The following is a 144179-nucleotide window of genomic DNA, read 5'->3' on the forward strand; positions in this document are numbered from 1 at the left end:
AGTAGCTCTAAAATACATTATCTAAACAACCCATCCTGCACCTGCCTCAGGAGCAAACCGTCTTAAACAGTACATTTCACCAAATACTAAGATGACAAAACTTTGCAAAACACAGTCTTCACATTAACTACTATATTCCTACTATACAGGACTCTATAATCTTACCAAAGAAAGTACTGCTTCATAGTCCATGCTTTTTCTATTGATGTAACATTAGAACCTATTGTAAGGATTTTTCTAGTTCAGTTTAATGTAAATCCTAAGAAATGTAAATTGTAATATGTTCTCTGCATGCTATATCTGTAATATTTTTAATTGTATTTTAAACATTGTCATTCTGTGTAATGCGTGCGGAGCTTTTCTCCTTGGGCCTCCACTGAAAATAGTTCTCTGACCCAGTGGACTTTCCCAGTCAACAAATATTAATAAATAAAATAATATAAGTGTAGCTCCCTCTGTATTTTATTGTAGAAGTAATAGACTATAGTTTTCCATTATACCACAAGGTTGAGCTCCTTTTCAGGAATATAAAAGACAATTTTGAAAGTGAAAGAGAAGAGACTGGAACACTAGCTGATGGAGGGAAGACTGAAAGACGAGCTGAAGGGAAAAGGGCCTAGCAGCATGGCTGGATTTTTTTTTCTTCTAGTGTTTTGGGACAGAGAAGTGAGGTAGCAGTTTGTGTCTGTCTCTTGCTGAAATCCTGGATGATGGTATTTTGTGGATTCAGGAGAGAAGTTGTGAAACCAGCAGTTCCACTCCTGCATATGATTCAGCAAGAAAAGGAGTTCCCTTGGGCCTAGTGCAGAGATGCCATAGATGACTACCAGAGTTCTGGCGGGTGATTTTCCATTTTTCTCATTGGAGGAATTGCGGTGCCTGGTCACTGGGATATTCTGAACAGAATGGTAAGAGGCTTTTGGCCATCATTTTTTTATACTTTTATAAGATTGTGGATTCACCCTAAATGTTTCTGGATTACAAATAGCTGGGATCCATATGAGCGCCAACCTTGTGCTCCATCATGCCGGCATTAGGACTGTAAGTAGTCACTGGCCAGTGAACAAGGTACAATGGAGTGTCTCATAGTTAGTCTGTTTAGATTGATCTAGGGGATAGAGGTTGTTAGTACTGTTGCCTTAAAGACACTTTATTGCTAAATTACATTGCATTTTTTTTCCGTGTTTGTATTACTGCATTATAAAATCTTTACTGCTCATTGATATTGCCTTTGTGTACATGTTTGAATGTGAAGATCATTTCTGCTGAATTCTGGGGAAGGGGGTAAATGTATGGTTTAATTACATCCATGTCTCACTCTGCCTTACTGCTAACTGGTGCACTGCTGAAATAATTTGTTTGTTGTTGTGCTATTGCCCTTTAAAACTAAAGTGTTACCTAGAATAAAATCTGTTATCACTTGCCACCTTGGGGTGTTGGGCCTAAAGAAGGGGTGTCACCAGAGTCAGGTAGGAAGGAACCCATATCTACTTCAGCTACACCTGCAGGTGCACTACATTTGGGGGCTCATCCGGGATTGCTTGTAATGCCTTGAACTCCACCCTATTCCCCTGTACATGTGGAAAGCAACTCCAGCAGCAAGATGAACCCAGAAGTAGCTGCTAAGTGGTGCAAACAGCACAATGCTCAGTCAGAGCACTGCTTAGTTCTAGTGTTGCTAGGGGTCACATGGACTGATATGCAAATACATCAAGTCACAGAATCCTTACCAGTTGTAGGGCGTGGATTTTTATTAGACAGCACTATGGACACTACTGAACAGAGCACATTGGCCTTATTAGAATGGAAAAGTCCTTTAGTATATGAGCACATACCTTCGAGTGTACAAATTTCAGGCGAGAGTGCAGTCTGTGTGGTAATCCCTGAGAATTGCACTAACCCAGCAACTGAGGAAATACCTGTGGAAGTTATCCAAGTAGGTCAGAACCTTACACCAGAAGCTGCAGCTTTACTGCCCATAAATACTATAGGGCCTGAAGTTTTGAATGCTTTGGAAAGTCTTGTGGAAAAATGTTTACAGCCTACACAGCCATTCACTGGGTTTGGCTACTGCAAATTGCATTTCTTTTCTGGCAAACAACCCACACCTCAGGGAGAGGAAGATTTTGAATCTTGAATGGATCAGGCTTCACAAGCCCTAGAGGAGTGGGATATCCCAGAATCTCAGAAGAAGCAGCGGATAGCTGAAATTCTAAAGGTATTAGCAGCAGATACCATGTGCAACCTAAGGATGGGTAAGCAAGACTGCACGGCCAAGGACTTTTTAGGAGTACTGCAGGATGTTTTTGGAAGGACCGAGAGGACTGCGGACCTACTGTATCAGTTTGAACATACATACCAAGAGGTTGGTGAGAAACTATCTGATTACATTAAGCGATTAGATAGAATGCTCCACCAGATCATCCTAAAGAAGGGGGTGGATCCTAAAGTAGCTGACGAAGTACGGATCGGACAAATTTTACAAGGAGCTCAAGCTATGGACCGCATTATGTGGAAATTGAGGATGAGAAATAGGGAGGAGACTCTATCTTATTCTCAGTTGGTTAAAGAAGTGAGGAAAGAGGAAGCCCTGTTGGAAGCAAAATCTCAAGGTTCAACAGCAATTAAAGCAGTGAGTGAACACAAGCAGGAGCCCATAGCCGTGCTTACTACTCAAACAGGAGTCGTGGCCCAGGGTGTCCGCAATGTAGAGGTGTCACAGTTGCAGGTGCAGGTGTCTTCCTTAACTGACGCCATAGCTCAGGTCACCAAGACAGTTGCAGAATTGCAAAAAGCCATGGTAACTTTAGCTGAAGGGAGGAATACATCAGCTAGAACCTCCACGAAAGGACTCAGAGAGGAAACGAATCAGCCAATGTTCAGAGTTCCTACTGGATTTTGTTTTTGTTGTGGGGATACAGGGCATATAAAGCGACAGTGTCCTAATGCAGAGAACTTGAAAATAATGAACAAACTATTATTGGCTAGTGCAATGCAGGGAAACTTCAACTCAGTGAAAGGGCCAGCTGAATGCCAAGTTACAAAGAGCTTCATAAAATATAACATTAAGAGACGGCATCCTGGATCTCCTTTCCACACTAACCCTTGTAACAGGGGGGGGAGAGACTACCTACTATGCACACTTCTAGTTCATCTGAGGTGAACAACCAAATTGAAAAGCCATCTCAGCAAAAATCTCAGCATCTGAGACCACAAAGCATTACTAAGAAAGAGCCTTATCCGTGGAAATGACGAGGTCGCCCGGTGGTACCTCAACCTCATGCTGACTACCATGCAGCTGAACAACATTGGAAACAGAAACTATCCTATAGGCTATTGGGAATGACCCCTGTCATGTCAGTAAAAATAGAAGGGGTGTATAGTAAAGCACTGTTGGATACTGGTGCACAAATCACCATTCTGTACAGAGACTTCTACCAAAAATACTTAAAGCATCTGCCACTTGAAAAGTTAGAAGATTTGGAGATCTGGGGGTTAAGTGACATGAAGTTCCCTTTTGATGGGTATATCTCACTCAAGTTAGTTTTTCGTTTCAGTTGTTGGGTCAGCAGAAGTCTTTGAAACTCTCGCTGTTGTGTGCCCCAGGCCAAAAGGAAAGGATTCTGCATCTATTTTAGTAGGGACAAATACTGACCTCATCAGAAGAATGCTGATGCCTCAGTTGACCCAGGAACATCCAACATTACATCCTCTCCTGAGACCAGCTTTTTGTGCCCTTCAAAGGGAGAAGGATAGTAAGAAGGATGAGATTGGTCATATGTGGACCCTGTCTGGGAAAGAGCATATAATTCATCCTGGTCAGGTCACCTGTTTGAGAGCCAAAGTGAGGATGTGTGGACAAACAGTTTCCTGTCATCTCATGATGGAAACCGATCCAGAAAGTGACTTGCCACCGGGGCTGGAACTAGTTCCAGAAGTTTGGCGTGTGGACAAGTTAAAGCATCCTTATGACACTTTGCCTGTGGGGTTGAAGAATAAAGGAAGTACTCCCATTTTCCTGCGTTTACAAGTGCGTTTAGGAAATGTTTATGCTGCTATTCCCTTACCTGCTTCTGTGTTGACAAGGAACAAGAGCAGGGCCAACGAGTTGAAGCTGGAAGATATTGATATAGGAGGTGGCCTCTTGCCCCTGAGTGGGTAACGAAAGCTAAAGAGCTGTTAATGAAGAAGAAACATTGTTTTTCTACCAGTGAACTGAATGTGGGCTGTGCAAAGAGTGCAGAACACCAAATAAGAGTGAAAGAAGACTGGCCTTTCAGGGAACGTTCCAGAAGAGTAGCTCCAGGAGACCTGGAGGACTTAAGAAAACATTTGGAAGAACTTAAAGCCACAGGGATAATTTGAGAGTCAAGAAGTCCATATGCCTCTCCCATTGTCATTGTCAGGAAAAAGAATGGGTCAATGCGCATGTGTGTTGACTATCATACTCTGAATCAGCGAACAATTCCAGACCAGTGTATACTACTCCCCGGATTGAAGATGCTCTAAATTGCCTGGTGAGCAGTAAGTGGTTCAGTGTGCTAGACTTAAGGAGTGGATACTATCAAATCCCTATGCACCCAGAAGATAAAGAGAAGACTGCCTTCATCACCCCTTTGGGATTTTTTTAGTTGATTGCCTATCTCAAGGTTTATCAAATGCACCAGCAACTTTCCAGAGAATCATGGAAAGAACAGATGGAGACATGCATCTCCTGTAAGTCTTAGTCTACCTGGATGACCTAATTGTTTCTGGGAGGACCCTAGAGGAGCACAAAGAAAGACTGATGAAAGTATTGGACAGGACTGAGAAGGAAGGCCTGAAGTTGTCATTGGACAAATGCACGTTTTTCCAACCTTCAGTGACCTATGTGGGACATGTAGTGTCTGCAAATGGGATATCCACAGATCCCAGCAAAGTTGAAGCTGTGACATCTTGACCCAGACCCAAAACTATCACAGAGCTGCAATCTGTCCTAAGATCCCCTCAACCATTTGCTCCAAAATGATGAGAAAGCAGATGAAACAAATGGAGATATCCTTGTGAGGAAGCCCAAGGAACCGAGAGGCTATAAAGAACTCATCAAGAGTCACTGGACTCCTGAGTGCAAAGAGTCATTTGAACAGCTTAAGTATTGCCTCACACATGCCCCTGTGCTGGCATATGCTGACCCAACAAAGCCATACTCTTTACATGTGGATGCCAGCATGAATGGCTTGGGGGAGTCCTTTACCAGGAGTATGATAAGAGGCTGAGACTTGTGGTTTTTATCAGTCGGAGTTTATCCCCCACAGAAAGAAACTATCCTGTGCACAAGTTGGAATTTCTTGCCTTAAAGTGGGTGGTAGTGGACAAGCTGCATGACTATCTCTATGGGGCTAAATTTGAAGTGCAGATTGACAACAATCCTCTGGCATACATCCAGACCATTGCAAAGATGCTACTGGCCACATATGGATGGCAGCTGTATGCAACTATAATTTCAGTTTGAAATATCATCCAGAACACAAAAGTGGATATGCTGATGGTCTGTCCAGAAAACCTCATGGAGATTTACATCCTGACGATGAATGGGTGGAAATTCCAGTGCCAGGGGCGAGAGCTATGTGTCAGATTGCAACCTGCTATCAACGCACTGAATGTTAGGCCCAGAAGTTGGGTCTATCTGCAGCAAGCATACCCCAAGCTTGTTGTAATCTGGTCACTTTACAGGCTTCATCACTACCAGTTTTGAGTAACAGTGACCTTAAAGAGATCAAAGAAAAGACCCCTTGGGTCAGCTGGTGGTACCTGCTTTAGAGAAGAAACAAATTGATATGCTTCACACAGACATTCATCCTCTGGCCAGACTTTTGGCCAAAGAATGGGACAGACACCAGATACAGAATGGACTAGTGTATAGGAGATCTCCTATTGCATTCAGCAGTGAAAAGTGGCTATTGTTGCTTCCTCAGAAGTATAGAGAAGTAGTACTCCAGTCATTGCATGATGAACATGGTCATCTTGGTTATGACAGAACTATGAGTCTGGTACAAGACAGGTCCTACTGGCCACGCATGAAGCAAGATATTGAGGATTATTGCTGTACATGTCTTTGTTGCATTCAGAGAAAGACTCTGCCTACCAGAGCTGCCTCATTGGGTCAAATGGAGAGCAGTGGACCCATGGAACTGGTCAGTATAGATTTTCTATGCATTGAATCGGATGAAGGCGGGATCAATATTGTGCTGGTGGTAACAGAACACTATACCTGATATGGTCAAGCATTTCCCACTCATGATCAGAAAGCTATTACAGTGGCAAAACTACTAGTTGAGAAGTTCTTTGTACACTATGGCCTGCCAAAGATGATACACTCTGACCAAGGACGTGATTATGAGGGCAAGCTTATCCATGAACTACTCAGTCTTTTGGGAGTTCAAAAAAGTTGCACCACTCCTTATCATCTTCAAGGGGATCCACAGCCGGAGCGTTTCAACAGAACTTTACTAGATATGTTGGGGACACTATCCACTGAGAAGAAAAGTCAATGGAGTAGACATGTAGCCACAGTGGTGCATGCTTACAACAGCTATGCAAACTTCATGCTACAGGGTTCTCACCTTACTTCCTAATGTTTGGAAGAGAAGCTTGTCTTTCTGTTCACATCACCTTTGGAGTCACAGCTGATGATACACCAGTGCAATCTCATGGCAGTTATGTGGAGAGACTGAAGAAGAACCTCAGACAGGCCTATGAGCTAGCTGAAAAATCAACAGGACAAAGACATCAGCGAAACAAGGCTCACTATGACAAGAAAGTGAAGATGCATGATTTGCAAGCAGGGGACAGAGTCCTTTGGAGGAATTTGGGTCTACAAGGAAAGCATAAACTAGCTGACCACTGGGGGTCTGAAATTTACCTAATTTGTTCTCAGCTACCTAATATCCCTGTCTACCAAGTTTTCCCTGAAGGAAAAGAAGGACCTATCAAAACCTGGCACTGCAACAAATTAATGCCTTTGGCAAAATCAGTGATACTCATGAATCCGGAACCCAGAATAGCTCAGTGGAAGCCTAACTCAAGGCGATCCAGAAGACTAAGGCGGAGAGGAAATATCTTCTCCAATGTTCAAGAGCCTATGCTTCCTCCTGCTGAAAGTGAGGATCACAGTGACGATGACTGGTGTTTCAGTGGGCTTTTTTATGAGGATGTTCAGGACTCCATGGGCTGTAGTCTCAATGTAAATGCACCGGAATTCATTCCTTGTCATTTTGAACAGCCCAGACCTGACAATAGACTAAGTGGTGTTTCTGTACCTCTTGCAGAACCTGATACTGATGGAGGCCCAGCTATGCAAACTTCAGAAAATAGTGCTGAGGACAGTCATACCGTTATGGAAAAAGAAAGTGAAGTTATACAAGAGGAGATCTTAGAAGTAGACAAAATGCCTACTGAAGAACTGGACATTGAATGTGCTGTGAGTGACAAACCTTCCGAGCAAAATTCCTTAGTTGTCTTCCCGAACCAAAACTGCAGAGACTGATTTGGCCCCCTCAGAGACTTCCATGTGACAGTATACAGATGCCTGTGACCACAGCTCATTGGAGAGTCTGCGCTCACGACCCCTATGCCTCCTGCTCCATTGGTGACACCTCAGTCCAAGTTAAGCATAATGTTGATCACCCTTAGTGGGAGGTATGCAAAAATATTATTCAGCTGATGATGCATTAGTGCTTGTAAATATTTTGCTCTTAATCTACCTTTGACTTGGGGGGACCCAAGATTTTCAAGTGGGGGAGAGTGTAGCTTCCACTGTATTTCATTGTAGAAGTAATAGACTGCAGTTTTCCATTATACCACAAGGTGGAGCTCCTTTTCAGGAATATAAAAGACAGTTTCGAAAGTGAAAGAGAGGAGACTGGAACACCAGCTGAAGGAGGGAAGACTGACAGACTAGCTGATGGGAAAAGGGCCTTGCAGCATGACTGGATTTTTTTCTTCTAGTGTTTTGGGACAGAGAAGTGAGGTAGCAGTTTGTGTCTGTCTCTTGCTGAAATCCTGGATGATGGTATTTTGTGGATTCAGGAGAGAAGTTATGAAATCAGTAGTTCCATGCCTGCATATGATTCATCAAGAAAAGGAGTTCCCTTGCGCCTAGTGCAGAGATGCCATAGATGACTACCAGAGTTCTGCCGGGTGATTTTCCATTTTTCTCGTTGTATGAACTGTGGTGCCTGGTCACTGGGATATTCTCGACGGAGTGGTGAGAGGCTTTTGGCCGTCATTTATTTATACTTTCATAAGATTGTGGATTCACCCCCCCCCCAAACGCTTTCTGGATTACAAATAGCTGGGATCCATATGAGCTCCAACCTTGGGCCCCATCATGCCGGCAGTAGGACTGTAAGTAGTCACTGGCCAGTGAACAAGGTACAATTGAGTGTCTCATAGCTGGTCTGTTTAGATTGATCTAGGGGATAGAGGGTGTTAGTACTGTTGCCTTAAAGACACTTTTTTGCTAAATTACATTGCATTTTTTTCCATGTTTGTATTGCTGCATTATAAAAGCTTTACTGCTTGCTGATATTGCCTTCGTGTGCGTGTTTGAATGTGAAGATCTTTTCTGTTGAGTTCTGGGGAAGGGGGTAAATGTATGGTTTCATTACATGCATATCTCACTCTGCCTTACTGCTAACTGGTGCACTGTTGAAATAATTTGTTTGTTTTGTGCTATTGCCCTTTAAAACTAAAGTGTCACCTAGAATAAAATCTGTTATCACTTGCCACCTTGGGGTGTTGGGCTACATAAGTGTGCATCTGAATAAAAAAAGCATTTGCTTAGTCGTGCGAACAAAGTTTTAGTGCTTGTCTGCTTACTGGGATGGCAACACAGTAGAAACATGTTCTCCTGCTGTTAAGATCTTTTTCTCGAAAAAAAAAAATATTTCTGAATTAAAACACATCAATGAATTACTTTCCGTAATGTAACTATGGCCATTTATTTTTGGGTGTACCTAAGGTTTAGTGCTAGTTTGTTTACTGGGAAGGCAACACAGTAGAATGTGTTCTCCTGCTTTTCAGATCTGTTTGTGGAAAAAAAAAAAGGTCTGCTTCTGAATTAAGACCCATTAATGAATTACTTTCATTAATGTAACTTGTTTTGCTGGTCTGCTTAAGGAGAATACAGCAGTTATTTGTAAACTAGTCACGAAGCAATGTATGCATGATGTCACTAGCAAATCTACATTCTGTGTCAATCATGCCACATTAACATATTCCATCACCAGCTTCTGGCTTGTCAATGACACAGGCCACACCCATTCCTGCACAAAACTGTCAGGGGGGGTTGATGTACATCAACAAAATCGAAAGTTGACAGAATAACAGATTTTTGTCTTAGACTGTATTTTCTGAAAGCTATAAAGTCTGAAACCTAGATGTGTGACTCGGGTTACCACATGTCCCTCTTAGGGCAGTTATGTTCTCAGTTGGGGGAGGGGCACTAAAAATGGCAAATGTCCTGAGATTTTAGGACAAAATGTACTTACATATTTTTCTTTAATTAGTGGCATAAAACAGTTAATTTTATATCTGAAATACCTAAATGTTGTATGAAATAACATAAGCAACTCAAATGCTACAAAATAAGCTATTATTTTGGCAGAAAAGTGATGTTCTGCCCTGTGCACTGGCAGTGGGTATGTTTTGTCCTTCAAAACCTCATGTTTCTGCAAAAAAATGCCCCACTTTGGGCATTTGAAATGGTGGCAACCCTAAGATATGAGTCATTATTTGAGGAACAGATAAAAAATATGGATGCAAAAAATCTGGAAATTCTGCGAAAATCTGGACATTTGAGAGGTATACAGTCAATAATGCCTCACATTAGAGTTTCATACTAATTATTGTTCACAAAATAGGTGCTGATAAAAAACCCACTGTTCTATCACCTTTTTAGGGGAATTGGAGTAATATTTAAAAAGCATCACTACATCTGTACCCCATTCATTTTGCCTTGATCTATGATTATGAGTTAAATTGCTCTGCATACCTCTCAACCTACAGCATCCAAGGAACTAGAGGGAGCTTATACTGCAGTGTTTGCACAGCTTCTACACTGGGTGGCCGAAAGCAAATCACTGTGGATCAGAATCCCCAAACTGCATTTGATATAAAAAAAACTGTCGGACAAACGTATTTTTAGCATTTTTTTGCAGGGAGCAAACCCCCATGCACCCGCAATATGGGGGTAAGCCCTCCCAAACTTGTATATACCAGCGCTACTGTTCCACCAATTCAAAGAAGGGGGAAATTCCTCCCAAAGGGGCATCACAGCCAGCACAACTTGCCGACAGTCATTTCCTGTGGAGGAACTCTGATCGCCAACAGGTTGAACTTCAGGCAGCTGAAGCTCAAGAGTTCAGTCTTCATCCAGCAGTAGAGTAATGGTTGGCACAAATATTCCATTCCCTACAGCAGTATAGGCTTTATGTGTTAGCCATTGTGACCTTTTGTAAAAAGCAGCAAACGGGTTGCTTATTTTAAGATGAGATGGACAGGTGAGGGTCAAGTCACAAACGCAATATGTAATTGCATTGTTTACTGTCAATATCCCCCTAGAGGTGACTCTGTGACTATTGTCTATTTAGTGGGAGTTAGCAAAGTTGGTGTTTACTTGAAATTAATGATAAGATCATGCTTAATGAACCATTGATAGATTTAGGACAGATTGTTGGATATGTTTTTTTTATTTACATCAGTGAATATTTCAGTGGTCCAAATAACCTTGTCATCTGCATATAAGGTTGGAATAGATCAGTGCAAAGCTTCATATGCCTTAGTTGAAATGGTGAATATGAAGCAACTGACTGCATTTCCTTGACGTATACCTAAGGAGGCAGGAACAGATCATGAAAATAATTAATGTACTCTTGTTATGAAAGACCAGATTCTAACTATGTATCCAGCTGAGTAAGTGGGTGCTCACACCAAAGGAGAGTACCTGCCTGAACAGTTTATGTTGCAAAGAGTCAGATTATTTAGGCAGTGAATATAAGAAATCACGGGTCTGCTGGACCAAGTAAACTTACACAAGGTTTCTTGAGATGTGTAATCATTTCATATCAAGTCCACTTCAATGTGTTGGTAATGTGCCTTTCACAGCTGGACTCTTCCTGCTGCTCTAGAAATATATCACCGTTACACTACTTCCAAGAAAGGATTCCCCTAAACCATGGACTACTGCAGGTGTGTCCTTCTGCTTGATCCCTCTCTAAAAGTGTCGAATAGGCAACAGCAATCCAGCTAAACTCATGCTTTAACACCCATACTTTGACTAAATATGGCTCACACAAATACCGTAGCAACATTACCTCCATAATCTCCCTTACCAACACAGTGTGGAAAAATGAACTGAGGTAATATTTATTCTTTAGCCTTTTGTTCACTGCCGGGAATACAACCTGCCAGGAAGTGAGGGATGGAATAAAGCTGTTGAAGGTATTTCTTGGAGTTAATTGTGAGGCTAATAGTTTTGTGTAGGCAGGAAACCTACAGTTTAAAATGGGTAGCAGCATTTTGTGGGGAGATTAGCTTGTCATTCATGATTAGCTTGAGGTTATTAACTGCATTATTTCTTCCTGTAAGGTTTATGAATTTACGTCCAAAACATTCTGGTGTTCTTCAGTAGTCTCGCCTGCTAGCTTTTTCAGATACTCGGGTTTAGCTTTATTAATTACTTTTTTGCACCTGTTCTTACTGGGGCAAAAACTGACCTAGCCCAAATGAGTATTTAGGTTTAAAGTAGTCTGAGCTACTTTCTTTGCTTTGATTTCTTTACCCCCATAGATAGTCATAGAGTTGGTTTTTGACTGTTACTTCAAGTTGAAACAAATGCCTGTATTGTAAGAGAGCAGTGTATGTAGTAGATATTGAGGGGTATTATTAAAGTCTTCTTCAAAGGTAGCACAAGACTGTTTGGTGGAAATCAGATCCATAAGGTTCCACAGAGTGTCTGAATGTTCTGTATGTGATAGTGAAACTTCTGTATTCTGCCCATCTAGCAGAGAAGAGGGCACACATAAAGTCATTAAATTAGTCATTAAAGAAAGGGGCGGAACTTAAAATTCAAATAGGGTTATAGTGATGATCCAGTCTAGCTGAGAGTGAATAGGAATGTTTTGGTTAGGCAGTTTGGGATGTTTGAATGGCAATTTTGAGATAAGGGATAGCTTACTTAATTATGGTTTTAGAGTCCTAATGCTATGGTGTAAGCTAAAGACACCAATTACTGCTGAGTCTGATTGAGTCAGAAAAAGTGATGTTCATTACCTTGAGAACAGCAGGTGAGGAAGATGAAGGAAGGTGATAATGGTCAGCAATAGTTAGCCTCAGATGTATTTGTTGAAGGCATTGTCAGATAAGACATTTTGGCTCCAGCTCATTCTTATTTCTAGAAAATGGAACAAAATGACCCAGAAAGCATACAAAGGCTAAGTGCAGGACAAGATCACCATTTCTGACCCCAGGCCTCTGACTTTAAAGAGACTGGTAAAGTGTTTCATATAAATTAGAAAAGAGATTGTCTGGCTTCATTCTTGGTTTAGCAATGACAATGATATCTGGATTGTGCTCATGGACCCTGTAAGAACTGATGATACTGTACTGTACCATAATTAGCTGGAATCACTGTATGCAATGGGACTGAGAAACAAAAGTCTTAATTACCCAACCTTGTGCTGAACAGGTGCCAGTCTGTCCTTTATGGACCAAGTCTTGTGCAGCTTTCAGAATGAATTCTCCAAACACTGTAGTTTATTTAATAAGGTTTTATTAGATGTTCACAATATCCAAATGCTGTCTCCATTAACAGTACTGATAAACAATTCAAGTTGCTCCATGTCATATTCTGATTGTCCTGAACAACGTAAACTGACATAGTCTCTAGATTACCTGTTTTCTGTACTCATGCTCAAGTGTTTGACATCTTCTCTAAAGTAACAGGTGGAATGAACTTACTAACCTTAACTGAACTGCTATCCTGAACAGAACATATTATATCGCTTCAGTCCAATAATTTATTTACTTCTTCTAACCTTGGTCTCAAGGTTTGTCTAGTGTGTGCAACATTCCATTAAAGAATATGCTGTAGCTGACAAGATTTTATCTTTCCATTGAGCAAAGAACATTCTGTCTGACCACTTTATGTTTATCTTTTCATTTAATAAACTGACTTCCATGGTTGACCAGCAAGGTTATTTTCCTTTTTGCTTAACTGTCTTGTATGCATAAATGAAACACAATTTGTTATCCTTTAGCCTGTCTAATGTCTGATAAATTGAAATCCCTAATCTAACAGTTGCCCCTGAGGTCCCTGACGAAAGTCTACAGGGACCTGCTTCTGTAGTTACCTTACATTTATATTGCTAACTACTGCATTTAGCTTTATGCTATTTCACTTATAATCTGAAAATAAAAAAAAATATTCGGGAAACCTGAACTTGTTAGCATTTATGCCCTGTTTGGATTGAAGTCTTTTAACTTTATGATTTGAATAAACTTTATGATATGAATAAACTTGCGGTTTTAATTTTGACCAGTAGGTGTCACTTGAGCATTTATGGCCTGTTTGGATTGAAGTATTTTAACTTTATGATTTGATTTTTATATATTTAAAACTTGTACGTTATTTAACCCCCTTTTTCTGGAGGTAGAGGTTTTGCAAAATTTATTTGTATACTGTACCATGGTTTTTCTGAAACTGGCACTCTCTGCAACTGAGGTAAACAGTATTTTTTAACGTAGGGTTAGTCTGCAGACATATTATACACTCCTCCTGAATTTCTTTACATAGTCTTTTTAGCTGAGGATTTTAAAACTTATACCTTGTGATAGGCCACATTTTCTGAAAACCTACATAAACTAGTAGCTGATGGTTGTATTTTATTAGCTGCTTGCAACCTTACTCCCGGGACTCGACTGACGATTTTGCATTGTGTCCTTTATCAGGATTTCCCTGCATGTCTTGTATTTTTGCCATATTTGCCTCAACCGTTGAGCCTACTTGGCTCACCTCAGTTATACCTTTTACCTTAATTTTCTTTTACTGAATTGGATATAGAGGAATCCTCTCCTTGGCAGTTTTTTTCCTGCCACATATTGTATAGCCTAACAAGCATGATGGCTATTTTTCTGAAGACTATTGAAATCTGCACTAAATAGATAACTTTATAAATGTTCTTGAAAAATTATTACCATATTCTGTGTTAACTTGTGCCTATAATTTTTTATTTAAATTTGCTCTATAACGCTACTTACCTTTTTTAACTTTTATGAATGTGAGCTATAATATTTTACTAAAAGCTATACTTTCTGTATTTTAAATATATACCTTTGCATTGTCTGTTACTGTCTTTAATTTCTGACTAATGTACAATAATTATGTGAAGTACACTGCAATCTGTAGAGGTGCACTGTAATCTGTAAACTTAAGCCTGCTCTGTTATTCCTTGCATGCAATGAATAACTATCACTATCTACTATTTAAATAATAAGCCTGTAAAAAATAATTCTGTTACTTTACCCTTAACTAATGACTGAATAATGTGAAGTATTTTGAGATTTGACTGAAATGTGCTCTAATGAACACATAACTGAATATGAGATGTCATATTCTGAAACTTGACTGAAATTTACATTAGCATATACCGAACATTTAAAAATAGCTGTGTATATTCTGGAAGCTAACTAAATGCAGATCCACAACTGAAACCGGTGCATGTTATATTCTGAGAAACAAACCATTATTGTTTGAACATAGATATACTGAAACTAATACTATTGTACAATTAATTGCCTGAAAACATGAGAACATTTTGACAGTGTTACCAGAATACAAATAAACTGGAATCTATCTGAACACATACTGAAAACTACTACTGCTGTACAATTGTTACCATGAATCTAAAAACATGAGAACATTGTCTGAAAACATACAGACTTGCTTTAACTCATACATTTTATCTTTAAACAAGCATTGAAGAAATAACTGAAACACATAAACAGTTGCCATGTTTTGCTTTGCATTGTTTCAGTCGCTGATGAAGTAAAGGAAGGCCTGCTTTAATGTTGAAGTGTCCTCCTCATAGTTAGGCCTTTTAAATCTCTTCTTTTCATTTCTTGTGCAAAGCTTGGTAGCTAAAGTTCTTGATTGTATTTAGTTTCAGGTCCTTAAAATAACATTTGCATATTTAACAATTATAATCTGATAGCATTCCTTATTGCCCTGACTTTATTTATATTTTTCTGCATGAAATGCAGCTTTAAGATCTATAAACTGGCAGCATTACTTGCTCTGCTGACTTTATTTACAACAGACCCTATATTCCAGCATGATAGATTTATTAACAGATGCCATCAGCATTAAAAGCTATAATTCAAATGACTTTCACTTTATGAATGAAGGATGGTGTTTAGCTCAAAACCAAAGAAAACAGAATGCGGAAAGCTAAAAGTAAAATAACTTTTGTATACTTAGGTAATACCGCGATGGTGCAGCGAAAACTGCGATGGTGCAGCGGTAGCGTTGTTGCCTCACAACAAGAGGTTCTCCCGTTCAATTCTCGGCTGGACTGCCTTCTGTGTAGAGTCTGCATGTCCTCCCCGTGGTTTGGTGGGTGTTTGAAAGATGTGTAAATAGGCGTGCCTTCACTGAAGGTTGAACGTCGAGCTGGCACCTCAACGTTCGTGAAAATCTACTGCCAATCATTAGCGGACCGGAGTTCCACTGTGACGACCCCTAACCGGGAAAAGCCGAAAGACAACAACAACACTTAGGTAACTGTGGTGGCTAATACATAATATTTATGGCTAAACAACACAGATGATAGGATTTACAGTTTGTGTCGGGAGGGGCATAGAGAGTCTGCTGTTACCAGGAAAAGATATCCATGGTGAAATCCTTAACACAGGGGGGCACATTAGAATATATCCTCTTTCCAGATTGTGCTGCACTTCAGATGCTCATTATAGTCTGTCTGTCTGTCCTCGAATGAGAGCTAGTTTTTTATGGCATATTGCTTATGCTGTCTGTACAGTTCTGGCTCTGGATCCATCAAAAAATGCTATGAGTGTTTTACATGCTTTCACCCCCAGCCAGTCCTGCTTATACCTGGGAATATTACCAAGCCTTATTCATTATCATTGCATTTTTTTGTTCTCTTATTGGGCAGGACCCAATGCATTTGTAGCTTTGGTTAAAATGCATCTAGGTTCTGTAATGTTGTTTTTTTTCAGTATTTTGTTTTAAGGATTGTTTTTCCTATGTTCTTATCTTGATACAGTGCAGCTGTATATAAGTCAAAATACAATATGCTTTTTTACCTGATAACTTTTAAACAAGTACCTTGACAGACTACTGTATAATTAACTGACGTTTTAACATATAAATGTACATCTACAAAGAGAAACAAAAAGCAAACAAATAAGTAAAAAGCAGTATATGCTATGCTATACAAGTTTCCAAGCAATTAAAGAAATGCAGTGTGAAGGCTCAATCAAGGAAGGATATAAAATTCATAATGCAGATATTGTTAGGAATTTTGCAAAATATTTCAAATTGAAGTTATTACTTGAATAACAGATGCCTTTGTACTTTGTGTAGACATGATGGGCCACTTTTATATTTATTTTATTCATTGCCATAGATGTAAGAGAGGAAAGGGGTAGATAATCCGGTCTATTAGAAAATGCATTGACAAAAACACACAGCTCAGCTCATCAGACAATTATTAACTTATCTAGGTACTGTGCTTCACAGAGATGGCTATTTTCCTGACCACACAGACAGAAAGAAAGGAATTCTGGTGCATGCAAAAGGCATAAGAAATTACAGCGTACTATATATATAGCAAAATAGCATACAGGCTAATTTGTCTGAATTAGAGTATCTCATATCAAAGCTGGAGGGGGACATAAGTTATAGAACTAAGGCAGTGTCAAGCAAGATAGGTTTCACACAAAAAATAACTATGGATGATTTCTTTCGTACTATCTCGTGTCCAATCCACCACAAAGACTTTCTAAGCAAGTAATAATGCCCTCCAGGGTATGTGTTAATATAGCAATAACTCACGCCTGGGTGTGGGTAATGCTGGATTTACCCATGGTTGGCGTGGTTTGGTGAGACCAAACAAAGCCAACCGTGGGTAAATCCAGCATTACCCACACCCAGAAGTGGGTTATTGCTATTATACAATGACATTATTTAAGAAAAAAAATAATTACTTTTCTTAAATAATGGCATTGTATAATGCCTCCTTGCTGCCCTTCCACAGCTGTCTGGTAGTCCGCGGAAGTTCTGATGTACTGCGCATGCCTACGCAGTACATCAGAGCTGTGGGCAAAAGCAATGGAGAAAGCAAGATCTCCGTTGCTTTGTACTGTTTCGCTATGTTAGATGGGTTTAACATAGAGAGACAGCTTTAAAAAAGCAATGGAGATTCTTATTTTAAAGCTGTCTCGCTATGTTAAACCCATTTAACATAGCGAGACAGTTTTGAAAAAAGCAATGGAGAAAGCAAGATCTCCGTTGCTTTTTACACACTGTGTCGCTATGTTAAAGGAGTTTAACATAGCGAGACAGCTTTAAAAAAAGCAACGGAGATCTCCGTTGCTTTTTTTAAACCTGTGTCGCTATGTTAAACTCCTTTAACATAGCGAGACAGTGTTTTAAAAAAGACTTATACTAATGGAAAATGTCCGGGCGACCGGACCTTTTTCCATTAGTATAAGTCGATTTACAACGTGCATGCTGGCCAATCAGCATGCACGTTTTGGAATATTAATGGGGGGGGGGTCATGGTATAATATACAATCAATGCCTGCACAGGTGTGTTATGAGGCCCAATGCTGCAGGCAGAGGGCCTGTACACTCCCTGAAAGGCCATTAATTACACATGAACACACACCCTGGAGGGCATTATTGGGCTTAGAAAATGGAATTTCTGTAAAATTGTTGTGTTTTACTTATTTTTTAAGTACTGTATTATTTTTTATATATATTTTTGATATAAAATAGTTCCTCCGCCTAATGTTTCAAACTTGCTGTAGTACATGTTAATGATGTTGGAGGAATACTTTTACATCAAAAATATATAAAAGCATATGTTGAGGAAAGAGATTGAGAGCATACATATGAACCTCTAAGAATAAGAAATCTGGATAAAGCCATAAATAATGGGTTAACAAATGGCCCAGGTTTTGCATTTTCTGAAGGGACTGACGTCTGGAATTCAAATAACTGTTATTGTTTTCTGACTTAAATTCTCAATGCTTTGCCAGTGATTTACCAGGAAACCAAAATTTTTTGAGGACCATACCAAAAATATTAGGCAAAAATCTGCACATGTTGAGAAGTATGTCAAGAGGTATCCAGACCTCTTTGCTGTTGCTGCCAGGGATCGTTCTTCACTCTTCACACTCTCTCTCTTACTCACAGTCTCTTCTTCTTTCATACCCATGTACACTCTCACTCACAGACATACATACATATATACAGGCACACTTTTTTAAGTTTTATTCTTTTTTATTTTACACTCACTAAACAGCAAAAGGGCTGCTTAGCAAGTGTAAAATAATGTCTCGATCAATCTCACTGTTCATTCTGTCTCTCATAGACACATACACAGTCTCCTGCTTTCGCACACATACATATACACACACAATCTCTTCTGCTTTTGTACATGCATTCACTCACACACGCAGACAGAAACATAAACTTACTCATACATATACATACACTTTTTTCTGTTTATTTTTTTTTATATTCACTAAACAGCAAAAGCAGTGCTTAACGAGTGTAAAATAATGGCTTGATTGATTTCACTTTCACTCACAGGCACGCATACACTTACACACACACAGACATAAACACACGCACATTTTTTAAATTTTCTTTTTCTTTTTTTTTTTAATATATATATATATATATATATATAGATAGATAGATATATATACATCTTGCACTCACCAAAAAAGCAGAAAAGCTGCTTAGCAAGCATAAAATAATAGTGGCTGTTAGTTTTTTTCTGTCCAAAGTCCAGGGCAGCTTGATATGCTGCCATGAAATGGTGGACTTGTTTTTCAGCGGGCATTACTTCTGCATTAATACCCTGCTGGAGAACATTTGTTCTCCATTCAGGGTGCTGATGTAAAGTTTTCCTAGTCTGTAATTGAATTTAGCACCTCCTGTTCCCCCACCCCTCTCATACATCCAACCTGAATAACCCCAACCCCAGACCACCCCTCTATATTTCTTTATTTTATCTCAAAAGAAACACAACTAAAGATATGCTCAAATTTCCGAACTAAATCCATAGAGACATCCTCTGTAAATGATGACCTGCCTTGATTTATTAAATTAATCACAGACTTCATTGCTCCCCTTCTCAAACATCTGTACTGCCTTTGCTTAAACCAAAATATGTTCGCGCTGAATAAAAAATGGCTACAGTCAGATGAAGATCGAAACTAGCAAACCCAATGATGCTAAATATTTTTTCCCCATTTCAATGCTCCTAACATTCAGAAAAATGAAAACTGGCCAACTTTGTAAAAACTATATCATCCTGTCCTTCCAACAACTTGGCTTCTGGTCAGATTGCTGCACAATGGCTGCCATGTATATACGTAGAGATGACATACTTCAAAGCAAGAACAAAAGCAAGCTCACCTTTGCAATATTCATTGACCTCAATAAGGCTTTCAATATAGTCAATCACACTTACCAGCTTACCTCCTTAATCAGAGCAGAAATTAACCCAACACCCTTGCCTGGTTCCAAAGTTTCCTTACCAACAGAAAATTTAAATACAAATTGACAAAACCTCTTCCATCACTGCCTCACTCACCAAATGGGTACCACAAGAGTCTATTCTCTTATCACTGCTTTCTTTCCTTTTCATAAACGGTTTTCCAGCTAACTTTTCCCAAGTACCCGTTATTTTTTATGGTCATCACTGCTTCCTACACCTCACTCATATCCATTAAAAGGTGACTTGAAAGAGCCCTAACCTTCCTCTCCAACTGGCTCACAAATAATAATCTCATTCTCAACAACAAAAAAAGTCATGATTTTCATGACTAGGAAAAACTCCCCACCATTCCCTATAATTGGTCTATAATATATAACCATCAGGAAAACGCAGAAACAATGCAATGCTTCAAATATCTAGGTGTCTGGTTAGACCAGTCTCTAAACCTCCGGTAACACATTAATGCTACTTAATCAAAAATTAACTCACTCCTATTTGGGCAGAAAATCCCATTTCCTTTCCCCACAAGGCAGAAATGCCATTAAGAATGGAGTCTTACTGTTTCAGCTAGAATTTGGTCTTCCTGTTATTGCTAATTCATTAAAGAGATAACTTTCCTCTTTACAAACAGTAGTTAACCGCATCCTCAAATTTATTACCCTAGCTCTCAACCAACAACACTGTACTGTATTGTCCTAGCCAAAGCAAAGTGGCTCCCAATAAAACAGGAATGTGCACTTGTCCTAGGCTCTCTTATCTATAGATTAACACACAATGGCACATTCCTTTTCTCTGCCAGTAGACTCAGCAAAAGAACTACTACTTATAACTTTAGATTTCAAAGTGCCATCCATCTATACATTTCACAAAACAAGCTGCACTCTACCCAGAACAGTTTTTCTATAATGGCACCAAAAAATAAATGGAAAGTCCACCCCACCAAATCCTAAAAACACCAATCCCTTCAATAAATTCAAAAAGAATCTTAAAGAACAGCTGTTAAAAGAAGACACTTGTAAATGATACTGTTACAGTGACATCACCTGAAAATTCTCCCCAACTCTCCCAACTCAAATCCATCCAAATCCACGTACAACCTTAGCTTCCTAAAACTCACTACTCACCTCCTCGCACACCACCCTCCTACTTTAGCCCTCCTCCCTTTTTGGTTTTCTCTTATTTGCTTGTTTTATAAACAAGAAAGTTGAAAAGGAAAGAAAAATATTGGAGGAAATATACATGTAGTGCTGTTGCTGTCTTGTCACCCATCTTCTCATGATAATGTTGCTATATTTTAATAAATTAAATTGTTCTTTTCTTACACTTGTACCTTATATGTTTGTCCCCACATGTTTGCTTTGCTCTTTTATTACACTTGCATAACTCTCCCAGGCTGAGCCTGAAAAGTGCCACCTAGATCAGTTCTGTAATCACTGTAACAAAGATTTAAGAAAACGAGTAGTGTGAAGGGTCAGTTCAAGAAGAGGTGGTCTGATGGGTGGTTGTGAAAAGGTCAGTCTCAGCGAGGTTAGGCCTTTCTAACAGTAAGACACAATATAGAGCATATGCCTAGAAGCAGAAGAACAAAGGGAGCACAGAAAGAAAATAAAATTAATGCTAGAACAAACAGGAAGTGTGTTAGAGAAATGATCCACAGAAAACCTGAGAGAGCTTGGATCACTGAATTCACATAGTTCAGAAGCATCTGGAAGTCTTGGGAAGTACTGGAAATGAGCAGTGGGCCAGCAACACAGACACTGGTGGACAAGACTGGAACCTGACTACTTAGTACAAAGTAAATCATGCAAGAGAATCCTGAACTGTTTAGCTGGTGCATTTAAGTAAACAAGCTTTGTTGGTACGAAAATCTGAGCTGGATCTTCTTAAAACGCTGGTATTTTTAGGTAGCTGAATGTGAAAAATGAATAAAGGGGTATTTGTATAGAAATGTTTGAATTGATTTCGTGAATATTGAAAAAGCCTTAAGAGACCCTCTTCAGGCACTGTCATTATTCAGCACCGCATAACAGGTTTGTTTAAGCTCAAAGCTGACCGATAACCTCTTCCACGCCCATACAGTCAAAAGGCCATGTGTGTCAGCAGTTTGTGATTTAAAAAATTACTTCATGGGTTCTTAGAGATTTTAATAGTCTCCATTTTTTTCTTATTATTAAAATAGTGGTAGTAATTCAGGTATCAAGCCTTTCAAGTCCTGTGGCTAAATGGTTGAGTGCTGTGCTTCTCCTTACAGATTTTAACATCACATTTTCATGCATATCCTTTATGGACAGAAAAATGTGTCCATGTGCATTATTCAGCCATCTACCCACAAGGCTGGCAAACCTACCATCTGAAAGGAAAACATGTCATAACACTCAATACTGGCAAGTCTAATTGTTTACTGTTAATTTTGTGGCTAGTTGTATTTGCCATTATACAATAAAAGCTCATCATTATTATTAAAAATGAGCACATTGATTGGATGACCCAACCAGTGTGCCCACTGTAAATTGATCATATACCAATAGAAAAAAGTTCAGCTGCTGAAGTACCATTGAGCAGACAGACGTTCTATTGGTAGATTCTGGGGAACTGAGCAAAATATAAGAAAAATCAGGTATGTTCTGCAAAACTAAGCAAATAGAAACCTACCCGATTTTCCTCATATTTTTTGTGCTCTTTCTTGTAAAATCGCTTTTTAACAGTTAAAAAAAACAAACAAACTAGCAAACTGCAGCAGTGATTCTGTTTTTTTTCTTCACTTCTCTTGCACTGCAGTGATGTACCTTACGAGTGTAGAAATGTAAGTCCCATACGTATGTGCAGTACATCAGTATTTGGAAGACAAAACAGAAAAAGACTGAAGTGCTGTTAAAGGTAATCAATTTCTTTCTTAAATAATTTAATTGCATAATAGCAATAATCCATGACTGTGTGAGTATATCAGGATTCACCCACGGCTGGCTTTGTTTAATCACTTGTGCTTCACCGTCATGATCAAACCACACCAGCTGTGGGTAAATCCTGATATCCCCACACACACTTGTGGATTATTGCTTAAATATTTCATGTAGGCAAAACAAAACAAATGCTGCATTGTCAAATCATGGGCTATTTAAGATATGTTAATAATTTTTCCTGAAATAAATGCTTTATACAAAGACATTGACTGCTAATAATACTGCAGGTTCAATTTACAGGTTTTGAACTTGTGATTTTAAGGTGATAATTCTTAAATTATTTGGTTAGAACAAATGCTAAATAGTAGATAAAAATAGAAATGAAGAACAGCTGTAGCTACCATTCCAGTTTTTTCAATATTTATTCATAAATATTTATATTGTTGATGTCTGTTTGCTTGGTCCGTTTTCATTTGTAACTCAAACCCCCTTTTCCTTTTTGTAACTCTGATTGTATAAAGCAATTCTGTATATCTACAACCAGACTACATACTCATTTTTAAATATTACATATAGTTGACCTCTGTTTTCATGCTTACTACTTATCCAAGTGTAATTCATAGTTTTGTTTGCTTTTGTAACTCTGTTGGTGTGATTCTTCTGTTTTGTTTTACTGATTGTATAATACAATTTTGTGTCCCTGTGCTGAGACTGAAATTGGTCCACTGGGATCAATGCTCAACCTCCATTAAAAAATTCAATCTATCAGTCTCTGATAGCAGAGTTAGACAATTAATCTAATTTATTTATTGCACCTGTATCTATTTTGTTTTGGATAATTGTTTACTTGCATTTGCACAATTAGGTGGGCAGTGAAATATTCAGGATCATATTTGGAAAAAAATACAGCTTTTTATATTTTATTTTGATAAAAGTTATTTGGTCCCACCACTGTTTCACTTATCTGTATCTCTGTATCTCTCAATCTCTTTCTCCATCTCTGTTTTTCTCTCTGTCTCTTTTTCTTTCACATTACTTCAGAAGACAATAGCTGCATTTTGGTATCCTAATGCTCTGACCTCAAATTTCCTAGCTGATTAATAGTCCAAGCCAGCTCTTTTATTTTTCACAGTGCTAAGGCCTTCATCAGCTTTATGAAAAGGGCAACCAAAGATACCTCCAGGTGGAGTTTAAGAACCATAGACTTGTCATATTTGTATATATTTTTTGTAATCTGATAAGTGAACTGATGCACAAAAAACATTTTCAGTCACAACATGAGAAATAATAAACAAGTCAGTACCATACAACAATATCATTCATATGATTCAGAAGCTTAAATATTGTACAAATGGAATAAAAGTACAAAATACTGCAAATAATGGGTTGGGTTTGGTATAATGGTTAAGGCAGAACAAAAACACCAAAAATCAGGAGAAAACCAGGTTTTTTAGCGTAAAATGATTTAACTCACTATTCGTCAAAGGCGACTTCATCAGAAATACAATTCACTACTACAAAACACACTTAAAATACTGTCAGCAAGTGAACAATTAATTGTATAACAAGCTGTTCACCTCATAAAACAATTATTCAGTTGCAGTGAACCATCAATTAACTTAATCCCATAGACCACCGTTTTCAGTAAAAAATGTATCTAAGTAAAAACTTTATTTTTTAATATTAACTTTTCTGTTTTTTAAAAAAAGCTTTTTTATATTGACTGTGCATTTAGCCCAGGATGTATGTAAGAAGCCAGTCTCAACTGCCATACTGCTTCTTTCTGTTCTACTTTGTTCCTATAATCACCTCCCCTAATGTCCTTGTTCAATGACTCAAGAACCGAGAAGGTGAACTTTTTCCAGTTAATGCACATAGTGGAATGTTTGTACAAGGCATTGTTGACATTTTTTTTTCTTATAGCATACAAATGTTCAAGAATACGTGTCCTCAAACTTCTAGTAGACATTCCCACGTAGAACGCCGGACATCCACTACACATAGCCAAATAGACAATACCTTCACTACCACAATCTAGTCTACCTGGAACAATGATGTTGAAATCAAGGTGTTGCAAAAAATATAAGAACCAGTGTGGCTGTACCTACGTACTTTGCATCCCATACACTTATGCATACCTCTGTTGTTTACTCTTAAACAACGGGAAGCATGTCCCCTCTCCAACATATCCTTGATGTTACAATTTTTCTTGTAAACAAAACAAGGCACCTCACCCAATACATTTACCAAGTCAGCTTTACCTAAAATCATGGTGCTGTGGTAGCGTTGTCGCCTCACAGTAAGACACTGTCCGGTTCGATTCTCAGCTAGAGCGTCTTCTGCGTGGAGACATGCGTGAATGGGCGTAGCATCAGGCCTGGCAAGCCAGTACGTAAAAAATCAACTGTCAATCATTAGTGTACCGGAGTTCCGCTGTGGCGACCCCTAACCGGGAAAAGCCGAAACACACAAACAAACAAACTTAGATGCATTTTTACTGCAAACAGTAGTCTATGGGACTAAGTTAATTGATGGTTCACTTCAACTGAATAATTGTTTTATGAGTTGAACAGCTTGTTATACAATTAATTGTTCACTTGCTGACAGTATTTTAAGTGTGTTTTGTAGTAGTGAATTGTATTTCTGATGGTCATCGTTGACGGATAGTGAATTAAATAATTTTACACTAAAAGACCTGATTTTTGGTGTTTTTGTTCTACATTTTTCTTTGGTATATACTGCTACTGTTCCTGCTGCCTTTTGGTTTTCTATAATGGTTAAGGTGTTTACCTCACAGACACAAGGCACAGGGTTTGATTCTCACCTTTGAAAGTGAAATTGCTTAGGCTTAAACTGGTCCACAAGGGCAGCTAACCTAGTACTTACCTATGAATATGTAAGAAATTCTGAAGTATACATTGCGTCCTTATATTAATGCATGGTTGATGGGCACACACACACATACACATTTGACAAAACACATGCATACAGTTTACTTTGACTTGCTTGAGCTGTATTTGCTCATTTTTCTGTTGTTTAAGGTATGTTGTCTCAGGGTGTTATTATAGCAATAACCCACGTCTGGGTGTGGGTAATGCTGCATTTACCCACGGTTGGTGTGGTTTGGTCACGAGGGCGAAGCCCAAGTGGCCAAACAAAGCCAACCGTGGGTAAATCCAGCATTACCCACACCCAGGCGTATTGTTATTACTAATGACATTATTTAAGAAAAAAATAATTACTTTTCTTAAATAATGGCATTGTATAATGCCTCCTTGCTGCCCTTCCGCAGCTGTCTGGTATTCTGTGGCAGTTCTGATGTACTGCGCATGCGTATGCCTATGCAGTACATCAGAACTGTGGGCAAAAGCAGTGGAGAAAGCAAGATCTCCATTGCTTTTTACAAACTGTTTTGCTATGTTAAGTGGGTTTAACATAGCGAGACAGCTTTAAAAAAAAGCAACGGAGAATCTCCGTTGCTTATTTTAAAGCTGTCTCGCTATGTTAAACCCATTTAACATAGCGAGACAGTTTTGAAAAAAGCAACGGAGAAAGCAAGATCTCTGTTGCTTTTTACAAACTGTTTCACTATGTTAAATGAGTTTAACATAGCGAGACAGTGTTGCTGTAAGAGTTATAGTAATGGAAAAAGTCTGGGCGACTGGACCTTTTTCCATTACTATAACTCGGATTTACAATGTGCACACTGACCAATCAGAGTACACATTTTTGAATATTAATGGAGGGTCGTTGTATAATTACACATCAGTCATGTGCTCACTCTTTATTGCAGTGATTCTTATGTGTAAAAACCTGAAGCAATGTTATGTTGCAATATAAAACATTGTACAGCTGACAAAGAGAAATCATTATTTAAATGATTTACAAATGATCACTTTTTTTCTGAGTTGGAGTTCCAATTGCCCAGTATTGTGAAGTTTTGAAATACACAGTAATCAAACTCAGGCTGCTTGGGGAGGGGGTATAATACAGCCTTACCAAGATGAGAGGTTTCAGCTTTCATTATATTAGCTAAGGTGATGCAAGAGTTGAAGTTCCTGCAATGAAGTTGTAAGGAGCATTGTCCCCACAGAAAAAACAGATATTGTATTCTATTTTAAACTCTGTTTTGCTTTGGCAACTGAATTCAACAAAAAGGTTTTTCGTCAGAAGTCTTGGATGTTTTAGACCAGTGAGCAATATGACAAAGTGAATTCCAGATCCTGCAACCTGTAATGGAAAATGCCCTGTCACAGTAGAAAGCCTATTTTGTGAACTTAAACTTTTGGCAGAAGAGAAAATAGAAGAGGAGACAGTTCTGAACAGTTGGTTGAAGTCGAATAACATACCCAGTGTGAGGCAGTAGCTCAGGAAGACACATTTAAATATTGAGGTGAAGGCAATACAGGTAGAATGAATTGTGCAGGAACAGTCTGTGTCCTTTTTAGTACTATACAGTGATACATATGGCTGCAGAAATATGGATAAACCTACATACTTTAGAAGCATTGTACTCCTAAATGTCTAAAGCCATTGATGTTAAACTGCCATTCCTGACTTTAATGACATCTTTTTCATATTTGTGTTTAGACCCGGTAGTAACAAGATAGCCTTGTACCCGTGGTAGTGGTGCTGCGGTAGCATTGTCGCCTCACAGCAAGACGTTGTCCCATTCGATTCTCAGCTAGAGCGTCTTCTGTGTGTAAGCATGCGTGAATGGGCGTGCCTTCGTTGAAGATTGTGCATCAGGACTAGTAACTCGGCACGTAAAAATCCACTGCCAAACATTAGCGGACCGGAGTTCCACTGTGGTGACCCCTAACCGGGATAAGCCGAAAGACACAACAACTAACAAGATAGCCTTGTACTTAGAAATACTACTAGGGACTTTTGTGAAAGGAGAATCACAACCTTTCCATACACAACGAATGGATGCATAACTTTGTGACAATTTATGATATCACATTTGGTATTTCTGTGTTTCATCTGTTTCACTCTGATGTGCTATACTATACAACTTTTTGATAGTACATTCAGAAAAATATAAGGTAATGACGAAAACATAGCCTGTTATAAATTATTAAAACTATAAGATAAAGTTGCATTTTAATTGATAGTTCATATTATAAAAAAAATGAACATTGTGGTCAAACGGTAAATAGACAAATTTGTTGTAGCAGGTACGGCTTTCCCAGATCATCTTAAGAGCTAAGTGACTGCTTCAAATACGAATGTAAAATTTGGTCATGGACATATGGTAAACCTCAAGTTGTTAAAAATGTTTTTCATTTAGGCAGGTGGTGTCTCATTTTCATTAGCCAGATCTCTCATATAACTTTAACTCTGACATTTGATGACAACCAGACAGCTTAAACCCATGTCCAGCTTCACAGTACAAGACAGATGCTACAAACTGACTTGCTGTCACTTTGCTTTCATTGCAAACAACATTCTGTGTTTCCACTGCTAAGGATGATGAAGTTCTGATTATATCCTAGTAACACATCTGCTAAGACCCATGTCCAGGAACACATGCCTAATCACAATGTCGGACATTTGGATTTCATTATAAGTATGAAATAATGAATGAGTTTCAAACACTTTGAAGCAAAGTCATGTATTTATTTTGCTTGCAATGCAAATATCTGAAAGATATTTCTCAGTGACAGTGCCTACCCTTTTGAGAATGCTGGGAACCATGGTCCAGTGAAATTCTAAGTTTCAATACCACGAATTTCCAAAAGTAATTATGACAGCCAAACACTTGAGTGTGAGTTCAAAACAACCCTGCCTCCATGTTGCAGAAACCAATGACATTTCTGAGATGGTAATAACGGAACAGTTTAAAAGCCTTATGGTATAAAAGAGATGGAAATTAAACATATTTAGAAAAAAAAGAAACAATTATCAGCAGATTGTGTAAACTTTCTTAAAGACAGGCTCCTGCTTATGTGAGCAAAAATGATCATAACTGTCTATACCATAATCAGATCTACAATAAAATTCTACTAATACCACATTTAATCTGGGATACATCTCTATCACACCATATTCAGGTCTAGGATAAATGCCTGTGCTATAGTAATTGAATGTCTTTGATTACTGACTGTGAGGAGACAGAGGAAAAAAGATACTGGATGGTTAGGTGGGGCTAGTGAAAGATAAACATCAAATAAATGCCAAAAAAATAAATAAATAAAATTTTATATGTACTGAAATTAAATGAAACACCCAAATATCGATGTTTACAAAGTCGACCACAGAACATTGACTTTGCAAATAACACTCCACTACGCATGTGCTGAGCAACAATCTTGGTGCATGCAAAAATGCAACTAATAAGTATGATAAAACATAATTTTTTGAGGGGTGTGCTTCCCACACTACTAATTATATATACTAACTCTGAAATCACACAATCCCAGGGAAAGCATATATTTCCCTACCAGAGAATTGTGTGGTCTTGCACACTTGTTGACCATCTGTGTAGTCAACTATATTTTGTTGGCTAAACAGATGTCGACCAAGAAGAGGGTTGGCAAATTTCAGTGGATCCATATATATTTGTAGTGGTTTGGCAGTTAGATAAATGTGATAAATTAAGTTATTCCCCTACCTCAAGAGTCCTTGTTAATGCAGACCTGAATAGCATACAGTCTTTGAAATGGATGCTTCTGCAACTGCTGCTGAGTGTGAAAGAGTATCCTGATTAAGGATTATGCAGCAACCTCAGATACGATTAAGTAACAGGGTACTGAAGAAAATCCACATAAGTGTTTGGGGTTGAAGCATAACTGTCAATGTGCAGCCATTCAAACAGGTACAAAGTCTCTTGAAAAGTAGTTACATCCAGCCAAAAATCTAGACACCTAATTAGCACAAAACCCGCTGAAAACGAAATAGCAGATAAATCTCCCTACTTCAGGTACAAATGTGGGATAACACAAAATTTTAAAAATTAAGAGTGACGCAAGTGATGTTAAAATATACACATATTATTAACTAGATGGTGTAAAATTTGCAGACTTTAATGAAATATATTGCAAAAGTCCATCCCAGAAAGTCATTTATTTTGGCACTTGAAATGGGACATGTATGATTTTGTCCTCTTTCTTTGGATTACTGGTGCCACTAGTATATTGGTCATGAAGTGTGGTTTTCTCTATACTAAACAGCTTCAAAAATCTTGTATGATGAGGACATTCAGAAAATTGTGTAATGGGGTAAATCAAACCTGAAAATGAGACCATAACTCCAAAAACAGGTACATCATGGGCAGAGGTATAGCAGGTCTGAAACATGTATGTACCTCCATAAGTGTACAGTTAAGAGGTCTGAGGTGAAGCTTCACATAGAAAAACAGAATTTGGATTCCACGCTAAAGTTTTTAGTTTTTGAACACCAGCACCATTTGAAATCATGACATTTATGATTGTGATACAGAATTATTTAGCAAAAAAAAATGATAAGCCACAGTGTGGTAGAGTTTTGAAGCATCTCCCAGTGCCACTTCAGGCTGCTGTCTTGACTACAGTCATAGCAATCTAAAATGTTCATAATAGTAATATTCCATGTATGGTCAATGGGCTTGAATTGTATTCACCTACATATGTATATGTATGATCATATGTGCAACAAATAAAGTACTGCACAGCTCAAAACATTAGTCTGTTCCCATCTTCAGAGATGGCATCCACAGACAGTGGGCAGAAGTAACATGATGAAAGCAGACAGTCTGAGCTTTTAGATGGCCTCAGAATGCAGACATCAAATGAAGGAGGCAAAGAAGTGAAAACAGGTCAACACAGAATGCAGAACTAGTCAGCTGTTCACTGTGATTACACTTAGTTTTGAGGGTGGGTGAAGGACAGGACAAGAATAGGACTGGTGTGGTAATGTTAGTACCAGTGGGAGTGATTACAGAATAAAGCATGTAGGCAGGAAAAGGCAGACATGGCAACTAGGTGTGAATTCACCAAGAACCACTAACCCATGAAGAAGAAAAGTAGCAAAAAAGGGACATGGAAGAACTGGGGAAAGAGCACTATGACCAAAGTGAGTACCTGAAACTAGATATGAAATGGCAGCGCAATAGCAATCCAACGGTATTCCAATATATGGATAAAATCAGAATCCAAGTAAAATATATATTTTACTTGGATTCTGATTTTATCCATATATTGGAATACCGTTGGATTGCTATTGCGCTGCCATTTCATAGCTAGTTTGTTTGTTTCTTAGAGTACCTGAAACTGGCAGTGTCATCAGATGTCAGAGAAAGGATGGCTATGAAAGCACATGCTGAACACAACTGCATATGGTAGAGTTTGAAGTAAAATAGTAAGAGCAGAACAGTGTGTGTGTGTGTGTGTGTGTGTGTGTGTGTGTGTGTGTGTGTGTGTGTATGCATATGGTGGGTGTGTGTATTACACATGAATACATACACACATTCAGACCTCAGCTTGCTCCATTACAAGGCACTTCTAATTATTCCCTTCATACTTTTTTTCCCTTCCTCTTATTATCTTCACCTTTTATTCTTTGCAAGCACATATGCACATATCTGCACAAGCGTGCTCTCTCTCTCACACACACACATACACACACACACACACACACACACACACACACACACACACACACACACACACACACACACACACACACAATACCTCTCAAGTGACCCTGCTTTTGGCTCAAAATTTTGCTCTCCCCTTCTTAATCCCTCCTAAAACTGGTGAATTGGAATATTACACAAAATGAAAAATGGTAATAATTAGACTGCATTTTAATTCACATTCTCTTATTCTGTCAACTTCTCAAGTTAGTACATCTATCAGACTGTCCCTGATTATTTTTGCATTTGTCTCTGACTCTTGAGGTAAAAGATTGAACAGCTATGACACGGCACACACAAAAACACACACACACACACACACACACACACACACACACACACACACACACACACACACACACACACACACACACCTCAATTTCTGAGGTATAGAATCAGGGTCAAAGCCAAAAATAATGGGAGGACGAAGACAGAAAATCAAGGATGATGTTTAAATATCACTCTGTTTCACTCAAAAAGTTAATAGAGTAACGGGTTTTGCATCAACATGCATTATCTGAACAATAAGAATTATGAAACTCAAATGCATACCTTTTTTTCTGGCTGACTGTAATCCTTGGTGATTTACTAGAAAATCAAACATTTTTTGAGGAACAGGGCAAACATATGAGGCAAAATAAGGGAAAGGTCCTACACACACACACACACACACACACACACACACACACACACACACACACACACACACACACACACACACACACACACACACACACACACACACACACACACACACACACACACACACACTGGAATGGACAGATGGAAACAGACATAAGATACTCAGACATCATCAACTCCATTCTTCCCATTGTTCTACATGGGTTCAGGATTTCACATCAACTGTTGTCACCTCTCTCAGTTCAGTGCCACTCTCCTACCTTCTTTCAGAGTCATGCCTGACTGTTTCAAATCTTCTCTCACACATTGCACCCATCTCCTTGCTCTCTGTCCTTGTTTCCTTTTGCCTTCGTCCTGTCTTCTCAAATCTTCTTCATCAGTTAATTTTCTGATTTCGTGCACATGTGCCCAAGCCACTGTAATTTGTTCTCTTTGACTTTTTCTGCAGTTGGAGCTACTTTGACTTCATCCCTAAGTCTGTTCCACACTGTGCATCCATCCACCTGCCTCAGTGTCATCTCCATCATCTATAGCTTCCTCAGCTGATCCACCTTCACTGCACACATTTCCTTATCATACAAAAGTACTTGTCACACCACTGTTTGGTACGCCTTACTTTTCTGTTTCTTTGGTATTGTTTTGTCACACAATACCCCTGACACCCTGTGTTAGTTGGCTGCAGCTCCACCAAGTCTAGCTTTCACCTGCTCATTCAGACTTCCCTTCTCCTCAACTACCCCTCTCAGAAGCTGTTCACCTGTTCCATCATTTTCCTTTCTGTCTTAGTTTTTAGCTTTTTCTGACTTCCCCTATTTGCTGCCATAACAACTGTCTTGTCTGTACTCAGTTTCAACTCATATGTCTTCAGCTTTGCATTCTATTCCTCTATCATTTGATGAAGTTCCTGTTCCAAGTCTGCTTGTAATGCCACATCATCTACATGCAGCAGCTTTGTTGGTCTGTCCCCTCTAACTTGTTTACTAACATAGTAAGTCACTAGTATGAACTGCATTGGGCTAAGAGCTGAAACCTAATGAACTTCCATTCCTACTGGGAATCCACCTATGAGTCCCAACACTGTTTGTATTCGTGTCACTGGGTCCTTTTACATAGTCTGCACTAATTCAGCCATGTTCTTGGAACTTCAAGCCATCACAGGACTGCCCACATCTTTTTGTTGAGACCTTGTTGCATGTGTTCTGTAAGTCTAGGAATACTCAGCTGCATTCTTTCCTCATCTCTAGCTTCTTTTACATTATATCTCTCATTATAAGTCTCCGGTCAGTTGTACTGTATCCTGATCTAAATCCATACTGCTCATATCCAAGTTTGCTTTCTACTACTCTGTGAATTCATTTATCAGTCTCCGTTTCCAGCAGATTCATGCAGTGTGACAGGAGTTGGTTAGCGCTATACTGCCACAGTCATGAATGTCTCCTTTGTCTTTGTACTCTGGCACAAGAATGCTTATTCTCTAGTCATCTAGGATAAGCATTTCTCTCCATATGTCTGTGAGTAACCTCAGGAGCTACTTCCCCTCTAACTCACCCAACATCCTAATCATATCGGCTGTGACCTCATCTGAGCTTGCTGCTTTCCTTGGCTTCATTTTCCTTTGTGCTGTTCTTATTTCTTCTACACTGGGTTCTTCATCCTCTTTCATTGTAAGTTGTGTTTGGGACAGTACAACTTCTGTGAGATTTTATTCATTTGGAAACTGACAGAAATATTAATTTCATCTCCCTTTGATGTCTTGTAGCCTGATGTGCAGGTTGTTGCTGACACGCCATGTCTGATGATTGGCTTCTTTATCTCTCTGTCTTTGCTTTGCAGCCTGATAGAGTTCCTTTGTGCCATGTGATGAGTCATTTTCCAGAAGATGGCAGAGTGCCTCTGATGCTTTGTTCTTTGTTATTGCAACTGTTGTCTTAGTCTCTTTATTAACCAGCCAGTATTCCTTCTTAGCCTAATCCATGTTTTCTATCTTACTTTTTCCATCACTTCTTTCTTTTTATAACTTCCTGGATTTCTTTTTTCCACCAACAGCACTCCTTATGTACTTTATTTCCAAACCAGGTTCAGCCACATACCTATACTATAGTCCTCACATATGCTGTTTTAAGACACTTATATTGTTATGAAATTACACCTATTCCTCTCCTTCTTAAAGTACTGGAGCCCTGAAGATTTTCCTGAACTCTTCTTCTTTTGCTGCAGTCAACTTCCAGGTCCACAGCATAGTCTGTGTTGGCCTTTGAGCATTATCTGCCTACTGCTTTCATCTGTTCAGACCACCAGTGGTTTATGTTGTGGGCCAACTGTTTCACTGGGGATGACTTTGCAATATCTGATCTACCACAATGCCCTTTCCTTATGAGGAGAAAGTCTAGCTCAGTTACATGCTGGCCATCTTGTATGTGATTTTGTTACTGTCTGTCTGAACCATATGTTGGCCATCAACAAGCCATTTGCCAGACAGATGTCTTGAATGACCTCTCCTCCTTTATTTCAGCTGCCCACCCACGTGGACCTAGGCAGTCCTCATATCCTTTTCTGTCTGTCCCGATATGAGAATTCAAGGCCACCATTATCAATACCAACTCATGATGTTCTACTTTATAAAGTAGGTGCTGAAATTTTTGCCTGAATGCATTCTTTTCCTCACCATCACAAACCCGCTGTGGGGCATAGGCTGAGATTATGAATACTGATCTGCCTTTACACTGGAGTCTGACTGCCATGAGTCTATAACTAATTCTGATGAGATCTCTCAATGTTAACAGATTTTCCATCACTACAATTCCCATAAAATTTCTATTCTATCCACTGCCTGAGTACTAGATTCTGGATCCCAAGACAAGTGCCTTTGTTGCACTGCCGTTCCACCTTGTCTCCTGGATAAACCGTATGTCCAGTCTTCTACTTACTATCATGTCATATGTGTCCCAGCTGTATCCTGCCATTGAAGGTATATTCAGTATAGCAATCCTTAGTTCATTTTTGACAGGTTGATTGGTTTTATGTTCAGCTTTTGCTCAACAGAGCTATCCCAGGTAACCCAGGCTAGGCAACCTGACAACAGCCTTCCAGTAGCTTTTTGACCTGGGACTGAGCATAGACTCTAAAAAATGTTTTTCTTTAGTTTTTAGCAGAAATTAGAAGCAGCTCAGTACCCACTCTATCCATTTATATATTCTTTCAAAGTCAGGTTTACTATAGCAATAACCCACGTCTGGGTGTAAGTAATGCTGGATTTACTCATGGTTGGTGTGGTTTGGTCATGAGAGCGAAGCCCGTGTGGCCAAACAAAGACAACCGTGGGTAAATCCAGCATTACCCACACTCAGAAGTGGGTTATTGCTATTATACAATGACATTATTTAAGAAAAAAAAAATAATTACTTTTCTTAAATAATGGCATTGTATAATGCCTCCTTGCTGCCCTTCCGCAGCTGTCTGGTATTCTGCGGCAGTTCTGATGTACTGCGCATGCGTATACTTACGCAGTACATCAGAGCTGTGGGTAAAAGCAACAGAGAAAGCAAGATCTCCGTTGCTTTTTACAACCTGTCTCATTTAACATAGCGAGACAGCTTTAAAAAAAGTAACTGAGAATCTCTGTTGCTTTTTTTAAAGCTGTCTCGCTATGTTAAACACATTTAACACAGCGAGACAGTTTTGGAAAAAGCAACGGAGAAAGCAAGATCTCCGTTGCTTTTTAAAGTGTCTCGCTATGTTAAATGGGTTTAACATAGCGAGGCAGCTTTTAAAAAAAGCAACAGAGATGCTCTGTTGCGTTTTTTAAAGCTGTCTCGCTATGTTAAACTCGTTTAACATAGCGAGACAGGTTGTAAAAAGTAACAGAGATCTTGCGTTCTCCGTTGCTGTAAAAAAAAAAGTTATACTAATGGAAAAAGTCTGGGTGACCGGACCTGTTTCCATTACTATAACTCTAATTTACAATGTGCACGCTGATCAATCAGCGTGCATGCTTTGGAATATTAATGGGGGGTCGTTGTATAATGGCATTTCCCCAATCATATGCATATGACAGCAATGACAGTGATTTTCTGTGATGAACACTGGTAGCACTATCAGCAGTTTCACAATAGCTTGAGTGAAGATTACTTTTAACAGTTTCAGACAACCGTGACAAATAGATTCAGCCATTGTTTTACTGGAAAAGCTCATCCAGAGTCTGCTACAACTTGCTGTGAGGGAGATGTTAGTTAGTTTTTTGCTTTCTTGTATTTTGTGTTATTTTATTGCCTTCTTTTTTTGTATATTGCGATTTTTTTTACACTGCGTTTTACTTGTATTCTCCTTTTAATTGCATATTAAAACTAGGAAAGAGACAACAGCTATGTCTCTTCTGAGTTGCACAGAAATTAGAACAGGTCAATTAAAGAGTCACACACAAGATAGAGCAGGTCAATTAAGGGTAATTATCTGTGAACAGAGGGTGGAGATAGGAAATAAACCTTTTATTTAAGGGGCAAGATAAAACATTTCAAGTTTTACTGAAAAAGTTCACCAGACTCTGCTACAACTTGCTGTGAGGGAAAGGTTAGTTTGCTTTTGCTTTCTTGTATTTTGTATTTATTACTTTATTGCCTTCTTCTGTTTTGTATATTGCAATTTGATTTATTTACACTGTGTTTTACTTGTATTCTGCTTTTAATTGCATATTAAAACTAGAGATCACAGCTGGGTATCTTGTGAGTCACACAGAAATTAGAACAGGCCAATTAAGGAGTCAAACAGAAGATAGAAAAAATCATTTAAGGTTACTTGTCTGTGAACTGAGGGTGGAGCTAGGAAATAAGCCTTCTATTTTAAGAGGAAATGTAAAACATTTCAATCTTTATTGGAAAAGCTCACCCAGACTCTGCTACAACTTGCTGTGAGGGAAAGGTTAGTTTGCTTTTGCTTTCTTGTATTTTGTATTGCTTTATTGCCTTCTTCTATTTTGTATCTTGTAATTTGTTTTCATTACACTGTGTTTTACTTCTAGTCTGTTATTCATTGCATATTAAAACCAGGAAAGAACCACAATCATGTCTCTTGTGAGTCACACAAAAATTTTTAAACACCTTCTAACAGTGCTGTTGTGTTCTTAAACTGAATTGTCTTTCTAGTTGCCTGCCCCTTATGTTAGTTTGACCACAAATTTCTTTCCCTCTCTCCTTTCATTGGCTGTTGTGAGTAAGCACTAAATTATCATTTTGTGAAATCACTCCCCTTCAGCTATTTAAATTTATTGGCCACCCCACTGTATTCCATAAAACCAGAATACAAAGGGCCCACCCCCTTTCAATCTGTCTTTCTCTTTTAATATTAGTGGCTGTGCACTAATACAGCTACAACTTAAGTTACCCCCTCTTTCATATCTAACTGCTTATTGTACACAGCAGCAGTGCTTAGGATATTAGTCCATCTTTTTCCATCTTATCTTTAAAATCTGCAACATCTATTTTAAGACCAATTATTGGAGATCCCACATTCTGCCTCTTAGTAGTCATCATGGGATTAGTGCTTCTGTTTTCTCCTGGTGAGAGAACAAGCACAATGACATTATTTCCTAGAGACTGTGGATCACCAGAAAGCCTAATAACTGCTTCATAGATAACAGCTTGGAATTTGTCCTTATATTCTGTTCCTGGCAAGAGAAGGAGCAAAGTGCATTGATTCCCGACTGTTTCTGGTTGGGCAGTGAGTGTCTGTGCTTGGTGTTCCTGATTGGTCTGGTTGCCATTCAAGGCAAGTTCCAGGAAAAGGCTACAACAAGCCTACAGACCCATGCGTCATCTGGGACAAGACTGTGGATCATCAAACAGACTATGGCCTGCTTTTCATCTTGGGATTGGTGCTAATGTTATGCTTCTGGTGAGAGAAGAAGAAAAGGAATACTCTGTCTCAGTAGAGTGAAGCTGTGGTGAGACCAGCACTAGTAGCAGCCAGACAGTAGCCATTCATGTGACTCCCCTCTTTTCAAAATTCTTGACAAACTACTGTTTGATTTGTTTCTAACTTCAGAATATCTGTCTAAATACTTCATCCTGAAATTTTAAGGGTCCACTTATTAGTTTCCTCTCAGGTATTTGGCAGTGGCCTGCATAGACACAGACACTTTGAGTGACATTTTTTCCTGTAAACGCACAACTGAAATTTCACCAATACTTAGTTGCACACAGGGCAACTAGTTTGCAGTGACAAGCACTGTCCCCAGAGTTGCTAACCGGATACTCCTGACATTGCTTTATATTCTCATTTCAACTGTCCAACCAATAAAAAGAGTATGTTGACATGAATAAGAACTTCCCCACTATCTCCGTTACCAGCTTGGTGGATATTGGCATCCTGATGCAGTGCAGAAATTGCCTCATGTTTACTAACAACCAGTTAATTCTCAAACAAACTGATATGGTATGTGAGAGATGTATTTACACAATGTCTCTCACATAAAATTAATCCTAATGTCAGTAAGGTTGTCAGTAGTACACATGCTGCACCCATCGCACGCAAATCAAAGCAGATATATTGACCCAAATATGCTGGGCACTTAAATGTAACCTTCCTAAACCCCAAAGATCTCCTAGATGAAATACACATAACAGATACCCTCAGCAACCCGGAATGCACTTTTTCAAAACAACACCCACATCAACACATACAGCCACATCTCATGGAGCCTCTACTTCTAAGCCCATAAGGCAAGCCACCACACAATCTAACATTTTGGTCATTGAAGACTCCATCGTGAGACATACTGATGTCCCTGTCACCAGGCTGAGTAAGGAAAATGTCATGGTTAGTTGCTTGTCAGGGGCAAGGATCTGCCACATTATGCACACACTCTGGTCATTGGACTACAAGTACCAGTATGACTCAGTCATAGTCCATATGGGATATAAATGGAATCCAATTTGACAATAATTCCATTTGTAATACCAATTTCAATTCTAAGGAAGCATCTAAAATTAATAATAGTGATGTTAATAGAGCTACTTATTTTGCCACTACATATGTAAAATTAAGCTCTTCATGTATCAATATACTAAATAAAAATTGGAATCTGTTTAAAAATAATCAGTCCTTAATGAATAAAATAGGACATAGACCTAAAGTGATCTTTAAGCGTGGTTCAAACCTGAAGGATTCTTTAAAATTTAAACCTGACTTGCTGAGGAAGTCGACTGGGATGTTTAAATGTGAATCTTGTAATATGTGTAAACACGTTCTTGTTGGTAACTCTTTTTTATTAGAGGGTGTAACATATAAATTACGAGACAAGTATAACTGTAATTCTAAGGGTGTCATCTATTTGGCTAAGTGCAATTACTGTCCTGCCTTCTATGTGGGTAAAACTGAGCGTAGGCTCAGAGATAGAATTTACGAACATACCTATGCCATTGCCCACAAGAAGGCGGACAATGCACTTGCAAAACATATTACATCCTTCCCTGACCATACATTTAAGTTTTTGATTATTGACAAATTAGACAATAATTTTAGGGGTGGTCCCTATTCTCTGAAACTCTTGGAACTAGAATTGAAGTGGCAAATAAAATTAAATGCAAGTAATTTTCCAGGCCTTAATGAAGCTTTATCAATAGGAGTCCTGTTAAAAATTGAAAAGTTTGGCGAGATAATTTTAACTTTCTTACATAACTAATAATAATAGTAGTATAACGTATAGAAGGTTATAATAATGTAGTTAAGTAATTTTTAAAGTCTTTCTTTGAATGTGTATATATGGTTAGGTTAGTTTATTTTAGTGAGACACATATACTGTTTAAGTATTTTATTTTTTATTTTTTATTTTTTATCAATATTACTAACAATAGACTAGACTATGTAATTTATTCTTCAGCTATTTACAAGGTTTATTATTATTAATCTTTGAGTTTACCATTTATACATATATGAATCACTATTCATAGTGCATCATTGTTCAGTTTCATAAACTTGTGCCTTTAAATTCTAATTGTTAATTGCTTAATTAAGCATTGTTTGTTTAATTTTGGCGCCTTTTTTAATATAAAAATGTGTAGAAGTTATTCTATCTGTATTCTGAAGAAGGCTAACTCTGTGAGCCGAAAAGCTCTTCATTTGTGAATAAAGGTTCGTTTTTCAGGTTGGACGTGGCTTTTACTTTCTGATAGTCCATATGGGTGTAAATGACCTGAAATGTACCTTCCTAAACTATATGAAGAAAAACATCATGGGGCTCTCAGAATATGTGTCCCAGGGTGGTATGAGCCTAGCATTGAGTAGCATTTTACTTTCTCCAAGGATGATGACACAATATAAACAAAAGATGAAGGATTTTAATAATTGGCTTAGTTTCTGGTGTCATTCTAAAGGGGTACAATATTTGTCAGCATGGAAGGAGATGATCAAGAGACCACACTGCATTGCCAGGGATGGTCTACATCTCTCCCCGTGGGCTTTTGAATATTAGCTAAAACATTGTTTCCCCCCTAGTGTCTTTTGTAGGCAATGCCAAAATGAAAGTACTTCCAACATACCAAATCAAAACGAAGAAAATCTAAAGGTATTACTGCTCAGTGCTAGGAGTCTAAGCAAAGTAGAAGTTCTATTTACCCTTAGAATGCTGACATCTGTGTGGTCACTGAGAAATGGTTTAAAGCCATGCAGAGCACACCAACAGTGCAAGGTATAATGCCTTCCACACATTTAGGCCAGCTACTACACAGATAGGGACTAAAGATATAAATATACCTCACAGCTGGCCAAACAGGACAATGCACTTGAGCTACTCCATGCTCAAATCATTATAGGCAATATCCAATACAACTTTTCTGGAAGCTACAGGTCCTCCTCTATGACCCAGAAACCCAAACCATGTATTTAAACTTATTGAAACACTCATCATCCAACACAATACTATATTCATGGGCAACTTTAATTACTCCACCATTAACAGGGAATCCTATAAAACAGCAAACTTATAGGCAGAGAAAATCCTGGATTTTGTAAACACAAACTGTCAGGACCAGATTGTCAATGCACCAATTAGGAATGCAACCTTAGTTGATCAGGTCCTCACTAATTTGGGAGAGGGCTGCACTCTGTAGTATAATGTCTTCCCTGGTAAGGTCAGACGACAAAATGGTCTCCTTTGAAGTAAAAATAAAACCTGGACCCCTAGCTAACCCTGGAATATTCAGCAACTACTCTAAGGTTAACTTTCTGCTATTAAGTGATAACCTGGCAAAATTTCAAGCCCTCATAAACCCTGAGAACACCGCTGCCTATGTAGAATTGTCCATAGAAACCCCATACAAGCATGTTAATAGCTACAAAGAGGCAGATGTACCCACCAACAAGAAGTAGAGAACTCTCAAAAAACAATCCACCCTGGTGGAATGACAAAATCAAAAGGATGTATAACAGAAGAAACAAAATCATGGCAAAACTTAGGAGGTGCAGCACCCAGAAGGATAAAAGCACTCTCATCAAACTGAACAAACAACTCAGAGGACAAATAAAGTCTACCAAAGCCAAATTTGAGGTAAATTTGGCCTCCCAGGCCAAGGACAACCACAAGGCATTCTTTAGCAATGTCAGCAAACTCAAAGGCAATGCACAATTGTGTGCAGAGCTCATTGTAAATGGAGCCAATTAGACTGAGCCAGAAGATATAGCAAACCTTCTGGCTGATAAATTCAACTCTATCTTTACCCCTCTCTCTCCCTCAATCTTCCCTCAGGAAATACCATCAAATATAACTTCACCTGCTGTCACTAGGGAACAGATCCTTAATGCTCTCTCTAAGGCCATGAACACTGCATCAGTGGGACCAGACAGTATCCTGGGATGCTTACTAAATAGCATGAAACATGACCTATCAGGCCATTTGGAATTGCTATTTAACTTTAGCCTCCAAACAGGCTTTGCACCTCTTGAATGGAGAACAGCAACAGTCATTCCTCTGCACAAAGGTGGGCCATCTACAGACCCATAAGTCTCACTAGTTTTATATGCAAAACCATGGAAAGAATTATCATGGACATGATCAATAATGATATAGTAAACCTGCAGACACTGGATCCAACCCAGTTTGCTTTCATCAAGGTCAGCTCATGCCTACTCCACCTGGTGGACTTCTTTGAGAAGGTCACCAAAACAATGGATGAGGGCAGAATGATTCACACTGTCTACCTTGACCTGGTCAGGGTATTTGACACCCAGTTGGTCATTGCTGGCAAACTCAAGAGGTTAGGTACAAACCTATATATCACCCAGTGGATAGCCAACTGGCTCACAGACAGGACTGTGGAAATTAAAATTGGGGAGTCCACCTCTACAAAGAGGTCAGTCACAAGTGGAGTCACTCAGGGATCAGTCCTTGGACCACTCCTTTATGGCATTTACTTCTCAGAAGTCAAGGCCAATGTCAATGGTCTCTGGATAACTAAATGTGCAGATGATTGCAAATTAGGAGCTGTCATTGAATCCCACACTGACACAACTGTTCTCCAGGAAGGGCTGACACAGACAAGTAACTGGTGTTAGAGCCATGGACTAAAAGTACATGCCAAGAAATGCATAGTAGTATCCTTCGGTAAGTCATCCACCCTGGTAACTGTCATATTGACAACACACCCCTTAGAGATGACCGAGTAGTCAGGGTCTTAGGGACACACATAGATAGTAATCTAGCCTTTGACCATCATAGCCTTTGACTACCACGTGTTTTCAATAGTGAGGAAATCATTATATGTTGCTCAACTTATAAACAAAGGTATGGCATGCAATTCCAAGGAAGTCGTTGTTCCACTGTATTCGGCATTCATCAGAACTATGATTGAGTACAATGTCCCCTTTGGTGTGTACCTAACCAGGCATATCCATCAGTTGGAATGTCCACAGACGTTCCTCACTAAAAGAATACAGGGCATAAGTAATATGTCCTATGCAGACTGCCTCAAGGCCCTATCTCTGTATTCTGTCTCATACAGGCTGTTGAGGGGAGATCTATGCCTGGCATACAAGGCATTGTCAGACCCCACTCTGATGGACCTCCTGCATGTGCACCAAACAAACAGCACCAGAATTACCTATTCTAAATACTTAAACCTTGCCTGAGATGTATATAGGACCTGCTGGATATACAGGTATGTATCCCATAGACTACCCCATCTCTGGAACAGGCTCCCCTTCCATGTGAAGCAGAGTTCTTCCTTAACCCATTCAAGTATATTTTGGACTACTGGGCAAGGAACAGGAAATGTATCCCTAGCTTGGCACCTGTGTCTCTAATGGACAAGGGCAACCTGCAGATAGTTCACCTCCCAAGCCCCTGCTTGTAGCTTCTGGTTATACTTATCAAGGGTACCAGAACGTGTCAGAGATTTGTGATGTATGGCATTGGCTAGGCTTAAAAAGGCCCTTGTGATCGATAGCCTAGTGAACACCTATGAACCTATGTACTTATGACCCTAGGTATCGCACTGCAGCATCACTGGTGTACTATGTGCATGAAGACCAGTTTGTTATCCAGCACTGGCAATAACTATTTAAATGCACAAGGATGATTGTTTAAACTTTTTTGTTTATTAGAAACTAAATAAATAATGCTTGTTATATGCCAGTGATACTGTTATGTTCAGTATTTCTTAGGTGCTGAATGTAATAAGACTGCTTTAAATACAATTATTTTGTTTAACCAGACAACATGGGCAGGCTGGACAGCAGTATACTAGGTGGCCAGCCATGGGGTCCCTGTAGCTGATACTCCTGAATCTCCCCTCTTATTATCTGCCATTGATAACTATTTTATGTGACTATGAATTGATGAAATGAGTTGCTAAAATAACTGCTCAATGGACCACCCTACTATCCTATGCAAGTGGGTCAGGAGCACACAAGCACTCCCACAAACACTCAAACATACAGGCATGCATATGTGCACACAGAATGACAAACATCCAAACAAAGCCACATGCAGACATGGACATACACACAGACACATCCTGCACAGAATTACTAACCTAAGCTGTTGCTGTTTGACAGGGAACAGAAACATTATAGTCCACAACTGTGTTCTGCTCAATCTCCCCTCTCAGGCAGTATACCTAAATATGTGCATATATATACAGACAGACAGACAGACCAACAGATATAGACAAAATGAACAGGCAGTTCAGTTATAATCCATACTGTTATAGCATAACAGCACTTTATGAACTGCACCCTCTCCCCCTTTGCAAACTGCACAAGATCACTTGAGCAGCATGGGCGCTGAAACCATAGAGCAGGGGGAAGGGGCGCCCCTTGACTTTTGCATCCAACTTACATATATAAACTCTGAGATCACACTACAGTGAAGGAAAGAGTAAATTTCCTGATCCACACTATAGTGTGATCTCCGTTCAGCTGCATCAATAAAAAATGAGCATTAATGGGCAGTGTAAGTTAACTGCTGCTTTAATATCCATTATTCCAAATCTCCTCTCTTACCTCACTCCTCTCTTATCCACATTCCAATTCTTCCTTATGAGCTCTCAGTTTCTTAAACCACTCTATACTTTTTACCCAATTACTTTTGTATTATGGTAGAACTCTCTCTACCCTAGTATTTATGTTTTTCACTCACAAATATTAATTTACAAGAATATTATATTCATTACTGGAATCAAAGTCTATGATTGTAAAGACAGAGGATGTAGCCACCAAAGTCAGCATTGTCGGAAAACTTGTCATAGTAAAGGGAAGGTAGACTGCTGCCAAGATGATCAGTTCATCTCTTACATAAACCATTACATCAGCTCTGTGTAGAAAATGCAAGAATTGTTTTACCTTTAAAAGGTGATAAACTCACTTTATCCAAGGTACCTTTCTTTGAGACAGCCTCTCTCACAGCAGGCAAAGGACAAATATAAAACTTATCCAAGGTACCTTGCTTTGGGACAGCCTCCCTCAGGGCAGGCAGGGGACAAATCTAAAAGAGAAACTTGGTGAGTTGAGCAGTGATGTACTTTGCAGTTAAATGGAAGAGTTTAGTTAACAGAGACCAGCAATGGCAAGCAGAAAGGTTCCACAAGTCTGTATGAGGATTACCTAATCAGCATGCTGTGAAGCAGGTCTGCTTCTGGCTTATTACCAGTAATCTGCATTGAGTAACTAGCCCTCCTCAATACTCCATAGCACAGAAGTACTCTTCAGTAGTGCTGAAAGATCCAACAGAAAAACATCTGTTAAGGAGAAAGAGGAAAGCTTTCAGACAACGAATAGCCTAAAATGTTACTCTCTAGTCTGTCCTTTGTAAGGTGGGCTGTTTACCATGAAAGGATATGTGCAGGCACTTCAGCTTTGATTTAAAGTTAAACATAAGTAGAGGGCTGCACATCAAATTTTCCAAGGCAAGAATTTCAATTCTCTTCTTTAATATTTTTAGCGTAAGTTACCCCAGTGCCCAAAGTTCTACAATTTCTAAAACGGCGACAATTTATTTTCTTTATTAAAATCGGATTTGGATCCAATAGCTCGCACTGTTGTGCTCTGCCTCTCCTGCTGGCTACCTCAACTAACCTCCACTTGTGTGTGGGGGATTCAACTTCAAATTCTGGGGACTGGGCTATACTGCACTAAGCAGGTGCATTGATCTGCCTCCCCCCTGCCTGATTAACTTAATAGTTCAGTCTGGTCAGGGTTCAGTGGTAGGCCACTGGTGTTAAAATGCCAGTTAAAGCCATTGTGTTCTTTCTGTGACTTTACCGGCTCCTGCACATTTTCTATGCTTGCTATATAATTCAAACCACCTTCCACTCCTCAATTAATCGAGAGTAAGTGAAGTTTGTTGTTTCTTTCTTTTGAAGAAGAGTAAAAGAGTTTGAAGTGAATTGAAGTCTGTTGCTGTCAGTGCCGTGGTGGTGGTATGTTAAATATATTACTGTCTTACTGCAGGCAGTTGTAGCCCCTGCAGCCAATGTTTTATCAATTTTATCTTCTGCTTTTTTGTTTGGACTTTGGTAACTGGGCAGGGAAGGCATTGGGTGAGGGTTTTGGGTCTAAGGCAGTGAAGAGGTCATTGGGGAAACATTTTCATTTTAGTGCTTGTGCATACATAGAAAAGTAATGAAGGGGTCGTTGGAGAAAATATTTAATTTTTGTGCTTCTGCATACTTGGACAAAGTACATAAGGAATTCTTGGGGGAAAGGATTCATTTTGATGTAATTTTGTTTTTACTCTGCAGCCAGTATTTATCCACTTTATCTTCTACTTTTTTTGTTTGGTAACTGGGAAGTAATGGCACTGGATGAGTGTCTTGGGTCTAAGGTGGTGAAAAGGTCATTGGGGAAACTTTTTCATTTCAGTGCTTGACTCTGTATACATAAACAAAGTACTGAAAGGGTCGTTGTGGAAAATGTTTCATTTTAGTGCTTGTGCATACATAAAGTACTGAAGGGGTCGTTGGGGAAAATGTTTCATTTTAGTGCTTGTGCATACATAAAGTACTGAAGGGGTCGTGGGGGAAAATGTTTCATTTTAGTGCTTGTGCATACATAAAGTACTGAAGGGGTCGTGGGGGAAAATGTTTCATTTTAGTGCTTGTGCATACATGGACAAAGTACGCAGGGGATCCCTGGGGGAAATGATTCATTTTGATGTCATTGGGTGGTGCTTGTGCATACATAAACAGACTTCGAGAGGGTTGTTAGGGAAAATGTTTCATTTTTGGTGCTTGTGTATACATGGACAAACCTGACTGAAGGGGTCATTGGGAAAACTGTTTAATTGTTGTGCTTGTGCATACATGGACAAAGTACACAAGGGATCCTTTTGGGAAACAATTAATTTTGATGTCATTTGGTGCTTACTATGCATACAAATACACTACTGAAGAAGTCATTGGGGAAAATGTTTTATTTTTGTGCTTGTGCATACATGTAAAAGTAATTAAGGGAACCTTGGGCAAAATGATTCATGTTGGTGTCATTTGCCCCTTACATGCATACATGGATAGTCTTTTGAACAGGTCATTTGGGAAAATGTTTCATTTTGGTGTTTTTGCATACATGGACAAACTGCTTGAGGGAACCCTGGAGAAATGATACATTATGATGTCATTTGCTTTTTGTGCATACATGGACAGACTACTGAGGGGGTGGTCATTAGGGGAACTGTTTCATTTTGGTGGTTGTGCATACATGGGAAACTACTGAACCAGTCTTTGGGGGATTTAACTCCACAGCACATTATAGTTTTCATTGATTAGTTATTTCTTGAGTGTTTATGTTATTACTACATGGGTTTCAGTGGCAGATCCAGGAATTTACAGAAGGGGTGGCGCAGTCTGAAAGGTAGACCAGTGAGAAAGGGCTGGTAAGTAAAACACTGGGATTTAGTGGGCTGTTAAAAGGCCACTTTGAAATGCTCTGACAGCATATATGAAAAGGACATCTATGTATTTTTTGCTGTTTCAGCCAGGTTGCTTTGAGCTAGACTTGTGTGCACTTTCTTGCTATTACTTCACCGCTGGTTGGCAGTACTGGGATTCAAACCACATTGACTCCAGACATTCTGGCATCACAGTTTGTGGCATCCTGCCATCTGTGGGTCATTCTGGAGACAGTGTTGTCATCCTCTTTTCATACTAGTGGCAGTGATGCCATTCTGTTCCCACAATGAGCAGGGGCACTCTAGCTTTTCACCCTTTACTGTCTACCTAGATTATGGGCTTTTTGGCGAGTTGCATATGGCAGAATTATAGTAAAAAGCATACTCCTTCCAAGTATATAAACCAGCAACTGCTAAGGTTGCCACCTTTCAAAATACCAAAGTGGGGTAAAACTGCCCAAAGTGGGACTGTCCAGGTGTAAACCAGCAACTGCTCTTCATTTTTTTCTCTTCCTGACTGCTGGTGTCCAGAGAGTTAATTGAACCTGGGACAGTACCCCTGCAGGTAACACTGTATATACTCTACTGCTGCTCCATCGGTCTGCAAGCCCACCCCCCCACACACATGCACACAAGTGTGGAAGTCGTAATGTCCTGGATTTAGCTGCCTGGATTATGCAAACTGTTTTACTGAAAAGATAGAATGAAATACTGTAGAGGTATAGAGATCTGGATGGCTGATGGAGCATTTTGTATCTTTATTCCACTCATCTGCAGCTTTTCACACTGCATATTTAGGTGCTGCAGGCACATGCTGGATGGATTATGATGTCTCCCTTCATGCCAAGCAATTGAGATGCTGCATATATGTGAAATACCAGATCATCCTGATGTGATATGCAGGGCTGTTAAATGTATGCATGTGCTTTGAACAATACAGTATGCCATCTGCACAATTGTTTGGCAGATCAAGATGAAAACCTCAATATAACATACAAGTCTGTCAAATGCATGTGGTACATTCACTGTAACATAACATTCACACAAGTATCTGGCAGCACTCCCATATTTAATTCCATGTATTATGTCCTGGAAATTTGCAGTAATAATTACAGCTGTACCACACACAAACATTACTTTTTTTGCACTGTGTTTCAGTCAGTGTTACTTTGGTTACTTTCCTAAAGTTTATGGAGGCAGTCTTTAGCATATGTCATCAGTGATCTTACAGTATAATTACTTAACAATTACTAGAACAGTTAAACAAGTCTTCACTATATAATGTCCAGAAATGTATTTATATTAAATGAGGAGCCTCTGCTGTGCAAATGACTTGACATAAATAATATCAAACAAACAGCATCTGTAAATACAGTCACAGGTATATACTAGGCTAATGACTAGGGTTCTTATAAGCCTAGCCACGCAATCCAATCCTATCCACTCCAATCCATTTGTGTTCTCATGTATCATGTGCATTTATTAAGAGGGGTATGTTAGGAAGTTTCTAAAAGCTATGTGGTGGGGTATGTTAGTTTGCATATCACTGCCTGCCTCTGCCTATCAAAGACATGGGGACCAGACCAGGATTGAATTTCCAGTTTCCCTTCCATTGGTCTTCACCTTTGCTTTTTTTTTTTTCAAGTAGGAAGGTGTTTAGAAAATGTTATAGGATATAAATTAAAATCAGTTGAAGTGTCAGTAAAATTAATAAAATGGGAAGCAGAAACAAACCCTCAAATACGTTATGCATACTAAAATAACTGCATACAGAGAGCACTACAGAAGCAGCAAATCTGAATACCTAAAATACACTTAGAAAAAAAACATGACTACCTGAAAACAGACCTCATCTAGCATTTTGCTCTGAGAGTGTTGATGGAGAAGTACAGAGAATGTCAGAAGGAGTTGCATTGTGTTTTTGTAGACTTGGAGAAAGCATATGACAGGGTGCCTAGAGAGGAGTTGTGGTATTGTACGAGGAAGCCAGGAGTGTCAAAGAAGTATGTAAGAGTGGTACAGGATATGTACGAGGGTAGTGTGACAGCGGTGAGGTCTGTGGTGGGAGTGACGGATGTGTTTAAGGTGGAGGTGGGGTTACATTGAGGATCAGCTCTGAGCCCTTTCTTATTTGCAGTGGTGATGGACAGGTTGACAGACGAGATCAGACAGGAGTCCCCATGGAATATGATGTTTGCAGATGACATTGTGATCTGTAGTGAGAGTAGGGAACAGGTGAAGGAGACCCTGGAGATATGGAGATATGCTCTAGAGAGAAGAGGAATGAAGGTCAGCAGGACTAAGACAGAATATATGTGTGTGAATGAGAGGGAGGATAGAGGAATGGTGAGGATGCAAGGAGTAGAGGTGGTGAAGGTGGATGAGTTTAAATACTTGGGGTCATTAGTTCAGAGTAATGGTGAGTGTGGAATAGAGGTGAAGAAGTGAGTACAGGCAGGATGGAGTGGGTGGAGAAGAGTGTCAGGAGTGATTTGTGACAGATGAGTACCTGTAAGAGTGAAAGGGAAGGTCTACAAGAGGGTGGTGAGACCAGCTATGTTATATGGGTTGGAGACAGTGGCATTGACAAAAAGGCAGTAGTTTGAGCTGGATGTGACAGAGTTAAAGATGTTAAGATTTGCACTGGGTGTGACAAAGGTGGACAGGATTAGGAATAAGTATATTAGAGGGTCAGCCCAGGTTGGAAGGTTTGGAGACAAAGCCAGAGAGGCAAGATTACGTTGGTTTGGACATGTGCTGAGAAGGGATGCGGAGTATATTGGGAAAAAGATGCTAAGGATGAAGCTACCAGGTAACAGGAAAAGAGGAAGGCCTAAGATAAGGTTTATGGATGTGGTGAGAGAGGACATGCAGGTGGTTGGTGTGACAGAGCAAGATGCAGAGGACAGGAAGAAATGGGAACAGGTGATCCGCTGTGGCGACCCCTAACGGGAGCAGCCGAAAGAAGATGATGATGATGATGTATAAGTTATGCTATTCCACATTAAGTTAAAGGAAATTATTTTATATGATAAATTTGCAAATTACCCAACAAGCAGTTAAGACCAGGGAAAGAGTCTTAAGCTGGATATAGTCACAAGACCTTCATATTTAACTTCTTTCCTCATAATGCGTGGACAAAAACAAAAATAATGGGGGGACAAAGGCAAAACATTAGGGTCAATTTTCAAATATTACTCTAATTCACATAAAACAATTAAAAGAACAGCAGGTTTTGCATCAACGTGCATTTTGTAAACAGTAAGTATGAAGCTGTAACATCTGACATTATTGACTGGCTGTAATCCTCAGTGATTTACCAGAAAAGCAGAACTTGACAAGAAACAAGGCAAATGATATGAAACAAAGTCAAGGCAAGTCTGCAAAATCTGGGGAAGTTAATACTACATGTAAAGTTGGTGGTGTGAAAAGAAAACAAAGCTGTATATTATATAATACCATGTGATGGGAGTAAAATCTGTCGGCACAAAGGATAGAGTCTGAACTGTTAATGTGCTACTTCCTGTAGCCAGAGGTACAATAAATCATTCCTTCTACCTTCAGTTCCCCTGCCATTTCACTATGAGCAAATCACTTACCCAAGCCATTCTCCTGGGTCATCCCAGAATAAGGATAATTGTGTTTGGTGGGCTTGTCTGGTTAACATATGTATAAAAAATGCAATTTTAAATCAAAATAATATTAGTGCATGTCAAATCAGAAGCACATCCCTATATTATATATTATATATTATAAAACTAATACAAAGTGCATACACCACATATTGTAAAGGCAGCAAATGAGAATGCTCAAAATATACTTGGCAAAAATAAATTGACTCAAAAATAGCATTCCATTATACACCTAAGTAACTTAATTACTGTTATGCTGTTAGTCACATAACTTGTTACAGTAAATTAATTTCCTTTGCTAGATTTACCCACAAGAAATTCGAAAGACTGAAAAGATTTAGATGTGGAGGAATTCCATCCTGGCTGGATACAAATCAAGCCTCTTGGGTGAAAAAAAATAACAGATACTGTTTACCTAACAAGTCTACAACAGAGACAACAGTTAGCATCAGAAAAGTTGACTTACTGAATTTAAAAATTCAAGAGGCAAGGTTGAGCAATAGACCAACGACTTATTCCTGACAAACAATCATTCATATTTTATATCAAAGGGAACACAAAATAAGTTTCACACTTTACATGCAAAGTCCATGCCTGAAATGCACTGTCACAAGTATGAAATAAAACAGAGAATAATGCATATTTTTATTCTATAAAATATGTCACAGATCGGCACCTAGTTAGTCTGTTTGTTGTGCCAGTCAAGGAGAATACTATGCCTGCATGATTTCTGACTAGTTTTTTGTAGATAACATAAACACAATTTTAGAATGAAAGCACTCAACCTGAATGCCATTTTAAGTTGTGTATGCTGTTTTATTTTATATATGTGTTACCAGGCAAAAAATCTGAAATAATTCAATAAAACACACTTTATTTTATTGGTTCAACTAGATGATTTCTTGTACCTGAAAAAAAAAATCCATCCACAAACTTCCAGCTGCAGAGAGTTCCTCTCTGTTACTTTACTTTTGAACTTTTAAAAAAAAAAAAAAAAAAAAGAAATTCCAGAAACAGTAAAAAAAAGTAAAAAAAACAAAGGCAAACGTAACGTGTGCATACTTCAAATATCATAAAAATAATTCTCTCCTAGTCTTCTTCATGTTTCTTTATTTGGGCTGAAAAGTGAAGTGAAAGGCTGGGCTGAATAGCTATGGAAAAACTAATAAATGCATAGGCGAATTCACTTGGCATTAGGCGCGACCGTAGTTTTTGCAAATAACCGCAAATCAAAAATGGCTAGTGCTATCACATTTAAAAGTATAGCAAATGAAATAGTGGGACTTCAAGGTGTAGTAACGTGGGTTTTTTTGTACAAGAAATGAACATAGAGGTAAAAATGATGACAGTATACAAACTGTAGCAGCAGTAAACCAATAGCTTTAAATACCTCTGTCTTCTTTACCCTGCGTCTTATTTAGGCAAGTTCCTCTTCCTGAGTGCTTTCTCAGTCAAGATATGAGATGTAGTTGGAAGAGCCACTCAAGATCTTAGGATGGTCAGATCGCCTGACTGTCTCCTCCAATTGGGTCTTCCACTGGGACTTGCGACGCAAACAGCAAACAAATACATAGCGTACAATACAGTAAAATATCTGTGAGTTGAAATGGGAAAACATACTGCGGAAAGTGTTAATCTCTCAACTGTGCACTGCTTTGGTAGTACATTTTCCAGTTTCAATCGAGACAATTAAAATAACTTTGTTATTTTTATTTTATTATTATTTTTTTTTTTTACTCAAGGTTGTACAGTGGGTTCTCAAAAAAGGGGGAGGGCTCGTGCCCCTGCGCCAAAGCCTAAATCCATCATTGGGTTTATAGATTTATGCTGGACCCTTTACTATTTGGAATCTATTTCTCAGAAGTCTAGGCAAAAAGAAAATTGCCTGTGGGAACACAGGGATAGCATGGCTAGCCTGGTAAAGTCCTATGGCCATTAGCATAGTAACCTCCTATAAATCCTATAACTTTGTTTGGATATTAATTGCAGTTTGACAATTCTTAGTTTGGTGGCCTTTCTGTAATAATACAGTGTGAAAGGAGAGTAGTGTATTATAATATGTTAATAGTAGTTATATAAAGTTTTTTTGTGTTGTACACTTTTGTCTGCATTTTGTTGAACATTTTAGGGTTAGTGAACTTACTTCCAAGGAATGCAATCCATCCAAGTTGGAAACTTCTGGTAGAAGCCTTAATGGGTTTTTACCTGATATCCTGTTGTGATAAGACTTGCATTTGCGCATTGTGCAAAGTCAGTTCCCTGTGCCTCGTGTATGTGTGTGTGTGTGTGTGTGTGTGTGTGCACATGTGTGTATATATATATATATATATATATATATATATATATATATATATATATAGTTTATATGTATGTATATGTGTGTGTATATGTATATGTATATATATATATATATATATATATATATATATATATATATAGTGCATATGTATGTATATGGGTTTAGGATAGTTCACTGAATGCACATTTCACTGAAAAGTCAATTCACTGAAACACATTTCACTGAAAGTTATATAGTGCCTTTTCACCACTGTAGTGTGACCCTGGAGTTAATATATATAGTAAGGGAGGTGTGGGGGGCATAGCCCCCCACATATTTTAAGTATATATTATGTTTGGAAAACAGTAATATATTGGAATCGCAAGTATACATGTATATAGTTTAAAATATTTAAAATATGTGGGGGGCTATGCCCCCCTCCCCCTTACTATATATACTAACTCCAGGGTTGCACTACAGTGGGGAAAAGGCGATATATAACTTTCAGTGAAATGTGTTTCAATGAATTGAGTTTTCAGTGAATTGCGCTTTCAATGAAAAGTGCACACTGATTTGACTATCAGTGAAATGTGCATCCAGTGAAATGTCCTAGACCCATATATATATATATATATATATATATATATATATATATATATATATATATATATATATATATATATATACGTATATAGATGTAGATATGTGTATATATTGGTAGAAAATACTAGGTGGACATAAAATAGGCTTCACTGTTGGTAGAAAATATGTTCTGATAATACTTTAATGTAAATATTTATGTGCAGGTACAAAATCTGTTGACAGGGATACTTAGTGACCCTGACTGTTGAAAACGCTATTCAGTGAGGCTGACCAACTCTAAGAAGCAGACTGACCTTCATCTGAAATTAAAGATGCCAAAATCTGACAGAAAGAGGAAGCAGGCCACAAAAGAGCTAGCAGATATTGCTGCAAAGATCCCTCAATAGCTAAGTTATTGGTTTAATTCTAAGAGAATACCCACAGCATCTCATCCCACCAGTGATAGCTCTGAAAACATCACAGACACCCAAGGCCCTTCCATTACCATAGCAAGCATCCAGAACATTACAGCAGAGACCAATTCTGTGTGTGAAATCGCTTCTGAAAGTATTAATGTAAACACCCCAGCTTCAAGTAACAAACCAGCAGAGGATTTCTGGAAGATGAGATTAGATTTGGATTTTACCTACCGCAAATAGCTGCGGTGGTGGTGTTGCGGTAGTCTTGTCGCCTCACAGTAAGACGTTGTCCTGTTCAATTCTCAGCTAAAGCGTCTTCTGTGTGGAGACATGCGTGAATGGGCATACCTTCATTGAAGGTTGTGTGTCAGGCCTGGCAAGTCAGTACGTAAAAATCTACTGCCAATCATTAGCGGACCGGAGTTCCGCTGTGGCGACCCCTAACCGGGAAAAGCCAAAATATACAACAACAACAACAACAACAATCCTGAAAATACTGATGCTGCCAGCTGCAATTTTAGCACAGATTTTGATGCTTCCATTATTACTGTTAGCTACAGTCACTTTCCAGAAGTGTCATCTACCTTGGAAGATGCAGAATACCAACAAGCTGAAATTTCTTCCCCCCTGGACAAAGGTGGTGGGTGACAAATCAAATGCAAGTGGAGATCTGTTTCGTAAAAATGATCCTAATTTAAGTATTTATCATGAAGCTGAGAAAATGCCACTTGCTCCATTTCAGCCAGCATGTGTGACTTCTGATCCTTCCTGTTTTCTAGCATGCAATTCAGTTTGTTGCAGCAATATTGATGAGATTTTCCAACCAGGAAATGTAAAAGAAACCTGTATTAAGCAAACTGTTGTGAGAAGTAAATCAAAAACGGAATGCAGAAGTTGTCAACCACAATGGTTTTCATCTTTCTCTTGGTTAACCTACTGCCAGTTCAAAGGATGTGTATATTGTTATTACTGCAGTGGTGCAGTGACAAGAAAACTCCTTACATCTTTTCACTGTGGTGTGCCTACATTCTGTTTGAGTGGATTCAGTGACTGGTAGAAAACAATCCAAAAATTCAACAAACATCAACTGACCTCATTCTACCGTGAAGCTGTTGAGAAGTACAGTGCTTTCAAAAACAGTTGAATGAACATTGCTGCTCAAGTTAACCAGCAACATTCCCAGGTACAATTGAAGAACTGTACACTGTTCCAAAACCAGGTGACATCAGTAAAAGTTTTAGTAAGACAAGGACTAGCTATTTGTGGAAAAGAAGAACAGGAAAGCAGTTTGAGACAGTTGATGCTGACAAGAGCAGAAGATGTACCAGAGCTGATGAAGTGGTTGCAGGAGTAATGATATCAGAATGACGAAATCATGGAGGTCATGGCTCATCAGCTTCTACGGAATTTATTACATGAAATAAGGTGCAAATTGAACCTTTATTCCATAACAGCAGATGAATCATGAGACATAAGTCAGCATGAACAGATGACTGTATGTGTCTGTTGGGTGTCACTTCCTGAGTTCACTATTCAGGAAGATTTTATAATGTATAAAATGGAAAAGACAGATGCAGAATCCATCACAAATTCACTGAAAGGTGTTTTATTAAGGTGACATTTGCCACTGAAAAACTTAAGAGGACAAGCATATGATGGAGCAGCCAACATGAGTGGATGCATTTCTGGAACTGCTATTAGAATTAGAAAAGAGAATCTACTTGCTCTAAATGTCCACTGTGCCAATCATTGCTTAGACATGGTGTTACAAAACTGTGCAAAAACTAGCACTGCTATTCAGGATGCCCCCTCTTTTGTTCAAGATGCCAATATACCCATTCCTGCATCACCTCGGAGAATAGCTCATTTTGAAAGCATAATAAGCATAATATCAGGAGATGATGATCCATATAGTATGATAGGATTACATTTACTTTGTTGAACAAGATGGACAGCTAGAACAAAAATCATTAAGGGTATTTTAGCCAATTATAAAAGACTGTATGACACTTTACAAGACCTTCAACATGACAGGAATTATGATGTACAAAGTAAAGCCAGAGGGTTGTTAACAATGAATACCAAGTTTATAACATACTTTGGACTTATTGTTTCCTGTAACATATTTAGTGTATTGGAACAAGTAGCAAGTATGTTACAAGCAAAAACACTGATGGCACAAACTACAATAATTAGTATAAATAACCTTAAGTTAAACTTGCAAAGACAGTGTAATAACTTTGATCAAGTGTTTGACACCATCAAGGACAGAGCTCAGCAAATACAGATTAATAAAGAGCCAAAGCTTCCTAGAAAGCACACAGCCCCAACAAGGTTACAGGATGGTACTGCACCTCATCACCACCATGATTCTGCTAAAGACTGCTACCATCAAATGTACTTTGAGTGTATCGATGCATGCCTTTCTGAACTCAACCGTCATTTTGATCAGGAAACATACAACTTACTGTCTTCCATGGAGGATATGCTGCTTCAAGCAGCCAATAGCACTTCATTTGCTATTCCACCTCAAGTTGAGAGAATATATGGAGTGAAGACATAAACATTGATAGTTTGACTGCACAGTTGCAGCTGTTCCCAGGACTTGTACAGCAGGTGTTCCCAGAGGTGACAACTGTTCTCTCTATTGACACTATAATTGATGCTTTGGTGAACAAGGACTACCATCAGCAAATGCTGTACAGTGAAGTAGTAAAGCTACTGCAAATTTACCTCCTTGCACCAATGAGTACAGCAAATGGGGAAATTACATTTTATACCCAACTCAGAATAAAATCATATTTAAGGTCTACTATGACAGAGAAAAGGTACAATCATCTAATGCTTCTGTACATCCACAAAGAAAGGACTGACAAGCTGAAGTGTACAGAAATTCTGAAGGAGTTTGTGCAGCAGAGAAATGAATGGAGACCACTTTTTTGGAAGTTGTAAAGTAACCTGTTTTAGTTCAGTGCTAACACATACATTTAATCTTCCTGGAACAATTTAATGAGTACATTGTGCAGCAAGTAATACAAATTAACATGTAGTGCTATTTTGACTGATTTCCTCACTACTGTAGACACGTGATGGTCAAAGGCTATATTACTGCCTATGACTGTCCTTAAGTCCCTGACTACTGGGTCAACTCTAAGGGGTGCGTCAGTATGATAGCAGGGGTGGATGACTTCTCAAAGGATATGATTATGCATTTCTTGGTATTTAGTGTTCATCCATGGCTCTGACACTGGCTGTTTGTCTGTGTCAGCCCTTCCTGCAGTGCATTTATGTAGGTGTGGGATTCAATGGCATCTCCTAATTTGCAATCATCTAATTTAGTCAGCCAGAGACCATTGACATTGGCCTTGACTTCAGAGAAGTGAATGCCAAAAAGGAGTGGTCCAAGGATCAATCCCTGATGGACTCTACTTGTGACTGGCCTCTTTGTTGAGGTGGACTCCCCAATTCTAACTTCCTGGATCCTGTCTGTGAGCCAGTTACCTATCCACTGGGTGACATATGGGTTTGTACCTAACCTCTTGAATTTGTCACCAATGCCCAAGTAGGGTATCGTTTCCAGTACCTTGGCCAGGTCAGGGTAGGCAGTGTGAACCATTTTGCCCTTACCCATTGCTTTGGTGACCTTTTCAAGAACTCCGCCACTTGAGCTGACTTAACCTGACCTCAGTGAAACCAAACTGGGTTGAGTCCAGTGTCTGGAGGTTTTCTATATAATTATTTATCATTTCCATGATAATTCTTTCCATGGTTTTGTATACAAGACTAGTGAAACTTGTGTCTATAGCTTCCAGGGTGTAGATAGCCCATCTTTGTGCAGAGGGATGACTGTCGCTGTTCTCCATTCATGAGGCACAAAGCTTGTTTGGAGGTTATAGTTAAATATCAATTCCAGAGGGTCTGATAGGTCATGTTTCACACTGTTTAGAAGGCATCCTGGGATATTGTCTGGGCTCACTGATTCAGTGTTCCCGTCTGTGAACCAGTTATCTATCCACTGGGTGACATATGGGTTTGTACTTAACCTCTTGAATTTGTCATCAATGCCAAAGTGGGGTATTATTCCCAGTACCTTGGCCAGGTCAGGGTAGGCAGTGTGAACCATTTTGCCCTTACCCATTGCTTTGGTGACCTTTTTAAGAACTCCGCCACTTGAGTTGAATTAACCTGACCTCGATGAAACCAAACTGGGTTGATTCCAGTGTCTGGAGGTTTACTATATCATTATTTATCATTTCCATGATAATTCTTTCTATGGTTTTGCATATAAGACTAGTGAGACTTGTGTCTGTAGTTTCCAGGTTCTGTAAATGGCCCACCTTTGTGCAGAGGGATGACTGTTGCTATCCTCCATTCATGGGGCATGAAGCCTGTTTGGAGGCCATAGTTAAATATCAATTACAGAGGGACTGATAAGTCATGTTTCAAACTGTTTAGAAGGCATCTCGGTATATTGTCTGGGACCATTGATTCAGTGTTCTTGGCCTTAGAGAGAGCATTAAGGACCTGTTTCCTATTGAGTGCAAGAAGAGTTGTATTTGATATTTCCTGAGGGAAGTTGAGGGGGAGAGAAGGGTAAAGCAGCAGCTGAAATTGTTGGCCAGTAGGCTTGCTATATCTTCTATCTCAGTATAGGTAGCTCCATTTACAATGAGGTCTCCGTACAATTGTGTATTGCCTTTGAGGGTAACTTAAGCTTTAGCTGTATCAGTGGAGAGCCACTAATTTTAAAAGAGTAAGATACAGTACTGTTTGACCTGCTGCAAATTGTATTTAAATAACTTCACTTGGTATAATTTTTTAAACAGTTTCACTTGGGTACAGTGTTTGACTTACTGTAAATTGTAAATAGCCTGTATACAACTGTTGCTTTCTTTCAATATGCCAAATCATCCTTGATACATTACTTTAATTTACACCATACTACAGTCCCTGTTTTGTAGCCTACATTTTCATACAGTTTTGTAGTGTTTAGTCTTTTATGCCTTTTATACTCTTAGTTTGTTATGATATTTCATTGTCTGCCATTCTATTATACTGTATGAGCTCAGGTCATGGTTAACAGAGTTGTTTAAACCACTCCCCTTACCTACTTAACAAAGAATAAATAAGTATACCCTAAGGTGTTGTCTGTGTAGCTTGTTACTGCCATTGTGTAATTGTGCTATAGTAAGGTTTGGTCAGAATGTATGGCATCAGTGTTGAACTTCTGAGGTGATACAGTACTATGTTGTGAAGTCCATTAATGCCAACTGTATAATAAAATCTGATGTAATAAGTGGAGTACTTGTTTTGCAGTTCTTCAGGTAAGTGATATGTAGATGTAATCATCTTATTTGCATTTCTAGTTTGTATGATGTAATATTATCCTACCAAGAGTTCTGCAGTTCTGCTGAGACACTTTTTACCTCAATATGGCTGACTTGTATACAAGCTTGCATTGCATTTTATTTCATTATTTCTTCTTAGACTCTAAACTCAGACACAGTATTTTCCCCCACTTTTGTTACTGCATGCCAAGTAGAATATAAGGGACTTTGTGTTTGTCTGTTTCTGACCACAGTCCTGGCAGCCCACTGTAAACTTTATTATGAAGTAGGAAATACACAAGCTTTAGCAGTACTACAGCTTCCATATTTACAGCTGCACAATAGAAAGTGTACGGCATGCTGTCAGTACTATGGTCAGAAATAGATCCATTGTATCCCTGCTTACAAAGCTATTGCAGTTCTCTCTATGTAGGTCAAGTACTGCATCAAGTACTTTCATCATCTTATTCCTCTCCACTGATAAGTTGTCCAGAAAAAGAGTAATGTACTTCAGAATGACATGCTTGATTTAACAGTACTGCCAGTGCTTCTTTAACACATTCCAACTCATATCAACACGGGTTGGGTTAATTTATAATTCTGTAAGAGGTTTATGCACAAATATCCTTAATGAAACTTAGCTTGCATCATGCTGATGCACCTGAAATGGTAGTAAATACTTAAACAAAAATTGCTCTTTTTAAATCACTAAGTGCCCCCCCCCGTCTTCAACAGCTTCCGGCACCTATGTTGAGCAGTCTAGCACAGTGTACACTATATCTATGAATACCACCCCTAGTCTTTCATAAACATGAAGTAAAATGGATATAACCAACCTGCCTCCAGACTGCAATAAACTAGATAAGAAGTAAACATACAACAAATGCAATATATGTCAGCTTTTGCCAACCAGGAAATCTCATCCCCATTGAAATGAAGTGGTGCCAAAAAGTTGTGCAGAAAACATGCTGTTAAATGACCCATCTTTACAAAAACTATGACTAGAGTAACAGTGTGGAGATAAAAAAGTTAAAAATGCAGGATCTTAGCTTAGTTCTGTCATTTCAGATTCATTTGAGTGAAAGCATTCACATTTTTGGAGTGCATCAATGACACATTTTATGACTACAATTCAGTCATTTAAAGAATGAAAGAAGGTGGACATGCAGCAACACACCATTGTAAACCTCTCAACTTTCACTCCTCTATTCATTCAACTCGAAATGTTTATATATAGCCAGGACTTCTGTTAGCCCAGATGTGTTGGCAGTATAAGGATATCAAACATATATATATATATATATATATATATATATATATATATATATATATATATATATATTTGTTAACATGGTAAAAACACCCCAGGGTATAAGTGTTTTTTTTCTGTGGTGACCTAAGAGCTTTTTCTTGGATTAAATGACAGGCATATGGAGGCAATAAGAATCAAACCAGAACTATAGAATCAAGGTAAGCAGCTCATAGCCATAATCCTTTTTTCCTAAAATGCCAAACTAGCATTGTATAATATTGCCTGATAGTACCAAACCAAACAGAAATGTGTATCCCATAAAAGACATTCATTTAGGGCTAGACTCTGTCATGCACAGATAATGTATTCATTATTTTTCAGTCTGTATAGAATCATGGAGGAGGAGGAGGAGTCAGCATGTGCAGATGATGCTTGGCAAAGGAGGTCAGAGTGTATCTGTAGGCTGTAGTTCCTGCACATTATGCAGCATATCAGCAATGCATATCTGTGGCATACTTCCATTGTTTTATTTGATGCAACATTTTTTTCATCTGAACAACCCAGTAAAATCTGTAGTGAACACACACACTGTTTTTGAAACCACATAAAGAAAGAAAAGCAATTGGTACTGTGATGTGCTATTCGTTCTGCAGCAGAGAATGCCTTTGTACAGGTGTGCAGTCTAGCTGATTGTGGTAACATTTTTGTGGTGTGCTCCTTGGTAGTCAAACATTTGCTGAAATTATAAAATTATATAAAAAAATGTGTATTTTGGCTAATCCAGGAATCCACTAAAGCTGTGTGCATATTACCAGTTTGCAAAAATTAAGCATCCACTAATTTCGTAGTATGTATGAACAAATGATGAATGTTTTGCTCCTTCAACTCACTCTTATGCTAAAATTGCATGAGTATATGCCTTTACAAGACAGTTCTCCAAAGTCAGTTAATTGCTGTTACTGACAAAAAAATTAATCCATTTCCTCTCTACTATTGTGACAGTAGCAGTTCATAGTAAGCATTGATATTTTAGCTGCCTGCTATTTAGGTTACACATTTATGTAAGCCACACAAAAAGATTAAGATGTGTGTACCCCCCAAAAGTCAAAACAAAAACAGTTAATTCCTTCAGAGCCCATATTGTTACAAGGGATCTGTTTTCCACTGTAGAATACACCTGTTTTCTGCAAAGTGATAGCTCAGTAACTAAGAAAAAGGATATTTTCACATTTATTTATTTGGTTTGATCAAGCAGAATGACTGATATCAAAACTGATCCAGCACTACCTTCTGTCAAGAGTCCTAAGAAAGATAGGAAAAGGAAAAAAATAAGTCATCTGGTACCAGCATGTCTGCTCAGATACCAAAGGCTGTGGTCTCAAAAAAAAAAATGGCATAGTCTGCCCTGCCAGCACTAAATTAGGCTCTAAGAACTGCTGCCCATGATTTGACAAAGAATATGGCTCATGTCTTGCTGTCTCAATGAGCCCTGTCAGCATGGGGGAGCTCATACAGTACAAGGGGCCCTATAATATCAACAAGAAAGAGTACAGGAAATGGAGGAACTAACCATGAAGGAGTCTGCCACAAAAGCCAAAAGACCAACAGTTCCTACGACTTTGGCAGCAGCTATGAAAATAAAAAAGACTCCTAAGAAGGTAAACAAGCCAGCAGCAGTAACACAGAAGGCAGCCAGGAACACTAAAACAAGTCAAACATGCCAAGCCAGGAAAAACTTAAACTGATCAGCCAAAAAAGACAACAATGAAATGCAAGACTTCTTTTTCTTTTGGCTGTTCTCTTTAGGGGTCGCCACAGCAGATTATCTGTTTCCATTTCTTCCTGTCCTCTGCATCTTGGACCTGTCACACCAGCCACATGCATGTCCTCTCTCACCACATACACAAACCTTATCTTAGGCCTTCATCTTTTCTTCTTATCTAGCAGCTCCACCCTTTTCATCCTTCACCCAATATACCCAGCATCCCTCATCAGCAGATGCCCAAACCAGTGCAGTCTTGCCTCTCTGGCTTTGTCTCCAAACTGTCCAACCTGAACAAACCCTCTAATATACTCATTTCTAATCCTGTCCATCCCCATCACACCCAGTGCAAATCTTAATATCTTTGACTGTGCCACCTCCAGCTCTGACTCCTGCCTTTTTGTCAGTGCCACCATCTCCAACCCATATAACATAGCTGGTCTCACTATTACCTCATAGACCTTCCCTTTCACACTTACTTGTACCCGTCTTGTCACAAATCACTCCTGACACTCTCCTCCTCCCACTCCACCCTGTCTGTACTCTCTTCTTTACCTCTCTTCCACACTCACCATTACTCTGAACTGGTGATCCCAAGTATTTAAACTCATTCATCTTTGCCAGCTCTACTCCCTGCATCCTCACCATTCTTCTGTCCTTTCCCTAATTCACACATATATTCTGTCTTAGTCCTGCTGACCTTTATTCCTTTCCTCTCTAGAGCATATATCCACCTTTCCATGGTCTCCTCAACCTGTTCTCTACTCTTACTACAAATCACAATGTCATCCGCAAACATCATAGTCCACGGGGACTCCTGTCTGATCTCGTCTGTCAACCTGTCCATTACCATTGCAAATAAGAAAGGGCTCAGAGCTGATCCTTGATGTAATCCCACTTCCACCTTGAATGCATCCATCACTACTACCACAGACCTAAACCACTGTTACACTGCCCTTGTACATATATTGTACCACTCTTACATACTTCTCTGCCACTCCTGACTTCCTCATACAATACCACAGCTCCTCTCAAAGCACCCTGTCATATGCTTTCTGTAAGTCCACAAAAACACAATGCAACTCCTTCTGACCTTCTCTTTACTTCTGCATCAACAGCCTCAGAGCAAACATTGCATCTGTAGTGCTCATTCCTGGCATGAAACCATACTGCTGCTCACTAATCATCACCACCCTTCTTAACCTAGCTTCCACTACTCTTTCCTATAACTTCATGCTGTGGCTGGTCACTTTTATCCCTCTGTAGTTACTACAGCACTGCACATCACCCTTATTCTTACAAATTGGTACCAGTACACTTCTTCTCCACTCCTCAGGCATCCTCTCACTTTCCAAGATTTTATTAAACAATCTGGATAAAAACCCCATTGTCATCTCTCCTCTCATCACCACCCTTCTTAACCTAGCTTCCACTACTCTTTCCTATAACTTCATGCTGTGGCTGGTCACTTTTATCCCTCTGTAGTTACTACAGCACTGCACATCACCCTTATTCTTACAAATTGGTACCAGTACACTTCTTCTCCACTCCTCAGGCATCCTCTCACTTTCCAAGATTTTATTAAACAATCTGGATAAAAACCCCATTGTCATCTCTCCTGAACACTTCCATGTTTCCGCAGGTATGTCATCTGGATCAACAGCCTTTCCATTCTTCATCCTCTTCATACCTGTCCTTACTTCCTCCTTGCTAATCCATTACACTTCCTGATTTATTATCCGCACATCATCTAACCTTCTATCTCGCTCATTCTCTTCTTTCATCAACCCCTCAAAGTACTCTTTCCATCTGCTCAACACACGCTCATCGCTTGTGAGTACGTTTCCCTCATTATCCTTTATCACCCTAACCTGCTGCACATCTTTCAGCTCGGTCCCTCCTTAGTGTCCAACCTTTCATAGAACTCGCCATATGGCTTATCATTAGCCCTCGCCACCTCTATCTTCACCATGCACCTCATCTCCTTCTACTCCTGTCTACTTTCTTCATCTCTCTGACAATCCCACTCCTTTGCCAACCTCTTCCTCTGTATACTCTCCTGTACTTCCTCATTCCACCATCAGGTCTCCTTGTCCTGCTGTCTCCTGCAGCCCCCCTTTAATTTGAAGTCACCAGCCACCACTGAAGTAAGACATTTATTTAGAACAATGATTTCTCTTAGAGATGGATAGAAATAGCCAGATTAGACTATCTGGTTTCTATATTTATGTTGGACTATTCTACAGTATTATTTTAAACGTTTCCTGTGATCTCCGAACTCTGTAATGTCATTGTGTTGAAGTAATATGATTAGTCTTATGTTTTTATTATTTATTATTAAATATTTAGTCTTATGTTTTTATTATTTATTATTAAATATTTTAAACCTTTCAACTGTGGCTGTTTTGTGTAGAGGTAAGTTAAGCTTTTAGAGTACATTGCATGTATTTGGTGATACTGTCCAAGCACTCCAATAGCTTTAGCCCTGGGTCACACTTAATATTTGGATAACAGTAATATTGCACAGTGAAATTGGTCACCCTTTGGGAAGAGCCTTATAGTAGCTAATATTAGTGGTTGGTGTCAGTGATTTCTACCTTATAGTCTGGAGAGAAGTGGGGCATAGCTGGAGAACCTGTGCCAGCCTTCTCCAGGAATGTCTGTACATTTGTATATAAGTCATATCTCAAAGTGTGTGTGTATCAGCTACTTGGGCAGGGACACAAAGTACTGGTTGGACAGAGGGGGTGCTGGAGGTTTTAGCTTGACCACTAGGCTATCTGTACCCTATAGCTGTGCCAGTGGGGAGTCTTACTGGGGATCTGGAGAGAAAGGGAGAAACCAGCCCCAGACTGACTGTGATCTCTGTGTGCTCTTAACGGAAATTGTACTTTACTGTGTGTGTACTTGTTATCCTTCCCAATATGTGAAGGCTGCCAGCCTAGCTAGATAGATTTTGTAAATAATTCTATGTTATTGTAAATATTAATGTAATTCACAGGCTTGTTCTACAAATGTAAAGAGAACTATATGTTAGGATTAAGCTATATGTTGTACTGAACTTCAAAAATGTAACCACAGCGCACCCTGCTGGAAGCCACAGCAATAAAAGGCATTTTACATGTAAAACATTAGTAATTACCTCTTAAATTAAAACAGTAGAAATAATTTCTTAGTCCCGACATCCTGTCTCCGAGTTGGCGATCAAACAGTCATAAAATGCTTGACTTATCAGCTTTCTTCCAGTGCACTGGCCCAGTAATCAAGGAGTCTCAGTCCTCACGACTAACACCAGTGAGTAGCATGTACAAGAAATATAACTACAATTATATATATATACATATATATATATATATATATGATTAGAGATATAATTACCATATTATATATGTATGTATGTAAAACAAGAGTTTGAATGTTTTATAAATAAAATGAAATACATTGTAAATATGAATATATATATATATATGTGTGTGTATATATATATATATATATATATATATATATATATATATATATATGTGTGTATATATATACATATATATATATACCAGATATACCAGAAAGGCTCATCCAGACTCTGCTACACTTTGCTGTGAAGGAAAGGTTAGTTTGCTGTTATTTTTTGTATTTCTGTATTGCCTTTCTATATTTTGAATACTGTAGTTTGTTTTCTTTACCTTGTGTTTTGCTTGCATTCTGTTTAACAGCATATTAAAACTTCAAAAGAGACCACAGCTCTCTCTGTTCTGAGTCAGGCAGAATTTTTTCCCTCCTTCCCACCCATTTAAGTTGTCTTGTTAAATACCACTGTCTTTCTAGTTGCCCGCCTCTTATGTTAATCTGACCATATATCTCATTTCTCTCTGCTTTCACTGGCTTATGTGAGTAATCACAAAACCATCACTTTTGAAATCCCACCCCTTCAATTATTTAAATTTATTGGCCATCCTACAGTATTTCATAGTACCAAAATACAAAAGTAACCACCCCTTTCAGTCCATCTTGCTGTTTTAAAAATAGTAACTCTCCACTAAACCTTAACTTTTTAAAACAGGTAAAACTCAAGTTACCTACTTTCATATCTAACTTCTCTAGTGCACACTGCAGAGTGCATTCTTTTCAATCTTACCTTTAAGCATCCCTGTTACTAGCACTTTCTCTAATACCTAAAAGATCATCTCTACTTGACTCCAAGTAGACTTTTCTCTATCTGTTAAACCTAGCACTTGCTCCTACAGTACTTATTACCTTGATACGGCACTCTTATAGATAGCACCCCAAAAGGCAAACCCCCATTTCTCGGTCACCACGTCCCCGGAATCTCTTTTAAAGTTTTTTTTGTCTTGTCCTTCTAGCATGTCGAGGGATCAGTTGCTAGTGTCCTCTCCTGCTCAGCTGGTGAACCTGGGAATATTGAGGCAATGTTACAATTGCCTCATGTACACAGACAACCCTCTCCTCCTCCCACAAAACACAAATACATGCGAGAGATGCAACTATATGGCCAAACTGGAGGCTGAGCTCTCTCAACATAGGACTGGCAAGACCAGTCAGGAGGAGAAGGTTACCACACACACTATAGACCCAGTCTCATATAGTACCATCACAACCTCAAATCATACACATAAACACACAAAGACATACTCGCGGCTCTGATCAAAAATCTACCAAAACAGCAGAGGCCACCAAAGCAGACACCCAAACAACCACCACCTCAGAACACAACACCTGCAACACATAGACCTCACAGTCAGAGTGTCAAACAGTCACAGCCCTTAAGGCCAAACACAATGCCAGACACACTAGTCATTGGTGACTCCATAGTCAGACACACTGGCGTCCCGCTCACCAGACTGAGTAAGGAGAAGGTCACAGTAAGCTGCCTGTCGGGCGCTAGAATCCGCCACATAACGCAAGCACTCAGGTCTCTCAACAGCAGGTACAAATATGACTCAGTCATTGTCCACGCTGGTGTAAACGACCTGAGACGTACCTCCTTGGACTACATGAAAAGAGACATTGAGGAGCTCTCTGATTATGTAGCCCAGGCAGGTATGACCCTGACCTTGAGCAGTATCCTACCTTCACCAAGAATGATGCCACAATACAGAGATAAGATGATCAGCTTTAACAATTGGCTTAAACTCTGGTGTCATTCAAAGGGGATCCAATGTCTGTCTGCCTGGGCTGACATGCTGGACAAGCCACGCTGCTTGCAAGGGACGGCTTGCACCTGTCACCCTGGGATTCGGATATTGGCAAAGGCTCTTGCCACCCCCATAGTGCCTTTTTAGGCAAGGCTCAAATTCTAAACCTACCACCCTAGAACACAAAAAGGAAAAAACTAAGGGTAATGCTGCTCAATGCCAGAAGTCTAAATCTCAAAATGCACGCACTCGAGGCCCTTCTCAGTATGGAGAACATCGATGTCTGTGCAGTGACAGAAACCTGGTTCAAGGCTCCTGAGAGCACCCCAGCACTATCAGGTTTTACCTCTTATCATGCGTTCCGGCCCCAAAATCCGGACAATACCAAGAAAGGAGGGGGGGGTATCCATATTCATCAAAGACACCCACACCTCAAGACTGGTGGCAATGCACGATGCATCGGAGACCATCCAGGTGCAATTAACCATAGGCAAGACTGCTCTGCAAATTGTAGCATGTTACAGGCCACCCTCACAAACTCAGGAACCTCACATGGCCTTCCTGAAAACACTAGAGGATAAATGTATCACCAAACACCATCATACTAGGTGACTTCAATTACCCTAATATAGACTGGGAACACTACTCAAGCCCAAACACCCTAGCCCAAAAGTTCTTGGAATTCATAAACTCAAATGCCATGGAACAACTAGTCACCATCCCCACAAGAGGAGAAAACATACTTGATCTCATCATCACGAACATGGGAGCACAATGTTCAACACCGAAGTATACCCCTCACTGGTGAGATCAGATCACAAACTAATCTCGCTGGAGGTCCTCATCCCACCCCACCTGAAATAAAAAGACCACAGTAAAGAACTTCTCGAAGCCGACTTCACACTTCTAAAGACTAGTGTGGTCTCCTTTAAGGCCCCCGAGCCGACGGAAAACATTACTCAAGCCGCTGAATCACTTACAAATGCCTTCTACCAGCACCTGCAGGACTGCATGGATAAGGCAATCCCAAGCAAAACAAAGACTCTTTGTACCAAAGGCAAGCGTCCACTCTGGTGGACCCCAGCCATAAACAAACTCTACAACAAAAGGAGGAAGCTACTACAAGATAGAGCAAAATCCTTAAAAGGTAAGACACCCTTGATCACTATAAGTAAAAAACTAAGAGCTCTCATAAAATCATCCAAAGCACATTTTGAGAGAAAAATAGCTAAAGACTCAAAAGACAATCATAAGGCCTTCTTTAGCTATGTTAGAAACCTGGGAGGAAACTCCCAGATATGCTCAGAACTAGTTCAAAATGATGTGAAGATTACTGATCCTACAGACATTGCCAACATACTGGCTGACAGGTTCAGTGCAAACTTCTCCCCTCCCCAAAGGAGAGATATCTATACCAAGCGATTGCAGCCCCCAAACATCTCCAACGCCCAAGTGAGAACTGCTCTCTCCAAAGCAAAAACACAGCATCCATGGGACCTGATGGTGTCCCCGGCTGTGTGCTCCACGAACTCAACGAGGAATTAAACCCACAGCTAGGACAGCTGTTTAATCATAGTCTTACCTCTGGATACGTACCCAGGAGTGGCGCACTGCAACTGTGGTCCCACTTCACAAAGGCGGTGCCTCCACCGACCCTGGAAATTACCGGCCCATTAGCTTGACAAGCCTTATCTGCAAAGCCATGGAGAGGATCATAATGGACCTCATAAATAAAGACATAGGGAATTTGCAGACTTTGGATCCATCCCAGTTTGGCTTTGTCAAAGGCAGATCATGCCTTCTAAACTTGGTTGACTTTTTCGAAACAGTCACCAAAGCCATTGATGAGGGAAAGGCAGTCCATACAGCCTACCTCGATCTGGCGAAGGCCTTTGATACAGTACCCCACTCGGGTATCATTGAAAAACTCATCAGCTTAAATGTTAACCCATACATCACAAGATGGGTTGCAAACTGGCTGAGTGACAGAACCCACAGGGTCAGAGTTGCTGGCGCCATGTCAGACTCAAAGCCTGTCACAAGTGGTGTACCACAGGGCTCAGTCCTGGGCCCACTCTTGTTTGGCATCTACTTTTCCAGTACAAGCAAACACAGGAGAGTTATGGCTGACAAAGTTTGCAGATGACTGCAAACTGGGCCATAGTAGAAAACACATCTGACACAGATATCCTTCAGAAGGGTCTCACAGAAATGGATAACTGGTGCCAGAGCCATGGCCTAAAGTTAAATGTCAAAAAATGCATAGTCATACCCTTCGGGAAAAACAAGGTTACCCCTAGCTACCAAATAGGTGGCAATCCACTGAGTACAGAAGAAGTTATCAGGGACCTGGGGACCCAGGTTGATAGTAGTCTGTCATCGACACCCATGTAGCTAAAGTAGTTAGGAAGACCTTCTACATTGCCCACCTTATCATGAAGGGATTCTCATCTAGATCAAGGGAGGTCATAGTCTCCCTATACTCATCACTCATCAGACCAATGACTGAGTACAATGCCCCATTCGGAATGTATCTGACCCGACACTTGCAGCAGCTGGAGAGGCCACAAAGTTCCTCACCAAAAGGATAAAGGGTCTCAAACATCTGTCCTATGCTGCCCGACTGAAAGAACTCCAGCTCTATTCAGTCGCTTACGCTTGCTCAGAGGTGACCTTTGCCTAACATACAAGGCCATGTCAAACCCAGATTTGATGAATATGCTTCACCTCAAAAATCTAGATCCGTCAGAGCCACAAGGGCGGAGACTTAAACCTCGACACGGCTATTAATAGGACGTGCTGGAGGGATAGATTCATCACCCAAAGACTCCCTATGCTGTGGAATAAAATCCCGGTATATGTGAGGCAGAGCACCTCGCTGGCCTTGTTCAAGAGAAATCTTGACCAATGGATGGGAGATCGCAGATATACCCCAGGGATTACCTCAGTGTCACTGCTCAACAGAGGCACAGCAAAATAATGGGTATAGTTCCCCATACTAAAGGGGTGGCGTAAGCCACAAAACTATGGGCTAGGCTTGTAAATGCCCTCGGGCAGATAGCCTAGTATGAACCTATGAACCTATGAACCTATGGAGATATAATTACAATACACACACACACACACACACACACACACACACACACACACACACACACACACACACAAGATTTTGAATAATGTTTTATAAGTAATATGAACTAAATTGCAAATATGAATATTTATTGGTTGGTTTATCTCATGTGTTTCCTATGAAAAAGCCTGCAATGAAATAAGAATGAAATCACTATGAATTTAGTTTGTTTCTGCACTCTTTTATCCAAGTATATTTTGGTCACTGTGATTAGTTCCCTAAAAGATCAAAATTCTATGCTATCAAAAACAGACATTAGGAACAATGAAATGATTCCACTACCCTTCCAAAGTAACTATAGATCACTGCTCAGTAATTTGGATAATATTTATGAAAATATATATGGAACTGTTTTAACTTTTCAGAACTATATTCACAGTTCTGGCATCCTTTACTTTTTTACTAGCCAAACTAATAGGTACTTATATAAAACAAGAGCAATAGAGGCTTTATAGCCCTTAAAATAATTCATCATTTAGCATATAACATAGAGGATTTATGAGCAGGTCTCCAATCATAACCTGCTTTTTATGTTTTTGATTTGTAATTTGAGAGGACCCATACACGGGATAAAGCACTTATTGACTTTCTCTGTCCATTAATAGTACAGAGTTCAGTCCTGAGGTGAATGTTCTGTCTCCCATCCATAGATCCAAGTTGTACTTGAATATGGAAAGGGATAAGCTTTGTTTTACTTGGATGGGGAGACTGTTCCAAAGCAGCTGTGTCATCTGCAAAATAAACCTGTCCGTCTAAACTCTTTCTGTTGGTGTTGCGTAAGAGGTTTAAATTCCTAGACCGAGTATTTCTGATGCCATTTTACTTACTGATGTGCAGTAACTCCATCAGTATTGAGTCAGAGGATGCATTGTATGCCAAACACAAGTTACCTCTTAGCAGTCTGTAAGATATCAAATATAGTGACAAGACTTTGAGCTGGTCTATGTTGGATATATTGTTTAGGCTTTGTACCCTTTTAGTAAGGTATCTATATGGGCATTCCAGTTGTTCCATATGTCTGGACAGATATATGCCAAAGGGGCCATTATACTCAATGACTGGCCTAATGAAGGCTCTGTAAAGGAGGACAATAACATCCCTATATTTAGGCACAATCCTTTTTTTCATAAGCCATGCAATATAGAAGGACTATCTTTTGAAATGGACACATATTGGTAGAAAGCTATATCACACTGTCTACTTAACTTCCCAAATCCTGAACAACTGGGTCAACTCTTAGGGGCATATTGTCAGTGTGGTAGTTCCCTGGGGTAGAGGACTTCCCAAAGGACATGATAATGCATATTTTGGCATTTAGTTTCAGTCCATGATTTCGGCACCAGTTATTTAATTGGGAGAAATCTTCCTGCAGTATGACTAAGGCATTTGGGGATTCAATAACTGCTCCTAGCTTGCTTCCTTTGGTATTGGCTTTTACATCAGCAAAGTAAATGCCATACAGGAGAGGCCCTAGCATAGAAATGTAGGGGACTCCATTGGTGACTGGTCTCTTTGTGGAGGTAATTTCCTCTATCTTGATTTCCTGCACCTTATCTGTTTCCCAGTTGGCAATCTGGAGGGTGACATACCAGTTTATTCACAGTTTATTTAGCTTTTTTACTATGCCTGAGTGGGGAATTCTGTCAAAAGCTTTGGCCAGGTTGAGGTATGCATTGTTAACCATTTTATCTTCATCCATTGCTTTGGTGACCTTTTCATAACAGCCTGCAAGGTTGAGTAAGCATGGCCTACCTTTGAGGAATCCAGACTGAGACAGCTCCCAAGTTTGATGGTTCCTTATGTCCTTACTGATTAGTTCCTTGATACATTTTCCCAGGGCTTTACATATGAAGCTGGTCAAACTTATAGGCTTGTAATTTGCCTAGATCTGTGGAAGATCCTCCCTTATGCAGGGGAATGAGTGAAGCTGTTTTCCATTTACTTGGTACAAAACCCGTATGGAGGGTGAAGCTGAATAGTGTCGTTAAGGGGGTGGTTAAAACATACTTCATGCTATTTAAGGTGCATCCAGGTATATTGACAGAACCCACTGATACAGTATTTTTATCTTTTGATAACACTTTTAGGATTTGGTCTTGTATGATAGTTGGAGGCAAGCCAGTTTTAGGTCTACCTTGAGGGACAGATGGAAGGGAGACAGAGATAAAGTTAGAGATGAATTTATCAGCCAGGTTGGCTATATCTTAAGCCTCAGTGTAGGTAACATCATTCACAATCAGCTCATTGCATTGCTGTTTTGTGCTTTTCAGATTATGATCATAAGTAAAAAAGGCATTGTGATTGTTTTTGGCTTGTGGCCTAAAAATTAGCTTTTTTGGATTTTATTAAGCTCCTGTACTGTTTCTTTATTTCAGTGGTGAGAGCTGTAGCATTCTGGGAATTAATCCTCTTCCTTTAGGTCACAATTCTCTTCTTTGTATTGTAAAACTTGTTGATAATTCTGGTTCCACCATGTGGGTTTGTTTCTGGTAATTGTACTGGCTTGTTCCTGTAGGGTACAGCTGCATCTGTGCAGCTGTTTGCATGCTAATATAGTGTGGTGGCATACATTTCCCCATATTTAAAGGAGTTAACTGGAATTGGTAGAGATTTGTAGAGATTTGAAACTGGTAGAGATTTGTAGAGATTTGAAACTTGCCAATGTATCACCTAACAGTAGGCAGTTAAGGAAATGTCTAAAGGTTACCTAGGTATGAATATTGCTGTATCATACTTAAGAGATATTGCTGGTTGCCTGTTAAGAAGAGGAGAGATTCCTGTTCTGCATCTTAATTCTAAACTACAGTTATTACTAGTACACCTTTGGCAAGAAGACTTGAAAAAAGAGGAAAGTGCCATTAGCTAAAGTCTTTTAATACTAGGGCAACTAGCTGCAGAATTTCCAAAGGCCATCTTTTTGGGGTGATATCAGACCTCTCAGCTATATCTGTTTTGTAATTACATTCCTAGTGCTAGGCTTGAGTTACCCCATTCACACAATTTTCTAAATAATTGTTTATATTTTGGAGGTATGTTCCAATTTTCAGGCCTGATTTAGTTCTTCACATCCCCCCCCCCCCCCCAATTACACTGTTTAGTACTAAGAAATTCAGACTATATGGCCAACATAGTGGTGTCACTAATAACCTAAAGAAAGAAAACCCATCAGTTGCATCTTATTTTTTCAGGAGCAAAAGCCAACGATCCTGTGAGGTAGATTTTAACTGATTTTACACAGTGTCTTTGATAAAATGCTCATGTTTTTGTCATTCCCGTTGGGAGGGGGCATGCATCAGCATTCAGCTCTGAGTCCATTCACATTTTTACTGGTGATGGACTACATTAATAAACAATTCAGAGGGAAAGGATAATCAAAACTGCTATATGTATGATAAGCAGACTCCAAACGGGAACTTCAGCAGATGATAGGGGACTGGAAGCAAAACTGGAGACATGTGGGATTAAAACTGATTACAGACAAGACAGTGGTCATAACAGTAAATAAGGGAAATAAGAAGAAGCTGAAAATCAAGCTAGAAGGCCAAATAGTGGAACAGGTTATTAGCTTCAGGTATCATAGATTAGTACTAGGCTAACTGCCCTTTGCGAGACATTTTAATCCTAACCAATTATCCCTTGTGAGGTGCAAACCCTGCACCTTGTGTTTGTAAGGCAAACACCTTAACCATAAGGCCACCCTCCCAACCCCTACTGTGAGGATTGGTTGGGAAGGGAAGTCTCAATAAGAAAGCAAAAGCTAGAATTAGAGAGGCTGCAGCCAACTGACACTGAGGTTTAGAGGCAGTGTATGACAGAAGAATGCTAATGAAGTTGAACGGTAAGGGTTACAAAACTTGGTGTGACCAGTGCTTCTGTACAGCACTGAAACCTTGGCAGCAAAAGTAGGGCAGCTGAGGAAGTTTAGATGATGGAGATGAAGTGCCTGGGATGGGTGGTAGGATGTACACTGTGGAACAGACAAAGAAATTAGCACATCAAAGCCGAAGCCAAAGTCACCCCAATTGCTGAGAAGGTCAAGGAGAACTGATTACATTTATTTGGTCACATCTGCAGGAAAGTATAAAATGGTTTTATAAATACAATTTGAGAAAAACAGAAAGGAGGCAAGAGGATGGGAGAACATCCAGCAAAGAGACAGATGGATTGTGTGAGAGAAGACCTGCAACAGTCAGGCATAACTGTCAAAAATGTAGGAATGTGTCTCTGAATCAATATATATGGCAACAGTTAACACAGCAAACTGATACCATGTAGAAAATGGAATAAAAGGATTGTTGATGATGATGAAGATGATGGCTTTGTCATTGTCAATTTACTTGAACTTGTGTTTCTGAGTGGTATCCCACAATATGTTTGGAAGTTGGAGGATGCATGTGCTATTTGGTAAGAAAATGTTATGTTGATTAGGTGTACAGTGCTTTAGTGGTAGCTACCTAGTTTTCAAAAGCTTTTATATCTATGTTCGATGTCTTTCAGGTTGAGAAGTATGAATCCTCCTACGTGGTAGCACATTTTACCTGTAATCATCTCCCACCCTTGGTTAGAGATATACTTGGTTGCTAGAATTTAGAACTAAGTTTCTAACTTTTCTTACTGGCAAACTACATGTGATTGTTGAGGGCCATACTAATAACATTATTGGATTTTAATTAGACAGCCTCTCCTCACTAAGCCTAAAGTGAATGTCTCATTTTACTGAATTGACACTTCACTCCTTAGATTCATACTGCCTCTGGGATGGCTTCCTTGGCTTTTCCAATACAGTTCAGGTGTGCTATGCAGCATTCACCATCTTTTGCACTGAGACCCACTTATACATTGGTCTGCATTTTTTAGTACTTTCCTGCTAAGCAAGCACTTGGGGATACTGGCAATATTATTGGATCATAGGAAGTTACTAGGCTAATGGCCCCAGGGCCCCTTACAAGCCTAGCCAAGTTCTACTCTTATTTCCACGATCAGCACCTATTGCCCCTGTCCAATAGGGACACAGGTGGAACCCCCGAGGTGCATTTACGGTTACCCACCCAATCATCCATATTGCATTTGAAGAGGGCCCTTAGTCCTTAACTGTACTCCAGACTATTTTAAAAACTCTTGCCTCTCATATCATCTTTGTCTGGCTACCTTTCCTTCTGAATCTTTTCCTTCTAACAGTTATTATATGGACAGCAATGGCTCATCACTGCTTCTGCTTTGTAAGTGGTTTTGCCACTCCTCATTCCTTGCTATATTCTGTCGTTGAGCATTGCATGCCTTCTTGATGAGCCTTCTTAGTTTGTGTAGGGGTCATACTACCAGTATCTGCAGACCTTACCACACATTCTATATTATACTCTCTTGCCTTCCTGTCTTTCCTTCTATTTCCACTGCTATTTCTCTACCTACCTTACCTTATTTCCACTGCTATTTCTCTACCTACCTTATGCTGACAGTCTAGCTCTCATCTGAATCTGCTATTCCTTGTTATCCTATGCTTGACAAGTATGAGCTAGTGATCTGATTCCATTGTGCTACCCCCATTCTCTAGGACTTCACTGAACTTACACCTACATTCCCATTTAGGGTTTATGCACTTCATTTTCTTTTAAGGAGTACATACCTACCTATAATTACTATTTAAGGTATAATTTAGGAAAAGTCAGTATTGCTCGCTCGATCTTCGATGAGTCGCAGCTGACTCCTAGAATGAACCCATGGACAGCTGCTACTATCCATGGAGTTTTCAAGACAAAGGGGGAGGGAAAGGAAGTAGTTTGCCTGGTCTTTCTTCTGTATCACATATGCATGCAGTCATAACTGCAGACAATTTAGATACTTGATGTGAAATTACTTATGAGCATGCTTAAGTATTACTAGATTTGTATACTTGTGCACAAGGGTGATACCACTGTTTTTGACATGAGGCCGTATAATCAGACATATTCACTATGTGGACTTTTAAATGTTTGCGTTATTTTTATCCTCTTTATCATTAGATTTGCTTTTTTGCCTATGGCCTGGCTGGTGGCTAAAAGGGATCTATTTTAGATCATGCCATATACCCGTATGAAAAACAAATAAATGAGTAAAGGCAATTGAGTTATGTCATTCTCACACATTCTTGAATGCTGTTGCTGTTTCTGACCACCATTGCCCCTTTAAAAATAAAGTATTTTGGCTTTTCCTGGTTAGGGTTTGCCACAGTGGAACTCCAGTCTGCTAATGATTGGCAGTGGATTTTTATGGTGCCGAGTTGCCAGCCTGATGCCCAACCTTCAAAGAAGGCACACCCATTCATGCACGCACCTACCTGCATGTCTTTAGATGTCTCTCGACCTCGAGGAGGACATGCAGACTCCACACAGAAGGCACTCCAGACGAGAATCGAATGGGAGAACCTCTTGTTGTGAGGTGACAACGCTAACCGCTGCACCACAGCAGCCCTGCCATTTAAGAATGTTGTTCTTATAAAAAATAAAAATAAATAAAAAAATAAAAAATGGCGGTGCCCTGTGTGGCAGCAGCTGCATCAGCTTGTCAAGGAAAAGTGTTTAATTTTTCTTCTTTTTCACTCAAAAATACAAGAAAACCTGGTGTTTTGGGGCTCTTAAACGAAAATACAGGAGTTTATTGTAGAGAGAAATTGATGAAAATCAAGAATACTTCATCGCTATGCTGCTGAATTGATGTTCTATTGTCTGCTGGGTCTGTGGGGACTACTGCAGTCTCAGATCTCTATGGGTTAAGGATCTTAACCCTGAATGCTGCTAAGTGCCTGAAACATGAGATGGGAGGTTTTGGAACAGGCTGGATAAGTAAGAAAAGGAAGAGATGTGAAAGAACTAGAAAAAGATGTAGGGTGGATACTGCTGCTAAACTAAAGGCAAACCCTCACAGGTCTGCACTGCCCTCAATACTTCTTGACAACAAGATGGAGTACTTAAGGATGGAACTCTCTTCAAAGAACAAGGTGAGAGATGCTTGTTTAATTATTATTACTGAGACATGGCTACACAGCAATATCAGTGACAATGCAGTTAATTTAGAGAGTTTCACACTGTATTGTGCAGACAGAAACCAAGCACTGTGTCGAAAGGCTAGGGAGGAGGAGTCTGCATTTATGTTAATGACAGATGGTGCAGTAACTGTGTGGTCATTATGTCTCACTGCTCTGAGAATCTGGAGTTTCTGTCTATAAAATGTAGACCATTTTACATTCCTAGAGAGCTAAATGGAATCTGCATAACAGTGGTGTATGTCCCGCCTACTGTTAACATAAATGAGGCACTCACAAAATTGTACCAGTCTACCTGTGACATGAAAAATAAACACCCTGAGTTTGCTCATGTGATAGCTGTTGATTTTAATCAGGTTGATCTAAAGTCAGAACTCCCCCATTACTACCAGCATGTAAACTTTCCAACAAGGGGTAGGAGCATACCTCTCAACCTGGAAACACCAAAAACCTGGACAAAGGCCCATGAAAAACAGGTACAAATCTGTACGCTGATTAACATAAAATTTGCATGCATAATTACATGACCCCATCCACTCCAATGGAATTGTGGGATACCAACTTTCAAACTCAAACTGAACAGACAGCCAAAATATGCCCTCCCCCAGACCTTGTAGTAAATGGTACTCTTTTTTTTAAATGTGCAGCAATGATGTTCACTGGGAAGGGAGAAGATGATGAACCGTAGGATTTTGTTTTTGGTGACTTGCAATATGTGGGTTTTGTGATAAAGTAGGGCATTTACTGGTAGGTAATATTCTAATCTTAGCAAAAGAATTTTAATAGTTTACTCGACCCTCCAAAGGTCATTCTCTGTGACCTACTAATCAGTGGTATAGCTGGAGTTTGTGTCACCCGGGGCTGTCTGAATTTGCTGCCCTTACCCCCTCACAAAAAATCATGGTCAAATGGGGCCCCCCATACACAGCCCTCCCACCTGCAGCCATTCCAATGTTGCATTACTTGGCTATTTTGCTTTCACCTCATTTACTATAAACAGTAATGTGCATACTGCTTTACTTCTACAATGATTATTTGGATTTCATTTAAAACTTTTATTTTTCATTTTATAGCACAAAAGCTGATATATATCTCAGATATGCTATACATACATACACACATATTCATACACACACATTCAGCATGATCCACTTTCACTTTATTTTACATGCCTCAACCAAATGACTGAGTTGTTGAAATTAACAGTTTTGACTTGCTATGATTTTTATATTAATTTTAATTCTTATATACTGCTTCTATCTAGCAAGGTCCTACAGAAATAATCGGAAGCAATGATGAGCATATCCTGAGCTGTTCTTATAATGTAGATCAATTCCAATCGTTTATGTAGCACACTTGTAATTTTCAGAACTTTCAACAATTTTCTGCACATTAAATTTATTAACAAGAGGGCAATCTTGGCATATTTGAAATATTTTTTTCTATTTCTGATTCCCCAGCAATCAGATTTCTCATTGGCTTATCCCTTGACTACTAATCCTGAAATATATGAAAGCAAGAAGTCAAACTAGGTTATAAACCATATTATTTTCACACCATTACTTTGCTCATATTGCCCTTTTAATGTTTGCTGTCAGTAAAAGAGACTTGTTGTACAGTCCAAGTCTGTATTAGGAAAAAATGCCAGAACTTAAGTGCCATTGGAATAAAATTGTTTTCTTAGAAAGGAAAGCATCTCTTTTAGGTAATTATCACAACAGTCAACTAATTGTGAGTCCGAATCAATCAGTCTCAATGTTATACAAGAAGAAACACGTGAGTCTGTTCATGAATTTTCCTTTTTAGTATTAAAAAAAAAAGAAATAGAGAATTATTACTGAGAAAAATTGCATTTAAATCATTCCATTATTACTCTTTCATTGTCACCCTTCCTCTGCTGCAGCCATGCACAGATTTATCATCTAACTTTTTTACATATACCATTATGTTCTAAGACTTCTGATAAAAACTGCAGAAATATACAGTTTAACACATATCATTCTAAGTTTGTTTGAAACAGGCCAGACATGGCAGCTGTATCTTAAAAAACTCTAGTAAATTAATGTGGCAGCCAGTGAGAAGATATGGCTTACTTGAACAGACAATTATGATCTGACTGGATTTCCAATAAAAAGGAAATGATTCTCCAGCAGACATAGCGCAGCATCAACAAAAATATTTATCATAGTTCAAAGATCTAGCAGCTGAAACAACATTCATAAAATACCTTAAATAAACTGTTGAAAAAGTTTGTGAAATGACAATGAAACTAATGTGGAACAAACATAGCTTTGCAGTAGATAAAGGCATATATACATTTGTAAGCCTGCACAAAAGTACACACACACACACACACACACACACACACACACACACCCTCCTTACACACTTCTAATACTACGGATGCAGGAGCAATTCCTTACACACATCCCTCCTTTCATACTTCTAATAATACGGATACGCCAGCAGTTCCTTACACTTCTAATAATAGGGATATGGCAGTGCAACAGTTTCCCACGCTTCACTTCTAATATGGATAGGATAAGGCAGCAGTTCCTTACAACAACCAGCAACGTAGAAGTGTATGTAAAATAAGTAAAATAAACACAGACACACACACTTCTAATAATACAGCACCAACATTAACATTGGGACACACACAGGTCTAAACCAGATACCAATACAGCATCGGCAGCTCTACAACATCCTTACACTTCATTAATATGGGCAGCACTTCTAATAATACGGATATGGCTAATGGCAGCAGTTCCCTACACTTCTAATATATATAAGGCAGCAGTTCCTTACACTTCTATGTTGCTGGTTGCTGGAGATATGTTGTGGGATTTGTGGTCTTAACTCTGTTAAATTCATCCACAATGTGTTGTACAAAAATACAAATCCCAGAATACAGTGCAGTTATACTTGTAAGATCACAAATTTTGCCTTTAGACTGGAAAGTTTTGGTGGAAATGACTTGTCGACAAAAGGGCAGGAAAGTATGCTGAAATATAATTTATTTAGTCTGTTAAAGAGTGCATGTGCTACAAAAGAGATAAAAGTGGACGGTATTTTTAAAGTCAGTATAGGGCATGGAAAATGATGACTTATACCTGAAATTCCGCTTTAATGGAAGGTTTGCTCATATTCTAGGGGCATACTTAAGATGTATGAAGTTTAATGACTCCAACATGGAGCATTGAAATTGTCATAGCCTGAATTTGGCAGTTTTAGAGTTAAAATACTTGGTAATCAGTCTTGGTGTTTCTGGCAGTAGATGTGAGGAGACGTGTGTCGGAAAGTAACTTTTTTTTCTTTCTTTTCTGGTTTCTGGTACAGAATGTTTGTTTATTTTGCTGATGCAGATGTTTTTTTATAAGTAGTCTTTTGATAGCACTGAGGCTAGTGGAAACTTCAGAGATTATTGGTGTGACTCTGCATAGAAATAAGATAGAGGATATGGAGTTCTAGAATTGCATTTAGAAATTGCACTGGCTTTTCCTTAAATTTGCAGCCCGCATGGCCCAAACTAGGATTGCCTCCTTTTCAAATGCCCAAAGTGGCACACTTTTTGTAGAAACATGAGATTCAGTGGCTCAGAAGTTTGGCTCTAATTTAAAACATAATTTTTGTTGTACTTCAGGGTTGGTATGGAATTGTGGGCACTTGTAGAAGCCAAAACAGATGTTGCTGGCACGACTGTAGATTTTTGATGAGGTAGTTCACATCTGTTAAAGAAAACCTTAGAAGAAGAGAATGGAGCTAAACACCGTGATGTATCCTATGACTGATCGTGTATAAATTTTTCTGTTTGTATAACCGAGCATGGAGTGAGGTGATTCACGGACTATGGGTGTAGCTAAATTAATTGCATAGAATGATTAGAAATGCCGAATTTTAGAAGTGTGAGAAAGCAAACTTATGGGCTTTGCTTGATATTATAACTTAAGAAATGTGAGTGCAAGGCATATAAGAAATGTTCTTTTGTACATCTTGAACAAGGCTTTTCTAGCCTATCTGATGTTACTGTGTGCGGTGTTTGATCAACTTTTTTAACATGCTGTAAGTAAAATAAGCACAGACGCACACACTTCTTCTAATAATACAGCAGCAACATTAACACATTTGGGGGCAGGGTTGCCAGATGTCCCTATTTGGGCGGGACTGTCCCAAGATCAGCAGCCTGATCTCGAGTCCTGTCCTGCCGGTTTAAATCCTGGCCAGCCTCCGCTTTTGTTTGTTTTTTTTTTTTTTTTTGATTGTCCTGTATACCTGGCATACGGGCCAATCAAAAATTGCTAAACATCGAGCTTCTTGTGTTCCGCATTAAACACGAGAAGCTCTGTGTTTAGCGATTTTTGATTGGCCCATATGCCGGTATACGGGGCAATAAAAATCGCTAAACACGGAGCTACTTGTGTTGAATGCGGAACTGCAATGCATTAAACATGAGAAGCTCCATGTTTAGTGCAGAGCTACTGAGTGAGCTCAGTTCTTTAATGTGGAACTCTGTTCCGCATTAAAGACTTTGGTGTTCACTTGCCGAAGACCTTTTTTTTTTTTTTTTTTTTTTTTTTGGTCTTCACTTGCCTTTTGTCCCTACCTGGGGAGCTGGAAATCTGTAAAATGAACCAAATACTAATACAGCATCGACTCAACAGCAACTGCAACTCTAAAACAGCCTCCTTACACATATCAGCATGGCAGCAGCTCCTTACATTTCTAATATTGCAACGGCAGCAACATTATCAAACTTAAATTACTTTCTTCAAAAATCGTCACAACTGGAAACGAGCAACCCAGTTTTTGCTTGCCTGTTTGGATTTCTTAACTTACTTGCATTGGGGAAGGAAGCACTTTCTAATACGGCAACATTACAAACCACATTGCTGGTTGCTGTACTGTACATAATGTAAAATAAACACAGACACACACCCCCTCCAGCCCTAAGCTGAATTCTGACAGGCTAGCAGTCTGATTATGATGCTGATGTCATCGTGTGCGCCCCTGCACGTGATGGAATCAGAAAAATTTGAAAAACAACCCAGGAAATTCAGAAATTAAAGGAGCCACTCAGACATTTGTGGCACCCCATGATTTTGACCCTCAAAATGGTGAATACCGAGGAATTCGGTATGGTTGAGAGGTATGGGTAGGAGTACCTTGGATAAAGTGTACACCAATATAAATCAAGCCTACAAAGCAGTGTGGCATCCACACCTCAATGGCTCAGATAATTTTTTTATCATGCTGATGTCTGCTTATAAACCTCCTCTGGTAAGGGAGAAACCCACAGTGAAACAGATCAAGATTTGGCCCGAGGGAGCATTATCAGCTCTCCAGGATTGTTCTGAGTGTACTAACTGGAGGATTTTCAAGGAGGCAGCCACAACAGACCAGCACATCGACCTAGATGAAAACACTGAAGCAGTGATGGCTTACATCATAAAGTGCATCGATGATGTCACAGAGATCAGAAGCATTATCACAAGAGCTAACCAAAAGCCACAGCTTACAATTAAGGTCTATAATCTTCTGAAGGCACAACATTTAGCATTCAGGGCAAATGACAGGGAAGCCTTAAGAGTGGCAAGGGCAAACCTAAAGAAAGGCATAAAAATAGGCTAAAAGGGAATATGGGAGGAAGGTACTAAACCACTTTGAGGATACAAGGGAAAGCAAACAGTTGTGGCAGGGTATATGACAAATTACTGACTGTAAAAGGAGAGCTGCACAATGTGACGATACCACTGACTTCCTACACAGCCTGAATACATTTTTGGAAGAGTTGGGGAGAGGAACACCACAACTGTGCAAAGGTTACACACAGAGCAGTATGATGTAGTACTCAGCCTTAGCCCAATGGAAGTAAAAAGTGTACTACAGCAAGTCAATCCCAGAAAGGCAGCTGGTCCAGATAATATCTTGGGTAAGGTGTTAAAGAGCTGTGCAGACCAACTATGTAAAGTACTCACGGATATATTTAACACCTCACTTGGCCTAGCAAAGTTCCCTTCTTGTTACAAAGTAATGAATATCATCCTTCTATCCTAAAAAAGTCTCACTCTCCAGTTTGAATGACTTTAGGCCTGTTGCACTAACATCCACAGTTATGACATGTTTTGAGAAGCTAGTCAAGAAATACCTGTCTGCGGAACTATCATCAACTTTTGATCCACTGCAATTTGCCTGCAGAGAAAACAGATCCACGGCTGATGCAATAGTGGTCACATTGCATCTTGCTCTTGTGCATCTGGAGAGCAAGGATAGCTATGTGAGAATGTTATTCATCAACTATAGCTCAGTGTTTAACATAGTTGTCCCTATGCAATTGATCAATAAGCTAGTATATATGGGCATCAGCAAATATCTTTGCAACTGGATCCTGGACATTTTGATTAATGGTTCACAGAAGGTTTGTGTGAGCAAGAATACATCTAGGAGCATAACACTCAACACAGGTGCTCCTTGGGGTTGCGTTCTCAGCCTCCTATTGTTTACTGTCCTTACCCATGCCTGCACAACAAACTTTAGTACAAATGATATCATTAAATTTGCTGATGACACCACAGTCTTGGGTCTCATCAGGAGAGAGGACGAGAGTGCATACAGAGAAGAAGTTAACACACTGATTGCCTGGTGTGCAAGAAACAACCTGAACCTGAATGTAAGTAAAACAAAAGACATCATCATAGACTACAGGAAGAGGCATTCACCCCACACACCTCTCATCATCAATGGTGAGACAGGGGAAAGGGTATGCAGTACCAAATTCTTTGGAGTTCATATCTCTGATGATCTCTCTTGTTCGGGGAACACCTGCCACATAGTAAAAAAAGCACACCAACGTCACCACTTTCTGAGAAGACTCAAAAAGGTGAAACTACTATTGTCAAAACTTTTCACCTTCTACAGAGCAGTAATTGAAATCTTCCTAACATTCAGTTTTTCGGCATGGTATGGGAGCTGTTTGGTCGCAGATAAGAAATCCCTGTAGAGAGTGGTGATCGTTGCCTAGAGGATAACTGGCAATAGTCTGCCCACGATCCAGGATCTTCATACATCAAGGAGCCTAAAGAGAGCCACCAAAATACTAAATGACTCAACTTATCCTGCAGTCTGTCTTCAGGTAAAAGATACCGCAGTATTCGATGCAGGACAACTAGATTCAAAGACAGTTTTTTTATCTGAAGGTGATCAGACTTCTTAACTCCAACATTAGGTCTGATCATTGACAGGTCAGGATGTTGGGACTTTCCATTCACTATGAGATATTATTTTATCTATTATTTATTAAGCCCAGCTAACCATTATAATTTATATTACTAACCCAGGTGCAATATTTTTTTCTTTAGCTGTTACTGCTATGCGCATGTTCACCCATAATGTGGTACATGGTTCACGTGCAATAGTATTACTGGAACTTTGCTGCTAGAGGTATGTTTTTAGTATCTTACAAGTGTGTGTTTCTAGGAATATATGTAGCTATATACTTAAATATAAAGTTGATTTAAAAGATGGTGGTAGTATTATTATATGTTGTTTTAAATTATGTCTTTCTTTGATTGTGGTTTCTTTTTTTTTTGTCTGTTCCGTGATGAGCTGATTGCACAGAATCTTATTTAATCTACACTTGTGTAGATATAAATGACAATAAAGTTACTTCTGACTTTTTGACTTGACTGTCATCACCCAGTACTCCGAGTTTTATGAAATAATGCTTCCTCATTTGTCTTCTGGTCTGTGTACATTGTAACTTAAGACTGTGTCTTTTTGCTGACATGCTTCTGCCTTTTTTTGAAAGTTAGCACCAGATTAAACCCTATGGATTCACTGAAGGTATATAGATGTCTATATCACTCCCATCTTCTGACTTCATTCTTTCAGACCATTCATTTGTCATGATAAGGCTGTTGATGAAAACTGTGCAAGATGTTGCCTTTACTAAACTGTCTCCATATTCTCTGCCATTTACTTGATCCAACAGTACAAGATCAGAAGATATAAATTAATAATGAAGTGTCCCTTACTGCAAAGTGGATGTCTCAGCTCTGTATACTAATGGATTGTGTCAACTCGAGCATTTAGTCAAGCACCTTTGGCATACAGTCATAATTATATATGTGTTCATGCAGAATATTTTGTCTGACTGGCAAAAGTGTGATGGCTTTATCGCTAAAAGGTCCGAAAGAAAGGTGATCTGGCAGTACTGTGGTGGTTCAAAGTCCCAGAAACATTGGTAGAATTAGTGCAGGCTATGTACAAGGACCCAATGACTCAAGTACGAACATTGTTCGGCCTCACAGAGGGGCTCCCAGTGGAAGTGGGTGTACACAACAGTTCAGCTCTGAGCTCACTGCTGTTCATACTGGTGATAGAGTACATTAGCAAACAGGTTGGAGGGGACAGATCAATAAAGTTACTGTATGCAGACAATGTGGCATTACAGGCAGACTCTGAGCAAGAACTCCAGCAAAGTACAGAGCAATGGAATGCAAAACTGAAGGCACATGGGATAACACTAAGCAGAGATAAGACAGTGGTAATGGCAACAAACTGGAGAAATCAGAAGAAGCTGAGAACTGAGATAGAAGGGAAGATAGTGGAACAGGTAAATAGCTTCAAGTATCTGGGAGGGGTAGTTGAGGAGAAAGGAAGTCTGAATGAAGAGGTCAAAGCTAGAATCAGAGGGGCTGCAGCCTAATGGCATAGAGTCTCAGGTGTAGGCTATGACAGAAGAATGCCAAAGAAGCTGAAAAGTAAGGTGTGCAAGACAGTGGTGCAGTCAGTACTACTGTATGGTACAGAAACCTGGGCAGTAAAGGCAGAGCAGATGAAGAAGCTAGAGGCGATGGAAATGAAGTGTCTGAGAAGGGTGATAGGATGCACACTGTGGGACAGAAGAAGAAATGAGGACATAAGAGCAGAAGCTAAAGTAGCTCCAATTGCAGAAAAGATCAAAGAAAACAGATTACAGTGGTACAGACACATGTGCAGAAAAGCAGAAGACAATGTTGTGAAGAAGATTTGGGACAAACAGGAAGAAAGTAAGAGGAAATGAGGACATCCAGCAAAGAGGTGGATGGATTGTGTGAAAGAAGATCTGTGACAGTCAGCCATGAGTATTGAAGAAGGCAGGAATGTGGCACTGAATCAAGAGAGATGGTGACAGTTAAAACGATACCCCAACCCCATGTAGAAAATGGGAAAAAGGGGGCTGATGATGATGATGATGATATAGTGTTGCCCTTTCTCCATTTGTCTGAATGTGGAGTTGATCTATATAAATTTGTGGGGGGGGGTCTCCACCCATGAGGGGAATGCAGGGAGGGGGCTTGTTCCATGAAAACAAAGTTTAAAGTTATGTTTGATGAGGTGGCTTTCTGCGATTCCTTTTGCTGTTATGTCCTTCAGGGGAAAAAAAACGTTGTCAAATAATTTATATATCAATTAATATAGTCACACAAGCAGGACGTTTTCATTGTCTTCCCACCTAATTCAGTAACTAGGGTTGCCACCTTTTGTTGTGGCTAAAACCAGAGTAAGGCCACACCCCTAGCATCACTAGTATCCACGCCCACTCCCGCCCACACCCTGCCAATTTTGTGACATCACTGTGACATTGGGCGGGGGATGCCCTCTTTTTTCCATTCCTAATGTCTGCTTTCAGCTGATTTATTATGCTTTTCTGTAAAAAAGCATAGTAAATCAGCCGAATTACAAACTCCGATAGTCTGTTTCTTTTTTTGAAACAGAATACTGGAGTTTGTACAGTGTTTTTTGGACTACTGGAGAATCAATTTGATTTCTGGATAGTCTGGAAAAAACAGAGGGGTGACAATCCCTAGCAGATTGTGCCCATAATAGAATGAATGTTCAACTACAGAGTAGTTGCTAATCTGCTGCAGTTCTATGTAGTAGTGAATGTAAATGCTAGTGTTTAGGAGATTTCTTTCTTGCTTCCCTTTATAATAATAAATGTATATACTCATATCAGAGGTAACCTCCGATTTCTGTAGCTGTATTTATGGAAGCAGGACAGTTCGACCCCGGATGATTCAACCCTTCATGGGTTGCCCCCGGACGGTTCGACCCCAATGCATTTGTATACAATTTCATGTATTAATTTATATTTATTGTCCATGGGAGTACTTAGTGGACAGTTTGACCACAGACTATTTGACCTCAAATATATTTTAATAAATACATTTTCATTCATTTATTATTTTATCAATTATACAATAAATAAGTCTGAATTTGCAGTTATAGGATGTTCTTTTGTCACATGTCCAAAATTTTATTGTCTGATCATGGTTGTATTTTGCAAAGCAGTATAGATATCCATTATAACTTATTTTTGTCTCAATTTCTTTTGAGATAATTTTCTATCTCTTTATAGGTTCATAGGTAAGTACTAGGCTATCTGCACAAGGGCATTTATAAGCCTACCCAGAATGAGTTGGCTTTCGCCACCCCCTTAGATTAGTTCCCTGTGCCTCTGTCCAGCAGAGCCATTAGTTCCCTGCGCCACAGGCCAGCAGAGCCACTGCAGTGATCCCAGGGGTAAATTTTCTGTTTCCCATCCACCCGTCAAGGTTTTTATTAGAGTGTTAGTGAGGGGCTCTGCCTGATGTATATTGGCATTCTGTTCCAAAGCATGGGGAGTCTCTGGGACAGGAATCTATCCCTCCAGCATGTCCTATTTATCGTTGTGGTGAGGTTTATATCTCTAGGGCGTGTGGCTCTCCGGGATTTGTTTTTTTTTTAGGTGGAGCATGTCCATCAATTCTGGGTTGGACATGGCCTTGTATGTCAGGCAGAGATCACCTCTGAGTAAGCAGTATGCAACCAAATACAGCTGGTGTTTCTTGAGTCGGGCTGCATGGGGCATCTCTTTGAGGCCAGTAATCCTCTTGGTGAGGTACTTTTGTGGTCTTTCCAGCTTTTGTAGGTGTCTTGTAAGGTACATCCCAAATGGGGCATTGTATTCTATGATGGATCTAATGAGTGATGAGTAGAGAGGCACAATAACCTCTTTTGTTCTAGATGCGAACCCTTTTGTGATTAGGTGGGCCACATAGAAGGATTTCCTAACCACCTTGACAATATGATTATCAAAGGAGAGATTACTATCTACTTGGGTCGCCAGATCCCTTATTACATTTTCTGTATTTAGGGGACTACCACCTCTGTGGTAGTTCACGGGTACTTTGTTTTTACCAAAGAGGATGGCTATGCACTTTTTGGCATTTAGCTTGAGGCCATGATTTTGACACCAGGTGTCTGGCTCAGTGAGACCCATCTGGAGGGTGTCTGTATCAGCCGGAGAATCAATTATGGCCTCTAGCTTGCAGTCGTCTGTGAACTTGGTCAGCCATAGTCCTCCTATGCTTGCCTGTACCTCTGAGAAGTATATACAGAACAGGAGGGGTCCTAGGACTGAGCCCTGGGGGATGCCACTTGTAACCGGTTTAGAGTCGGAAGTAGAGCCTGCAACTCTCACCATGTAGGATCTATCCATGAGCCAGTTGGCAACCCATCTTGTGACGTAGGGGTTTATATTCAAGCTGGTGAGCTTGTCTATAATACTAAAATGGGGAATGGTGTCAAAAGCCTTTGCGAGGTCTAGGTAGGCTGCATGGACCTCCTTTCCCTCGTCTAATGCCTTGGTAACCATCTCAAAGAAGTCCACCAGGTTTAGGAGGCATGATCTGCCCTTAACAAAGCCAAACTGGGTAGGGTCCAAGGTTTGGAGGATCCCAATGTCTCTGTTAATGAGTTCCATAATGATGCATTCCATAGCCTTGCAGACCAGGCTAGTCAGGCTTATAGGGCGATAGATCCTGGGGTCCGTTGTGGCTCCACCTTTGTGGAGCAAGATAACTGTTGCTGTACGCCACTCTGTGGGTACATAGCCCGTAGAGAGGCTGAGTTTGAACAGTGTGTTTAGATGAGGGGTTAGTTCATTTTGGAGCTCTTGTAAGACACAGCCTGGGACACCATCCAGTCCCATTGAAGCTGTGTTTTTGGCTTTGAATAGGGCTGTTTTAACCTGTGTGTCAGTGATTGATGGGGCCCTACATTCTTCTGGTATGGTTATGGGCCCTTTAGGGAGTGAGAGGGGGGTGAAGTTTGCACTAAACCTGTCTGCCAGAATGTTGGCAATATCAGTCAGCTCAGTGTATTTTGTGCCATTCTGCACTAAATCAGAGCAGATCTGAGAATTTCCACTTAGGTTCTTGACATAGCTAAAGAATGCTTTGTGGTTATCTTTGGAGTCATTGGCAATTTTTCTTTTGAAACTAGCCTTGGATGATTTAATGAGGGATCGTAGTTTCTTGCTGATACTGATCAGGTATGTCTTTCCTTCTTGGGATTTTACTCTTTTCTGTACTAGTTTCCTCCTTCTGTTGTATAGCTTGTTTATAGCAGGGGTCCACCAGACTGGTTTCCTTTTCTTGGAAGAGTGAGTCTTGGTTTTACTTGGGATAGCACGATCCATGCATTCCTGCAGATGCTCACAGAGTGCCTTTGTAAAGGTTTCAGCAGCTTGGACAGCATTGTCCTTTAGCATGGGGGCTGTAAACCTTTCAACCTCGGTCTTAAGTAACGTGAAGTTTGCTTTTGAAAAGTTTTTCATGGTGGTTTCCTTGATTGGTGGTGGGGCGGAATGTGGATATCCAGAGTGATTAGTCTATGGTCTGATCTAACCAGCGAGGGGTTGACCTCCGGTGTGGAACACCCGTTGCCCATGTTGGTGATGACCAGGTCCAATATTTTGTTCCCTCTGGTGGGGGTGTTGACCAGTTGATCCAGGGTGTTCGAGTTTATAAATTCTAGGAAGCGTTCGGCAAGGAAGTTAGTACTTGAGTAATTCTCCCAGTTTATGTTTGGTTAATTGAAATCACCCAGTATTAGGGTGTTTGGTAGGACCTTCATATTTCCCAGTGTCTCCAGAAATGCGTAATGGGGTCCTGGGCCATGGTGGGTGATCTGTAACAAGCTACAATTTGGATTGCAGTTTTGCCCATTGTTAGTTGCACATGGATGATCTCTGATGCATTGTGCTGCGCCATTAACCTAGAGGTGTGGGTATCCTTGATGAATATGGGTACACCTCCGCCTTTTGTGTTTTGGTCCTGGTTCTGTGGCCGAAAGGTATGGTATGAGTTATTGCCTAGTAGTGCTGGGGTGCTCTCAGGAGCCTTAAACCAGGTTTCTGTTACTGCACAGATGTCAATGTTCTCCATACTGAGGAATGCCTCGAGTGCGTGCATTTTGAGGTTTAGACTTCTGGTGTTGAGTAGCATTACCCTCAGTTTTTGGTTATTTGTGCTATTTCTGGTGGTGGGTTTGTCTTTTGAGCCTTGCCTAAAAAAGGCACTATGGGGGTGGCAAGAGCCTTGGCCAGTATTCGAAAGCCTAAGGGTGACAGGTGCAAGCCATCTCTTGCGAAGCAACGTGGCTTGTCGAGCATGTCATCCCAGGCAGACAGATACTGGATCCCCTTTGAATGACACCAGAAACTTAGCCAATTGTTGAAATTGATCATTTTTTCTTTATACTGTGGCATCATTCTTGGTGAGGGCAGGACGCTACTCAGGGTCAGGGTCATACCGGCTTGGGCTACATGATCAGAGAGCTCTTCCATGTCTCTTTTCATGTAGTCCAGGAAGGTACGTCTCAGGTCATTCACACCAACTGATTAACTGATTCTCTGCTCGAGCTTTACTATTTTTCCGGTCTTTCCTTCTTTTTACTGATCTTTTCTTACTAGTATCCACTAGGTGGCAGTAGACACATACATTACATTTTAAATGTTTTTATACATGGGATACATTTTCATTTTTTTTTTTTTTTTACCTCTCATGGATTTAAATAATTCATTACTTTTTTGATGAAGATTTTCTCTGTTTCAAGGAGTTCACAGTATGTTTCTTACTTATTATGTTAGCTTTTCTATGGATTATTTTTAGAATCTCTATTTGTTTAAGCATTTTTGTTTAATAAATGGTGTGTAGGCTTCTGTGTCTATATTCTCTGCAGTATATCTTTTTCCTAAACTGAATATTTTAATGGTTTACTGTAAGTATTAGCATTTTCATTACATGTGCATTTCTTATGTTTATTTTATGCATTCCTTTTCAATTGCTGTCTGCTCATGTTTCGAATGCATTATCTGTTACGTCATTCTTTATAATATTAACCTATTGCTGTTGTCATGCTACTTCACATTATTTTTTATTTTTGGTACTGTTTTATTTATTTTTTCTTTACTTTTATGTCCCTGATATTAATTCCTTTCTTTTGTATGCTTTGCTAACCATTCCGGATGTTTGCAGCAGTACCTAGTCTGTAGTTTCAGTTCATTGTTTTATTTTATATATCGGTCTTCATATTTTTATTTAAATTTACATTTTTAACTTGAATTTATTTCTTAATGCATTATATGTTGTTTGTGTTTAATTTACCTTTATCTTTAAAACATTATATTTAAAACGGTTAACACTGAACGGAAACTACGGACTATAACAATTCTGGCAATCCGGATGTTGTTCATAGGTTCATAAGTAGGTACTAGGCTATTGGCCCAAGGGCCTGCACCAAGAAAGTTATTTTCCTGTGCCACTGTTGAGCAGAGACACAGAAGTGATCCCCAGGGTGTATTTCCTATTTCCCATCCACTCATCAAGATTTTTCTTGAAGACTGCTAATGAAGAACTTTGCTTGACATAGATGGGTAGCCTGTTCCATAGGTTCATAGGTTCATAGGTTTATACTAGGCTATCTGCCCTAAGGCATTTATAAGCCTAGCCCAAAGTTTTGTGGCTTACGCCACCCCTTATGTTAAAAAATATTGTGCCCATTAGTTTGTTTTGCCTCTGTCCAGCAGTGACACAGAGATGATTCCCGGGGTAAACCTATGATCTCCCATCCACCGGTCAAGATTTCTCTTGAACAGAGCCAGCGAGGTGCTCTGCCTCACATGGACCGGGATTTTATTCCACAGCATAGGGAGTCTCTGAGTGACAAATCTATCCCTCCAGCATGTCTTATTTATATCCGTGCTAAGGTTTAAGTCGCTTGCTCTAGTGGATCTGGTAGATTTGGATTTTTGAGGTGGAGCATGTCCATTAATTCCGGGTTGGACATGGCCTTGTATGTCAGGCACAGGTCACCTCTGAGCAGACGGTATGCGACTGAATAGAGCTGGAGTTTCTTCAGTCTGGCAGCATATGACAGATTTTGGAATCCCTTTATCCTTTTGGTGAGGAACTTTTGGGGTCTCTCCAATTGCTGCAGGTGTCGGGTGAGATACATCCCGAATGGGGCATTGTACTCGATCATTGGTCTGATAAGTGAAGAGTACAGGGGAATAATGACCTCACTTGATCTGGATGTGAATCCCTTCATGATCAGGTGGGCAATGTAGAAGGTCTTTCTAACCACTTTAGCAATGTGAGTGTCAAAAGAAAGGCCACTGTCAACCTGGGTCCCCAGGTCCCTGATAACCTCTTCTGTGCTTAGTAGATTGCCACCTATATGGTAGCTTGGGGTTACCTTGTTTTTCCCGAAGGGTATGACTATACATTTTTTGGCATTTAACTTCAGGCCATGGCTCTGGCACCAGCTATCAGTTTCCGTGAGACCCCTCTGAAGGATATCTGTGTCCGATGTACTTTCCACTATGGCGCCCAGTTTGCAGTCATCTGCAAAATTTGTCAGCCATAGTCCTCCTATGTTTTCCTGTACTTCTGAGAAGTAGATGCCGAACAACAGGGGGCCAAGGACTGAGCCCTGTGGGACACCACTTGTGACCGGCTTGGAGTCTGACATGGTGCCAGCAACTCTGACCCTGTGGGTTCTGTCCTTTAGTCAGTTTGCAACCCATCTTGTGACATATGGGTTTACATTTAAGCTGGTAAGTTTCTCTATAATACCTGAGTGGGGTATTGTGTCGAAAGCTTTTGCAAGGTCAAGGTAGGCTGTATGGACTGCCTTTCCCTCATCAATGGCCTTGGTGACTGTTTCGTAGAAGTCGACCAAGTTCAAAAGGCATGATCTGCCCTTGACAAAGCCAAACTGGGTCGGGTCCAATGTCTGCAAGTCCCCTATGTCTTTGTTTATGAGTTCCATTATGATCCTCTCCATAGCTTTGCAGACCAGGCTTGTTAAGCTTATGGGGCGGTAATTACCAGGGTCCGTAGAGGCACCGCCTTTGTGGAGTGGGACCACAGTTGCCGTACGCCACTCCTTGGGCACATATCCTGTGGTAAGGCTAAGATTAAACAGCTGCCTTATGTGCGGGTTTAGTTCCTCATTGAGTTCGTGTAGCACACGGCCAGGGACACCATCCGGTCCCATTGATGCTGTGTTTTTAGCTTTAGAGAGAGCAGCTTTTACCTGCGCATTTGAGATGTCTGGGAGGCTTCCAGAGTATGGGAAGTCTCTGGGACAGGAATCTATCCCCTACAGCATGTCCTGTTTATTGTGGTGACAAGGTTTAGGTCCCTAGAGCATGTAGCTTGGAGGGATTGGGATTTCTTTAGGTGTAGTATGTCCAACAGCTCTGGGTTTGACATAGCTTTATATGTCAGGCAGAGATTACCTCAGAGTAGGCGATATGCTACGGAGTAAAGCTGGAGTTTTTTGAGGCGGTCAGTGTAGGACATTTGTTTGAGGCCAGTAATCCTCTTTGTGAGGTACTTCTGTGGCCTTTCCAGCTGCTGCAGATGTCTTGTGAGGTACATTCCAAAAGGGGCGTTGTACTCTATAATGGGTCCAATGAGTGTCGAGTAGAGGGGAACAATTACCTCTTTTTTCCCTGGATGAGAATCCTTTTATGATGTGGTGTGCCACATAGAAGGACTTCCTGACTACTGTGGCAATGCTTTTCATAATATAATTTGTATTTTTTTCATAGTGATCCTTTCAATGGCTTCTTTCCAGCTGCACAATACCTGTATACTCATTTTCGATTTGCCCAAACCTAATTACTCAAGACAATTTGCTACATATTGTAGCACTAAGTGTCAGCTTGCAGACTGTGATTACAGAATCTCAGAAAAAGGGGCAAGACAAGGTTTTACTTTACTTTGACCTGTCAGAGTGACCTGAAAGTGGGAGTATATAAGTAAAGAGGTGTGGGTGGCAAAGACACTCATACAGGAGGTGCAGGGTGCCCCTGCAAAATATGTTTATAGCGATATTTTGTATGTTTTATTGCTTGAAACTCAGTAATTTATAAGTATATGTAGTATAGATAGTTTGTGTACGTTACTGTTTTTGTGCAATATAAACCCAAGTAAATGTGGTTACAGCAACGGGGCTTCAGTGGCACATAGTAGACCCTTAGCCACAATTTCACAATTTCGGAATAATCCAACATTTCAGTACCTTTTGGCATTCTAAAAAGTTAATATAATTTCTTCTCACCAGGTATGAATGTCCACCGTAACTACTTTCTCAGTTGTTGAATTTCTGTTATTGTTTTTTTTTTTTTTTTTTTTTTTTGTTATATTAGATCATAATCTCACCCGATATGTATACCAAACTCCTGGGTGTTAGACAACAACCTCAAATATGATATGCATGCAAACCAAACTATTAAAACCATTAATAAAATACTTGGCTTCCTATACAAAAACAAACCTTTTCTCACCCCTCTAGCTAGGATTGCCATTGCCCGTACCCATCTGCTTTCAGCTCTACTCTATGCCTCGCTAACTTGAACAAAACTGATCTCAGCAAACTGTCTAACTGCTACAATCAAATTGCCATGTTTGCCACAGAAACTCCCTACAGGACACACCATTGTCAAAACCTAAACTTCTTAGGATGGCTAGAACTCCCCAGGCTAATTCAGTATAATCAACTTACTGTAGCATTCAAGGTTATTAACCATCCAGAAAAAACATTAAAGCTCCCTTAAAAGCATTATCCATCAATACAAAAACGCTAGGCCATTTCGTTCCACTACAAAACTTTTGGTTCAATCTGTCAAAGCTAACAACCTATCTGGAGAATCTTTTTTTGTAAATTCAGTAGGCAAAACCTGGAATTCGCTCCCATCTGACCTTACTCCGAACCCCTCCCTTAATCAGTTAAAAAAAATATAACCCAGTATTTTAAAACTCACTGGTTATGTCCTTGCTCTAACCTTGACTAAAGCCTAATCTGCTTCCATATCCCTGCAATTATTTATTCACAGCGACTTACCCCTTACACTGAATTTTAGATAGTGGGGATAGGATGGCTATGGCTGTGTAAGTGAACCTTTGTCATACAAAGTAAAAAAAATCTGCTATTAGACTGTTGATATTCATGTTTGCAAAGAAATGACTGATATTTTTTATTTTTATTTTCACTTTAATTATCCTTTGTTATCTGGGTTAGTCTCACTAGCCTGGTGTTTTCTTTTTTAGGGAGACCCGACGTGATATTTATTCTACTTTTTACATGAGAAGTGAATTGTTATGGCTACTTTGGAGTTTATTCTATTGATCATTTTAAGTGTTGTGCCTTTAAAAATATATTTTCACATATTCTTTTATTGCACTCCTTTTAAAATTAGCTACTCTGTAATGGCTGAGAAGCATAAACTAGTACAATTGTTAAAAATGATGTAAAAAAAATCAGTAAAATGCCTAACCAGTATAACTACAGTTAGGGAATCCTACAGTGAGGCCAGGAACTTGTACAGCAGTGCAGAAACATCATTTTCCAACTTACAAATGGGCTGAAAGTTCTGAATGATGCTTTTCAGTGAAACTATATTTGTTTTAACTCAGAAAGCAAAAAAAAAAAAAAATCAGAAAGACTGAGAAAACTAGGGATTTTACTCAGAAATGTGTTCTTTCATTTGTTGTTATTATGACTTTATTAACTTGTTTATTTAAATTTTTTTTTTCATGTTGGCATTCTTTCTCAGGGCTTATTATAGAATGTTCTAGTCTGGCAGTTGGTACAGAGGGTTAAGGCTGTGAGTTGTTAAGGAGGTACTTCCTGTAGTCCAAGTAATGATGTCTCCAGTTGCTAGCGTGCACAATACAGGCCTGTCAGCAAAGGACTATGTAGATCAGTGATCTACTCTAGTTAAAAATATAAATAAAATAAATCTGCTGTAATGTCTGGAAGGACAGCATCGTCAATAATTATTTCATTACTCTCATCTTCCTCTGCTAGTGAAAAAGTCCCTTCTATGTACCTTGTTTGGAAGAGCATATTAACACAATTTTGAGAGAAAAATTAAGAGGGTTCACTCACCCCCAAATATATTAATTTCATGCCATTTCACAGCTAATGGCAGATGCTTTTGAATAGGACTTTTTATATGCTCAAGGAAAAGCTACCAAAAATTAAATAAGGTCTTACCTTCATCTTCTTCTATGCCCTTCTTGTATAAATATTATGCTACATTAAGAAAACTGTATTTCAGAATCCTGACATAATTTACATTGTTTTTGGGGTGTTGGAAATCTGGGAAAAGATCTGAGAGGACTTCAATGAGTGGTTCAAAGTCCTTACACCAGATATACACCAAGATGACATGGAATCTACTAAGGCTGCCAAATATTGTGACTTCCTTTTCCACAAGACAAAGACACTAAGATACTGATGCATTTACATAAAGTTTAGTCACCTAGTTCTTTAGCTGATATGTCTTTGAATTTGTTTCTTTTTATGGATAAGTATCAATATGACATTATTTACCAAACTAATTCTATGACTAATGAACTATCTTTGGAGAATGACAAACAGAAACTATTAATGTATTGCCTACAGCTTCTAAAAATATGTCATATCTTTGCAAATGTCTATTAGAAATAATTGCTTGCAGCTTCTAAAATATGTAATTCTCTTTACAAATATCTATTGGAAACAATTTTTCCATAACATAAGTCTGCCATTACTGTTGTCATGATTAAAACTCAGACTTGGTTAAAACACCAGGCATATCCTGATTGTGTTTAAAATAAAACTAGAAACATTCTATTGCTTTTGAAGTTCTCCGTGCTTTTGATGCTCATTCTCTTAATCAAGATTTGGAGAGCAAAGGTGAATCCATGGAGACATTGTCTATATTCCTTGTGGTAGCAGACTCATTATTGCCTTCGGATATGTTTACATGGTACTTTTGTACAGGAAATAAAAGTCCTTTGCTCAGTACTATGCTGGAAGTGTCTAGCTTTTAAGCTCAAATCTTGTGAGTCTAGATTGGCATCACCTAATAGGAAGGGAATTGTTCTTCTCACAGGACATAATTCCTTACCCCCCCCCCCCAAAAAAAAAGTCTGTGTACCTCTCTGGTATTAGGTTGGAATGAAAGTGACAGAACAAAATGGTTGCAATCCTATTTCAAGTTAATTATCCTATCTACACAGCATTCCTTCTTACCCTACCCCTAAAGATTGCATCCATCTTATGCAGTTATGAGGGAAAAAAACGTAACACAGTAATGCATTCTAACTTGTTGTTCCTAGACAGTGCACTACCCTAGACAAGCTGCAGTGACCTTTTTTTGCACACCAGAAGTCTGAATGTGAGGAAAGTTAAAAGAAATGGTGACATGGTCTGCAACTCACCCAAAAGCTATAACAACCTTCTGTGAACTTATCTGCATTGGTCTCAGGCAGAACGTTAGGATGCAACCCTCCCCCCCAGTATATGATCCATATGATCCTTTAATTTGCTATGCTCCTTTGGAACAGGTAGCTCTATGTTTCCTAGCTTCTTAGCATCTGCCTCTGAACATAGGGGAGGTTTCCTCAGAACTGCAAACTTTTTAGCAGCTATAAAAGCATCTCTATATGTTTGTGGTTGGCAGCATGCTGAAAAGTAGATATGGGGTACAATATTTATCCAAAACAGCTCTGCAATTAATTGTACAAATAATAACATTTCTTTTGTCTATAGCAGTGGTACTTAAAAAAGTTGAGAATGAGCACTAGAAAAGTTTCCCCTCATTTTTCAAAGCAAACAATTATTATTCAAAATGTTCCTAATGTCTAAAATGAAGCCGCAGCAACCAAGGCTTATATTTTCTTTCCTGAACAAACATTTGAAGATGGGGCAGTTCAAAACTGTGATGCTTCAGACCCTGCTTCCATTACTACTTTAGGGGCTTGGAGAGTGACCTTGGATGTGAAAGACACACATTTGCACTTTTTAATTTTTAAACTTTGTAGCAGATTTCAAAAGATTCAGGCAGATCAACATCATTACAAGTGTCCAGTTTTCCTTTTTTGAGCAGTCATTGCTTCTAGAGTCTTCTCCAAATAAATGGATTATTCAGTAGCAATTTATGAACTGCAGATCATATACATTTTCCTTTACATGAACAATTGCTCATTCCTTACTCAGTGAACAGAAGAATACAAGGTGAACTTTTGAGATGTAATTTCCTTTCTGGACTCTTTAGGCCTTCCATTCAACAGGACTAAGTCAGATTTCACCCATTCTCAACAGATAATCTTTCATGGGGTTGAGAACTTTTGGATTCGGTAAAACAGGGTAATTTCCTACTTAGTAAAGAATATAGGAGATTATATGTTCCTTTTTGCAGCACCTCAGGCTGTTTCATCATCTGAATTTTACCAGTGTTCTGTTCTAGGCCGCATACCAACCACTGCCACTTTGATAGTTCAGATTACCAAGCTGCATATTAGAAAGTTTCAGCCTTATTTAAGAAATCTTTAGCACCAATATGTGGACCCATTAGACTCAAAGAGCTCAGTGATTCTGTCTTTAAACAAACAGCGTAAGTGGAAGGTATCAGCAGTATGGGCAGACATAAGCAGACCATTTGTTCCTCTGATAACACGTGTATTGAATTTGGATTAGGGCACCTTCTAGAGTCCTGAACTGTAATAATCTTGGTTTATCTATCAGATGAAAAGACATATCAGTCCAAAGGAAAGGTTAGTGAAATAGTTTTCTATCAGAATTTTTAAGCATAATATAAAGCAAAGAGTTCTGTAAGTTTTCAGAGAGATTCAAGAAGAGTGGAACAAATCACTTTCAACTGGATGTGTAAGATGGCAACAAAGCCGTATGAATTTATCTTGTTTCTCAACAATTACTTGACAGTTGTTCACCTTTTGGTTCAGTGCAATGTGTTGCCAGCTTACCTGAGTCACACAGTATGTCTGAATCATGACGCAGCTCAGTAGAGAAGTCTTCCTGCATCTGTCTTCAGTGTTGGGGATTTCAGAGATGGTTTTGTTGCCTCTGTTCTCAATGTGCAGCTTCTTAGGTTTCATATCAGGAGGCATGATATTTTCTTGAGGATTTGAGGAAGCTTTCCCTTTGTTACATTGCTAGAAAACTGGCTAAAGCTTCAACTAGATGAAGCAAACTGCACTGGTTTGCAGGTTGTGAGCCTAAACTGTACCTTCTTGCAGCTTTCCAGGCTACACCTGTCTAGGCTATATGGGCTAATTACCTATTGTGCACTTGTCAGTGAACATCACCCAAGGATTGGCTCCAGAAGCGGGTTTTGGTACTCTTGTCTTGGGTGAGGTTCTCAGATTCTTCACCTAAACCAACATGTGGACACTGTGGACTGTTGCTTTTCTAGACCCTCCACTCAGACTAGTTTGCCAGGGGTGACCCTACCAACAGCATACAACTTTAAACAATAACCATCTTTATAGTAGAAGAATAAAGTACTGACTATGCTGCAAATTACTTGAGTTGGAGTACTGGCTCAGGTGCCCACAGGACTTGGCAGGAGAGGAATGGAGTGGCTGGCTATTGCCAGCTTGCCCATCTCAGCTGGGATGGAAGTCTCTCTGGCTCTTCACAAGGGTGGGAGTACTAGGTGTTACCCACTAGGTTTGAGCCAGATGAGCTCATTATGTCTTGGTGCAGTAGTAAAGTGAAAGGGAATCCAGCATGGGGAGGGAGGTACGATTCCCCGGGAAGGCAGCAGTAACAGGCTCAAAGGAGACACTGAGGGAAAGGAGTGCTTACAATTAGGACTGGGTATGCCTCCACAAACATCCCCTAGGACCAGCTAGCTGGACCTCCTCTACTTCCTGTCACTTCACTCTTGCCAGGAATAGAAAGGCTGAGCACAATGCCCTGGCAGGAACTAATAGGCCATAAGGCTTTCATCATGCCCAGGAATGCCTGGCCACAGTGCCCCCAGCATGAATGGACTGATTGGGTATTGTTTATGGAGCCACCAGGCAAAGTCCTTCCTGGGTTATGCAAAAATAAAAAAGGAAAAGAAAACTTCAGACAATATAGCTCTGAGGATCACAATAGCATATAAACCTCTTCACAATGCTGAGATCATGCTCTCAGGAAGAGGACTTTCTAATCCTGTAAATTTTGGAGTATTTTTATTTTATAAAATACAAATCATCATAGGTCTATTCTTTTCTTCTTTATATATCAAATCCAACTTCAGACCAGTGACAAGTGGAGTACCACAGTGTTCAGTCCTGGGTCCACTCATGTTTGGTATCTACTTTTCTGAAGTACAGGCTAACACAAAAGGTCTTTGGCTAATGAAGTTCACAGATGACTGCAAACTAGGAGCCATAATTGAAACTCCTAATGATGTGGACATCTTACAAAAGGGCTTCACTGAGACAGATGCCTGGTGTCAAAGCTATGGCCTCAAGCTCAATGCCAAAAAGTGCATGGTCATCCCCTTTGGTAAAAACTCCATACCCATGAACTACAACATAGGCGGTAGTATACTTAACACCGAAAGTGTGATAAGAGACCTTGGGACACAGGTGGACAGTAGTCTCTCCTATGATAATCATATTGCCACAGTGGTCAGGAAATCCTTCTATGTGGCACACCTCATCACCAAAGGTTTCTCATCCAGGAAAAAATAGGTCATTGTTCCCCTCTACTCGTCACTCATTAGACCCATTATAGAGTACAGTGACCCTTTTGGTATGTACTTCACAAGACATCTACAACAACTGGAAAGGCCACAGAAATACCTCACAAAGAGGATTACTGGCCTCAAACAGATGCCCTACGCAGACCGTCTCAAAAAACTCCAACTTTACTCCATCGCATATCGCCTACTCAGAGGCGATCTCTGCCTAACATACAAAGCTATGTCAAACCCAGAGCTGTTGGACATGCTCCATTTAAAGAAATCCCAGTCCCTCCGAGCTACATGCTCTAGGGACCTAAACCTTGTCACCACAATAAACAGAACATGCTGGAGGGAAACATTCTGGTCCCAGAGACTTCCCATACTATGGAACAAACTACCTATCTATATCAAACAAAGCTCCTCATTAGCACTCTTCAAGAAAAATCTTGATGATCGGATGGGAAATAGGAAATTCACCCCAGGGATCACCTCTGTGGCTCTGCTCGACAGGGGTGCAAGAAAATAATTTTCTTGGGTGGTTAAAGCCAGGTTACCTTTTTGGCTAGGCTTGTATAGGCTCTAGGGCTGATAGCCTAGTACCTACCTATGAACCTATGACCCCATATGCAACCTAATGTATACATATAGCTACAAGTTGTTTGTTACTTGTTAAATCACAATGATGTGTGTCCCTTTCCTTAATTTATCAAATATAAATTAAAATCTCATTTTCAAATTAGAGACACAGATATAACAAGGACAGCTTTATTGGTTTAATCACATTACTTTTATCCCCTCATCTCAACAGGAGAGAATTAATACAATAGCTTTCTCCTATTTTGCATATCAGAATTCTGAGAGCTGTCAGGTAAGACTGTCTTAGGACTGTTTTGATTTCTTTTTCTTTTTAAGTTTGCATACTTTATTTTATTATTATTTATTGTCTCTTGATTTTGCTTTATACTGCAGTGCTGTTTTCCTTTAAATTTGCTGTTCAATGAGTTTTATAAGTTCAAAATTAGAGCTAGGAAGCAGATATTTTTATTGCACTCTTTGACTGCAAATAAAGTAACTTTATCCTTGTGAGAGGAGCTGAGAAACAGTAGTCTTATTTAAGGTAAATTATGTATTTATACTTTGTTAACTTGGTTAGTTCCATTAGGCCAATAGCTTCTTCATAAGGGAGACCTAAGGTGGTATTCATATTGACTAGGGGAAATTTGGCTAGAGCACTTGGGCACTTTCCTACTCATTAGGATAGTGCTTGTTCTATTCCTAGCAGTGGCAGCTGGGAGAACAGCACTTAAAGAGATCCAAGATGGCAAATAGCTCAGAGGTGAATGAATACTGGTACAGTGTTTGAAGCTCTACAAGATTCTCATGAGCTGTTTCAGCAGAATTTGTTTGTTTCATTTTAGCAAACATTCAAAACAATGATGGATGTGTTATTACAACTCTCCAGTCGGGAGTGTTCAGGGATATTTTGGGAGAATTGTGGATGCAGAGTGAGAGGGATAGTGGAAAAGATATTTAATGGGGTGAAATTATAGACAAAATTCAATTGGAGGAATTGGAAGCTATTTTGAAAGAAGTTTGCCAGACAAAGAAATCATATGCTGTGGCTGTTAAAGAAACTACAGAAAAAGTGATGAGAGTTGAACAGAGGAATGGAAATGTCAACAATCAAATGAAATTTATGGTGAAAATTCAGAACAAAGAATACAAAAATGGAGAGGTATGACGTTTGAGATAATGTAATGGCCACACTAGGAGTGATGGCTTGAGAGGTAAGAGCTTTTATTCCTAATCATATAGAGACATTTTATGACATTTTGGGACTGATTCTGTTCCAGAAAGGTTTGAGCTTTTACTCCTATTCATAATGAGACATTTTTTAACATTAGTTTTGAGACTGTTTTTATTCTGGAAAGTTTGGGGGGGGGGGTATAAGAAGAAAAAGAACCATAATCCATGCAATTCTTATGTGGTAAATGCATTTTACCAAGAAACAAAAAATGAAATGTGTCTTCAATTTCAAACTGAAGTTAAAAAAAGAGACTTTAAAGAGACATTTAAGCAAACTTTATAAAGAAGTTATGGACATTAGCAAACTCAATGATAGCAGAGGATTATGGACTGGGAGATGGGACTATTATATTGTATGGAAAATGGATAAAGAAAAAAATCATATCCCTAGTATGATAAATGTAGAAGGTAACAGAGGACAAGTGAAAACATGTTTTTTTTCGGTGGGAAAGATGATCATTTGGTAAGTAACTGTGATAAGAGGAAATGTTATATTTGTGGGGAAATGTGTTTGTTTGTCTTTTCGGCTTTTCCTGGTTAGGGGTTGCCACAGCAGAACTCCGGTCCACTAATGATTGGCAGTCGATTTTTATGGTGCTGAGTTGCCAGCCCGATGCCCAACCTTCAGCGAAAGCACGCCCATTCACGCATGTCTTTCGGATGCCACTCGAGCACGGGGAGGACATGCAGACTCCACACAGAAGGCACTCCAGCCGAGAATCGAACAGGAGAACCTCTTGCTGTGAGATTACAATGCTACCACTGTACCACCGCAGATGTATTTGTGAGGAAACATAATGATGCAAAAAAGTTTGAAATGAAATGTTATAAATGTAACAAAATTGGGCATTTATGGATGGGTAATCTAGAGAAAAAGGATGAAGAAAACAAAAGTGAGGACAGTATATGAAGATAAGAAACAGAGACACTGCCACCTATAGTGTCTTTATATAGTGCTGTTGCCCTGAATGCGTAGTAGGCAATGAAACCTTGCACTGATCACTGATGGAGTGCTCTCAATGGTCTTGCACTAGGTCTCTGTGGTGATGATTATATCAGTATTTTCCAGGGTAAGGAGTGTTTGTTGGCAGTGAAGTTTTTTGATAAGGCTCCTAGCATTGAGCAGTAATATGTTTATGTTATCTGGATTCAGTTTTATTATGTAGGGAACTTTTGAGGATGACATTGCCTAAAAAAAAGTATTAAGGTGTAGACAAGTTTTTAGTCACTATACAGAATTCTTGGGGGGGTAGGTACAGGCCAATAACTAACAAAGCAGTTAGGACAGTTACCATTTCCTCAAAGGCTATATATATATATATATATATATATATATATATATACACATATATATATTGGACCCCCCCTTTGAATGACACCAGAAACTAAACCAAATGTTAAAGTCATTGATCTATTGTTTGCATTGTAGCATCATTCTTGGTGATGGTAAAATGCTGCTCAAAACTAGAATTGTATGTGCCTTCTACACATGTTACGAGAGCTGCATCGTGTCTATCTTCATATAGTCCAGGGAGGTACATATTAAGTCATTTACACCCACATGTACAATGACTGCATCATATGTATACTTGTAATACAAGGATTTGAGTGCCTGTGTGATGTGGTGAATATAAGCACCTGATAGGAAACTGACCATTACTGTCTCCTTGTTCAGTCTAGTGAGAGATGCATCTGTATGTCTCACAAAGTTATCTGCTATGACTAGGATGTTGGATTATGTGGAAGTTTACCATACTGGGGTTTTGAAACGAGACACTATGACTCTTAGATGCGTGTTTCAAGGTGAATGCTGCCTATGTTGTGTGTTTTCGAAGTTGCTGAGGGTACTTGTTGTGGCAAAGGGGAATACTGGCAGCACAGCTATCTGGAATTTTGTAAATAATTATATGTCATCTGTGAATATCAACATGATTTATAATAAGATGCTTGTGTTACAAATGTATTAGAGCTGCATGTCATGTGTATATCAAACTGCTAGTACAGAAGTGTGTTTTGAAAAGGTTTTTGCAAAGTGCTGTTTGAAATGTAACCACAGTGTGCCCTACTGGAATAGAAGAGAAATGTACATGCACTATTTTAGCTGTTTAAATACATATATTTTAACAGTAGAAACTGGAATACAGAAGGCTAACTTCAGAAAAATAGCTGAAATGAAATTACTTTATGGCTACGCAATGAAATATTGTATCTTTCAGTTTTCATTGCAGCTACAGACACAGAGTCTGTGCTGAGAAACTTTCTGTATTGTCTTCGGGGTGAACTAATTACTACTTCTGAAAGTATGAAGGAATGCAATTGTTTTATGACTCCAGCATTTGCCAAAGTTCTGATGTCTATGTATTTTTACAGGTAGATGCTAAATACTGCCAGCTTCCAATGGTGAGGGTTTCACCTGGGGTAGAGTGAGATGACAAGAAATAATGTCATTCAGCAAGCTATCCCAGCAGTAATATTTGAGACATTAATTTTAGAACTCTCTGAGAGAGACAGTGCATTCTGTATTCTGTCTTGGACCTGACAACAATAGGAACCATTCATCACACATCTGCCTTGCTCTGATGAAGTAAGTTTTAGGGTACAGTATAATTCTCTTAGATATAGTCAGAAATATAGTGAAGCTTAGTTTAGATATTTTTATTTATTTATTTGAGACTGTCCTGCAATGTTGTTTTAAGTATTTCTTGTGATTTTGAACTCTGATGTCACTGTGAATATATACTGAGCATTTTCTTGTTCTTTTATTATTTATTATTAAATATATTTAAACCTTTCATTGAGGCTGATCTGTCTAGATATATTTAAGTTTTGAGAGTACCTGCATATTTATTTGGTGACAGAGTGTGGGCCACTCCTAATACCCTTGCTCTTGGTCAAACTACCACTTGTATTAATTTTAATATTACAAAGTACAGTTGGACACCCTTTGATAAGGGCCTTAAAGTAGCTGAGTTGGCTGGTGGCAGTGATAACTACCTTATAGTCTGGGCAAAAGGGGGCATAGCTAGTAAACCTGTGCTAGCCTTTCCCAGGTGTGTGTGTGTGTGTGTGTGTGTGTGTGTGTGTGTGTGTGTGTGTGTGTGTGTGTGTGTGTGTAAATCAAACTTTAAAGAGTGTGTGTGTGTCAGCTACTTGGGCAGGGACATGAAGCACTGGTTGGAAAGAGAGGGTGCTGGAGGTCTTGCTTGGCCAGTCAGCCAAGACCTCAACTCTCTAGCTGTGCCAGTGGGGAGTCTTACTGGGGATCTGAAGAAAGAGGGAGAAACCAGCCCCAGACTGACTGTAGTCTCTGTGTGCTCTTAAGGGAAATTGCATTTGATGCAGAGAACTACATCTGGAAGTACTGTGTATGTACTTGTCAACCTCCCAGTGTACTTCCCCACTGGTGCCAATGGTAAGGATTGAGGCTTCTTAATTACTGGTCCAGTGGTGGGTCGTTACACTTGTTTCTTAAGTTACATTTAGGAGGGCTTTGCTATTTAGGTAGGTTACGTTTAAGAGCCTCAGGATCTGTAGATCTCTGTATTTGGTCTGATCTGTGTGTGATACTTTTAGTGTGGTGTAATCTGCTTATTATTTATAGTGCCTTTCTGTGAGAGTTTTATCTCCAACAGAATTAAATAACTGCATCTCTCACACACTGTTTCAGTTTATTTAAGTAGTAGATGCTTGTCAGTAAACATAAGACATTTGACACATTCTCTCAGGATTCCCATCTCAACCAAGATGGCTACAAAGACAGTTGCAAGTTGCAAATCCATGGTTCCAGTTACTTACTAATGTTGGCTGAAGGGAGAATAGAGCCTATGAGGTTTCCAGTTGATTGCTGGAGGTACTATTTGTCTGTAATGGAGACACTTCTGGTCTCAGCACAGATGCACACAGCTAGGAATCAATGATTCTTAGCTCCTTTTCTCACCAGAAGAAAAATAGTAGTATTAATCCCAAGCTGTTTCCTGGGAAGTAGTATTAACCCACATGTTGCTGGGTTCACTACACTTGCTATAGTCTTGTCTTGGTAGATACCCTGGATAGAACCTGCAGCACCTGGATGCAACAGAAAGCCAAGTTACACAAAGGCTCTGAAGAGTTTCTCACCAAAACTGCAACCAGACCACTCAGTAAGTCCCATACACACTGCCCAGTCAGAGAGAAGCAGGGATCAATCTTCTTCTTCTCTAACCAGAAACAAAGCAGTAGCATTAATCACAAGTTGGTTCCTGAAAGCTAGCTTCCTGAAGAAGGCTATGAAGTATTGTCCCTCTACTATTTCTGTCACCAGGAGCAAAACAGAAGCAATAATCCGCGCTGATTTATGAGAAACGGATCCTAGACTCTTCAGTGATTGGTAGTCTTGTCCCAGATGTTACAGATTTCAAAAATAAAATGGAAAAAAGTTATTACTATTTTGAAAATTGTAGTGTGCAGTAAGTGAGTGGGATGATATTTAAGAGAACTACAGAAGGAAAAGATGTGACATTTTTTATAAAGCAGGGAATTTTTCTGTAAAGAATTTTTGTTGGATTGTTACCAGTTAAAAGTAATATGAAATATAAGGTACTGAAATAAAGAAAATGTGATGAGCATAATGAAAAATAAACAACAAAACATTTTTTTGGAATGTAAAAAAATAAACAGCTTTGTAGAAATGTTATAAAGGAATATAAATGGGATGGATTTAAAATATAACAATGGATATGATGTTGTATGGAAAATATGTGAAAGAAAAAACTGAGTAAAAAACTACACTCCCTCCAAGCCCTCCTCACACTTGAGAATAAAGACATCTGTGTAGTTACCGAGACATGGTTTAAAGCAGCAGAGAGTATTCCAGAAGTGCACGGTTTCAGTACTTTCCACACTTTTAGACCAGTAGTTGCACAGCCAAGGGCCAAAGATTGAGGTGTCTTGATATACATCAATAGTAGGCATGCTTCTAGTTTGGTCAAACAGGATAAAGGACTGGAGTTCCTCCACGTGCAGATCAACATAGACAAAATCCCATACTATATCCTAGCCAGCTATAGGTCACCATCACTGTCCTAAGAAGCTCACAATGTATACTTGGACCTACTGGAGATTCTTACCATCCAAACTAACACCCTACTAATAGAAGGCTTTAATTACCTCACTATAAACTGGGAATTGTACATCACTGCATATCTACAAGCACTGAGACTCCTGGACTTAGTAAATACAAACACCCTTGACCAAATAGTGAAAATGTGTACTAAACGCTTCAATGTACTGGACATCGTAATCACAAATATGGGAAAACTCTGAACCCCCCCAATGTCCTCCCTGGTATGGTTCAACCATAAAGGTGTCTCCTTCAAAATCAAATTCAACTCTGTAACCACAGTAAACCCAGTAACAGTTAGGAACTATGTCAAGTCAAACTGCCTTTTATTAAGTGAAGGCTTATCAAAACTCATTGCCCCCCAAAACCCTGAAAACAGAGCAGCCTATGGTGAATTGCTGTCAGAAACACTGTATAGCCATGGCAATGGCTGCATAGAGGCTGCTGTACCAACAAGACGTAAGTCCAGAACTAGCCTCAGAAATAATCCACCCTGGTGGCATCCCTAAACAGGATATAAAACAAAAGGTAAAACATGATAACAAAAATCAGAAAGGATAATTCCCATAAAGAAAGAAGCTCTCTCATCAATGTAATTAGGCAACTAAGATGGCTAATTAGGTCAAGCAAAGGCAACTCTGAGGTTAAGATAGCCTTCCAGGTGAAAGATAACCATAAGGCCTTCTTCAGCTATGTCAGAAACCTCAAGGGCAGAGCCTGGTGATATAGTGAGCCAGTTAGCAGACAAACTGAATTCCAGTTTTACCTCCCTGTCATCCCCAAACATCCCCAAAGAACTACCTTCAAACATAATCCCTCCATCTATAACTAGGAAACATGCACAGCCTCAATGGACCCTGATAAAATCCAGGGATACCTCCTGAACAGTCTAAAATATGACTTATCAGGATCTCTGGAGTCACTATTTAACCGTTGTCTTAAAACAGGCTTTGTGCCATGAGGATAGAGAACTGCAATGGTCATCCCCCTTCATAAGGAAGGATCTTCAATAGATCCTGGAAACTACAACTCCATTAGTCTGACTAGTCTTATTTGCAAAGCCATGGAAAGAATTATCATGGAAATTATCAACAAGGACATATGTGATCTCCAAACACTGGATCCATCCCAGTTTGGCCGTGTCAAAGGGAAGTTATGCTTACTGAGTTGGTGTACTTCTTTGAAATAATGTCAGAGAGTTACTGTGTGAGAGAAACACCCCTGATACTAAGGTGAAACTTATTTGCACACTTTTGGAAATCATCCTAGAAAACAATGTGTTTATTTTTAATTATGTTTATTATGCACAAAAAGTTGGCGTAGCTATGGGCACAGCTTGTGCTAATAGCTACTCCAACCTATCCCTACCTAATTGGGAAGCTAAACATGTACTTTCGAATAATGAATACCAGGTTAACATCAAATGGTATAAACGTTTTGTGGATGATATTTTTTTGTTGTGGCATGGCTCAGAGCAGCGGCTACAAGAGTTTCTTTTATACTTAAATCAGTTGAATACTTTTTTGAGATTTACCTATGAATATTCTGATAAAGAAGTAGAGTTTTTGGATGCTAAAGTTACTAAAAATAATTTATCCACTGTGTCTACTGCTTTGTATAAGAAAACTGTTAGAAAGAATAATGTTCTACACTATGGCAGTATGCATCCGAATCATACGAAATTCAATGTGTTGAAAGGACAGATATTTCGAACTATGAGACTTTTTAATGATGATGATGATAGTCTCATTGTTGCATTACAAACACTTAAACAAGAATTTTTAGAAAGAAGCTATAGTAGTAAATTTATTGATTCTCAAATAACAGAAGGATGGCGGCATAGATAAGGTAAGTGCCAGCCAAACTTTTCCCCCCTCCCCACTAGTATTAACAACAGGGATAATATTGACAATACTGTCTCAAGTGATGCTTCCACTGATACCTCTAGGAATAAACTAAGGATGCCATTGACCTTTGCCAGTAATGTGCATGTAGCATGTGATATTATTAAAAAGAACTGGGATATTCTGTCTACTGTACATGAGTTGAATGGGGTCATTGGCACGCAGCCAGATTTTGCTTTTAGAAATAATAGATCACATAAGAGTCAGCTCTGTTTCGATCCTTAAACACTAAATCAACTATAATATCTAATAGACTTGGTACATATATGTGTAGGAATTGTATGGCCTGTACACATATACATATTGGTAATCATTTCACACATCCCACTTTGGGTTTTAAGATAGATACTGCTTTTATGCAGATTGTCGAACAAAAAATGTTGTCTATTTTTGCTGTTGTACTACCTGCTTCTCATTTTACATAGGGAAAACAAACAGGGTGTTTAAGGACAGAATACTTGAACACCTTAGGGATATCAGGAATGTTAAAGAAACCAGCGCACTATCACTACATGTAGCTAAAGAGGGTAAAGAACATAAATTTAGCTTTATGGTACTAGAGATTCTGCATAGTACCAAGAGAGGAGGTGACATAAATAATAGAACAGAATCTACTGAACAGAAATGGATTTTGCGCTTTCAAGCTGATAAACCTCCTGGTTTAAACAACAGAGTTTCCCTGAAACCCTTCTTTAAAGCACGGCCATTAAAGCATTGATCTCTCTTTTAATATTCTATCATGTGTATTTCAGTAGTCGATCTTTTATTATTTTTTACTATTGTATTTACCAGTTTTAAGTACATATTGTTCATTTAGTCTGTTTTATTCAATTTTTTTAACGATCTATATATTCTACAGATGTATTTTATCACATGGCTTTTAGCTATGATGCACATTTTATCTGATTTTTGATTGGATGTTTTAGTGTTTAAAAATGTAACTGCTATTCTATCTTTGTTGGTCTGATGAAGTGGATTTTATTCCGAGAAAGCGCTTACTTACTACAATAAAGGACATATTGATTTTCACTGCTGTGTGGAACCAGATTATTTTTCTTTATCTTGTACTCTCTGGTTTTTGCATCTGATTCCTTATTTGGTTCAAAGACTGTTTTCGTTTGGTATTATGGAAAATAAGATGTGGTGGATTATCATATAATAAAAATAGAGATAATAAAGATTTGCTAGATGAAATAAAAAGATGACTGTGGAAGAAAGGATGAGGGGTCTAAATAAAGAATTAAAAAAATGTTTGCTTAGCAAAATCAATTTTTGTGCTTTTTGTTTCTTTAAATTATGAACATGGAAACAATTCTTCTCTCTGTATATTATATGTTAAGATTTAGAAAAAGAGTGGATAAAATGTCAAAATATATGTTGTAAATATGAATGTGTAACTAATGTAAAGAAATATAAATAATGAAAGATGTAAATAAAGTGACCCTTACTTTTTTCGATAGATGCCATGGTATATTTTACTTCCATGAGCTGCCACCAACTCAGACAGACAGGGCCTCGGTTTAACATGTCAGCCGAAGGATAGCACATTCAGTAGTGCAGCCCCCCCCCCCCCCCCTTATGCTGCAGTGCAGTGTCAATATTGGTAAGGCAAAAACAGGGCAAGGCTTAATTGTATGTATTACTTTCCAAGATCAGACAGTGCAGGTGAAATCTGAGCTGTCTGTCTCCACCCTTCTTACACTTGGACTCCTTAGATAACTCCTGCATGGCCTGGTGCCCACTGGCAATTTCATTTTATGTAGTATCAGTGATTCCAAGTGTTAGAAACACAGGTTTTTACTTAACTAGAGGCAAAGCTCTTCATACAAAAAGTGGTTAGTGAACAAACCTTTACATCCAACAGAACTTATAATGTGGGATTAGTATGCTTACCCCTCCCCCCCCCAGTCTGCTATTTCTATTGCACATGTACCTGGAAAGACCACACTACAAACAGAGGGTCAGTGGCCACCAGTCACAAGGAAACAAGTTAATAACTTATCTGCCAAATCTCTCCATAAAAATCAAAGCAGAACATGCTGGAAAAGCCATCTTGATTGGTGACTCTTTGTGTCCTGTCTCCTTGATGCTAAGATTAGAGATGTACTTAATGTCATCAGTCATACCCAGAGTTTTTGCAATGATTCTGGCTTTGTGTATGTCAGAGTTAATGACATTGAATGCTCCTGTCTCTCAGTAACCCAGCTGGATACAGTAACCCAGCTGGATATGGCTGATCTTGTGGATGTCATTACTCAGACTGGTACATCTTTTGGAGTTAGCAAGATCCTTTCTTCACTGTGGATGGCAGCCATGCATTTAGAAAAGATTATTAACTTCTGCTTTTGGCTTAGAGCATGGTGCCAGTTCAAGGGGATTCAGTGCCTCTTCACATGGAAGGAAATGTCTTGGGTCCAGACCTGCTCTGCAAGGGATGGACTACAACTACTCTGGAAAGGTGTTATGGTAATGAACAGATTATTTTCTTTCCCTCTAGTCCATTTTTAAGACAGGATCAAATTCATTGCCATTCTAAACTAAACTCCATAGATAACAACAAGGTGAAGGTGGAACTCATCAAAACCATGGCCTAAAAAGAAAACTAAGCTGCCTGTAGGCATACCTTGTCTGACAGCAGAAGGGTATGTGCTGCCATAGAAATACAGGCAAGGATTTTTAAAATGACAACTATAGTACCTCAATAATCTCCTTACATCAGTCAAATGGAGTATGTATTAGGCTCCATTTACAATGTATTGTTGAGTCATTTACAGACCTCTACAACACTTTAAGTAACTGTAGTGAAGAATTCATCTATATGATGCCTAAGAACAATGGAAAATTCTATAGTAAGCCTAAAGGGTGGTGTTCCATTCATCCATCCATCCATCCATCCATCCATCCATCCATCCATCCATCCATTGCTGTTTAGTTGCATCTGACTCTCACAGCAATCCCATTTACAGGAATCATCATCCACAGAGTTTGCTAGGTAAGTAGGGAGTGAAAGTTGATTGCCAGATGTTTTTTTCCATGTCACACACACACCAGTTTAAAGTTTCTAATCATCCCTTCTCATACCTCTTAATTGTACAGATTTTCACAGAATGTCTAGATTTTTGCCTCATATTTTTGGACTTTTCCTCATAAAATATGTGGTTTTCTGGCAAATCATTGGGATGATCTAAGGACAGATGTCATTATATAATGACATACATTTGAGTTTCAGACTTTATATCCTTCTGAAAATGCATACTAATATAAATCCTTTTATTCTAGCAGCTTTCTAAGTCTATAAGAGTAATATTTAAAATCTGTCCCTATTTTTGGGCCTTCGTTCACCAATTACTTCAGGCTTTGTCCAGCTTTCTTAAGTTAAGAGGTTGAGAGATATGCCCCTACTGCATGTGTTTATGGGAGGAAACTGGAATATCTGGAGAAAAGCCATTCAACTACAGGGAGGACATGCAGACTCTACAAAGTGTGCCCTAGCTGAAAACTGAATTAGAGAACCTCTCGCTGCGAGGTAACAGTGTTACTCACTGCGCCATGTGGACCAAAATGATGGAGTTACAAAATTAGTAAATTATTAAACCAAAAGAAAAGACAATATAAAGCCTTCAAAGTGTAGCCAACACAATGCAAAAAGCTAAGGTCAATTTCTTCCAAAAAAACCACACTAAAATAATCAAATGAAACAAAACTTCATTCACAGTAAAACTTATCATCAAAATAATTAACAATAATAAGGCCTTTTGTAACTGCATTCCAAAAAGCAAAGGGGGAAAAAACATTAATATAGTGTGTGAGAGCAAAAATGATACCACCATAGCTAAGTCGACAGATTTATCTAACACACTAGTGTGCAGAACAGAAAAAAAAATCAGACCACATAGTGGAATCCCATCCATTTCCTCTCTGCAAGATAATTCTACCTGAAACTACAGCTGAATTAATCACCTCTGCTCTCAGTAATGTCGGAAACACCAGTTCCATCTGACCAGATGGGGATACAAGGGAGACTACTAATTTGTGCAGTCAAAAAAGCCTAGTATTCCTCCCCATGCACATTCTTAACATAATATTAAAACTGGCTATATCCCAGATATCTGGAAGCAAGCTGTTGTGGTCCCAGTACACAAGGGACACCCTTTCTCGGATGCGATTCATTACAGACCAGTCAGCCTCACTGCAAGGCAATGGGTAGAAGAGCCATGGAATTTTTTTTATTCAGGTAGAGAAAACCTCTTTTCCATGATGTTGCTACCCAGTACAGTTTTGTCTGAGGTAGGTCTTGTAAGCTTAATCTCATAATTTTTTTTGAGATTGTGACTGCAATCCTGGACAAAGGTTTTTCTGTAAGCACATCTTGCCTAGATCTGAATAAAGTATTCAAAACAATACCTCATAATGGAATTATACATAATGTCAGGGATCTGAATGTAAATGAATCAGTAATAACTTGGGTCTTCAATTGGTACGTTGCCAGGCACAACAGGTAAGATTAGGAGGACTCTAATCCTCACTAATTCAGTTCTCCAAGGCTCTGTCCTGAAATCAGTCCTTTGTGTCACCTTTTTTAAATATGCCAAAACTAACTCCAATGAGTGTCTCACCTAATGTGCCTGGCTCTGTGGAATGTATAGACTGATTTTATATAGATAGGTGAGTCACTGGGCAGGGTCCTGTGGACATTAGAAGCAGAGAACAGCACACAGCAGTTTCGGGCAATCACTTATTTCACTCAAGCATGAGCTAGCAAATTAATTCCAATAATTTGCTAAATTATGCCATATGTGAAAGCCTAGCTGATAGTACCTGTGGCCCTTGCTGTCGCCCATCCTTTTCTCCCTGTTCCTGTAGTCTGTCACAGATTTTGATATTGGTCTCCTCATGTTTACCCCTTGTTTCTGATACCATCCTGCATTATCCATCTCCATATGTTTGCCAACATCCCAGTCCATTTAGATAGATTCCAAACTCATCTTCCTCTTCATCCCTTGCTGTATGTTTCTCTGCAGTTGCCTGCATTCAGATGAGGGCCTCCCATTTCCTTTCCTAATGGACAATTGTTATAGCTATGACCTACTTTATACAGAACGCATACTTCTATTAAACATATGTTACTAGTACCATAAATTAAACAGCATACCATACATTTCTCCAGTTAACACTAAAGGTTTATTTGCCTAGAATTGCCCTAAATAAAATGTCGTACTACTGTCAATTCCAGCTGTAGTATTCAGTAGATGTACCATTTAATCATATTCCACACCTTTACTTTCTCTCTAAAGGTGGACTTTCTTGCTTCCCTTTCGCAAGCGGTCCCCAGTCTAGCAGTACATAATCTACATATATCATTTTATATCTTAAGTATATTATTATAAAAACCTATCTACAAATGTTGCCTTAAGTTGGATAGAATGTATGTATGTATGGCTACCTACAAGCTAGCAAATTAGCATACTAGCAACCTTCCCTGCTTAAGGCCTCATTCTTAATTATTTTCCTTATTTCTGCCTTATGAAAGTATACCTCCCACTTTCTTTTTAATCTCCTACTGTTGTAATTTTATATGTCCTAAAAATACTCCATAACAACAATCCTTCAATAAGTTTTTCCTCATCTACTTTGTGGTTGTCTTGTTTTATTCCCATACATGTATAAATTTTAAACTTTTTTTCAGTCTTTAATTTAAAATCTAAGTATAATTGTCTTGCTGTCAATTTTCATTGTAAAATTGTATCATGATATTCTGTTGATTTATGTTGTATAACTGCATTTGAACATTCTGTTATTTTTATTGTAAAACAGTTTTGGAGCTTTTCTCCCCAGACCTCCATTGAAAACAGGCTCATTTTGGCCCAATGGACTTTCCTGGTAAACATACTGCAAATAAATAAATAAATAAAATAAATAATTTGTAAATATAGCAGTAGATAACAAGTTGTGTTACCTGTATTGTTTCCTCCTGGATTGTCATTGTTTGTTAATTATGTAATTGATTGCTCTGCAATTCTTTGTATCTTGGTTTGCTTTCCTGGGCTGGGTCTGAAAACAGTCCATTGAGATGAGCACTGTGTCAATGTTAATACAATAAAATAAAATAAATATTCACATTCATATTCTGGATTCAAAGATGCATTGAAACTTATCAAGGTACATTGTAGCTTAAATCTTCAAATAGTAAGTACCTTGCAGGACACTCATAACAGTCAGTCCGTATACCTTGACCTGGCCAAAGCTTTTGACACAATTCTCCACTCAGGCATAGTAGAAAAGCTAAATAAAATGTGAATAAACCTTTATGTCACTCACTGGATTGCCATCTGGCTCACAAATAAGATGCAGATAATCAGAACAGTGGAAGTTGCCTCTACAAAGAGACCAGTCACCAGTGGAGTCCATCAGGGTTTTGTGCTGGGACTTCTCCTGTTTGGTATTTACTTTTCTGAGGTAAAAGCCAATATCAAAGGGCTCTGGCTGACTAAGTTTGCAGATGAATGCAAGCTAGCAGCACTCATTAAATCCCCAAATGCCTTAGCCATCCTGCAGGAAGGTTATCTTAAATAAATAACTAGTGTGAAAATCATGGTCTGAAACTAAATGCCAAAAAATGCATTATCGTATCCTTTGGGAAGTCATCTACTCCAGGGACAATATGCCCCTAAGAGTTGACCTAGCTGTCCAGGATCTGGGAACTTATGTGGACAGTGACCTAACTTTTGACCAACATGTGTCCATTGTTATAAGAAAGTCCTTCTATATTGCACAGCTTATAAACAAAGGGATAATGTCTAGATCTAGGGATGTCTTTTTCCCCCCTTTACTCAGCCCACATTAGGCCAGTCACTGAATATAATTCCTCCTTTGGCATGTATTGTATCTGTACAGAAACATGGTACTAATGGAATGCCCACAGAGATACCTTACAAAAAGGATTCAATGCCTAAACAAAATGTCCTGCATCGACTGACTCAGAGCCCTGTCACTATACTCAGTATCCTACAGATTGCTAAATGGTGACCTGTGTCTGACATACAAAGCATCCTCTTACCCGTCAGTGATGTATGTACTATACATTAGAAAGTCAAATGGCACGAGAAATACTCACTCTAGGGATCTAAACCTCTTCTGCAACATTAACAGAATGGTTTGGAGAGACAGGTATATTTCACAGAGGATGCCACTGCTATGGAATAAATTCCCCATCCACATAAAACAAAGTTCATCACTGTCCATTTTCAAGTGCAACTTAGAGCTATGGATGGGAAACAGATAATTTACCCCGGGACTGCTCCTATACTGCTAATGGACAGATGCAGCTCCTAAATGCTTTATCCCATGCATGGGTCCTCTCAAATTATCTAGGGTATGATCCCATTTATTCTCATTAGGGGTAATAAATAATTATCGACCATGGGATAGGTAAGGCCAATCTGTAATCAAATGGGTAGGTTATTTCAGGCACAAAAAGGGAAAGTGGCCAGGCTTACAATGGGCTACAAGGGAAGTTAGCCTAGTACTCACCTATGAACTATAAGGTTTACCAATGCTGTCAGTTTATTCAGGTAAATGTTATTTTGCTGTTCTTGTGCCCCAGCTTCTCTTCAGGCAAATCTTTGCACACAAGTAAATCAAGCCACCATAATGATATATGCAGCTTTCTGACTTGCTATGTGCACACCTCCATCTTTTTTTTTTTACAAATCTGTAATGAGGAACCTTTTATCGTTTTGCTAAGTGGAAAGTCATATATGCTGTCAAAAGAATTATGTACAAAGAATAGCCTGAATAAATGTATAGCACTGGCAAAGTGTGGGATGGGATTTGGTGTTTCACAATATTTTTGGTGTTATTTGATAGAAAATAAAAGTATCCATAATTATAATGCATATGATCAGGTGTGCTATCATGGTCTCCAGTAAAGAGAGGCAAGTCATTTTACAATGAACACCTAAATCCATTAACCTAAATTTAATCTTTTTTGCTTTAGCACTCTCAGAAGGTCTGGTGATTAATCCTAAGCCTCCTGAAGCAACATCTGAAAAAAAATAAAGAAAGAAAAAAGAATTTCAATCACACCTTTGAAAACAGGCAGTATTAAGAACAAATCTGCATTATATGGAGCCTGGTGTACTGTATGACATTGATGGAACCTGATTATCATGGCTGAAAACAATACATTACTGTAGTATCTTCATAATCCTGTTTTTTGTCCCTTTGTAACTGTTGATCTAATAAGAAGACTATGGTGGGGTGCATACTTCTCAACCTCTTGGCACAAGAAATCTGGAAAAAGCCTTAAATAATGAGGGGGCAAAGGACAAAAATAGGGACAGATTTTAAATATTGCTCTTCTAAACTTAGAAAGGTACTAGAATAAAAGCATTTGTTTTAGCAAGCATCTGATGGATATGAAGTCTGAAACTCAAATTGCTGTCATTATTTTGTAATTTCAGTCTTCAGTGATTTGCCAGAAAACCATAAATGTTATGAGGAGCAGACCAAAAATATGATGTAAAAATCTGGACAACTGAGAGTGGGGTGCCGGTGATAGCAAAATGCTACATTTCCTACATACTAATTTCATTATCTCCAGTGTAATGGGCTGTCATACTAACTAGCAAGTTGTTACCATTCTAATAAATACAACCTCAAGTTAATCATAGCAGTTGTGTACTATCCACCGCCTGCATCTCTGGCGAGAATCACGAGCTGTCTACAGAGTATGTCATCTTCCTTGCAAACCCCACTGCATAACAACAGGAGACGTTTAACACAAACTGAAGGCCGAATGGGATTGCTCTCCTAATGACTTGTTAAACAAACATTCAGTTGTGCAAGTACTTGAAGTTTCCTTCAAACCAAACAGTAATGCCCAACTGTTTAGCTAAAAACTGCTCGCATTATCTTTTACTATCCAGACAAATACCGTTATGCAGACATTAATAAAGAATCATGTTACAACACATGGTCTCTTCTCAGCCAGCTCTTACCTCACTCAGTCATCCACCTTTCACAGATTATATGGGGAATATGTGTTCACTGCTGTAGTATTCAAAATATGCAACAGCGTTCAGTTATATGTAAAATAACTTCCACATAGATTTGCCATCAGAAAAGCACACATAAATCTTCAATAAATGGAACTGTACATACAAAGATGGTATTATCTGAACTCCAATAAACATTCCCCTAGTGTCCTTTCTTATCTTGTGTATGGGCACTGCCAGCCTTCAAACATGCATAATGGATTACAACCACAATTACATAATAAGCCTTCTTGCCAAGGTTATTCTATGCTTCTGTTCTGTTTCAGATTATTCTAAGTTTAAACACTCTTTTTATTTCTGATTTTTTTAATTATGTGCTTTCTCATAGCACTGAAGTGCATCTAGCAACTCTGATTATTGCCTATTGAAATTTTCTGTAGCTGGTTATTTTAACGTTTGTACAGAGTCGCACCATTTAGATTCAAACCTTGTATTCTGACTCTTTTTTTGTTAGCCATGCAGTTTGTTTTCATTTCTCCATATTATAAATGCTCATCAGCAATGCAGGATGTATAACTGTTTCTGATTAAGCAAATCAACAGTGTTTCTGTGCTGCATACCAAATTCAGTTGAGCTTTTCTTCCCAAATCTCTGATGAAAAGGTATAATGCATAGTGGGAATTTTCTGCTTTACAAATACAAATAAATAATACGTGCTTTAACAGGCAAGCAGACTTTGCTAGACTGATTCTACCTAGGAGGTTTGAAATTAGATGCTTTTTTTTCTGAAAAGAAACATATTATTGTGCATGTTATTATATCATGCAGAATGCTCAACAAATAGTCACTACAGTTTGAACTGGCTACCATAGATTGGATGAAAGTACTCAAGCAAACTGATGGTAATGTCCCTTTGCATGACAATGTGTCCTCAGAAATCAATGGATAATAAAATTCTGGTCAGTCCTGTGGAGCTCCACTGAGTTGCGGAAACACTACAAAGTTACAGACAGAGCCAGAGACAAGCATAAAGCATCTAACGCCATACATGACTAGAATAATTAATGCCTGATCTGTTATGACTGCAAAAGCCTGACAAACAAGGCTAAATCAGACTATTCAAAGATAAGACAGGCATCACGGTTTGTCAATATAAGAACATTCTTAAAAGAAAAAATATATTTATCTGGGAAAGTAAATAGAAATGACATTCCTCATGATGGCAGTATTGCAGGTAAACCACTATTTTATTTTATTTATTTATTTATTTATTATTATTATATTTTTTTTTTTGCAGAAGTTTTCTTCAACAATTGCCAACAGTTGGCACCTTCAGTAGCAATGTCAGAAAAACACATTAAATTAATAGTTTTTTGTGCTTCGAACCTCATGTGGTTTTCAGACTGTTTCTATCAGTTTCTATATAAATGTATCAGTGTATCTTATATATATATATATATATATATATATATATATATATATCATATGATATACAGTAAAGAAAAATGTTCAAATAACCTGTGAATAACCAAATGACTGACTGTACTTAAAGGAGAACCGCACCCACAGACTCAAAATACATGTTTATTTCGTCATGGTTTGTTGTTTCCTACATTTTAACACCACTCTGGGACTATTTATAGGTTTTTAAATATTTTTATATGTAATTTCTGAGTCTGACCACATGGGATCTGGCATATTGAAGTAATTCTGATTGTTTAGTCTGCCTCTAGCTATCCCACAATGTAGTGCTCATCTGTAAAAGTTACATCACGCAGGCCTCTTTCTTTCTACAGCTCCTGTCACTGCATTGATTTTACATGCATACTTAAAACTAACTGACTGAAAGACAGCAGTGTAACATTTCATGCCGTTCAATGACTACTTAAAACACAAACAGTGCAAATGCCACAGAACAGACTTTCAAAGTGCTTTTTACTGTTGCTTCTTTTTAGAATGGCTAAACCGCAGTTTTTTTTTTGTGAAGCCAGAATTGTATTACTTTGACTCATCTCCCATCCCCCTTCACACCTAACTTTCCTAGCTGTCAAAGTGCTAAGGGTAATTTGAGCTGTTACCTACTGTGATTGGCAGCTCACAGCAGGAGACTTAACATGTGTACAGTTTAGTTCTAGCCTTTACTTTCTGTATGGGTAGAGGAAAGACCAGGGAGCTGTGACATCACAGCATGGGTGGGTTTTTAGGACGGTCATGGTGATGTCAGTTTGGGGAGGGAATTTGCCAGAAAACTACCTGTATTCAGTGGCCTTGATGACATCAGCGAATTGGAGACTTTTTTAGGGTGGGATAAAAGCTTTTTGAAAGTGAAGCCACCACAGTATAGTAAGGTACTGTTCTAGTGGAAAGAAACAGTTCTAGTGGAGAGAAACAGTCAGTTTAAAATATTTTAAATGTTGTGCTGTTTTTTATACCTATCAGGGACAGTAAATAGGGAGAAAAGGGACAGAGAAGTTGAGCGTGTAATAACAGAATCCCATTGTTGTCCATTAAAATATATATAACTAAGCCATTATATGTGCTTAAACATGGAAAGGTGGCTTATGAAGTTTCTTGGCGCACTTTTCTAGGATTTAAAGATAATCGCCACCACAAAGCAGGCCAGTTACTCACTTCTTTTGGAAGAAAGTTGGATACATGAATCATCCAAATCCAACAGCTAAAACCTTCTGTCCTTTGGGAAGGACTATTTGGCACAAAGTGCCAAGGAATGTGCATCCTTAACCAAATACCATTGTCCAGGTTCTGGATTTGTGCCAGTTCTTCACTACCTGCATTATTTACTGGAAGTAGAACAATTTTTGCCTGTTCAGTTGAAGCCCTGGCATGTGCCCTAAAAGATCCAATAGCTGCAGTATTGCAGGTAAATTAGTTCTAGGATGTTGAACTCATATAGGAAGATGGATTGATTCCTAGATTAGTACTATCTAACTGCCCTTGCGAGCCATTTTAAGCCTAGCCAATTATCCCTTATGAGACTCAAACCCTGCACCTTGTCTTTGTAAGACAAACACCTTAACCATTAGGCCACCCTCCCAACCCTCATATCACCTCATTATCTTCAAACTGTGAGTATATGACTGATTATCCCACCACAAGACTGAGCACCCAGCATTGTCACCCTGTCCTAACTTTGTTAATCATCAGTTCTATTGATAATACATATAGTCATGAGGAGAGTGGATAACTATTATCTGTAACCCTCGGAGATACATAGCAATGGAGACCACATTCCTCTTGTAGTGACCTGGGCTCTCACATCTGCCTGTAACAACTGACATATATCCATGAAAGGGGTCTGTTAGACCAAATGCATTAGTTGCAAACTAGGTTAAATTCTTCTTTAGTGAGTCAAATGCTATATGAAGGTCTACAAATAAATCTGCATACGGTGTTGCAAAGTTTTGCACATTTGAAGGCCATTAGAGCATAGACAAAGCAGAAGAAGCCCTCCCTGCCTACCCCTACTAATCTCCATTCGTACTGGGCTGACTACTTTGGGTAGAAAATTTTCCGGTCAGAGAAGTGGGTATATAATTAACTGGGGTGACACTATCCTTGTTCTCTTTTGGGAATAATAATATTGTGGCTGTGGCCATTGAAATAAGGAAGTACCTCATTTATAGAATACAACTAAATGAGGACAAAAGGGAATGCATTGCTTCCTAGAGAGGAGTACAGTCATCAGGAAGGAGAATTCCTCTGTATCCTGTAAGAGTATACTCATTTTTACAGCAGACTTCCCTGAACTCCAGAAATGATTATTCTTGTCAGCATTTTCCAAGCCTGATTTCTGAAGTCCTGTTTCAGATATATAAACCAAAAAAAGAGAGCACTCAGACAGGCTACTTCCCACGTACCACACAATGTTTATTAAATCCAGCAGTAATCTCTTTAATAGCCACAAATAAAACCATATAAAACCATGAAAGCTTTAACAGTTCAGTGCATTTTCATCCATTACTGTCAGACTTCATCAGATGAATCACAGCAATCCAACATATTACTTATATACCCTCATTGATTAAATATTGATTAAATAATGAATTATAATGATTAACCCATTTTATTAATTGTGAACCACTCAGTTAAAATTACTAACAATGTACTAAAGGGGGACTTGGTCTAAATAACCATAATATAAATAAACATAAAACTCCCATCATTTAAAAAATATGTGTTATAAAAGCTTTAAGATCACAGACCCATCTTAAGTCTCTGCCTCCATTTAGTGTAAAAACTGTACTCCTATAAAAATACAATAAATATAAATATATGAATGAATACAAAATGTGTGTGTTTAAAGATAAGTACTGTTCATTCATTGTGGTTTTAGGCACAAAACTCTATTTAAGTTCCTTACAACTTCGCTGATCTTAATTTTAAAACAGGGGCTAGGGAGCCTGTATCATTTAAACCTGGCCATTTATTAGCTTCCAAAATAATTTGCCAGTACAGCTCTTTATATTCTAACTTTGTCTCCCAAGAGCCACTCCTAATGGCAATAAGAACATCTTCTAACATGAAAAACAAAAACTTTGCAGCCTGACATAGAAGTGTATGTTTATAAAAGGCACTCCTCTGATTTTCTTTTTTATATCATAAACATGCTCATAGATTCTTTTCTTAAGTTTTATTTCCATTTTACCTACATAAAATGCACTGCATTTATCTCACAAAGCAATATATACAACCCCTTTGGTGTCACATGTATAATAATACCTACCTATTATGTATCTATCCCTACTACTTATATAACTATCCACTGTATTTGAAATAAAAGGACATTGTGGACAAAACACACACTTGAAAGTTCCTACCTTTTTCTTTTTGTTGCTATTTAATTTACTCTGATTATTTTCAAGGATGTCTTTAATACTGTGCCCCTTCCTAAAATACATTTTAATGGGTTGTCAAAAATCATTTTCAAATCAGGCAAACTAGAACATTTTGCTCACTCCCTTTCCATAATATTCTTAATTATGTATTCATCACCATTAAAATCTGTTACAAAGGCACTTTCATAATTATTCCCTTCATCATTGGTCACCACTCCATTCTCTCCATGTGTGTTGTTAGGTAACTGAACTTCTAAACCTAAAATAGGTGCAAATCTATCTCCTTCTGTATCTCATCAATTAAGTACTTGGGATATCTTCTCTCCATAAACATATTTTTCAGCAGTTCGCATTCAGTAACATAAGCATTATCATATGAGGTCATCCTACAACCTCTAACAAATTGTCCTGTTACTATACCCCTCTTTTGGTAATGTGGGTTTGCTCTGGTGTAATGCAGATAAGAATTGGAGTATGTTTCTGTATAATTTGGATGTAAACTTGCCTCCTTTCTTCTGGATAGTAACGTCTAAATAATTTACACTATCATAACTAATATTGTATGTAAATTTTTAAAAAAGTAGTTGAGTTAGACATATATTCAAAAAAACTAAAAACTTTTCTTCACCGTCTGTCCACAGTAAACAGGTGTCATCCAGAAAATGCTTATAAAACACCCACCAATTCTGAAATCTAGAATTCAAAATAAAATTTTCTTCCCAACATGAAGAGACTATGTTAGCATAAGTAGATACACATCTCGCACCCATTGCTACTCCCTTCATTTGCCTGAAAAATTCCCATTCAAAATATATGAAGGTGTTTTTCAAGACAATTTCCAATAACTCTAAACAAACCTGAAAATCTTTCTGGGAAAGTTTTCCTTGTGTCCTTAATACTTCTTCAAATAACTCTAAACCTTGCTCATCGGGGTATAGAAGTGAAAAAAATAAATTTCATCAATAGTAATAAAATTATTTTTTCATCAAATAATTAATTTTTAACGCATCTCAAAAAATCCCATGAGTATTTTAATACTTCCCTGCCTTCCATTGATATCTACACATAAATCTGCATATAGCGTTGCATAGCTCTTGCACATTTGAAGGAGATTAGAGCATAGACAAAGCAGAAGAAGCCCTCCCTGCCTACCCCTACTAATCTCCATTCGTACTGGGCTGACTACTTTGGGTAGAAAATTTTCCGGTCAGAGAAGTGGGTATATAATTGACTGGGGTGACACTATCCTTGTTCTCTTTTGGGAATAATAATATTGTGGCTGTGGCCATTGAAATAAGGAAGTACTTCATTTATAGAATACAACTAAATGAGGACAAAAGGGAATGCATTGCTTCCTAGAGAGGAGTACAGTCATCAGGAAGGAGAATTCCTCTGTATCCTGTAAGAGTATACTCATTTTTACAGCAGACTTCCCTGAACTCCAGAAATTATTATTCTTGTCAGCATTTTCAAAGTCTAATTTCTGAAGTCCTGTTTCAGATATATACCTAAAACTAGGGCAACAATGTGCAATCTACAAGCTGACATGTTTTGTTAAGCATGTGTAGTGAAATGGTAAGTGCGTTATGTACAGTGCTGGAGCTATTAAGGAATTTTTGCAAAAAGGTAAGAAAAATAAGACATTTTCCATATTTACATGAAAAATACAAAAATGGAGTGTAATACCGTCATGTTGAAGGTGACTTGTGCAAGCACGGGTATCAAAAAACTGACCTTAGAACATGATGGGAAATGTTAAGACATTGTGAAATATAAATACTTGTGTGATAAAGCACTTATGACTATTGGTAGTATTTTCATAACTGCATTAGTTTCATGCTTGCTGTGTGACTTACATTTGAAAAACATGGTGGCTTCTTATACAAAACATTATGGCACACAATGTTGTCACTCATTCTTGCCGTTTAACGCACATTGTTTTATAGACTAATATTGCTTTTAAATATTGAGAAGGTATTATATGTATGTTTCTACAGACTCTGTGATATCACAAAACAGAAGTATGCTACATTATTGTAAAGTGTTTGAACAGGTGAATAGTTATCACACTAATACCTTGGATTCTGTCTTGCACATTTACAGAGATATAAACCCTTGTATTATCATAACACTAGTAAGTTTGTAAAATTAAATACCGTTTTCTTTCATAAGTCTTTAATTTGAACATGTCTACAGACAGATATTTAACACTAACACCAGTGTGTAGTCCATTGCCTACCAAAAACTTTAATATTTTGCATTATTTGTACCTCACATTGTTTATACGATATTGCAGGTAGTATGACATGCGTTTTAAGTACAGGATATTAGAGAAGGCCTTTCCCAGCTTAGGAGACCTCAGGAAGTAAGGGATACATGGGAATGGATCAGCCTTCAGCTGCTCAGGACTGAATGAGTGGTGACTATTTATACGTCTTATAGAAATTAACAGGTAGGTATCTGGGCCTGGAGCTTTGTGAGACACCTGAAATGTCCCTCTTTGCTTCAGCTAGTTCTATCAGATTATTAGGTGCCTGACTTTCATTGGGGTGATCTAGGGCACAGCCTAGTCAATGATGAAAGAATATAATAGATTATCTGAGGGAATAGGTCCTGGAAGTATACTATTGCTAATAAAATACCTCAAACAAATAATTAATCTCATAAAGATTTAGAGTGACATCTTCTGGTTCATTTATGTATAGGTTCATAGTAAGTACTAGGCTAGCTGCTCTTGTGGGCCAGGTCTAGCCAGTTTCCATGTTTGTTCTCAAAATAGGTTCATAGGTATATAGCTGTATACTACGCCAACGACCACTATGGCCCTTACAAGCCTAGCTGCGCAACTCAAATGTGACCCACAAATTTGATTTATATAGGTGGTGATTTAGTGACTGCCTCTGTCTGTCAGAGACACAAGAGCCAGGGCAGGGGTGAATTTCCAATTACCCATCCATTGGTGCAAGTTACTCTTAAATAAGGATAGGGAGGAACTCTGCTTCACATGTATAGAGAGCCTGTTCCAGAGGATGAGAATTCCCTGATAAACATAACATATCCATCTCTCCGACAGGTCCTATTTATGTCGCAAGCAAAATTTAGGTCTTTTAATCTAGTAATTCTGATGCTGTTTGTTTTGTGGATCTGCATAAGGTTCATCAAAATAGAGTGCAGGGATGCCTTGTATATCAGGCAAAGATTACCTCTCAGAAGTCTGTATGATACCAAGTAAAGAGACAGGGCTTTGAGGTGATCAGTGTAGGACATTGTGTTTACTCCCTGTATTATTTTTGTAATGAACCTTTGTGGATATACCAGTTGCTGCATGACTCTGGTCAGGTACATTCCAAAGGGGGCATTATTCTGTATGATGGGTCTGATGAGGGCCAAGTGCAGTGGTATGATAACCTTTCTGGACCTAGATTACTTGCTCTCGCTTATAAGTTGAATAACAAAGAAGGATTTTCTTACTCCCTTGGACACATATTGGTTGAAGTCTAAATTACTATCTACACGAGTTCCCAGATTTCTGACTAGTGAATCAACTTTTAAGGGTGTTTTATTGATGATGTTGTTAGCTAGGGTGGTAGACTTTCCAAATAGTACTATATTACATTCCTTGGTATTGTGTTTTAAACCATGGCTTTGGCACCAAGTGTTTGTGTGTATTAGACCCTCCTGAAGGGTATTCTCATCATGGGGGGATTCAATGACTGCTCCCAGTTTGCAGTCATCTGAGAACTTGGTTTACACTTTGGCTTTGACATTTGTGAAGTTGATGCCAAATAGGAGTGGACCCATTATAGACCTCTGGAGAATTCCACTGCTGAATGGCCTCTTCATGGAGATGGTCTCACTGATTCTAACCTCTTGGATCCTATTAGTGAGCCAACTAGTTATCCACCATGTTATACAAGAGTTTATACCTAGTTCCATAAGATTGTTGACAATGACAAATGGAGTACTGTATCAAATACTTTAACCAGATCTAGGTAGGCAGTGTGCACAGTTTTTCCCTCATCCATTGCCTTAATGACCTTTTCAAAGAAGTCCACCAAATTCGATAAGTACGACCTTCCTTTGACAAAGTCAAACCAGGATGGATCCAGTGTCTGTAGGTCGTCTATGTCCTTGTTGATAATTTCCATGAAAAGTCTCTCCATGGCTTTGCAAATAAGGTTAGTCAGACTAGTCAGACTAATGGGTCTGTAGTTTCCGGGATCTGTTAAAGGTCCTCCCTTATGAAGTAGGATGACTGTCACAGTCCTACAGTCACATGGCACAAAGCCTGCTTTAAGACTATATTTAAATAATGACTCCAGGGATCCTAATATTAAGGAGGCATCCAGGGATTTTTTGGGGGCCCAATGAGGCCATGTTCTTGGCTTTAGTGAGTGCAGTCAGTACATGCTCCCCTAGTTATAGTTGGAGGGTTATATTTTAGGGTATTTTCGAGGGGATGGTAGAGGGTGAGAAGTGAGTAAAGCTGGAACTAAATTTGACTGCTAACTGGCTCGCTATATCACCAGGCTCAATAACTATGGTACCATTAACCACTAGTTCACCATATTGCTGTGTGCTGTCCTTGAGGTTTCTGACATAGCTGTAGAAGGTCTTATAGTTATCTTTCACCTGGGAGGCTATCTTAACCTCAAAATTGTCTTTGCTTGGGCTAATTAGTCATGTTAATTGCCTATTTACATTGATGAGAGAGTTTCTATCTTTATGGGAATTATCCTTCTTAATTTTTGCTATAATTTTTTTTTCTATTGTTGTATATTATGTTTAATTTGGGATGCCACTAGGGCAGTTTGTTTCTGGGGCTAATCTTGGGTTTACTTCTGGTAGGTACAGCAGCCTGTATACAGCCATTGACATGGTTCTACACAGTTTCGGAGATCAATTCAGTGTAGGCTGTTGTGTTCCCTGAGTTTGGAGGGTCACTAAATTTTGACAATACATCACTTAATAAAAGGTAATGTGCTTTGGAATATTTCCTAACTGTTACTAGTTTTAAAGGGATTATAGTGTTGATTTTGATTTCAAAGGAGACAGCTTTATGCTCAGACCTTACAGGGAGGATGAGACAATTGGGGGTGTAGGGTGGTACAGCTTCCTCCCATATTTGTAAGCATGAGGTCCAGTATGTTGGAGCCTCTAGTGGACGATTTCAATATTTGGTCAAGGGTGTTTGTATTTACTAAGTCTAGGAATCTCTGTGCCTGTAGATTTCAGGCCATGTAGGATTCCCAGTTTATAGAGGAATAATTAATGTCTCCCTTGAGTAGGGTGTTAGGTTGGATGGTAAGCGTCTCCAGTAGGCCCAAGTATGCATTGTGAGCTTCTTGGGATATGGATGGTGACTGACAGCTGGCTATGATATGGTACATGATTTTGTCTATGGTGATCTGCACATGGAGGAACTCCAATATGTCATCCTGTTTGACTACACTACAGGTATGGTTGTTATTAATGTATATTGAGACACCTCCTCATTTTGCCCTTGCCTTTGCAGCTACTGGTCTAAAAATGTGGAAGGCACTGAAACCTTGCACTGTAAAGGTATTCTCTACTGCTTTAAACCATGTCTCAGTAACTGTACAGATGTCTATATTCTTTAGTGTAATGAGGGCTTGGAGGGAGTGTAGTTTTTTTTATCTAGGCTCCTGGCATTGAGGTAGGTTTGTCAATTTGGAATTGCGTAAAAAAGGCACTATGGGGATGGATACATTTTTAGCCAGTATTCAAAGGCCTAGAGGGAAGAGGTACAGACCATCCTTGGCAAAGCAACATGGTCTGCTAACCATGTTCTCCTAAGCTGACAACTATTGGAGCCCCTTAGAATGACACCAGAAAGACAACCAGTTGTTAAAATCAATCCGTTTTTGCTCATACTGTGATGTCATCCTCAGTGATGGTAATATGCTGCTCAGTGCTAGGTTCATACCAGCCTGAGACACATAGTGTAAAAGCTCCATAATAAGTCTCTTCATATAGTCCAGGGAGGTACATCTCCTGTCATTTACACTACAAGGATTATGATGGAACCATACTGGTGCCAGTGGCGTAATGGCTTCAGTGTGTGCCTGATTTGGTGTATTCTGACTCCAGATACACAACCTACAGGTATCTTCTCCTTGTTCAGCCTTATTAGAGGGGCAAGAGTACATCTTACAATGGACTCGCCTATAATGAGAGTCCTGGGAAGTGTGTTTGCTCATCTTAGGGACTTAGTGTTTGGGGCTCCACTGAGAGTGACAGTATGTGTGGTGTTAGATGTTGTTTTTTCTTAGTGCCTTTGGACTTGCTGAGGCATAGCTTTGACAACATGTGGTCTATGTGAGCTTTATTGTTTAGGAAAATTGCTTTTAAGTGCCTTAGAATACATTAGCCTATATGTGTGTTGTGTGCTATGTGAGGTGGGTGTTGTGTGTGTGGTTTTGCCAACCTGATGTGCACTTGTATGTGAGAATTTAGCCTCCAGTGTCATTGAGTAAGTACACCTCTGTCATACTGTGTTTGCTTCCTTAAGGATTAAGTGGTTGTTAGTCAACAAGAAACAATCACTGCATTGTCTCAAGATACCCATATCAACCAAGCTGGCTACTGAGAGGTTAGAAAACTGCTTAACTATACTGTCCAGTCCTTTGATATGTGAGCTACAAGGAGGTGGCATGTTGGGGTTAGAAGGCTATTTAGGGTGCTTTGTTGATGCAGAGTAATAAGGGTGTTTTATAGCAGATTATGCTAAACAGTTCTAAATTCTACTGACTTTAATGTTTACACAATACTGAATTCTACTAAATCTGTAGGCATTGCCACTTGACTCCCAACTAGCTGCTCTAAGTTTGTCAGTGCACAAGGTATTTTTGTTATTTTGCCACTTTACAGAGTACAGTTTTATGGTCCGTTCCATTGGGAAAATTTACTTTCTACGTGTTTCCTACTGTACATGCCACTGCTAACCCACACCAATGTGCAAAATTTATAGCAGCACAGAAAAAAAAAAAAAAAAAAACTAACTAACTCTGGCCAATAAAATGACTATACTTTGAGGTTTTTTTTGTGTATTTTCCAAGTCATATAGACCAGGCAAACACCTCCTGCCACAAGATAAATAAACCCAATCCTCCTAATATAAAATCACAGTAGAAGAGACCCACAGGTGCAGTACTGCCACAAAACACTTAATGAACTAGCTGGAAATCCGTTGCTGAAAGCAATTTCAAAACAGTCTTACAGCAGTGACAGTGTGAGGAAAAGCATTTTTTTTTTTACAAAAAATCAGTGAAATACACACATAAAAGCAGGAAACAATAGTGATCACTTAAAATAACTTGTGTGATTTAGCAAAGATGTATTTGAGTTGCATGGCTAGGCTTATAAAGGCCCCAGTTGTTAGCCTAGTACATACCCATAAGCCTATAAAGGTACTTAACTTTGCCTGGATGGCACTGGATAGAGGTAAAACACATCTGGAATGTAGGCTGGAACTCCAAGCTTTGCTGACTCCTGGAAAATGAGCAGGAGACAATATGTAGGATGGCTGAATAGCCTAAGGTGTATTGTTAAGGTCACAGTCTCCCGTGCAGGTGTAAGTTCAAATCCCTTATCTGACAAATGAGTTTCGGGTTGGGAGGTTGGTATAATGATTAAGGTGTTTATCTTACAAACACAAAGTGCAGGGTTTGATTCTCACATGGATTAATTGGCTAGTCTTTAAAAAATGGCCCACAAGGGCAGTTAGCCTAGTAATAATCTATGAAACTATGAACCTAAGGGTCAATACTGGTTTGATAGGTGGACACTCAGTATCATGGATGTGTGGAAAACAATGGGCGGGAAGTGTAGGTAAATAGCTTATGCAACAGTCAATAGCAATGAGAAAGGGGAGAGAGTGACTTTGGAAATCAGAGTAACATAAAGGGTGGAAGCCAAAGACACAGTCTCATGAAACAACAACAGCAAAAGGGTGGAAAGGTTTGGTACAACAAGCAGGCTAGATAGAGAGGCATCCAATTAAAAAGGCAATATTTGAGCTCTTTCAGAAGCTTTAGCTTAATGTGTTGGTGGGGGTGGGGCAGACACAGAATGCAAAAGATAAGCAGTATGCAAAAACACCAAAGCACAATTTAGGCAGAAGCAATTCTCACACTATTGAACTCAGACTACTGTTTAAGCCACCAGATGATGCAGAAATTTACCAGTTACCCTATTTGTGGAAGAAATTCAATAATAAATGACTACGGCTCAAAATCTGGCAGTAGTACACAGTTCTGCAACAACTGTGAATTAAACTATAAATCTATGTCCCGGCAGGGTTTAAAATACAAATAGCTTTTACAAGTCATTCTGCTTGTAGAAACAGAAATGCAGAATAATGCTGAAGCACAATCTTCATACAACTCTAATTAAAATACAAAACTAAGGTACCAGAACAAACATAACATGCAAACAGATGGAAAAGAGTAGAACAGTACAAAGAAGTATTACCACACAGATCATTATAAGTGCAACTGAAATATTTAAGCAAAACTGAAATTCTTAAAATAATGTAATTATCTTTCCTTTTTTTTGAAAAGCTAGTAACACGCAGTTTCACATCTCTCCAGGTCTTGGATTAACTTATCCCATTTGGTTATAGATTGGTCTTACCCATCCCATGGTTGATAATTATCTATTTCCCTTAATGAAAATAAATGGGTTCATACCGTAGATAATTTAAGGTAACCCATGCATGGGATAAAACATTTAGGAGCATCCTCTGTTCATTAGTAGTAAAGGGAGCAGTCCTGGGCAAATTTTCTGTTTCCCATCCATAGATTGAAGTTATTCTTGAATATGGACATGGATGAACTTTATTTTATGTGGATGGAGTGTCTGTTCCACAGCAGTGGTACCCTCTGTGAGATATACTTGTCCCTCCAAACCATTCTGTTGATGTTATGGGCTGGTACTATGAACCAGTTCCCCACCACCTCAAGGCATTTCGCTATAATAAGCCAGTTGCTACATTCTAAGTAATTAAGTCATTGGCTTATTACATGCTAGATCTACCCAGCTCTTCCATAGAAGAACAGAAAAAAATGGATGTTCTTTGTACTGCCACAGCAACAAAATGGCCAGATGCATGACTCACTCCCCTCCCTCCCTCCTGCTCCAGCCATTCAGGTCCTCTTTCTTTGTCCTGTCCCCAACCCTCCTTTAACATATTTTATTAAAAAATAATTCTTCATTTAAACTATAGCAAACAGTTAATACAGTTTATACCTTGCCTGCACAGAGTTTTTAGTTAATGAAAAATATTTGTTTTTAACTTTTACACTATACCAAACTACTTGCAACAATATAGGAAGCAGTTGCTACAGTTTACACCCAACACGGAGTGCTTCAGCCATTCAGGTCCTGTTTCTGTGTCCTGCCCCAACCCTCATTTAATATATTTTATTATACCCTGCCTGCACAGAGCACTACAGCGCTCAGGTTTTAGTTAAAAAAAGAGATTTTTTTTAAATATTAAATTATAGCACACTACTTGCGACAATGCAGCAAGCAGCTGATACAGTTTACACCACCAAATATGGAGTGCTACAGTGTTCAGGGTTAACTGCAAATGAAATCCTGGCTTTTAAAAGCCAGTATTGTATGAAAGAGCAATCAAAATTGGCTGATTGTGCCCCCAACACTTTGCACCTGGGGCAGTTGCCCCTCTTGCCCCATCCTAGCTATGCTACTGATGTTGCAGAAGAGGTTTAGTTTCTTAGACTGAGTATTTCTGATGCCATTTGACTAGCTGATGTGCAGTGAATCCATCAGTAATAGGTTGGAGGATGACTTGTATGCCAGACATGGGTCATCTCTTAGCAGTCTATAGGATACTGAGTATAGTGACAGAGCTTTGAGTAGATCCATGTATGACATGTTGTTTAGGTCTTGTATCCTTTTAGTGAGTTATCTCTCTGGGCATTTCAGTTGTTCATGAGTCTGGAGAGATATATGTCCAAAGAAGGCAATATAGTCAATGATTGGCCTAATGAAGTCTGAGTAAAGGGAGACAATGACATCCCTAGATCTAGACACAATCCCTTTGTTTATAAACTGTGCAATATAGAAGGACTTTCTTACAACAATATGTACATGTTAGTGAAAGGTTAACTCACTGTTAACATAAGTTCCTAAATCCTGAACAACTGTGCCAACTCTTAGGGGCATATTGTCAATGTGGTAGTTCCCTGGGGTAGACGATTTCCCAAAGGATACAATCGTGCATTTTTTTGGCATTTAGTTTCAGTTCGTGATTTTGGCACCAGTTATTTATTTGGGACAAACCTTCCTTCAGGATGACTAATTCATTTGGGGATTCAATGACTGCTCCTAGCAGTCATCGGCAAACTTAGTAAACCAGAGCCTTTTGGTTTTGGCTTTTACTTCAGAAAAGTAGATGCCAAACAGGAGAGGTTCCAGCACAGGACCCTAAGGGACTCCACTGGAGACTGATCTTTCTGTGGAGGTAACTTCCCCTATTTTGATTATCTGTGCCCTATCTGTGCACCATTTGGCAATCCAGCAGGTGACATATGGATTTATCTGCAGTTTGTTTAGCTTTTCTACTATGCCTGAGGGTGGAGTTGTGTCAAAAACTTTGGACAGGTTGAAGTATGTGATGTGTACCATTTTGCTTTCATCCATTGCTTTGGTGACCTTTTCAAAAAAATCCACCAGGTTGAGTAAGCATAACCTGCCCTTGACAAGTCCAAACTGAGACTGGTCCAGTGATTGGAGGTTCCCTATATCCTGAGTGATTAATTCCATTCTATGTGTTTCTATGGCTTTGTATATAAGGCTGGTAAGACTTATGTGTCTCTAATTGCCAGGATCTGTGGAAGGTCCTCCCTTTTGCATGGGAATAAATGATGTTCCTGATATTCATGATGTTCATTATAATTGATCACTGCTGCAGTCGCTTAATATATATATGGGTTATAGCCTTCATAGGATATGACAGCCAGTCAGCTTACAAAGCTTCAGGGCACCTTCCACACATCTAAACCAATAGTCAGCTTGAGCTGAATAAAAGACAGGTTTGGGTGCCAAACCCTTCACAGCTTTCCAGCAGCTGAAAAAAGAGCTCTTCTGCAGGCATTCGAGGATCGATGATTTGAGTGTGATGTGCTGTTGCTAAGCAGATATGCTCCTTTTAGGGAAAAGCTTCCACATATTATTTTTAAAGAATAAACTTACTTTCCTGTTGAGGAAAGTATATTTCAAGCTAGCAATATGTGTTTTATTGACAGTCAGGTGACTTTACTGTATTTTTAAACAGAAGTGCGCCTTTGTTTCTGGAAGTTTAAAAGTCATTTTAAACATTCTAAAGCTGTTTTTCTGTGTAGAAACTGGATCTAAATTACTTTTTGGGGTCGGTAAAGTGTATTAGGGGGTTTTTGACTGTGACTGGGAAAGTTACTTTTTACTACTTTTTAAATTTGTAACACATTGTGCTGCTTAGTTTCCGCAGGAAAGAAGCACCACTTTTTGGCTTGTTCATGGAACAAATTATTAGTCCCATAGTCAGCCATTCTTCCAGCCTGAAAAAGAAAAAGTTAAATAAACTTGCACTTTACTAGGTGTTCAGTATCCTATGATTGTTAATATTGACTGTATGATTTTCTGATCTGACTTTATTTATTCTGTATGTTGATTCTACTGTTTGTTACTGCACTTCATGTGATAATATCATGTAGCTTATTAATTGAACTATCTATGTTGGAGATTTTCTCCCCAGGCCTCTGATGAAAAAGGCATTCATGCCCAGCTGGACTTTCCTGGTAAACAAATGCCTAATAAAATAAATAAAATAAAATGAATAAACAGCCTTTGTAACCACAGCAGACTAGAAACTTACCTCAGCAACAGATGGGTGACTGCTATGGTCAAAAACAACTTACCTTTTTCCACAGATTCCTCTGATGTCCATACAGCCACTCTGGATTGGGATTAGCCACATCGTCTGCAGTTGTTGGGATCCTCTCAGAGGGCAACAAAGAGCCACTCTTGTTGGTCTTGGGAGAAGTCACTGGGTGGTTCCCCAGCTAAGCCAGAAAATTGTGCCCATTCCTGGGGAAGTTGTTACTGCCATTAATAATTCTGTTTGCCCCAACTTTCCTGTAAAAAAGGAAACAGAAAACTAAACATATATCTTCTCTGACATAGTTTCACTGGACAGAAGTAGTTTATTAAGTCTAGCTTATGGTCTTGTACAGACAGGTGGTTTCCAGTAAAAGAAAAAGGGATTCTTCTTGTCTAGAAGAGATTCAATAAGTTGAATCTGGAGAGGAATTTGATGGGACAGATACATTTTTTTCTTTTCAGATTTCTGATTCAGTTTCAGAAGAGAGCATATTATCTAAATTGCCGAGTAAAGAATTGTCTTTCTCTGAGACTATTTCCAGAATGTGCCATCGTGTTCACTGGGAGAACAGTGAGATTTCTTAGTCCCTACCGAAAATACTATGAGCTATTACAACTGGAATTACCAGAAGCTCCTCACCCCCAAGTGCTGTCAGCACTGGAGGATGTGTTTGTCACACTCCGTGTTTTCCCTGACAGCCAGCCTGCAGCACGTAAGAAAGCAGATAAAGTGTGCAGAGTTCCTCAGTCTTTCAAATTTTAATACACTCATTCCAAACCTGATCCAGCAGTTGTAGCTTTAATTAATGCAGCTACTGCCAAGCATTTTACTAATTCTAATTCTTCCCCGTCTGACAGGGATGGTAAAGCAATTGATTAGTTTGGGAAGAAAGTGCATGCTTCTGGAACTTTAATGTTTAGAATTTTGAATTTTCAGGCTCATATGTTAAAGTTTATCCTAACTAATTGTGAAAGTATGAGGAATGTTTTATCTGCAGTTCCTTCGTGTGAGGAAAAAAATTGCTTTGTGTTGGTTTAGTTTATTCAATTACTCACTTCACTACTCATTGTTTAAAATGTGTATATGTCTCTGTAGATACTGCATCCAGGGCTGTTGCCACTTGTACTGTGTTGAGGAGGTTTCCTGGCTGCATTTTCAGAACCTTGCAAAAGATGTAAAAAAGAGATTTTGAATTCTCCTTTGGACAGAGATTTAGTTTTCGGATCCTCCACTATAGATGTTATCAAAAATGTGATGAGAGAGAGGTAAGCTGATACAGGGAAACTCTCAGATTTTTCATCGCTCCTTCTTCAAATTTTCCAAGGGATTTTCTGTTCCCTTGTCCAGTTTTGACAATAAACAAAATAAGCAGTCTCAGCAAAATGCTGGTAAGCAGACAATTAAATAAACACTACCCAAGAAGGTTCCAAAAAGAAAGCAGAACCCCCCAAAACCAAGACACAATGACTGTTTAAGGGATCTTGCTCCCCACCCCTACCCTGGCAGTCTCTTATACCTTCCAGAAAGTCTGAAACTCCATTTCTTTCTTTGGTAACAGGTTGTTTCAGAAAAATGGGTTGTGAGACAGATTCAACAGGGTTACAGATGACAGTGGGTAGAAATTTCTCCTTTCCAGGGAATTATTCCACATCCTCTAGACCACACCCATCTGCTCCCTCCTGTCCTACAGCACATGCTGTCTCAAAGGATAATGGAAACAGTTCCCTTCTACAGTTTGGAAAAGGTTTTTATTCAAGAATTGTTGGTGCCAAAGAAAGAAAATGCCTGTAGACCATTTATGGACCTTTCTTTCCTAAAATAGTATGTGATAGTGCCCAAGATCAAAATACTTTCATTTCGTAGCCTTCTTCCTCATTTGAGGTTTACTTTACCCTTATATTTAAAAGATACCTATCATCACATTTCTATTCATGCAAACTTCAGATATTAGTTAAATGTTTTATGTGTCTGGAACACATTACTAGCTCTTTGCCTTATCCTTTGGGGTATCCGCTGTTCCAACAGTGTTCACAAAGTGTCTAGCTGCTGTTATATCCCATTGTAGTCTGCAGGGTATGGACATTTTTCCATATTTAGACAACTTAACTTTGCAGAATGTTTTTTTTTTCTCCAAAGTGCTAGGAATCTCTCACTTGGGTGAGAGATCTCCTATTTGGGCTGGGATTCCAAGGTAACATTCAAAAGTCTATTTTGACTCCATCAAACAGGATTGTGTTCCTGGAGTAACTGCTAGACACCTCAGTATAAAGAGCTTTTCTTCCACAGAAAAAAAAAAGATCTACATTTAGATCTATTCTAGGGGTTTTCCACTCAGGCTTCAGTCATTGCGAGGGAATATCTCAGGTATAACCAAAGGAAGAAACTCAGTGCCAAACAACACCTAAAAGGTGACAACTCAAAAAAAAAAACTACAAAAGGTCCAGAAAGCACCCAGAAGTCAAGACAGAAATAAACTGTTTATCCCAATACAATCATTTTCCAAAAATAGATGGAATGATAGGTCTTTCTATCCACAAATAATTAAATGTATCCTTATCTATCATACCTTCAAATAAATATTCCTTAAGAGTAAAGTCTATTTTGTAATAAGCCACGTTTACTTCATTTTTTGAAACCCTAGAGCATTTGCCTTCGTCATTCAAAATGTCCATCATTTTACCCACATAGAGCATATTGTCCATCAATACTATCCCACCACCCTTGTCTAGCTTCATAACCCTAATTTGTTTATTATTTCTCAATTCTTCCAATAAAAGCCTTTCTTCTAAAGGGATGTTAGGGAATATTTCATTATGGTGCAAAGCTTCTCTAAGTTCCTTCTCTACTACATTTTCAATAGTCATAAGTTGGGGGTGAATTGGTGGGTTAAAGTGCTTTTCTTTTTAAGCATCTTTCCTGAATTCCATTCCAGAGAATTCTCTAAAAACATAAGTTCTAGATTTTTGGAATCATGCTACTATAAAATAGTCAAATTTGCTGCAAACCTACCTTATCACACACATCACTGCCATGCCCTCAGTGAATTAAACTGGCTGGATTTCCTCCATTACCTTAGCTTAGCACAACTATCTCTAGCACATAACATAATATATAACCTAGACAGTTGCCCAGCACTAAAACCAATCTTACAGTTATATACCCCATCCAGAATCTCTGTTCCACAGAGAACTTTTTAAAAGTATACAAACCTAACAAAAGAGCTGGACATAGTCTCTATTCCTGCACCATTGTAAGTCTTTGGCACACCTTACCTTTTAACATCACCATCTTAGATTCTTTCAAGACCTTCAAACTTACTCTTAAAAAACACTTCCTTACAAATTGTATCTGCCCTTGTCCCTCCTTTAAATACTAACATACTTTATTTCCATGTCCACACCATACATCTGATACCAACTACTATCCCTCCTTCAGCTTTCTCACTTCTCATCCTTCCCCATTCTCTACTTAATCTATAGCTTTATCCTAAGCCTGCACTTTTCACAGCACATCCAACTCCGTGTCTATTCTTGCTAACTATACTAACCCTCACATCACCGTCTCTCCTTAAACCATATGCTTAACCATCCTACACCTACTGTCCTGCTATCTACTCCTAATAACCTATTCCCCTTACAATCTATAAAAATCTAATAAACTTATAGTCTTTTATTTTTAACCTCTAAAATTATTGTCTAAAATTGCAGACTGTATAACTGATATCCTAGTCACATATTAAGTAACTCAAAGTGTATAACTGTATGTATAATCTACAATATATGTACTGTACCTGTGTACTATGTATGTATTCTACCTATGTTCCAAATTTCAGCTGTACACCACAAATCTATTAATTACCTTTATTTTTAAAATGAATATTTTTTTGTTTGTTCTCTCCACTGTAACTGTTTATGTGCCGCATACCACTGTAAAACATGTCTCTTGTAATTTGTGTGTATACTGATCATGTCTAAATAACTAAATGTGTCTGTAATTTTTCTTTGTGGAGCTTTTCTCCCCAGGCCTTTGCTGAAAAAGGGCCTTTTCGGCTCAGTCAGACACCCCCGGTTAACAAATGTAAAATAAATAAATAAAATAAATATTATTGTACTAAATTTAAACAGTATTATACTATTTTAAAATGTTTCTGTGTACACAAAACTGTAAATTGTAATTTTGTCTGTACTTTATGTGGAGCTTTTCTCCCCTCTGCTGAAAATGGATTTCTAACCAGTCGGACTTTCCCGGTCAAAAAATGCCATTAAATAAATAAATAAATTTACTTTTCTTCCTAATAAATAATTTCAAATCTATTAACACATTAATAAAATCACTCTTCTGATTAGGAATGAACTTAAAATCCTTAGTAAATAACTTAAAATAGTTTTTATTCACTTCACAGCAAATGTTGTTGTTTGTTTTTCGGCTTTTCCCAGTTAGGGATCGCCACAGCGGAACTCCGGTCTGCTAATGATTGGCAGTAGATTTTAACAAATGCTGAGGTGCCAGCTCAACGTTCAACCTTCAACGAAGACACACCCATTTACGCATGTCTATCGAATGCCCACCCAACCGCGGGGAGGACATGCAGACTCCACACAGAAGGCACTCCACCAGCCGAGAATCGAACGGGAGAACCTCTTGCTGTGAGGCAACAACGCTACTGCTGCACCACCGCGGATGAATAAATATATTAAAATTACAGTAGGTAAATTTGTAACCATCCTGTAAAATATTTCTTCTCTAGTCAGGGACCCCTCCCTAAGTACTTCTTCTCTATTCCCATTAATATACAATATCTCCTTTAAACTGTCTTCTCTAGTCTAGGTAAGTGGAGGAATCATTTCATCATATGCTAATTCTTCCATGAGTGAGTTTGAGGTATCCAAATCCTTCTGGGGAGATGACTTTTTTTTTTTTTTACGAAGGGACCTATGACACTGGAGCTTTTTTTTTCTCTTTCCTTTTTGATTCTTTTTAATGAAAAGCTTGTTACTCACACAGTTCAGGACTTCCCACACCTTTCCTAGTCTTTAATAAAAGACTCTGGGTGGGTAGGTCTGTGCTGGGTATGGCAGGCTAGCTAAGGAGGGATCTAATAAAATAAAGCCAATACTGGAGTTCTTTCAGAAGTTTTAGCTTAATGTCGTCAAAGGAAAAAACTTTAAAGACCATTTCACATTAGGTTCAAGTAAGGCACCCTTTATTACTTGCAGCAAGGAGACAAAGCATGTAGGCACAAGGTTCGTCTGAATTACTGGTGATTAGCATGTTATTCTTATACAGTTCTCTTCCTGTCACACAGAAAATGTTACTATTCTATTGCTGACATAGTTAGACACAGCTTTCTGTATGTTCTACAGAAAATGTTACTAGACTTATTGCTGACTAGGTTAGATTATTTGCTAGCTTGCAAAACATTTTGAGAAAAACAACCTGGCCTTGGGCTTATTTTAGCCCATTTTAACTTTTCAATTCTTCAATTGTACTGTTCTAATACATGTGTTACATTTTGTCTAGATTCAAGGTACATTTCTAGCTTTGGTACAAGTAATGCTGACTATGGTTTATACTATCAAGCATCTATTGTTTTCTTTATCAAAACTTCTAGCAGCTGCATACTTTCTCATAGCATAAGCAGAAATGAATATCTCTTTGTTAAGTTTCATGACATTAGCAGAAATGAAATGTCTCTTGTTATTTTCATGACATTAGCAGAAATGAAATGCTTCTTGTTAAGTTTCTAATAGCTGTGCAGATTCATGCAGTGTGAACAGAATAAATGTATTAACCATTTTAAACCTCGAATGCTTAATGCACTAAGCATGCATATTACTATTACACATTTTCTAACATTTCCCCCCTTTTAATACTTTTATTTTACTTTCAAGATAAGCATAAACAGTTTTTTTTCCCCTAACCTCTTCCTACTCAGGATTTGCAGTTAAAAGAGTCATTCAGTTTAAACTTATGAAAGCATTTTCAGTTTTTTAGCAATTCTTCAAATTCAGCACCTTGGTATAAGGTTTCTGAAACTGAAATGCCTATAAAGTCTTTAATCAGTCTTTTTATGCAGGTGATGCAGCAGCACACACATACGACCAGTAGGATTATTCCTACACAGATGGCAATCAGAATGTTCATCAGGATACTGCCCCACCCACAAACAATTTCTGGAAAAAGTCTGTCAATGGACTTGGTGCTGGTTTGGTCATGGCTGACCCCTGCTGAATTACCTCAAGATGGTTGTCTATCTCGTGCTTGTGGTCAGGAATATACGAACAGCACTCCTCCTGAATTAAAGAGCACATACCTCCTCTCGCCGCTACGGTGAAGTCAAGAGCCATGTGATTTTGAAGCACCAGTGTTCTCATGGCAGTCAGTTCATCAGTCACCAATTCTAGGGCAGAAATGGTTGCATTGCTCATTATTTCGAGAAGCTTAGACAATTTGCTCAGTTCCCAGATTGATTTTTTTGCTCCATATGCTGGCAGTACACCTGCCCACGAGATAACAGTATCACTCAAGTCCATATGTGACAGTCCATTTTTCCCTAAGCCCACAGCATGATGGTTTTTCCAGCGTGCATTGATTTGTCCCACTGGATTGACAGGCTTCTTGATTTCTCGAACATTCAGAATTTTCCCCTGAGATAAAACTGCTGTGTGTCGTATGGCCAGAACCAGGTACCCCAAAAAACAACTGCCGGACCAATTCTCAGGTAACCATTTATATGCTTTCCTACCACATACAAAGTAACAATCTTCTACTTTGGTAGTAACTTTACTATGCCCTGGCTCTGCATGAAACATTTTTTTGTCGATTATAGACAGTTGCTTATAGAGATCAGCATTATGTTTTACTTCTTCAGTTGTCCTATGCATCAGTTCAAAAAAATGTATCGTAGCTTGTGTTGCAATAGGATCTGGTGTTATCAGGTTTAGTGTAGCATCTATAGGGAACAGTCACATTGCAATTGCTCCAACCCACCTGAACTGTATCATTCTTGTAAAAACACACAGTTCCCTTCTGTCGAACAGACAAGTGCAATGCTACTTTATCTTGTGATGTGACATCTGATGTATCATAAATTAAGTTTTCCCAGGTCTTGTTGGCTCCTAGGGGAACTGAAGTTAACAGTAACCCCCCATATGCTGTTGGCAAAGCTGTGCAAATCCAGCAATTCGAAACATTGAAGGTCTCAGCATACACATATTTGATTGCCTGGTAAGTGTTAAAGTTCGGGTGCCACTCTGCACGCTTGTTTAGTTCAATTTGTGTGGCTGGGAAAAGGAATGGCCACAACAAAAAGATTATTGTCACTAGTACAGTCAACACGATGATTATGCAATACTTTTGAGGAAACAGTTGTTCTGCATTTCTGTTTTCTCCGACTCTTCCAAGTAGGTGTATCATCTTGGACATGTGCTCTTACTCTCTGCCCTAATAGGACCTTCAGCACCGATGGTTTCTTCACTGGGGTTGAGACGGATCAGTCCTATTGATCTGACCCCCCCTTTGTAGCCAGACTTTGTGCTGAGGGCCCAGATGGAGAGGTAAGATTTTTGTCCAATGCAAAGTTCTTAACCAGCTTGCAGTGCATCAGGTGTATCCACAAAGCTCATTCTGCTATCTTAACTGCATTGGATGTTGAAAGAAGCACCTGGTAGGGACCTTCCCACCTTGGTGATGACCAATTCTTCCTCTTGATGTTTTTGATCCACACCCAATCTCCGGGCATCGCTGCCACTTCAGATGTCTCGGTTTGTTTTCTATCTGAAACAGAATTTGACTGCAACAGATGTTTAGAACTCAACAACTTTTTCATATATTCAGCTAATGTAAAATCAGCTTCCTGGTCTGATGACATGAGAAGTTTCCACTGGAG

Source organism: Protopterus annectens, chromosome 15.part0 (assembly GCF_019279795.1).
Source record: "Protopterus annectens isolate FY-2018-M chromosome 15.part0, PAN1.0, whole genome shotgun sequence".
In the NCBI taxonomy this organism is placed as follows: domain Eukaryota; kingdom Metazoa; phylum Chordata; order Ceratodontiformes; family Protopteridae; genus Protopterus; species Protopterus annectens.